Source organism: Ahaetulla prasina, chromosome 7, assembly GCF_028640845.1.
Source record: "Ahaetulla prasina isolate Xishuangbanna chromosome 7, ASM2864084v1, whole genome shotgun sequence".
NCBI lineage: Eukaryota > Metazoa > Chordata > Lepidosauria > Squamata > Colubridae > Ahaetulla > Ahaetulla prasina.
The window spans coordinates 86,785,094-86,929,272 of record NC_080545.1 but is presented as its reverse complement, the minus strand read 5'-3'; the positions used below and the strand labels follow the sequence as shown (position 1 = coordinate 86,929,272).

General features: G+C 43.5%; 1 protein-coding gene and 1 long non-coding RNA gene across 2 annotated transcripts; one reads left to right on the top strand and one right to left on the bottom strand.

Moving 5' to 3' along the window:
• Positions 1 to 76,597: 76,597 nt before the first annotated feature.
• Positions 76,598 to 142,456, bottom strand: DERA (deoxyribose-phosphate aldolase). The gene is given in 10 exon segments (XM_058191272.1): positions 76,598 to 78,096; positions 80,209 to 80,358; positions 85,312 to 85,424; positions 109,250 to 109,378; positions 123,638 to 123,772; positions 125,583 to 125,645; positions 125,648 to 125,677; positions 128,458 to 128,605; positions 134,434 to 134,531; positions 142,356 to 142,456. Coding segments are annotated over 10 exon segments (954 nt in total). The 5' UTR covers positions 142,387 to 142,456; the 3' UTR covers positions 76,598 to 78,039.
• A 74-nt stretch (positions 142,457 to 142,530) lies between these two features.
• Positions 142,531 to 143,899, top strand: LOC131202114 (uncharacterized). Its single transcript, XR_009156062.1, has 2 exons — positions 142,531 to 142,663; positions 143,281 to 143,899. It is a non-coding gene; the product is annotated as an uncharacterized LOC131202114 (long non-coding RNA).
• The last annotated feature ends 280 nt before the right edge of the window (positions 143,900 to 144,179 follow it).

Genomic DNA, 144,179 nt, shown 5'->3' with positions numbered 1-144,179 from the left:
TAAGGCACCAGTGTAGAAACCAGGAGACGGTGTGTTCTAATCGCACCTTAGGCATGAAAGCCACTGGCTGACTTTGGGGCAATCACCAAGAGACTATGAGTCTAGTCTCATTGAGTCCCATTTTAGGCTGGGTGACTTTGAGTTCAGTCAGTTTCTCAACCCAACCCACTTCACAGGGTTGTTGTTATGGAGGAAATAGGAGGGAGTATTAAGTACGTTCACTGCCTTGAGTTACTTATAAAAAATAATAAAGGCAGGATAGAACAAAAAGCTAACACTAAACTAAAACAGAAAAACAGAGATAGTAATGCTCTGTCATTGGACACGATGAGTTATGAAAACATTGGCCGTTACCCCTTCTTGTGCCATGACTGGTCCTTCCTTCTCCTTCTTAACTCTCTTCCTCTGCAGAGATGCATTGCCAATCAGATTATTAAAAAAATTGACATACGAATACCATGTACCATCAAATTCAAACCAACTTCACACCTGGGTTCCAAATGCCGCACTTTGGAACACATCTGCATTATAACACCAGAATGCCTGAAATATCCTTTGCTTCACATTCAACAGAAGAAAATGGAAAGCTGCTTTCAGAGTTTATTTTTAAGTCACTTACTGCGCAAAGCGCTCCCTAGCTGTCTTCATACAACCTACGGAAACCCGATCAATTACAAACTTGTCATTGTAATTTACTTACAGGTACATAAGATGCCAGCCAGGCTTGTCAGTGCAAACCTACATGAATTTTGGGGGTGTAAACATAAGCCATTTGTTTAGGTGAGGATTCAGTGTAGTGTGCAGACCCAGGATATGTATCAATTCAGATATTCAGTAAAAGGTGTTGTGTGAGCATTTTCAATCCCTTAAGCAAGCACACCTGGGCATGGATAACTTCCAAGTGATTTCAGCTGCATTGTGGCAATTATTTGGAATATATCAGAGTTTGCGGAGCAAATTAGAATAGGGAAAAAAGACATGTCTCATTGCTTCTTTCCGAACCTAGAGCCCTTTTCCCCTTGTTTCAGATTTTTCTTCCTTTTTTAAAAAAAGAAAAGAAAAGAAAATCTCCCAGTTTCTCCAGGATCCATGACACACTCATTCAACATAACATGCATTTAGCCTTAGTTACAATGCTACGTATGTCTTAATGCATACACTCACTCCCATTGCATCAGGAGTAGTATTCGCTTACCTTTGCTACCGGTTCGTAAATGTGAGCGTGCGCGCATGCGCAGAGCTTTCCACCTTCGTGCATGTGCAGAGCCTTCCACACATGTGCAGACCATCAAAAACGGGACGTAATGACATCCAGGCGGGTGGGCGGAGCCTCCTGCAGCTGCCGTTACCGGTTTGCCCGAACTGGATAGAATCAGCTGAATGCCACCACTTCATGGACGACAATCAGAGCCAGCCTCACTTTCCATGAAAAATAAGTGATGTTGTCTATATATATTTTTTTCATTGCAGCATGCTACTCTTATTTGGCAATGAGAAGGAAATAAATAGTAGGAAAAAGGAGAAATCACTCATAAATATTTTACACATCCTACTAATTTTTTTTTAAGTAGTTTGTGTTTTCTCCGTGTTTTCACTTACAGATGGCTTAGAAGGATAAGATGTCATTACGAATCTCGAAAACGCAAAGAAGAAAACAAGAGGAAGGACCCACTTAAAAGAACTAGAGATTCCAGATTCAGTTATATCCCGTTTGAAAATGTGCTTGTAGTTTGGCGAGGAAAGAAAATTGTTTCTCAAACCGGGGAAAAACAACCCCAGCATTGTCCTGTTCATCATTGATAAAAAATAAGGATGTTCTCCAGTAACCTCTCGTTATAGCCTCTTTTATGCCTCTTATGTATACTCTTTATCACAGTTATTGTAGATAAGCAGAAGAGAGGCATTTGTAAGGCCCATAACATGTTGATCAATATTGATACTCACATTAGAAAGCCAGAGATAAGAGCTGCCTACCCCAGACCAGATGACTCTTATACGTACATTATCATCTTATGTACTTGTCCTGTCTAAGAGGTGAATCAGGTAAGTTATAAGAGAAGTTCATTTGTTTGCTTTTCTGCCACTGTAGATTTATTATATCTTTATAGGTGGTCCTCGACTTACGACCATAATTACCCTTACAGCTAGTCCAGTGGTGGAATGCTGTCAGTTTAACAACCGGTTTGGTGAGCACACGTTTGCACTTGTGCGCAGTGCTGAAAATGGAGCATTTAGAAGCTCAGCAACAGTAAATAGAACAGCGGGGTGGGGGATCAGCTGTGCGGCACGTGTCGTGTCCCACTCCTCCTCTGACGGCCGGGTCGGGGAAGTCCGTATCAAGCGTGCCTCTGCAGCTCTGCCAAAGTTCTATCAGAGTCCTCAGGGCAGGCAGGAATCCAAGATGTGACTTCAGCAATCCAGATTAGACTTTGCCTGACTCAGAGAATGCCAGAAAGCAGATCCTTTATATAGGCCATGGGGTGTGGCTCCATGACTCAGCATTTATCCAGGCCTGCCCCTCCCTTCCTTTTGGTGATGTCGCCTCTCCATTCTCTGGAAGTGTGGATCCATCCATTGCATCGTTTCATCTCCAGCTGTCGGTAATCCCAGCTCGTGGCTGGCTTCAGGCGCACATGCTATCGGAGGGAGGTTTGTTTGTTCGGTTTGTCCGGGCATGGTGCCAGGGCTGGGGACTGGAGGCATGCCAGGACATTCTTCAGCACTATCAGCGTCCGGCAGGAGATAAGAGGGGCCCGGCTGTGGCGGGGGGCGGGGGCGAGCGAGGCACAACAGCACGATTGAGATGAGCTAGAAAGCAGGAAATAAAGGATAGGCTAGAGTGGGGACGGGTGGGTGGGGCCAACTGATTTTTCGGCACTACCGGTTGGCCCAGACCGGTCCGAACTGGCTGAATTCCACCTCTGGGCTGGTTGCAATATTTCTGTGGCCATGTGATCAAAATTCAGGCCCTTGGCAACTGGTATATATTCATGACAGTTGCAGCATCCTGGGATGACATGATTACTGTATATAACCTTCCCAACTGGCTTCCAACAAGTAAAGTCAATGGAGGATGCTGGATTCGCTTAACAACGGTGTGATTCGCTCAACATCTGTGAGGTTTGCTTAACAAGTGGCATGATTCACTTAACAACCCCGGGCCACAAAAAAAGTTGCAAAATTGCCCACGACTATTTCATTTAGCAGTTTCTATCCCAATTGTGGTCGTAAGTCGAGAACTACATACTCCAACTTTACAAGGTGTTGAACTATTGCTCCCATCAGCCCCGGGCCTTCAGTTCTTGGGTGTCGTGAAATATGATGGTTTGCTGGGTTGCGGGAATCTCTGCTTGAATTCTATTAGAGAATATGTCTCTGTGGCAGGAAGCAGATTTCTGCACATAAATTGTTCTGGATGCTTTGTCTGCCTTCAATGTCTGTTCTGTAAGGAAAATAAATCCTGTTTTTCTAGAACCTTTTCCCATTCTGACCAACTGTTCCTTTGATCACTTTCCCCTCTCTTTGCTTCTCACTCTCGATGTAATTTTTTCCTCCGCTGGTTTTTCTTCATTGCAGCCCAGTAAACACAACTGCGTGGGAACACACAAAAGTTGATATTCCCAAATATTAATTCATGGTTTTACTGCCTTGAAAGTATAGAACCATCAGATTCTTTTTTCAAACGCTGAATCGTAGTTTGCATGAAGCACCCTACTACGGCTTAAGTTCTGGGATTCTTAACCTAGTTTCTAAAAATCACTTAGCAAGGCAGAGGGGTTACTACCCCCACCTTCAATCATCTACTGATTACTTATTAAACAAATGTATAAGGCAGGGGTGAAATCCAGCAGGTTCTGACAGGTTCTGGAGAACCAGTAGTGGAAATTTTGAGTAGTTCAGAGAACTGGCAAATACCACCTCTGGCTGGCCCCAGAGTGGGGTGGGAATGCAGATTTTGCAATATCCTTCCCCTGGAGTGGAGTGGGAATGGAGATTTTGCAGTATCCTTCCCCCAGGAGTGGGGTGAGAATGGGGATTTTGCAATATCCTTCCCCTGCCATGCCCACCAAGCCACGCTCACCAAGCCACACCACACCTACCACGCGGCGCCCACCTAACCAGTAGTAGAAAATGTGAATTTCATCACTGTTATAAGGCTGCCAAACTCGCACGCAGGTGACTCCAGGTAGGTTACAACATTAAAATCCTCAACTTTAAAGCTCTACTCCCACACACACTCTATGCATGGCAGCAACAACACAATTAAACCAACCACTTGATTGCCTCTGGCTCTGGCTTGCTGGCAAAACCAGGTCTTCAGGCCCTTTTGGAAAAGAAACAAGGTGGAATCCAATTGAACCTCCGGGGAATGATGTTCCATAGGAAAGGGGTCACCACCAAAAAGGCCCTTTTTTGGGGCCCCACCAGATGTATATCTATAATAGGCAGGACCCACAGCGTACACTGCCTTTCCATCCTGCTTGGCAGGTAGATGTAATTTTAACACAGGTAGTCCTTGACTTGCAACCACAGCTGAGTCCAAAATTTCTGTTGCTAAGTGAGACAGTTGTTCAGTGAATTTTACGGCCCATGTTATGACCTTTCTTACCGTATTTGTTAAGTGAATCACGGCAATTGTTAAGTTAGTAACGTGGTTGTTAAGTGAATCTGGTTTCCCCATTGACTTTGCTTATCAGAAGGTCGCAAAAGCGGGTTGCATGACTCCTGGACGCTGGAACCATCATAAATAGGAGCCAGTTGCCAAGCATCTGAACGTAAATCATGGGACCGTAGGGATGCTGCAACGGTCATAAGTGTAAAAAATGGACATAAACCGATTTTTCAGGACTGTTGTAACTTTGAACGGTTGCTAAATGCATTGTTGTAAGTTGAGGACTATCTGTAATTTTAATTTTACTAATGCTTAGGACAATCTAAGTCCTCCATTTAAAAGAAATGGCTCCAGGAAGCAGGATGGAAGCATAGAGATATTAATTTCCTAACGTTCATTTGGTGCTGAAAGTTACTTGGCTGTTTTTTTGTTATTTTAGAATAGAATTCTTTATTGGCCAAGCGTGAACGGAAACACAAGGAATTTGTCTTTGGTGCATTCGCTCTCAGTGTACATAAAAGAAAAGATACGTTCATCAAGAATTCTAAGGCACAACACTTAATGATAGTCATAGGGTACAAATAAGCAATCAATTCATACTAGGAAACAATCAATATAAATTGCAAGGATACAAGCAACAAAGTTACAGTCATGCAGTCATAAGTAGAAGGAGATGGGTAATGGGAACAATGAGAAGATTAATAGTAATAATGCAGACTTAGTGAATAGTTTGACAGTGTTGAGGGAATTAGTTGTTAAGCAGAGTGATGGCGTTTGGGGAAAAACTCTTCTTGTGTCTAGTTGTTCTGGTGTGCAGTGCTGTATAGTATCGTTTTGAAAGTAATCTTTTAATATTAATTTCCCCGGTTCGCGTTTTAGAGATGGCCTCCTAATTTTGAACCAGATTCCTTTTGTGCATTTCTCTGTGTGTGCGTTCCATGTACACATCCATCCCCATAAATCATCCATGGGGTGAAATTTCCCTTGTACTGTTTCGCTGCGGCAATGCCTGATGGGTTGAAGCCGTTTTCCATCCGAAAAGGAAGAAGGCAGAGCTGGCCGTGTCAACATAAATCGAGTTAGACCCAGTTTCACGCTGAGATCAAACCCCCCCTAAAAGTAAATCCACTGGATCTGGCTTTCCTTTCCTGCACGTGGGGAGACGGGGAAGCGGGAAGGAAAAGAGACTTAGTGAAGAAGAGTTGATCCATTTTGCGATATCGCTTTGATTAACACATTTTGAGCACCTATCATATTTTATTGAATTTTACTGCTGACCTTTATAAGACTTATTGAGGGGCAGGGGGAGAGAGAGAGAGAGACCCCTGTCATTCCCTGGCACATAAAGCCATAACCTTCCCTAAAGTTTTATGATGCCTCTGAGCTCAGAGGAAAATTCTTCAGCTATTTTTTGTTCTTATGTACACTTTGCCCTTTTCAACTGGTAATAATATCAATGAATTTGCATGTGGGGAGAACAACCGGCTCCTTTCCTTGATCGGTGTACATTTCTTAGAACAGCTGAATCGATGTTACCCTTCCAGTGTGAACATACCACCTTTCTGATCATACAGGACGGGAAAAGTCTCTTCTTTCAAATGGCCCAGTTTTTTCTAGCACAAAACCAGCCTACGCGATGCAGGTGGTTCTCAACTTACGACCACAACTGAGACCAAAATGACTGTTGCTAAGCAAGACAGTGGTTAAGTGAATTTTGCCCCATTTTACGACTTTTCTTGCCACCGTCATTGAGCGAATCACTTCAGCTGTTAAATTAGTAACAAGGCTGTTAGCAATAGCAATAGCATTTAGACTTATATACTTCATAGTGCTTTTACACAGTGGTGGGATTCAACCGGTGTAACAACCGGTTTGCTGAGCGCACGCACACCAAACACAGACTCTGCACACACACAGTGCATTTGAAAATAGCTCTAAAACTTACCGGTGTAACAACCAGTTCCCTGCAAACGTGCGCCAAACACACGTTATGCGCGCATACAGTAGGTTTGTAAACAGCTCTAAAACTTACCTTCTACTGCAGCCCGGGTGAGTAAACCAGCTGAGGCGCAGCAATCTGCTCTGATGCACCTATCAGCTGGGATTCAAATAAAGGAAATATAGGTCAGTATAGCGCAAGGGCGGGTGGGCAGGCCCAGCTGATCATCAGAGCGAACCGGTTTGTTCTCAGCTGATCCTCGGAGCTAAAGGCTCATGTGAACCGGTGCGAACTGGATGAATCCCACCCCAGCTTTTACAGCTCTCACCAAGTGGTTTACAGAGTCAGCATATTGTCCCCAACAATTTACCAACCTGGGAAAGTTGGAAGGGTGAACCTTGAGCCAATCCAGATCGAACTGCTGACAGTGAGCAGAGTCAGCCTGCAATATTGCATTCTAGCCACTGCACAATCACGGCTCTAGTTAAGTGAATCTGGCTTCCCCATTGACTTTGCTTGTCAAAAGGTTGTAAAAGAGGATTGCTTGACACCAGCACCCTGCAACCAATGGCCAAGCATCTGAATTTTGATCATGTATCCATGGAGATGCTGCAACAGTCATAAGTGTAAAAAAACGGTCACAAGTCACTGTTTCCAGCGCTGTTGTAACTTTGAATGGTCACTAAATGAATGGTTGTGAGCCAAGGACTACCTGTAATACAATACAACTACCATCCCTTTATCACAGATTGCCAATCGCATTTTTGCAATGCACAATTCAAGAGGCTACCTGGTTTACAGTTTGTGCAATGGCAGTATATTTCTGCTATTTAGAAATAAATCCTCCTGATTTCAGTGAGACTTATTCCCAAGATCCAAATGAAGTTAAGATGATGGTAAAGAACTGTATGAGCAATCCTTGGAGGAAGTTTATAGGAGAAATGTAATAAATTATATTAGAACCACTTTGAAGTTCCCAGGAGGACAAGTTATAATTCAATGTGATGCAATGCAGCGCATCCGTTCAATAATTTATTTCAAGTCTGCCAAGGGCAAGGAACAAAATTAAGACCAAGGATCAGATTCTTTCCCCATTCTTCTTATGTAGACCATATGATGTCACAGAGGTGGAAGCCAAAACTTAACTCTCATTCCCAGTTCATGACATCCAGTTTCAAATGTTTCAGGGAGTGGTGTGCGCAAACCATAGCTTTGGTCATCTCAGCTACATCAGATTTTCACCCTTTAGTAATGGTATGGTCAACTCTTCTATAGAGATTCTCATCATCCAGGTCATGGTCATCCCAAAGGTGCTTTTTTTTTTTTCAAGAGGCAACTGGACTTTCTGGTTTTTCTTTGAAAACGTTTTGCTTCTCATCCAAGAAGCTTCTTCAGCTCTGACTGGATGGTCAAAAGAGACAGGCTAATTTGCAAGTCTTCCAACTAAACCATCTGCAAGTATGGCTCTGGCCAGTTAAGCCTGTCCTGGAGCTTCCCTACTTGGAGAAGGCATAGTGCAGGGTTGTCCAACTCTGGTTTCTGTTGTGTCTTGCCCGCTCTCACAGCAGCCGGGGCCTTCTTATCTGCTCCCGAACACGGAGGAATGTATGCCTCCCGGCCCCAGTCCTGGCTCCATGCCCAGACAAGCTGAAGAGGAGGGGGCACCTCCCGGTCCCAGCCCTGGCTCCATGCCCAAGCAGGCTGCAGAGGAGGGAGCACCCCCCGGCCCCAGCCCTGGCTCCATGCCCAGGCAAACGGAGCAGCTAGACCCCTCCCCCTCCTCCACAGCATGTGAGCCTGAGGAAAGTTTATTTCCAACAGCTGCTGATTGGAGTGACCCTCGCATCAGAAGACTGGATAGGCGGAGGCAACAGAAGGAAGGGAGGGGCAGGCCTTAATGAGTGCTGAGTCATGGAGCCACACCCCATGGCCTATATAAAGGATCTGCTTTCTGGCAGTCTCTGAGTCAGGCAAAGTCGAACTTATCTTGCTGAAGTCACTTTCTGGTCTCCTGCCTGGTCTGAGGACTTTGCTAGGACTTTGGGCAGAGCTGCAGAGGCAAGCCTGATTCGGATTTTCCCTGACCCGGCCGTCAGCGGAGGAGTGGGACACGACAGTTTCCTTTTACTGCTAACTCTTCCGAACAGTGGAGTGGAGTAGTAGAGTGGAGTACAGCAGTAACCTTGAAAAAGGAGTTGAAAAGCCATTAAATAAACATCAGCACAGCTCTGAAAGAGAGAAACGGGTGAGAAAGAAACTCAAGCTTGGCTCACCTTGATTCTCTTTAGTATTAAGGGATGAAGAAAATACCATATTTTTTGGAGTATAAAACATACTTCCCCCCACAAAAAAGAGGGTGGAAATGTTGGTGCGTCTTATACACTAAATACAGCATTTTTGGCCTCCCGAAGCCCCGTCCCGCTCATCCCATTTGTGTGAAAAATGGGCCTGTTTTTCGCAAAAACAGAGTGGACAGAGGGTTTGGGAGGCCTTCAGCATGCTCCTGTGGGCCGGGGAGGACAAAACCTTTTTTTTTTCTTACTTACCTCTTCAAAATCTTGGTGCATTTTATAGTCCAAAAAATATGGTAACTATGACAGGTTTTCAAGATTCTACAGTACAGTGCTGAGATTCAGTAGTACTTATGGAATCTGTGGCCTGACCTAGCCTACATTAAAGGACCAAAAGCAATAAAGATTTGAGCTTTCATGGGTCTTCCCCCCTTTAGCAAAAATAGGTATCTAAAATGAAAAGGCACTTAATTCATGTTGGTAGGGAAATTCTGAGATTGGAAGTCTTCATTTCTGAAAGTTGCCACAGTTGTGAATCACTGGTCTAGAACACCGCTAGCAACAAATGCTCATTTTTTTAAAAAAAAAGTGAAACCATAATTTAACAGAATAGCAGAAGGGACCTTGGAGGTTTTCTAATCTAACCGTCTACTCAAGGAGGAAAACCAAAGAAGTAGCCCTTGACTTACAATCACAATTGAGCCCAAAACTTCTGTTGCTAAGTGAAACAGTTGTTAAGTGAGTTTTGCCCCATTTTACAACCTTTCTTGCCACAGTTGTTCAGCGAATCACCACACTTCTTAAGTTACTAACACGGTTGTTAAGTGAATCTGGCTTCCCCATTGACTTTGTTTGTCAGAAGATCCCGGGTCATTGCAACTGTCATAAATATGAACCGGCTCCCAAGCGTCTGAATTTTGTTTGCACGACTGTGGATGCTGCAACAGTCTGAAGCGTGAAAAACGGCCATAGGTCTTTTTTTTTTCACTAAACAAACTGTTGTAAGTCGAGGATTACCTGTTTAAGACGAAGGGTTGTCCAATTGTCCATTTCATGGAAATGGCTATCACCCAGCCCTCTCCCCGGTATGAAGCTTTGCTTTGATACAGGGCAAGTTGTCCCTTCTCTCAGCTCAAAGTGGTGCGATGTCATTTCTTCCTTGCTGCATTCTGCCGAATTTACAAACATGGAAGCCACCTTCTGACCTCTCTATGTGTCCATCCAGCATCTACCTAATCAGGGGTATCAAACTTGATTTCATTGAAGGCTGCATCGGGATTGTGTTTGACTTTGGGAGGGCAGGGGGGCGTGGCCAGCTCGACATCACTCATGTCGGGGACTCCTATGGTGGCCCATATGCTCTGCCAGCGAAAATGGGCTCCCGAGCTCCGTTTTCTGGAGCAACAGCCTCTTGCAACTCTCTGCCAGCAAAAACGGAGCTCCAGAGGCTCTCCTGAGGTCTGTTTTCGCTGGCAGAGGCACCATGGCCCGGTTCTTTACTGTTTCCAGGGCAGCCCGGCAGGCCAGATCTAAGCACCCCATGGGCCAGATCCAGCCCCCGGACCCAGTGGTGGGATTCAGCCGGTTCAGTCCGGTTCGGGCGAACTAGTAGCAGCAACTTCAGTAGGCTCCACCCACCCGCCCAGACATAATGCCGTCCTATTTTGCCATATTTTGGAGGCCGCGCACATGTGCGGAAGGCACACATGCAAGCAAAGAGCATGCGTGGAAGGCTGAGCATGCGTGGAACACTCACATTTGCAAACCAGTAGGGAAGGCAAGTGAATCCCACTTCTGCCCGGACCCTGAGTTTGATACCCCTGTACCTAATGAACTGCCAGAGCAAATAAGTGGGAGGTAAGGGATCTCTTTTCCTATTACCAAACTTCATTGTCAAGCACCTTTTTTTTTTCCTTTCCAAAACCTAGAATCTGCCTGTGTCAGGGGAGGAGAGTGATTATATGCTTTGATCAAGGCAAGTGCTAAATAAAGTAGAGAGGCAGAGAAGGGGGTTATAAATAACAGCAACATATGCATCAAGAGCCCCCCCAAGTCATGGGGGGGGTAGAATTATCACAGACACCACCTGTGCTGTGTGTTAATGTGACTTTTCTTTATTCCAGGGAGCATCTGTTTTTAAAAAGCAGCTGTGGGTTTAGGACCACATCGGAAGTTTAATAGGGTACCTGTACTTAGTGACATTGTTATTTACCTTCCTGCTTCCTTAGTTTTGGTATATTTGCAAATATATGTATATTATATATGGAGTTAAAATACAGAACATCCAGAAACTAAACTGATTGGGGGGGAAATCCCACTCCGAAAAATGTATGTTAATTTGGATGCAAAAGATCGGATGCAAAAGACAAAAAAAAAATAGATTTACACTGTACAAACATGTCCATAATCAACTGCAGGAGGGATTTATTTGTAATTCGAAAATTGTAGAAGTTGCACAAGCTTTGGAGGAAAAGATATAAAGAGAACATGATAACCAAAGAATGTATTCTAGAGAAGGTAGTTTTAGAACACTGCTCCATCATACCATTTACAAGTTATTTCCAATATATGATTTCTTTTTAAAAATTCTGTGGCTTTTCTATAGGTAGTCCTCAACTTAGGGCCACAACTGAACCCAGAACTTCTGTTGCTAAGCGAGACATTTGTTACACGAGTTTTGCCCCATTTTACAACCTTTCTTGTTATGATTGTTTGTCGGAAGATTTCAAAAGGTGATCACATGACCCCGGGACATTACAACTATCATAAATATGAACCAGTTGTCAAGCATCCATATTTTTGATCATGTGACCATGCGGATGGTGCAATGGTTGTGAGTGTGAAAACTGGTCATAACTCATTTGTCGATCGAAAGGTTGGCAGTTTAACAGTTTGAATCCCTAGTGCCACGAAACAGGGTGAGCTCCCGTTACTTGTCCCAGCTTCTGCCAACCTAGCAGTTCAAAAGCATGTAAAAAATGCAAGTAGAAAAATAGGGACCACCTTTGGTGGGAAGGTAACAGCGTTCAATGCACCTTTGGCATTGAGTCATGCCGGCCACATGACCATGAAGACGTCTTCGGACAGCACTGGCTCTTCGGCTTTGAAACAGAGATGAGCACTGCCCCGTAGAGTTGGGAACGACTAGCACATATGTGCGAGGGGAACCTTTTTTAACGTCAGTCACTAAATGAATGGTTGCAAGTCTAAACTACCTGTACCTCATCTTCTACAGAGTAAACATACTTTCAAATTTGAAGGCCCAGGTAGCGCTTTCAGCCACCAATGGTCCAGTGTACCTGGCCAATAGTTGATCAATCAGGCAAAAAAAACCCTTTACTGTCCTCTCTTCAAAGTTGCCAGTTGTTGAGTAGCAACTTCAAATTGTCTCAAAGGTGCTTTTTCCAAAGGAAACTGGACTGTTGTTTTCTTGAGGAAGAAGACCAAAATGTTTCATTTCTCCTCCAAGAAATGTCATCAGCTGCGATGGCGGGAAAGATGGGTTCAACTGTCAGTACCCGTCATTACAACTGATAAAGCTTCTTGGAAGAGAAACGAAATGTTTTGTTCTTCTTCCTCAAGGAAAAAACAAAGTCAAGTTACCTTTTGAAAAAGCACCTTTGAGACAACCATGACTTGGATGACTGAGAATCTCCACAGAAAGCGCTTCTAATGGTCTCCGCAGGTCCTTCCTTCTTGTCACAAAAAGAGAGCAACCAATTTTTTGGATTCTACACGCTGCCCATAAATTTGACAATAGTCATCAGTGTGCATGTGACTATGGATTTGCAAGGGTGATAGGCTGCTCCTGAGGGGATGGCGAAGGAGAAATGACAATTGAAAGAATTAGCAAACCTCTTAGAAGCCTAAAATGGCATCAGTTGGTCCATGTCATCGTATCAGCCTGGCAGATGAAATGTGCTTTCCAGTGGATCTGAAATGCTGTAGTGTTCCTTTTTCTCATAACCTAGATTGGATGAAATGTCAGCTGGGAGGCATGGCAACAACCCTGGATGAATCTTTTAGGATATAAGCTTTCTGCCCCTTCCCCCGTCCCTTAGGGTTATTGAGGTATGTGGAGTCATGCAAGGATATTAGTCATATATGTTATATTACGCTTACCTGAGCTTTAAGACATTTTTGTTTCTTATTTCTTCAGGGAATTTTTTTTTAGAAAATTATGCCCTCCAGGTTTGAGGCTTTGCTGCTGGGTTTTTGATAACAGAATCATGGCTTGCTTTGAAAGGTCTAGAAGAGGGGTATCAAACTCAAGACTTAAATCTGCCCTGCAGGGTTGGCCTGAAAATATCAAAGGACCAGCCCATGGTGCCTCTGCCAGCCAAAATGGGCCACGTGGGAGCCTCGCGGTGCCTCTGCGCGGCCCACTTTTGGGTGGCAGAGTGTTGTTGGAGGCCGGGGAGGCTGTCTCCCCCCACACTCCCCACCGGCCCACGGAGGAGAACTACAATGCTGATCCGACCCTCGAAGAAATCCAGCTTGACACCCTTAGTCTAGAACAGCAGTTCTCAACCTGTGGGTCGGGACCCCATTGGGGGTCGAATGACGATTTACCAGGGGTCACCTAAGACCATCAGAAATATGGGAAGTATACTTGTGAGTTGAAGAATCGCGCTCCAATGGTTGACTTCACAAGCCAGCTGCAGGCTCTTCAAATCGCTAGCCAAATTCGGCTTCAGGCGCGATGAATTAAAAAAGAGAGAAATCTTTGCTCTGATGTCTCCCTCTCAAGCCAGCTGCAATCACTCCCAATCGCTAGCCTAATCTGGCTTCAGGCGCGATAAACTTAATAGTGGAGGAGTCTCCGCTTTAATGCCTCCGTCCTCAAGGCAATTGCAAGCAGTTCAGATCGCTAGCCAATACGGCTTCAGGCACGATAAATTCAAAACGAAAATAATTTTACAGACTTCCGGGTGGTGCCACCTTTCTCACTGGGTGCTAATTTATGGCACTCCGCACTGGATATGGTAAAAGTGGTGAAAACAGCAACAAACAGCTGTTCCCGGCTTCAATTTCCCTCTCTGGTTGAAAGAGAGAGAAAGAGCAGGGGGGGGGGGAGTGGCAGATTCCCCTAGGGGCTTTGTTTTTGTTATGCAAAGTCCCGAAAGGTCGAATCCCATTGAATCCTCCCTTAATCTCCAGTATTCACTGCGCTCCTGCAAAAGCAGGAAAAGAGGAAGGTGTCCACTTCTGCTAACGATTTCTTTTTGTAGATTTCTATAAGCAGATGGAAGAAGCATGAGTGAACAATTATTGGTTTGCAAGTATTTTTGATTTCCTGACTTCCACCTTTTTTAAAAAGAGAATTTCCCCCCCCCTTCTTTTAATTGTTTAAAATGGCGTTTGAGAGCAACTGAAAGCAGAGCGATAAATGAAAGGGAGCCTTGCTGCGGAATCGAAACTGAATGGAGATTTTATCTTATTGTGTTGGACTGTGGATTGTTGGATTATATTACGTTGTTTAAGTATTTCACAAGGGGATTCTCAGCAGGAACTTTGTCATGAAGATCTTTCAGAAGAATAGATTCATGACTTTATACAGGATTACAAAGAAAGAATGTATTTAATTATTCAAAAATATGAATTGATAAAAAATGGGGACGTTTTGGATGAGAGCTTGGAGGAAATTAACCAGTGCAATCAGGACTTGGAAAATGTAATGGAGGAGATACAAACAAAAGTGGATAAATATGAAGATATGATCGTGAATAAACAAGTTGATGTAAAGAAGTTTTCTTTAAATAGTTTGGATGAAATGCCTGAATTTGTGCTACAGGAGGCTGTCTCCCGAACCGAAAAACTTACAGGGTTAATGCTTTTCAAGAGTTCTCTTTTTGGACTGATGGAATATACGGCAGTAATTTGTGGATTCCTGGACATAAGGAACTACTAGGAAATATTGTGACTGACTTTTCAAAAGGAGTAATGAAGGAAAGACAGAGATTAATGCATCAAAAAAAATGGCAAGAGACAAAAGTATTATCCTTGAAACAAGGTTTTTTTGAAATATTAACAGACAAAAATATTAGTGTCCCGGAACGACAATATGTGAGGAAGATCTGGAAGAAATGGGTTGATTATATGTTTTATATCTATCATAAAAGACTAGATATTTGGATCTATACTGGATTTTGACGAGGAAGGACTAAAGTTGACTAGATATTGTAATTTTCTGTATTGAAATTTTATAATGTGTTGCACTGAATTTTAAATAGAATATTTTCGAAAGATCTTATGTAAGAAAGACCTGGGGGGAAAATTATATGGTTATAGAAGTTATAAGGGAGATATTCTCTGAATTGGATTGGATTTTTATGCTTTAGCTGGTTTTAAATACTTTAGGATTAATTTGTTCTATTGATTTATATATTTTATTACTGTTAATTGTTAATTTTATTTTTATTTTTTTTGAACGATTTTGGTTATGTTAGGAGGAAGTCAGAGCTAGAGAGGGAAAATTGGTATAATAGTTTTGGGGGAAAATTTTCTTAGCATATGTTTGTTTTATTTTTAACTATACCTTGTGCTTGTTCCGCGAAGTCAGGGGGGAGGGGGGACGGTATTAGTGAAGGGAGGGGGGTTGGGGGGAAAGGGGGGGGATTTATTTATTTTTGTAAAACTTTTTGAATAAAAAAAAGAAAAGAAAATAATTTTACGGTTGGGGGTCGCCACATCGTGGGGAATTGTATTAAAGGGCTCGCAGCACTATAAAGGTTGAAAACCACTGGTCTAGAACGTTTAGCTCTGAGCTATGGATTGTATACCGCTAGGCAATCTGTTATTTTTAATTATGGTTTATTGAATATAATCCCAAACCACACTAAACTGCGAAGGATGGTTTACAAATCCCAGCAGTTGGGTTTGTGTGTTTAAACCATGGAATGCGGGTTTGATCTGCCACGTACGTTCAGCCAAGTGTCGCTTCTTCAGAAAAATATTGATTTGAAAATCAGAAAACAGTACCCATTCTACTTTTTTTTAAAAAAAAAAATCTTGGCCCAAACAAACCAACATTGGCATTCTTATGTCAGCCCTTCAAGAGGACCTTTCAAAGATACATTTCGGCTTCATATTTTCGAAATAAATTCTTATTCTGTTTCGCTATCCTGGAGGTGGCAAAGCATGCCTTTGGTCTGAAAACTGTATTAAACGCTCACCTGAAAAGCCAAACCGTGACCCTCTCTGCTCTGTAATTAGTCTGCCATTAGAGATGGGCTGAGCACGATGGCGGCGGCGGAGGTGACCAGGGGGAAGAGAAGGGAACAAAACAGCCTGGGCGTAAAGCAGAGATTTGATGAAGAAGGGGGGGAAAAAAACCACCCTCTTTTCTCTCTTAATTGGCTTCTTAAGTGTTCTTTCTTCCCTTCAGACTCTCCAGATTGACTCACACCTAGGGGAGTACGGTGGGGGGGGAGTTGCGTGGAGGAAACACACACCCATTTAGAGCTGTGTCAGACCTCTTAGCAGGCTGTCAGAGTTTGGAGCGTTTCACAACAGTGTTAACCTTTGGAATACAAACTGTCTTTAATGCAGTTACAAGAGAAAGAACGAAGAAGATCCGAGCGCTGCCTTTGGAACGCTGGTGGATGTTCCTCCCGGGAGATTAGATAATTGGAGTTGAGGCTTTTGCATTTCCAGAAGAAAACCTGTGTGCGTGCATGCGTGGGTGCGCTTGGGGGTATGTCCGTGCATGCATGCACTCATTATTGGGGAGGGGGGGTGTCATAATTTGAGAAAGCTATATAGGCAGCCTTCCATGTACGACCGCAACCCCCCCCGTTGACTTTGCTTTGTGAGAAGGTCACAAAAGAGGATCACGTGACCCCGGGACGCTGCAAACCGTCATAAATGTGAGTCAGTTACCAAGCACCTGACCTTTGTGGAGAAAACAGAAGGAGGAAGGAGTGTTGTGTATTACAGGAGTTCTTGGCTTACAACCACATTTGGGCCCAAAAGTTCTGTTGCTAAGCGAGACAGCTGTTAAGTGAAATTTGCCCCATTTTGCCGCAGTTCTTAAGTGAAATCACTGAAGTTGTTAAGTTAGTAACACAGTTGTTAAGTGAATCCAGCTTCCTCACTGAGTTTGCTTGTCAGAAGGTCTCAAAAAGTGATCACATGACTCCGGGACGCTGCAACCGTCATAAATATGAAGCAATGGCCAAGAGTCTGAACTTTGGTCATGTGACCATGGAGATGTTTACAACAGTCGTGGGAAAAATAGCCATAAGTCATTTTTTTCAGTAATTTCGAACGGTCCCTAAATGTTGTAAGTCAAGGACTACCCATACTCAGGATCTCCATGTGAAAATGTACATTTCCCACAATGTTTCCACATCCCATTTCCGCATCCAGCTTGAGATTCAGCTGGGGTATTTCTGAAGATGTAAACAATGCATGTGATTTTTCTTGGCTACTAAATAATAATGGTTTTCAGTTTTTTCCAGTCAAGCCTTACTACCTGGGGTGTGGATTTCTTCATCATCCTTTGAGCCATTCACTCTGCTCAGGATTACACACAGCCATTTCCCCCACTTTCCGAACGGAAAACAAGCTATCCTTGCTTTTAAAAGAATAAACACCTCAGGGCCATCAGGCAGCTGTTTTCTGACGTTTCCGACTACTTGTGGCTCTTCCAGTAAATTATTTTGATTTCTAGCCAATGGCTGATTCTATACAGGTAATCCTCGACTTACAACAGTTCTCTTAGTGACCATTCTAAGTTACAATGGCACTGAAAAAAGTGACTTATGACCTCTTTTCACACTTATGACTGTTGCAGCATCCCCCCGGCAATGGTGAAATCCCCCCTGTTCTATCCAAATCGGTAGCACCAGAGGCAGGAGGCGCTGCCCACCTACCGTGATGTCACTATGTCCCTTTTTTTAACATCTGCGCATTCTCCCATTCTCGAACCCGTAGCTAAGATAAGTGGATTTCACCACTGCCCTACGGTCGTGTGGTTTACACTTGGATGCTTGACAGCTGACTTACTGACTTGTAGTCAGTGATGAGTTCCAAAATTTTTTACTACCAGTTCTGTGGGTGTGGCTTGGTGGGCGTGGCATGGCTTGGTGGGGGCGGCTTGGTGGCCATGGCAGGGGAAGGATACTGCAAAATCTTCATTCCTTCCCAGTCAGCTGGGATTTGGGAGACAGAGAATAGATGGGGGCAGGGGCAGGCAGAATTTTTACTACCGGTTCTCCAAACTACTCAAAATTTCTGCTACCGCTTCTCCAGAACTGGTCAGAACCTGCTGAAATCCCACCTCCGGTTGTAGTGTCCCAGGATCATGTGATCCCATTTTGCAACCTGCCGACAAGCAGAGTCAATAGGAAAGCCAGATTCACTTAACAACCATTAGTGTTACTAATTTAACAACTGCGGTGATTCACTTAACAAATGTGGCAAGAAAAGTTGTAAAATGGAGCGTATGAGACATGGTGGCGCAGTGGTTAGAGTGCAGTACTTCAGGCTACTTCTGCTGACTGCCGGCTGCCTACAATTTGCAGTTTGACTCTCACCAGGCTCAAGGTTGACTCAGCCTTCCATCCTTCCGAGGTCGGTAAAATGAGGACCCAAATTGTTGGGGGCAATTTGTTGACTCAGTGAACCGCTTCGAAAGGGCTGTAAAGCAGTATATAAGTCTATGTGCTTTTGCTATTGCTATAACTCACTTAACAAATTTCTCACTTAGCAACATAAATGTGAGGTTCAATTGTGGCCGTAAGTGGAGGATTCCCTGTACACTGGGATTAGCTGTTAGCCAGCAGAATGGGCTAATCTTTTTGGGTTTGTATCCTAGGAATTGTCGAGACGCATCCTTTTGCAAACGGACCTCCAAGGAACTGTGAACACCATTTTTAACAGCGTCTCTTTCATGCTGTTGTTTTTCAGATCCTTTGCTACTTTATTTGCGCCAACTTTCTGACCTTCGGAACTTTCGCCGGGAATTAAAAACTTGTTTATTTATCCAAGCGGGACTGGCTTGATTTTTTAGATTTTTTAAATTTTTCAAATTTTTAATTTTGAGTAATTTTATATGGGTTATTTTAGGCTGGGTCAATTTGACGGTTTTAATTTGGCCATTATTGAATATGTATTTTAATTTGATATTTTAATTTTGTATATTTAACTGTTTTAACTTTGGCTGTACACCGCCCTGAGTCCTTCGGGAGAAGGGCGGTATAAAAATTTAAATAAATAAATAAATAATATAAAATATTTCTCTTTTCTGATATCTGTCTCTGTTTCTCAGCAAAGGGATGTAATGACGGGAAATGTCTGGCTAAGGAAGCAAATATCTTCATAAGTAGTTCTTGATGATCTCTACTTTGGACAAGAGTGCTAAAATCTAAAGCCCATCTATTAATTTGAACTCAACGGCACATGATTATAAAACAACCTCCTCTGAGCTCTTTCCTTTCTCCCCTCTCTCTTCCCAGCTCTATTATTTACTTGCTTGGCAAACACTGTTACAGCACCATCTAGTGTCCAAACTTGTATTTTACCCATTAATATATATGGCTACTGAAAGACAGGTAGTTCTCGACTTACAACAATGCATTTAGCAACCGTTCAAAGTTACAACGGGCCTGAAAAAGGCGGTTTATGACCATTTTTTACACTTATGACCGTTGCAGCAACCCCACGGTCTCATGATTTACATTCAGATGCTTGGCAACTGGCTCCTATTTATGACGGTTCCAGTGTCCAGGGGTCATGCGATCCCCTTTTGCGACCTTCTGACAAGCAAAGTCAACCTGATTCACTTAACAACCACGTTACTAACTTAACAGTTGTCGTGATTCACTTAACAAATATGGTAAGAAAGGTTGTGTTGTGAGCCAGGCCCAAGTAGGTAGTAATAAACTCAGTCCATGAAAAAAAATAAAATTATTTGAACAGCTGGGAATTACTTCATTCCCAGCGTAGTTCAACTCAAAGTAAAACAAATGCCTCCCAACACAAATTCCTCAGTTATCTCACAAACCTTGGTCCAATTAGGCAAACTGCCAAAGGCCCTTCCTGGCAAATGTCCAGAAGCCACAAAAACAAAGACGTAGATGTAGACAAAGCAGAAGATGAAGCAGAAGACGCAGCTATAACGTTGTTTTCCGGCAAAGCTGAAACGCCGGTGCTGGTCTGTTTTAAGCCTTACGGAGGTGCCAATTATCTCTTGGCCCTACTCCCGAGATGTTCTCTCTGCTTGAGCTGTTCTTGTCTTCTGGCAGCTCTTCTCATGCATGCATTAGGAATAGGCTCCTCCTGTTCCTCTGCCTCACTGCTATCAGTCTCTGGAAGCTCTGAAGTCCGCACCTCACTTCCCGATGGCCCTAGCCTCACAGCTTCATTGCTGTCCGACTCCGTTGCCAGCTCCGTAGGCTGCTGACGGACCATACCAGGTCGTAATATCGGTCATAAAATTCACTGAACTACTGTCTGACTTAGGAACAGAAATTTTGGACTCAGTTGTGGTTGCAAGTCACGGACTACCTGTATTAAAATTACATCTACCTGCCAAGCAGGATGGAAAGGCAGTGTATGCTTTGGGTCCCACCTATTATAGATATACATTTGGTGGGACCCCAAAAAAGGGCCTTTCTGGTGGTGACCCCTTTTGGTTACTGATTTAAGAACTGCTGCGATTCACAATAAATGTGGCGAGAAAAGTCATAAAGTGGAGCAACTCATTTAACAAATTTCTCACTTAACGAGGTAAATTTTGATCTCAGTTGTGGTTGTAAGTCGAGGACTACCTGTACAGGTAGTTCTCAACTTATAACCATTCATTTAGTGACCGATCAAAGTTACAACTGCATTGAAAAAAGTGACTTATGACCGTTTTTCACACTTACAACTGTGGCATGGTTACGTGATCAAAATTCGGGATCTTGGCAACTGGCATATATTTTTAACAACCGCACATCCCTGGGGTCACGTGATCCCCTTTTGTAAATTCCCCAGGTGGCTTTCAACAAGTAAAGTCAATGGGGGAAGCGTAATTCACTTCACAATTGCATTCGCTTAACAAGGGTGGCAAAAATTGTGGTAAAATGGGACAAAACTCACTTAACTGCCTTGCTTAACCACAGAAATTTTGGACTGAATTGTGGTCATAAATTGAGGACTACCTGTAAACTTAAGTGAAATAATAAAGGGCCACAGTAAGCTGTCTTGTGTGAAGTTAGACAACCAACTCCCTAAATACTGCCTCTCTACCGTACCTTAAAATTCTTGATGAACTTTTATGTATCTTTTCTTTTATGTACACTGAGAGCATATGCACCAAGACAAATTCCTTGTTTGTCCAATCGCACTTGGCCAATTTTTTTAAAAAATACTGCCTCTCTACTGTAGAGTTACAGAGTTACAGTCTTTCCTATAGCAATAGTGCTTAGACTTATATACCACTTCATATACTTTACAGCAGGGTTGTCAAACTCAATTTCATTGAGGGGTGCATCAGGGTTGTATTTGACCTTGAGGGGGCAGGGGGGGCAGGGCCAGGGTGGATGTGACCAGCTTGATGTCACTCATGTCAGGGCTACCTGTGGCAGTCCGAGTGCCTCTGCTAGCAAAAACGGGCTCCCAATCTCCTGCAACCCTCTCCCAGCAAAAATGCATGCGGCCCTCCCAAGCACCGTTTTCACTGGCAGAGAGTTGCAGGAGGCCATCCCAGCCGCAAACGGAGATTGGGAGCCCATTTTCATTAGCAGAGACACTGCAGGCCAAATCTGTTTCCAGGGCAGCCCCACGGACCAGATCTAAGGATCCAGCCCGCAGGCCTTGAGTTTGATACCCCTGCTTTACACTCTTCTCTAAGAGGTTTACAGAATCAGAATATAGTCCTCAACAATCTGGGTCCTCCTTTTACTGACTTCAGAAGGATGGAAGGCAGATTCAATCCTGAGCCGGTCAGAATCGAACTCCTGGCAATGAGCAGAGTTAGCCTGCAATACTGCATTCTAACCACAGCGATTTCCTAGCATTAACTGGATAGAATGGGCAATGAACACATGGCACTGTCTGCATGCAAAATACAGGTAGTCCTCAATCTACGACTGGTCACTTAGCAACTGTTCAAAGTTACAATCTTCCTCAAACAGGGGACTTAGGACCTGGATCTGAAGTTCCACCCAACCCATAGTCACGTGGCAGTGTTTTACGACAATTTTGCAGAAAACTGACACTTGTAAATGTTGTACCTTGATGAACGTATCTTTTCTTTTATGTACACTGAGAGCATATGCACCAAGACAAATTCCTTGTGTGTCCAATCACACTTGGCCAATAAAAAATTCTATTCTATTCTTTCAGCAAAGCCATGGCCATAACAACCCACTGGCTTGCTTAAGAACCACAGCATTTGCTTAATGATCTCAGCGTCCGCTCAAAAACCATGGAGTTCATTTTTCAATTCCTGGGAAAAAATATCAGCATGTCATAAAATCAAGTCGGTCACGTGACTGACCCATTTTACGACAGTTATGACTTACAGCCATAATGGGAGGGCTCCATTGCGGTTGTAACTTGAGGACTATTTGGTCCGTGAGTGAATCCTGGCATTTCTAGATGAGCCGTCTATTCAAAGCCCAGCTCTTCTGATTCAATCAAGCTCGGAGCTCACAGAGAACTGACAACCAATGTCAAGTGTCTAATGACTCCTTCCAATCAATAAATTTGTACTGAGTCTTATTAGTCAGATTTATTGCAAGAGAAAAGGGGTTAGGTTAGAATACTTGGAACTCGATACATGTACTTTAACCCCTATTTATTATTGAGAATGTTAAAGACCTCTTGGGTGCCTTTGATCTTCTTCCCAATTGCCCCGTGATACAGCAGAGATGCTGCTACTCATTTGTATGATAGGAAGAAAGGAATTTACATCTGCTCTAATCTTGCAGTGTTTTGCAAATATTCATCTTCATTCCCAGGCTCGTAGTCCAACTGAAGCCAAACATCCACGATTCTCCCTAGTCAATAGCTGAGCATGAAGGACCGTAATCCAGGTATCGCTCAGCTGTTGTTTTCCAATATTTCGGGGAATATTGAAATGTACAGTAGTGGCCACAATTGTGGAAACCTTTTGGGAGAAGGCTATTTTCTAAAACTAGCTAATAGCACCACTTTTTTGAGAAGGGGAGTAGTACCATAAAATTATATATCAATGGAAAGATCATGTAATCAGGAATGTAATGCAATATCTTTTATGAAGGATTTGCTATTAGAATAGCAGTTACAGTATAAAGAAGAAAAGTGAAACACGTAGAAAAAACGAGATATACAAAAATTATCACCATGTCAGTTAATACTTAGTTGGGTAACCTTTAGCGTGAATGATGGCCTGACAACATCTTCCCATGGAGTCAACCAAGTCTTTTAGTTCTGCAGCTGTTATCATGTGAAACCAAGATTGAAGGATTGCTTCTATTAACTGGGTTTTATTGCTGGGTCGCTTCTGACTAACCAGTTTCTTTAGTCGGCTCCATATATTTTCCATTGGATGATGCAGGGGTGAAATCTAAAAATTTTCCTTACCGGTTCTGTGGGTGTGGCTTAATTGGTGGCCGTGGCTTGGTGGTCAGATGGCTTGGTGGGCGTGGCCAATAACAATAAATAATAAAAATAATAAAGTATAAAAAAACAATAAGAGGTACCAAAAACCAACTTTCACACTTTACACACACGCAACACAACACAACACAACTGACTCACACACAATGTAAAAGCAGCTGCACTTCACACTTCACATAGCCACAAAAAGCTCAAAAACCAACTTTCACACTTTACACACACACAACACAACACAACACAACTGACTCACACACAATGTAAAAGCAGCTGCACTTCACACTTCACATAGCCACAAAAAGCTCAAAAACCAACTTTCACACTTTACACACACACAACACAAAACAACACAACTGACTTATACACAATGTAAAAGCAGCTGCACTTCACACTTCACACAGCCACAAAAAGCTCAAAAACCAACTTTCACACTTTACACACACACAACTAACACACACACACACAATATGCCACATACAGCTTTCTGAGATTTTGTGTGTTTGTGTAGTTAGAGTGAAACACTACAGAAACACACCAAATCTCAGAAAGCTGCACAAATATTTTATTTTATTTTATTTTATTTTATTTTATTTTATTTTATTTTATTTTATTTTATTGTGGATTTCAAATCCCAGAGTTCCTCAGTCAGCAAAGCCAGCCAATTGATCACCGAGGAAATAGATTAGCTGAGCGATTGATGCTGTCTGGGCTGAAACTGAAACTGCTTTCCGGCTGCAAAGAGAGCCATACGTTCCTCAGTAATCAGGTAAGTGCCTTAGAATCTCTACTCTTACTTGTAGAAAACATGTTTTCTACAAGTAAGAGTACAAGTAAGGTTCTGTTGTTTTTTACTTTTAAAGGCCTGTTTCGGCTGAAGCAAAACCGGCTTTTAAAAGTTAAAAAAAAAAAAACCTCTGCAGATGGTGCGGCTCAGCAGAGGCAGGGAGGGCGGGGCCAGGGATTTTTGCTACCGGTCCTCCGAACTAGCAGCCACCATCGCTACCGGATCGCGCGATCCCGTCCGATCCGGGAGCATTTCACCCCTGGGATGAAGGTCTGGGCTATTCCCAGGCCATTCCAGCAGTGGAATATGATTATCTTGAAACTCAAAAAAAAGTGATGTTATTAGCCATAAAACCTCAAAAAGTTACTTTTCCAAAAAGTTACTTTTCCAAAAGTTACTTTTCCAAAAGTTACTTTTCCAAAAGTTACTTTTCCAAAAGTTACTTTTCCAAAAAGTTACTTTACCCCATGATTTTTCAGGTTATAAATTATAAATGCACAGTGTGCTCATCTGTTATTCAGCAGCCTGGGCCAAAGGTTGACTCAGCCTTCCATCCTTTATAAGGTAGGTAAAATGAGGACCCAGATTGTTGGGGGGGCAATAAGTTGACTTTGTAAATATATACAAATAGAATGAGACTATTGCCCTATACATTGTAAGCCGCCCTGAGTCTTCGGAGAAGGGCGGGGTATAAATGTAAACAAAACAAAAAAAAAAGCTTTCCACAATTTCGGCCACTACTGTAAGCAAAGAGCCACAGAGATGGATGGAAATTTAGCAATCATCTAATTCAGTCTCTAGCTCAGTGTGGAATCCAATGGAGCTCTGTTTCTCAACATGGGTAACTTTAATGATCAGTGGACTTCACCTCTGTTTGATGGCTTCTACTTCAAAAAGTCCTCCTGTTATACCTTTTGTCAGGGTTCCAAGGAACACCCCCAACGAAATAAAGCTCTGAGGCTTGAGGTTCCTCAAAGTTCCAATTTATTAGAGATGTCATGTTGGCAAAGCTGGGAAAACCTGAAACTTAAAGCTTTCAGGTTTTCCACACCCAGCTGACAGTTCACAGCCCTGCCCCACACCCACAAGTTCATCACATTGTCCAATCAACTCTTCACACTCAATTGGATACAATCTTCAGGCATTCTCCATCAGACGCAGGATGTCCTTGAAAACGGAATGTTGTTATGACTAACTTTCTACAGCTCCAACAACAACCCCCTCCCAACTTCCCCAGCTAAAATATGTGGCAGTTAAGAAGCAAAAAAAAAAATTGCCTTCCAAAACTGACAGCTCTTTTCTTTTAAATGTAACACTTTGGTTGTGACCTTGTCTTGTAGGCAACAGAGAATAAGTCCATCCTTTTTTATGTGTGACAATCCTTCAAACTTTTGAAGATTATCATCTCATAAAAATGGCCAGAACAGCAGAAGTGGGTTTCACATATTCTTACCACTGGTTTGCCGTGCCTGCGCGTGCCTTCCGCACATGCGCCTGGCCTTGAAAACATGACTAAATAGGACAATATTACGCTTGGGCAATGGGGCGGTGGGGGCCCCACCCACAGTCGCCACTACTGGTTCTCCTGAACCGGTCCAAACCGGTCCAAACCGGTTGAATACCAGCACTGCAGAACACTCATCCTGATCCTTACAGAGATGTAGACTCTTGTCTTAAAGAGCCCTTCGTATCATTAATGTATACTGTACTGCATATTATACTGCATATTCGTGTATACTGCACGAATCAAGAAGAGGGCCGTGAAAATATTTACAGATCCCTCACATCCAGGATATAAACTGTTTCAACTCCTACCCTCAAAACGACACTATAGAGCACTGCACAACAGAACAACTAGACACAAGAACAGTTTTTCCCCGAAGGCCATCACTCTGCTAAACAAATAATTCCCTCAACACTGTCAAACTATTTACTAAATCTGCACTACTATTAATCTTCTCATCGTTCCCATCACCCATCTCGTTCCACTTATGACTGTATGACTGTAACTCTGTTGCTGGCTATCCTTATGATTTATATTGATATATTGACCATCAATTGTGTTGTAAATGTTCTACCTTGATGAACGTATCTTTTCTTTTATGTACACTGAGAGCATATGCACCAAGACAAGTTCCTTGTGTGTCCAATCACATTTGGCCAATAAAAAATTCTATTCTATTCTATTCTAAGCCATAAGCCGAAGAAAAGCATCAGGAATAATCTAGATACGCTTTGAGAGTGAGGAAAGGAGGAAAAAAGAAAGCACCAAAGGAAGGTAGAAATTGAACCTGAAGTTACAATCATGTTTTCACCTTCACTGATCATCTCTAGTTGACCCGCTTAACTGCATTATCAAGGAAGTTTTCAAAATTTCCAGAACTCCCAATCAAGAGACAAAGCATGGTGATAGAACAGTGATGGCTAACCTTTTCCAGACTGAATGCTGAAAGCACACGTCCAAACCCCCAAAATGCAACGCACGCATGGCCCCCAATACCCCCCTCTCCCATGCATGCAACACACGCCCTGTGCATACACCCCACACATGCATCCTGCCCTCTGTGCATGCACACCAGAGACCTGAAAACCAGCTGGTCAGTGGTAGGCGTGTGCGCATGCACGGCAGAGCTAAACTGGGGCGATGGCTCGCGTGCCCACAGAGAGGGTGTTGTGTGCCATTTCTGGCACACGTGCCATAGGTTCGCCATCACAGTGATAGAACATGGGGCATACTTTTTTGTTCAAAGGCTTAGAATATTTTTTCATGGGTGCTGTTGGCTGAGTTCGAGTGAACTTGTAAGAAGTGAGTTTAGTCTCTCACAAACCCCCGGTGACAGTTTGAAAAACCCTGCTGTAGAAATATTGAGAATTGCAAATTCTGGAACATATATTGATGGGGATATTCTGGGGGTTATGACCCCAAAGCTTCTAGGGGTTAAGACTGTTGTATTTGCAAAACAACAGCAAGAAGTGAGGCAACGCAGGAGAACCATTAACAGTTCTTTTATTGACTACAAACAATTAACTGAGGCGAGCAAGCTCTAAACTGACAGCCCTTTTATATTGGAGCTGTCAACAGCTCAGCCAATAGGAGCTCCTTAATTCTCCCGCCGGCTATAGCATCGGCGGTTAACCAATCAACTGCTGGTTACTGGTCACGTGTTCTCCAGCCGAACACAACAATGACCCCAGTGCTTTTAGGGGGAAAATTTAAGAGAAAGACAAATGGCTGAAATGATATAGGGCAGTGATGGCTAACCATTTTGCCATCACATGTCAGGAAGGGAGGTGGGGGGGTCTCGCGTGCGCGTGCCTACACCCATAATTCTATTCGCCCCACCCCCACACATATGTGTGCGACACACACACACACCCCGCTCCCTCCACTCCTGGCACGTGATGGCCCGGTAGGCACATTTTTCTCTCTAGAGTGGCTCTGGAGGCTAGGGACGGCAAAAAATGGGCCTTCCGGTCCCACCAGAAGTTGGCAAACGGGCCATTTCTGGCCTCCGGAGGGCCTCTGGGTGGGGAGGAGGCTGTTTTCGCCCTCCCCAGACTCCTAGAGAGGCTGGGGAGGCTGGGGACAGCAAAAGATGGGCCTTCCCCACCCCCACCCCCAAGACCTTCCGGAAGACTTGTTCCCTACTTCTGGTGGGCCCAGAAGGCCTGAAAATCAGCACACGCTGGAGCTGAGCTCACATGCCCACTGATATGGCTACGTGTGCCACCTGTGGCACGCGTGCCATAGGTTCGTCATCACGGGTATAGGGTTTCCTGCTTGATCAGGGGATTGGACTAGAAGACCTCCAAGGTCCCTTCCAACTCTGTTATTCTGTTATAAATGCATAGCTGTTGTTATTTCCACAGCTAAACATGGCAAAATATGGCAAAATATGTATCCTTCCATTTAGCAAGTGTTCTCCGAACCTAAAGACCACTTAGGAGACTGGAGGCTAAAGCATACAAAAACCGGTTGCTGGAACTGGGTATGTCTAGCTTAATGAAAAGAAGGACTAGGGGTGACATGATAGCAGTGTTCCAATATCTCAGGGGCTGCCACAAAGAAGAGGGAGTCAAGCTATTCTCCAAAGCACCTGAGGGTAGAACAAGAAGCAATGGATGGAAACTAATCAAGGAGAGAAGCAACTTAGAACTAAGGAGAAATTTCCTGACAGTTAGAACAATTAATCAATGGAATAACTTGTCTCCAGAGGTTGTAAATGCTTCAACACTGGAAGTTTTTAAGAAGAGATTGGACAATGATTCATCTGAAATGGTATTGGGTTTCCTGCCTAAGCAGGGAATTGGACTAGAATACCTCCAAGGTCCCGTCCAACTATTCTATTCTATTCTATTCTATTCTATTCTATTCTATTCTATTCTATTCTATTCTATTCTATTCTGTTTTCAGGAATGATTGCCTGCTTTCCCCCCCTAATTGTGCCCAGGACCTAAATGGTATCTTGTTTGATAAATACAGCCCACGAGTGATCATGTATGCCACTCATGGACACGCTACGCTTTGTACCAGCTGCAGCTTCCATATCACCTCCCGTGGCCAATTAGGGTCTGACACCAATCCCATCATGCTTTGTTCTCTTCCAAAACCCATCCCTGCATTTCCACTCCAAAAGTCTGTCCGGAAGGCAGAGCTATCTGGCAGGGGTCTCGATTCCTCCATTTCCCGCTGTGCTTCTTTTTTCATATATTTTTTTTGCAGGACTTCCTGTGATAAGAACAGCATGGGTAGTTCTTGAAAGGGAATAAGGCATGATGCAAAAATTCTCCGGCTTCAGTCACCCAAAGTGTCTGTGGCATCATGCGCCCTTCCTGATGGATTGAATGAGAAAGCAGAAAGAGGAGGTCTCCTCCGTGCCAGGGACCTAACTGTGGGATGCCATTCGTCCGCAGTGGCAGCTGGTGAGTTGCAAAGTCCTCTGTGACAAGATGTAGGCGCAAAGGGGGGTGCAGGTATACATCACATGCATACATCATCCTGTTTGAAGTTTGTCATTTCACATGTGCGGCTTGAAAGCTTTCTGTCAGAGATCTGTCTTTGCAGATGTTCCCGTCTTTCCCTTCATTTGCCATTTGTTTTAATTATTCCTGCTGGGGTGGTTTTTTTTGTGTGTGTGTGGTTTTTTTTCTTTTCTCTTTTTGCCGATTGCACGGAACGCCGCAAGCACCTTCAAAAGTGGAAATAGATAATGCAATTGTCATAACAACAAAGCTTTTCATTACCAAGAGGAACTTTTCGACAGCTTTACTATAATACACATGCACCCCAATTATTTTTTACCAGTCTGATTCATGTTCTTTGTAAACAGATTACAGCCTGCTAGAGAAGTTATAAAATGGTAAGGAGAATGCGGCGCTGCATATTTATGGTAACAAGCACGTCTGGAAAAACAGTCACCAACACCTGCACAGAAAAAGAATCCAATGATTTATATATTTTTTTACAGGACATTTTAAACTTTTTGTTTTTGTTTTTAAATAAACTTCTGATGTTTTTGCTTGTGAAGTTTTTAGAAGGAAATTCTCTGCCCGAGATCCAGAACATATCCATGCTCGTTGACTGGGCTCAAAAGAACCTCTCTCTGCGCTCAAAGAATTTCAGTTTTTGTGATCTCTGAAAGGGTCAAACTTTCTCCAGCCTCCCTCTGACGGTTTGGTTATTTGAAAGGATGTCTTCTCCCATAGGAACCTATTGCAATAATATCCAAAGAGACAATTTGGTCTAGTACAGTGGTGGGTTTCAAAAATTTTTTACTACCAGTTCTGTGGGCGTGGCTTGGTGGGCATAGTGTGGCTTGGTGGGCGTGGCTTGGTGGGCATGGCAGGGAAAGGATACTGTAAAATCCCCATTCCCATCCCATTCCAGGGGAAGGTTACTGCAAAATCCCCATTCCCATCCCATTCCAGAGGAAGGTTACTGCAAAATCCCCATTTCCTCCCAATCAGCTGGGACCTGGGAGGCAGAGAATAGATGGGGGCAAGGCCAGTCAGAATTTTTACTACAGGTTCTCCAAACTACTCAAAACTTCCGCTACCGGTTCTCCAGAACTGGTCACAACTTGCTGAAACCCATCTCTGGTCTAGTAAAGATACCAGGCTAGAAACCGGGAGACTGTGAGTTCTAGTCCTTTCTTTGGCTGGAAAGGCAGCTGGGTGACTTTGGGCCAGTCACTCTTTCTTAGCTCACCTCACCTCACAGGGTTGTTGTGGAGAAGGAGGAAGGAGTATTGTGTTGTACAGGGATGTACAACCACATTTGAGCCTAAAAGTTCTGTTGCTAAAAGCGAGACAGTTGTTAAGTGAATTTTGCCTAACTTTACAATCTTCCTTGCCACAGTTCTTAAGGGAACACACTGAAGTTATTAAGTTAGTAACACTTGTTGTTAAGTGAATTTGGCTTCCACATTGAGTTTGCTTGTCAGAAGGTCTCAAAAAGTGATTGCATGACCCCGTGACACTGCAACCATCATAAATATGAACCAATTGCCAAGCGTCCAAATTTTGATCACATGTCCATGAGGTTGCTGCAATGGTTGTAAGTATGAAAAACAGCCGTCAGTCCCTTTTTTCAATACTGTAGTAAATTTGAATGATCACTGTTCATTCAACTGAAGAGTTGAGAACTGTTGTAAGTTGAACTGTTGTAAGTTGAGGACCTACATGGATTTGCCACCTTGACTTATTGACATAAAATAATAAAGGAGGCATGTAAATGCATAAACAATATACAGAGTCCTTCCCAGCATCCTCTCTAACGTCCCTTGTTAAAGCGAGGCTGCTTTAGGGGCAAAACCACCATGCTTTAAAGCCACACATGTGAAGTGATAAACTTCAAAGAGGATGATGTCTGCATGTGATGTATACCTGCACACACACACACGCTCCTCGTGCATACAACTTGTTACAGAGAACTGTGCCTCGCAGCAGCTGCATTATCAACAGTCAGGTCCCTAGTACAGAGAATGCTTCCTCTTTCTAATAGAATAGAATAGAGTAGAGTAGAGTAGAGTAGAGTAGAGTAGAGTAGAGTAGAGCAGAGCAGAACAGAACAGAACAGAACAGAAAATAGGGATAGAATAGAGTAAAGTAAAGCAGAGTAGAACAAAAAAGAACAGAACAGAACAGAATAGAAAAAAGGGATAAGAATAGAGTAGAGTGCAGTGCAGTGCAGTGGAGTGGAGCGGAGTGGAGTGGAGTAGAGCACAGTACAGTAGAGTACAGTAGAGTACAGAAGAACAGAACAGAACAGGAAATAGGGATAGAATTGAGTAGAGTAGAATAGAACAGAACAGAACAGGAAATGGGGATAGAATAGAGTAGAGTAGAATAGAACAGAGAAAATAGGGATAGGAATAGAATAGAGTATTGTAAAGTAGAGTAGAGTAGTACAGAACAGAACAGAACAGAACAGAGAATAGGGATAGGATAGGATAGGATAGGATAGGATAGGATAGGATAGGATAGGATAGGATAGGATAGGATAGGGTAGGGTAGGGTAGGGTAGGGTAGGGTAGGGGTAGAGTGCAGTGCAGTGCAGTGCAGTGCAGTGCAGTGCAGTGCAGTGGAGTAGAGCACAGTACAGTAGAACAGAAAATAGGGATAGAATAGAGTAAAGTAAAGCAGAGTAGAACAAAACAGAACAGAACAGAACAGAATAGAAAATAGGGATAAGAATAGAGTAGGGTAGAGTGCAGTGGAGTGGAGTGGAGTGGAGTGGAGTAGAGCACAGTACAGTAGAGTACAGAAGAACAGAACAGAACAGGAAATAGGGATAGAATAGAGTAGAGTAGAATAGAACAGAGAAAATAGGGATAGGAATAGAATAGAGTATTGTAAAGTAGAGTAGAGTAGTATAGAACAGAACAGAACAGAACAGAACAGAGAATAGGGATAGGATAGGATAGGATAGGATAGGGTAGGGTAGGGTAGGGTAGGGTAGGGTAGGGTAGGGTAGGGTAGGGTAGGGTAGGGTAGGGTAGGGCAGGGCAGAGCAGAGCAGAGCAGAGCAGAGCAGAGCAGAGCAGAGCAGAACAGAAAATAGGGATAGAATAGAACAAAAAAGAACAGAACAGAATAGAAAATAGGGAATAGAGTAGAGTAGAGTAGAGTGCAGTGCAGTGCAGTGGAGTAGAGCACAGTACAGTAGAGTACAGTAGAGTACAGTAGAACAGAAAAGAAAAGAACAGAACAGAACAAGAAATAGGGATAGAATAGAATAGAATAGAATAGAATAGAATAGAATAGAATAGAATAGAATAGAATAGAATAGAATAGAATACTTTATTGCCACTTTGAATGTACACTAATCGGCATACATTAAAATGAAATTACATTGCATGCTTTCTCATTCAATCCATCAGGAAGGGCAAAAGATGCTATAGATACCCTTGGTGACTGAAGCTGAGAAGTTTTTCATCATGCCTTATTCTCCATCAAGAAACTCCCACCTTGGAGAGGACCCAAAACTGGATCCCACACATTTCTTTACAAATTTAAAATCAGCACGAGTCTCTTTCTCCTCCATCCCTTCTTTCATGAGAGGTCATTTGCAGAAAAGGAAACGTTGGCTAGGTAGCAGTTGGAGTTTTGATCTTTAGTGCATTCAAATGTGTTTCAAGTGAAGGGGGAAAGACGAGATTAGAAAAATATACATTGAGACAACGAAGAAAAAGGAGAGGAAGAGAAGCAGGGCAAGAGTTTCTCATAGGATTGAGAAAATAGGTGGTCCCATAAAATTAATTAATTTGTGTCCTGGGTGGAAAAATAGACCATTGCTCCTGTTTGGAAATGGTCGGAAATATGGTGGCTGGATTATCTTTGGTCATTTTTTAAAAGCAAAATCACCCTTCTCCATTGCTGCTTTAGAATTTCACCAGTTGTACCATTACCTGATCCAAGCCATTGTTGTATATGTTGGGAGAAATATCCATCTAGTTCAGTTCCAAGCTGGGAGAAAGACACTGGAAACATGGAGGTTGATTGGAAAGATGGTTTAATGAGGAAGCAGAACCACCAAGCACATGGGTGGTTCTGGGCAGCTGACCGCATGGAATTGAGAGTGATGGGTTTTTATATCTTCTCTTGGGCTTTGAACTTGAGCTTCCTGTTCCTGTGCAAGAACATGTGTTCTGTTGGCTGTTGTGGCGATCATAGCTGGCTCTGTAGGTCATCTGAGCTCCCAGATTTGGTTGAAGTTTGGACTGCTGATGCAATGAAGGGGCATTGGGCAATTGCTTTTGTGGCTAAGGGCTAAGCCTATCTTTGTTCAGATCTTGCTGCAGGGAATTTTTGCCTATTAATAAAGCTACCTAGATATTTGGCTTTTTTCAATACTCTTTATCACTTAAGTGCTGACATCTGCTGAAAGGGGAGAAACAATAAGTGCAAGATGTATGTAAGATAGTGTATAAAATGTACAAATTTAATAATATAAGTGATAGGAATTAAAGAGTAATAAGGGACAAGAAGGATATAAATATTATAAAGAGAATTGGGAGAAAATGTAAATATTAGGAGATCACCGCTACGAAACAGTTGTAAAAAGGGAATGTATGTTATGTGTTTTGTGTTTGTTGTGTTGTGTTGTGTTGTGTTATGTTATAAATAAAAAACTTATTAAAAAAGAAAAAAAGAAAAGTGGAGGTTGCTTTCTCCCTCTTAAAAAACATGTTTTTCAATTTCTCATCCAGGGAAATATAATATTCTGCCTTTTTTAAATATTTCTCAAAATATTTCATTCTTCTAGGAGGCGGGTGGGTGCTAACTTTCTACACATGTATTTAATCAAACATTAAGTTGATATTTCGGTAATGCTGTCTACCACATTGATCTCACAGGGGAAAGGTGAGAAGTAAACGTTTTGTATAAATGAATAAACAAGAAAACTAAACTAACAATAAAGACTAGATTCCTAACAACATGTCCATTTTTAGCATAGAGTTTGTGTGAATGTGTGTTACAAAAACCTAGGTATATAATACTGTCTGTGGAGTCCTTTGCCGCTTACGTTCTGTCTACATTGATACTGCCTTCCATTGAGGACCTGTATACTGCACAAATCAAGAAGAGGGCCGTGAAAATATTTACAGACCCCTCGCATCCTGGATATAAACTGTTTCAACTCCTACCCTCAAAACGACGCTATAGAGCACTGCACACCAGAACAACTAGACACAAGAACAGTTTTTTCCCGAAGGCCATCACTCTGCTAAACAAATAATTCCATCAACACTGTCAAACTATTTACTGAATCTGCACTACTATTAATCGTCTCATAGTTCCCATCACCAATCTCTTTCCACTTATGACTGTATGACTGTAACTTGTTGCTGGCAATCCTTATGATTTATATTGATATACTGACCATCAATTGTGTTGTAAATGTTGTACCTTGATGAATGTATCTTTTCTTTTATGTACACTGAGAGCATATGCACCAAGACAAATTCCTTGTGTGTCCAATCACACTTGGCCAATAAAAAATTCTATTCTATTCTATTCTATTCTATTCTATTCTATATTCTAGTGCTGAAAAAGATGGGTAATTGCTTTAAGTCCTGGCCAGCAGGATTGAGGTTAGATAAAATTAACCTTGGAGCAAAGAAAGAGGATTGTAGTTGGTAGACCATGTTTGCTATGGAAAGGTAGACCTCACATTTCAGTGTAGAAAGTTAGCACCCAGCCCTCTCCTAGAAAAATGAAATATTTTGGGAAATATTAAAGAGGCAGAATATTGTATTTCCCTGGATGAGAAAAGGAGAAACGTGGTTTTTTAAAAAGACGAAGAGCAGCTCCCTGCCCCCCAGCAAATATTTGGGTCTCATTAAGACTGGACCAGCCTGTCTACAAGACAATTAGACCTTCAGCTCCAGGGTGATAGGATTAAGACAGGACCCCTCAGGGCATAATAGGATTAGCCCTCTACCCATCTAACAGCAGGGCTCGCTGCATTGCGAAATCACCTGGGGACATTACAACAGCCCAAAGTTCCACCAAACTTGATTCAGACAAACATAACTCCACATGGGAGTCTGACTACAGCAACCAATAGAATACATGCTCTTGCCACAGGAACAGGAAGCTCAAGGGCAAGGCCCAAAAGAGGATATAAATAACTCTCACTCTCCACTCCATGCAGCCAGCTGCCCAGAATCATACATGCTTGGTGGTTTTCTGCTTCACTATTAAACCATCTTTCCAATCAGCCTCCATGTTTCCAGTGTCTTTTTCCCCACCTGGATTTGACCCAAACGGACATTTCTTCCAACACCAGAATTCCCAAATTGAGGCATCACTTACAGTCTCACACTGAAAGAAAAATCCCCTTGGCTTCCTCATTTTTGCTGCAAAAATAGATTTTAAAGCTCTCGATAAAAAAAAAGAAAAAAAGAGAAAAACCATTTTAGAACAATTGAAAAAGCCAAGGCTACTTTCAGGGTGGCTAGAAGGTTAATCTTCCATTCCTAGTGATTTAACGTTGGGTTAAATCAGTGCCTTCCCTGTGACTTCTGTCTCTGCTTCAAGATAGCCATCTAGGCTGTAATTACTCAAAATGCCCTAACCTTATTTTAAATTCCCCGAAATTCCCTCTTATTTTTTACAGCACTGGAAAAATAGAGCCGATGGCTTCGTATATTCGTATATTCCCTTGTTCAAACCAAATGTTAACAACTTAAAAGGACTCAAGAAAGAAGGAAAGATGTCCCCAAAATCCCCCCTACCTCTAAGGTAAAGGTTCCCCTCGCACATACGTGCTAGTCGTTGCCGACTCTAGGGGGGGTGCTCATCTCCGTTTCAAAGCCGAAGAGCCATGCTATCTGAAGACGTCTCCGTGGTCATGTGGCCGGCATGACTCAAAGCCAAAGGTGCACGGAACGCTGTTATCTTCCCACCAAAGGTGGTCCCTATTTTTTCTACTTGTATTTTTACGTGCTTTCAAAACTGCTAGGTTGGCAGAAGCTGGGACTAGTAACGGGAGCTCAGCCCGTTACACGGCAGCACTAGGGATTCGAACCGCTGAGCTGCCGACCTTTCGATCGACAAGCTCAACATCCTAGCCCCTGAGCCACCGTGTCCCCCACCTCTAGATTATAACAAATATCAGAAAAGGAAGTTTAATGTATGTCAGAACAGGTTCGGTTTAAATAAAGAGCCGATCATGTTCCAGCTTGTATCCTATTGTTTGGTAATTGCCTAATGGAGTGAAAGACAATGATCAAGTGATAAACGACCCATGATAGCAGTTATACATCCTCAAGTTATTGAGTAATAGCTGCAATTACCATGTGGGAAATAGCCTAAATTAGGGAAGGAAGGGGGGGAGATATTTCACAGCCATGCTGAGTTTAAGGTTTAAGCCAAACCAGCCACACAGATGTACATATGTCCGTTGGTTTGTCAAAGCTAAAATAAGGTTCGTTTTAGCGATCTGGGAATGCAAAGTGAATGCCATCCTTCTTTTATCTTACCTCCCCAAATTGTCCTTTCTGGATTATGTGCCTCCCCATTTCCCCCAAAAAAGAAAGAAAGCTTGATAAAAGTTAATTTAAAGCAAAGGGGACAAACTCAAAGCCCGAATTCGGCCTGCAGGGTGCTTAGATCTGGCCTGCAGGGATGCCCTGGAAACAGCAAAGGGTCGGCCTGCGGTGCCTCTGCCAGTGGAAGCAGAGCTTGCAAGGGCCGCGTGTGCCACCCCACACACTCCGTTTTCACTGGCAGAGGGTTGCAAGAGGCCGTCGCAGCCGAAAACGGAGCTCAGGAGCCTGTTTCGCTGGCAGAGTGCTCAAGCTGCTACAGGTTCCCCGATACAAATGTCGTCATGCTGGCTATTCCCACCTGGATTTGACCCAAACGGACATTTCTTCCAACACCAGAATTCCCAAATTGAGGCATCACTTACAGTCTCACACTGAAAGAAAAATCCCCTTGGCTTCCTCATTTTTGCTGCAAAAATAGATTTTAAAGCTCTCGATAAAAAAAAGAAAAAAAGAGAAAAACCATTTTAGAACAATTGAAAAAGCCAAGGCTACTTTCAGGGTGGCTAGAAGGTTAATCTTCCATTCCTAGTGATTTAATGTTGGGTTAAATCAGTGCCTTCCCTGTGACTTCTGTCTCTGCTTCAAGATAGCCATCTAGGCTGTAATTACTCAAAATGCCCTAACCTTATTTTAAATTCCCTGAAATTCCCTCTTATTTTTTACAGCACTGGAAAAACAGAGCCGATGGCTTCGTATATTCGTATATTCCCTTGTTCAAACCAAATGTTAACAACTTAAAAGGACTCAAGAAAGAAGGAAAGATGTCCCCAAAATCCCCCCCACATCTAAGGTAAAGGTTCCTCTCGCACATACGTGCTAGTCGTTGCCGACTCTAGGGGTGGTGGTGCTCATCTCCGTTTCAAAGCCGAAGAGCCATGCTGTCTGAAGACGTCTCCGTGGTCATGTGGCCGGCATGACTCAAAGCCAAAGGCGCACGGAACGCTGTTATCTTCCCACCAAAGGTGGTCCCTATTTTTTCTACTTGTATTTTTACGGGCTTTCAAAACTGCTAGATTGGCAGAAGCTGGGACCAGTAACGGGAGCTCAGCCCGTTACACGGCAGCACTAGGGATTCGAACCGCTGAGCTGCCGACCTTTCGATCGACAAGCTCATCATCCTAGCCCCTGAGCCACCATGTCCCCCACCTCTAGATTATAACAAATATCAGAAAAGGAAGTTTAATGTATGTCAGAACAGGTTCGGTTTAAATAAAGAGCCGATCATGTTCCAGCTTGTATCCTATTGTTTGGTAATTGCCTAATGGAGTGAAAGACAATGATCAAGTGATAAACGACCCATGATAGCAGTTATACATCCTCAAGTTATTGAGTAATAGCTGCAATTACCACATGGGAAATAGCCTAAATTAGGGGAGGAAGGGGGGGAGATATTTCACAGCCATGCTGAGTTTAAGGTTTAAGCCAAACCAGCCACACAGATGTACATATGTCCGTTGGTTTGTCAAAGCTGAAATAAGGTTCATTTTAGCGATCTGGGAATGCAAAGTGAAAGCCATCCTTCTTTTATCTTACCTCCCCAAATTGTCCTTTCTGGATTATGTGCCTCCCCATTTCCCCCGAAAAAGAAAGAAAGCTTGATAAAAGTTAATTTAAAGCAGAGGGGACAAACTCAAAGCCCGAATTCGGCCTGCAGGGTGCTTAGATCTGGCCTGCGGGGATGCCCTGGAAACAGCAAAGGGTCGGCCTGCGGTGCCTCTGCCAGTGGAAGCAGAGCTTGCAAGGGCCGCGTGTGCCACCCCACACACTCCGTTTTCACTGGCAGAGGGTTGCAAGAGGCCGTCGCAGCCGAAAACGGAGCTCAGGAGCCTGTTTCGCTGGCAGAGTGCTCAAGCTGCTACAGGTTCCCCGATACAAATGTCGTCATGCTGGCTATTCCCACCCTGGCCATGTCCCCCACCCACCCACCTGAGGTCAAACATAACCCTGATGCGGCCCTCAATGAAATCGAGTTTGACACCCCTGCTTTAAAAAGTAAGGTAAACTAGGATGGAGAAAGAGGATTTCACTTCTCTACATCACCCAACTTGTTTAGATTCTTTTCTGAATCCAAAACACCACTGAAAGTGACTCAGATTATCACTCAGAAAAAAAGCCCAATGATTAATTTCAGAATCAAAGCTAATCTCTGATTGCCATGTGACTGTTTTTTCTGCCACCAAACTATCCTTTTATTCAGGGTATAAGGAAATATAAACAGGGTTGGGATTCAGCCGGTTCGGACTGGTTCAGGTGAACCAGATGCTAATTTTACATCTGGTTCCCTGGACCAATAGTTGCAAGGACTGGTGGTCCCTCCCACCCTGCCCCGCCCCTCCCAGGAGTCTCCTTGCAGCCCATTTTAGATGCAAAGTAAGTGCAGGGCCCGTGCGGAGGCTCTGCGAGGGTGAAAAACGGGCCTCCCAGAAGTTCCGGAAGTCCAGAAACGGGCCTGTTTTTGGACTACAAAGGGCCTCCAGAGCCTGAGGGGAGGCCGTTTTCGCCCTCCCAGAGGCTCGATGAAAGCCTCCAGAGCCTGGGGAGGGTGAAAATGCCTTCCCCACCCCCGTGGCGCAGGAGGCCGAGTAGGCCATGCCCCCATGGCCACGCCCACCCAGCAACCAGGCAGAGAACCCATTGCTAAAATCTTTCAATCCCACCCCTGAATATAAAGTTAAGCTCTCTCTCTGCATAGATTCTTCTTTACAAAATCTACAGTGTGCTTCAACTTTGGGAAACTATTGTATCACAAAACCTGAACATAAGGCTGGGGGGGGCATTTTTTTGGTCTCGACCCCAACAAATCAGCAACTTGCATCAGGTTTTCTTTTATGGTAATCACCTATTTAAAACGTTTTCATATTGCTTAAGATTTTTTTAATGGGAAGGAGGGGAGGGATGGAGGAAAACCTTGATTGTAAGCTAAGCTTTTTACCGAATTGATATACTGTATGATATTCGGATTTACCAGTTCACTGCTTTCTTGCTTCTGTGGCATATTTTATGACGCTAAACATCCAGTGATTGGATTTTAAGATTTACAGCCAGTGTTATGCAAAGTCTTGCTGTCACAAAGTTGTACTCTCCCAACCACTTCGGGCAAAGAGAAGATGCTACAGGAATTACATTGGGAAGCATTCAGGGGATATGATGTTCTACTGCTCTATAGGTCTATGTGTCAGCGTTCCAGAAAAACCCCTCCCCAAGTAAAAACTCGGAAGCACGCATCTTTCAAAATTCTTTTACTGGGATAGGTAAACTGGCACATCTGGGAAACTCCGAATCTGAGAGATCCGGATTTTACCTCAGTAAATCAAAACCCCAAAGCCACCCCCTCATTCCCCTGCCGATCACATGCTCCAATCGCCAACCGTCCCATCTTGAGACATCACTCCAACCACTCCTTCTCCAGATGCAGGACCAGCCTGACCTTGACCGGCAGGAAGAATGTTATTGTGTCTAATGGACCCCTCTAATAGATCAACAGATGATGCTGTTAATATGGCTCTGCACTACATCCTACAACATCTTGAGTCTCCAAAGACCTATGCAAGGGTCCTTTTTGTAGACTTTAGTTCAGCATTCAATACCATCATTCCAGACATTCTTCTAACTAAGCTAAACCAGCTACAGGTACCGGAACAGACTTGTAAGTGGATCACAAGCTTCCTAACAAACAGGAAGCAGCAGGTGAAGCTAAGCAAGATCACATCAAATACCTGTACAATTAGCACAGGGGCCCCCCAAGGCTGTGTGCTCTCCCCACTTCTCTTCTCTCTGTATACCAATGACTGCATCTCCAATGATCCATCTGTTAAGCTACTGAAGTTCGCAGATGACACAACAGTGATTGGTCTCATTCAAGACAATGACGAATCCGCATATAGACGAGAGGTCGAACGACTAGCCTTGTGGTGCAACCAAAACAATCTGGAACTGAACACACTCAAAACCGTAGAAATGGTGGTAGACTTTAGGAGAAACCCTTCCATACTTCCACCTCTCACAATACTTGACAACACAGTATCAACAGTAGAAACCTTCAAATTTCTGGGTTCTATCATATCGCAAGATCTCAAATGGACAGCTAACATCAAAAACATCATTAAAAAAGGACAACAAAGAATGTTCTTTCTGCGCCAACTCAGTAAGCTCAAACTGCCCAAGGAGCTGCTGATTCAGTTCTACAGAGGAATTATTGAGTCTGTCATTTGCACCTCTATAACTGTCTGGTTCGGTTCTGCAACCCAACAAGAAAAACACAGACTTCAGAGGATAATTAGAACTGCAGAAAAAAATAATTGCTACCAACCTGCCTTCCATTGAGGACCTGTATACTGCACGAATCAAGAAGAGGGCCGTGAAAATATTTGCAGATCCCTTGCATCCTGGACATAAACTGTTTCAACTCCTATCCTCAAAACTACGCTATAGAGCACTGCACACCAGAACAACTAGACATAAGAACAGTTTTTTCCCGAAGGCCATCACTCTGCTAAACAAATAATTCCATCAACACTGTCAGACTATTTACTGAATCTGCACTACTATTAATCGTCTCATAGTTCCCATCACCAATCTCTTTCCACTTATGACTGTATGACTATAACTTGTTGCTGGCAATCCTTATGATTTATATTGATATATTGACCATCAATTGTGTTGTAAATGTTGTACCTTGATGAAGGTATCTTTTCTTTTATGTACACTGAGAGCATATGCACCAAGACAAATTCCTTGTGTGTCCAATCTCATTTGGCCAATAAAAAAAAAAAAATCTATTCTATTCTACTAAATCCCCCTCCCCCCTCCTACTTTCCCACACATGAGAAAGTGGCAGCACAGAAGTTTCTGGCTTAATATGGCTTCCAAAGTTGACACTATGGAGATTCTCAGTCATCCAGGTCATCTTTGTCCCAAAGGTGCTTTTTCAAGAGGCAACTGGATTTATTTGCTTTTCTTTGAAGACATTTTGCTTGATGAAGCTTCTTGGATGCGAAGCGAAATGTCTTCAAAGAAAAACAAGTCCAGTAAGTCCAGTTGCCTCTTGAAAAAGCACATTTGGGACATCCTGTTCTATAGGTCAGTCAACCAACCTTCCTTTGGATTTAAGTTCATCCTTGGTATTGGTGGCTACCTCTTAAGGCCAGATAAAGAATTTCTTCTTTATCTTTTTTAAAAAACTTCTCACGTGATTTGATGAAGAATAATTTTTATTGGAAATTTATTTATGGAGAAATCCTCATAAGTGCAACATGGTGTTCCTTGAACTTTCTAGAACAGGGGTCTCCAACCTTGGCAGGCTTAAAGTTGCCAAGGTTGGGGACCCCTGTTCTAGATGGCAGGTAGTCCTCAACTTAGGACCACAGCTGACCCCAGAATTTCTGTGGCTATCTGAAGGAGTTAATTTTGCCCCATTTTACGACCTTTCCTGCCACAGTTGTTAAGTGAATCATTACAGTTGTTGAGTTAATTACAGAGCCGTGAAGTGAACCTGGCTTCCCCATTGACTTTGCTTGTCCTAAGGTCGCAAAAAGTGATCACGTGACTCCAAGGCAGTGCAACCGTCATAAATATGAGTCAGTTGCTAGGCGCCTGACTTTTGATCACATGACCATGGGGATGCTGGAACAATTGTAAGTGTGAAAAACGGTCATAAGTCACTTTTTTTCAGTATTTTGCCTTTCATTATACCCTCATCTTTTCAGTTCACAGCCACCATGGTTTCCCAAATCCTAAAGGGAAGCCAGGAATTTTTTTCACATATAATAATTTGACAGAGTTGGAAGGAACCTTGAAGGTCTTCTAGACCAACCCTCTGCTTAGGCAGGAAACCTTACACCACTTCAGACAAATAGTTATCCAACATCTTCTTAAAAACTTCCAGTGATGGAGCATTCACAACTTCTGGAGGCAAGTTGTTCCACTGATTAATTGTTCTAACTGTCAGGAAATTTCCCCTTAGTTCTAGGTCTCCAAGGTCTGAGTCCTTGGAGAAGGGCGGTATAAAAATTTGAAAAATAAATAAATAAATAGGTTGCTTCTCTCCTTGATTAGTTTCCATCCATTGCTTCTTGTCTTGCCTTTTGATGCTTTGGAGAATAGCTTGACTCCCTCTTCTTTGTGGCAGACCCTGAGATATTGGAACACTGCTATCATGTCTCCCCTAGTCCTTCATATGGATCTAACGTCAGAACTAGAAGGAATCTCGCCCTTGAAAAAGTATGAAAAAATTCAATTTTCTCTTGAGAACTTCAGAGAAGTCATGTTCCCAGTTCCTTTTCTCTCCACAGAAGTAGCCAAGATGTCATCTTTGTCCAGTTCTACCATATATAAAATGTTGACTGGATGTTATAGATTGCGTGTATTTGTTCTATTTAACTTTTGGAAGAAATATCCATCTGGTTCAGTTCCAAGCCAGGAGAAAAACACTGGAGACAAAATCGAGGCTGGAGGCTGATAAGAAAGTTGGTTTAATGATGAAGCAGAACCACAGGAATGATCCTGGGCAGCTGACCACATGGAGTTGAGAGTGAGGGGTTTTTATACCTTCTCTTGGGCTTTGAACTTGAACTTCCTGTTCCTGTACAAGAACATGTATTCTATTGGTTATTGTAGGGGTCTTAGCTGGCTCTGTAGGTTGTCTGAGATAAGTTTGGTTGAAGTTTGCTGGGTGGTGGTGCAACTGAGATGATGCAGTGAAGGAGCTTGTGTTTTGAAAGGGTGTTGGGCAATTCCTATTATTTTGGCTGTGGGCCAATCCTACCTTTGTTCAGACCTTGCTGCAGGGAATTTGCTTATGAATAGAGCTAGCTATCTCTATATCTCTTAAGTGCTGACATCTGCTGAGAGCTATTAAGAAAGATGAGGGCTGCTTTCCAAAAATACGTTTCTCTAGTTCTCATCCAGGGAAATATAATATTCTGCCTTTTTAATATTTCTCAAAATATTTCATTCTTCTAGGAGAGGGGTGGGTGCTAACTTTCTACATAACCAAAGACGCAAAGAAATAAGGAAGAGACGAAGTTCTGTTGATTTGTATGGGATATTTCTTCAGTGTGTTAGATTCCTAGGACAAACACAAGAAATATTCATTTTTCGCTTCCTTCAGAATTACGTCTCTGGACTGTTGTTCCACGAGTGGGTGTAGGGAGCCATTATTTAATTATGACAACTGCACAGATACAAGTCATTGCATTAGGAAACACATAAGCACCATCTGCTAGGTACCATGATTAGCTGTAGGCACACAAGAGTGGAAACTTACAAACATTAACTCTATTCTGGGAAGCTATTAATGAACTCGCACCCACTGAGCATCAGCGAGAAAGGCATTTGGAGGAAGAACCAACTTTGACAGCACAGACATTATGGTTTCAGGAAGATGGTAACTCTTAATAATAAATAAGCACCTGCCACTTTATGTGGGATGCTTTCAAAAAGATACAGGTCCTTTTTCTGAGCTGGTAAAAAATTGGACCTAGAGATGCAATTCCAAAAGGGATTCTGGCTAGTGATATAAACACATAGACTTTTTAGTAGAATAAAAAGTCCACTAAAGGTGTACGGTACAGAGTGGTTCAGATGAGGCTTGATGGCAGAACCATCCTGAACTGGAAGGGTTTTCAGGAGAAGCGGGGCTCAAACCAGGATTTTTAACACAGAAAAAAAAAAAAAGTTGCCTGCTCGCAGCTTAGAGTTGTAGAAAGTTAGCACCCACGCCCCTCATAGAAGAATGAAATATTTTGGAAAATATTATAAAAGGCAGAATATTATATTTTCCTAAAGGAGAAACACACTCTTGGAAAGCAGTCCCCACCTTTCTTAGTAATTCCAGCAGGACTGGGCCAGCCTATCTACAAGACAAAAGGCCTTCAGCTCCAGGATGATGGGATTATCCTTCAGGGCAAAGCCATTCAGCCACAATAAGAACTGCATTGTATTAACCCAAGTTTCAACCAAACCTGACTCAGAAAACCATAGCTAACTCAGAAAAGTTAGCTATGACCCCTTCATAGTTCCATGGGAGACTGACAGCAACTATTAGAATACATGTCCTTGCCACAGGAATAGGAAGCTCAAGGGCAAGGCCCAAGAGAGGGTATAAATAACACTCACTCTCCACTCCATGTGGTCCTGTTCACCAATAAACCATCTTTCCAATCAGCCTCCAAGTTTCCAGTTTCTTTCTCCCCACTTGGAACTGAACCAGATGGACATTTCTTCCAACAGAGTTCAATTCATCATTTAATAATTAATAGCACCATTAGTAATTTTATACTGTAGTAGGACAAAGGACCAACTGAAATTGCAGAACACAAGAAAGATACAACTGTAAATTAAACTTATATAGTCAGTCTCTTCCTAAAACATCCTTTTGGTTTGATCTATTCTTCACTCACTTTTAACATATAATTAACGAAGATTTTTTTTTTTTTTTTTAAAAATGAGCCCGCCCAAAGCCTAGCCTGAAGGTAAGGAACATATGGCTTCTCCAAGTATTACTGAATATCCCTAATCACAGGCAAAGAACATCTACCAAGAACATCTCAACCTTGTAGTTCATTAACATCTGGAAACACATGTTCCCCTGCTTCCAGTTTTGCATCCAATTGAAATAGTCTTTTCTGTAATTCCAGCTAGACCAACGTATCGCACAGGCTTAAAAGTAAAGGTAAAGGTTCCCCTCGCACATATGTGCTAATCGTTCCTGACTCTAGGGGGTGGTGCTCATCTCCGTTTCAAAGCCGAAGAGCCAGCGCTGTCTGAAGACAGTTCCGTGGCCATGTGGCTGGCAGGACTAAATCAGGGGTGGGTTCTACTTACCTTTGCTACTTGTTTGCAACGGGAGCACGTGCATGTGCTTGCTTTGATCGCGGTGCGCGCTTCTGCACATGTGTAGATCACCAAATGTGATGTCAGAGCCTCCTGCCGTTTTTACTACCAGTTCTTAAGAACTAGACAGAACCAGGAGCAACCCACCACTGGACTAAATGCCAAAGGCGCACGGAACGCTGTTACCTTCCCACCAAGATGGTCCCTATTCTTCTACTTGTATTTTTTTTTAATGTGCTTTCAAACTGCTAGGTTGGCAGAACCTGGGGCAAGTAATGGGAGCTCACCCCATTACGCGGTACTAGGGATTCAAACCGCTGAACTGCAGACCTTTCGATCAACAAACTCAGCGCTTTAGCCACTGAGCCACCATGTCCCTTATATATATCCACAAGCTTGGAGACATATAAAAGAGCCTCCAGAGATTACCACAATAGGCAGGTAGTTCACGTGGGGAGAAGGCAGCCTAAACTAATTACGGTTTACAATTATGCTGAGGATAACCTTTAAAAGGTCTATTTTAAGTCAAAGATAAGTCCTGATGAGTATACGGGCACATCTGTGCAGTTCTTTTGGCAAGAACATGGAAGTAGTTTGCAGTGTCTTTCAAGCTTCTTTTCACTACCCAAGCTCACCAATGACCTTGGAGTTTTGAAGTGGCATCCCATCCAAACATCAGCTAAGCTCTGCTTAGCTTTTTAAAGCCGAAAAAGATTGGCTAGATGCTGTAACCAATTGAGGCAGCTTATTTATCCCTGGAAACAAAAGGAGAGTCAGCAGAATTATTTCCTGAAAGCAATTCTTCTTCACAGCTAGCTTTCGTTCATCCAGTGAAGTGAGCATAAATAAAACCTTCAGAGATTGTGTCAGGAAAGGAAGGCGAAGACAAAGTCCAGGATGCTCTGAAGACACAGAAGGGAGCTTCAGGAAAAGAAGCAAAGCAGTTTCATGACTGGAACATCATACAGGGAAGATTGCTTGCTTGATTTGCAAAGGTTCATAAAGACCTTATTTTTTGAACTATAAGACGCTCCGGACTATAAGGGGAGGAAAACAAGGAGAAAAAAATGCCTCCCAGCATCCATCCAGTATTCATCTGGCCTGTTTGCCATCGCCTGTTCCCCACTGCTCATTTGGCGCAGCCCGTTTGCCGCCACCCATTCACTGTGGCCCGTTTGCCACCACCCATTCACTGTGGCCCGTTCACCACTGCCCATTTGGCGTGGCCCGTTTGCCGCTGCCACCGCAGCCCGTTTGCCATAGCTTGCTCACCATCACCACGGCCCATTTGCCGCAGCCACTACAGCCCATTCTAGAACAGCTATTGGCGCCACACCAATCCCCTTTGCCCCCACCACAATATTTGGAGTATAAGATGCACAGACATTTCTCCCACTTTTTGGGGGGGAGGGAGTGCATCTTATACTCTGAAAAATATGGTAACTATTTAAGACAATACTTGGCATACCGTGTCAGAACATCAGAAATGAAGTTGAGACATTTTTCAGTGTATTTATGTTGTAATCAACTGAGGTAGCTTTTAAAGAGAGTGCAGAGAAGAGCAACAAAGATGATTAGGGGGCTGGGGGCTCAAGCATAGGATGAATGGTTGTAGGAGCTGGACATGTCTAGTCTAAAGAACAGAAGCACTAGGAGTGACATGATAGCAGACTTCCAATGGTTGAGACCCAAAGAAGACAGGATCAACCTGTTCTCCAAAGTACCTGAAGGCAGGACAAGACGTGATGGATGGAAACTTATCAAAGAGAGATTCTTCAACCTAGAATTAAGGAGAAATTTCCTGACAGTGAGAACAATTAACCAGTGAAACGGGTCCAGAAGTTGTGGGTGCTCCATCACTGCGGTTTTTTTTTAAAGAAGAGATCGGACAGTCATTTGTCTGAAATGGTACGGGGTTCCCTGCCTGAGCAGGGGATTGGACTAGAAGACTCCCAAGGTCCCTTCCAATTCTATTATTCTGGTTATTCTGATTAATCCATATTTCTTCTAACTCCTTCAGCAGGATTCCACAACTGTATACTATTTTGGGGAAGATGGAATGGCTTGAGCGGAAAGGAGGGAGCAGGAAAATGGCACCCTGACCAACCAAGTTCCATTTGCGTATGTGGATCCCACTGTCTCTTTCTGTCCCTCTTTGGGATCATACAAAAATAATGATAATCTGATCTGATCTACATCTATAAAACAATTTGTTACAATGAATTATGATAATCAGTGCTTAAGGGGAAAAGCAAATATTGGGTTTGCTCAGCTTTGACTGAATTGATTCCATTCACAGAAGTATAGTATCTCAGGCATCATGCTCGAACAGGTGCTTATTAAAAGATGCAGTCCAAGAATGCTTCTCAAACGTGGCAACTTTTTGAGATGTCTGGACTTCAACTCCCAGAATTCCTCAGCCCACCATTGAAGGAGTCCACCCATTTTAAAGTTGCGAAGTTTGAGAAACACTGCATTATAAGGAAGCTCTAAGGGAAAGACCCCACTACTGTTTTTCACCCAAGTGAAGATTCCCTCAGCTTAAATTTGACTTTTGGGAACTACATGGACTCCTCCAAATGACTTCCTTGTCAAGAACACGGAAGTATGTTGACATTGCCTTCTTCCAGAATATTTCTTCCATTTCCTAAACTAGATTACAGCCTGTTCTGACCTAGGCTTCCCCAGCAGCACGAAGCCGAGTTCCCTCTCCCACAGTCTTTCCATTTGGTTCACAATTACGGACCTTTATCAGGCTTGGAGAGTGGCCAGGCCGATATCTTTCAGATGCCGCAATATTTGGCAAGAATGCAATAATGAACTAATTGTCTTCTGCAAACTTCATTCGCCTTTCGGTCCTCTTTTATTCCCTCTGGGAGGGGCCATTCATTGTCCACCTGTGGCCTTACTGTCAAGTCGACACTTGTTCGTAAACTGTTCTCTTCATCTGGCAACTCTGCACACGTGCACACTGGGAACAGGCTCCAGCTGTTCGTCTGCCTCACTGATATCTGACTAAAGGCAGCTGATAACTGGCATACAGCCCTGGCTCCCTCTCTGCCTCCAATGGAGAGCCCTTATCAGAGTCTTCCCCAGACTCCAGGACTGGCCCATGTTCCTCCCCAACCTCCTCACTGTCTGAATCTGCTGCCAGCTCCAGTGGCCACTGGTGGGCCACAACACAGCCCTGAGATTCCCAGAGAGTTCTCTGTCCAAGCATTAACTAGGCTCAACTGTGCTTAGCTTCTAAACGTCTGGATTTCAGCCAGATGTGGTCCTTAACCTTGAGAAGAAAACCCAAAATGCCACTGCTGCTGTCTTGCCAGTGATATTTTGTTGGTGTCGGAGGGATATCAGTGGTGGGAAAGAACACTACACAACTGGAACATGATGTGAGCCCATGGTTTGCTGAGCAAGGGGCTCCAGAGTGTAAGGTAAAAGTTAAAATTCTGGTAGTGATAATGTAATAAAAGTTCTACCTAACCCAATAGTATGAATTTCATGTTAATTTTCAAGATGCTTTAGGACAGGGGTGTCAAACTCGCAGCGTCAAGTGACTTATCGTGACTTTTTTCCCCTTCGCTAAACCGGGGGTGGGAGTGGCCAGCAGGTGATGCATCTGGTCTGCGGACCCTGAGTTTGACACCCCTGTTTTAGGAGTAGGCCAACTTTGGATATTAATCTCCAAATGAGATTAATATCCAAATGAGAGAAATGAGATAAAGAAGAGCTAATGAGAGAAAAGAAGATAAAGAAGAGGTATGATGAAGATTCCATCATCCAAGGAATTTTAACTAGCGAGGTCCAAGATAAAAGCTTTCTCTGCCATGGCCCCTCAAGGTGAGATCTGCTCCCATCCATCTGGCCTTTCAGAAGGGCCTTAATACCTGCTTCTGCCAGATGGATTGGTATCCAATGGGGGCATCCCATTTTGGAGGTGATTAGAAGATTAGAATAGAATAGAATTTTATTGGCCAAGTGTGATTGGACACACAAGGAATTTGTCTTGGTGCATATGCTCTCAGTGTACATAAAAGAAAAGATACGTTCATCAAGGTACAACATTTACAACACAATTGATGGTCAATATGAACTTGGTATGAATTAGGAGAAGATTCTACATCCACACCATGAATTGGTCACTTTTATCTAATATTGTTAATCTTTCATGCTTAATGACGGAAGGGTCAAACATGTCATCAGTCATGAGTCCTTTCGTGCTCACAAGAGATCTAAGTCCAGCCCACCTTGAAATCCCTTCGATTCCTATCTACCGCCAATTTGCTTTGAACATTAGTAGGTCAGATTCTTGTAGAGAGCCTAAGCTTGAAGTAAACAATTTGAACTGCGTGGATCTCTTGATTCCCCTCGTGCTTGTCAGTAACGCTGAATGTTTTTAATGCTTTCATTATTTTATATTGTGCTTCTAAGATGCATAAGCTGTCCAGAGTTGCTGAACTGAGGTGATGTACAAATTTAACAGAGAGAGAAAGAGAGAAAAAAATAGAAAAGGGCCCTTTGGTCTCAGCTGCAGCCAGTTAGTAGAGCTTTGCATCAGTGGTCGGTTGCTCCCTGTTCACCCCAGTTTGGGCGAACCGATAGCAGTGGTGGGGGAGGCTCCGCCCACCCTCCCAGACGTCATCAAAAATGCTCTGCGCATCCGTTTTGATGAGCGTGCACACCCGCACACTACCAATAGCGAACTAGTAGCGCCGGGATTTGAAACCCACTACTGCTTTGCATGCCATAGTTGCTCTTCCAGGGAATTCCTCCCTTTACCCTACTGTTTTGCTCTGCCCTAGATTTATCCTGGACTTGTTTCTTTGGAGTCAAACTACATTTATCTGAAATTTGACTCATTGGAAGTCGACACTAAAACCATGGCATCTGTTTTCCTTTCTTCCCACCCCAAAAAAATACCTAGTTCATTTTTTAGAAGCAGACCACTCAATTCTCTCTTCTCCCCCCACCCCATTTATTTAAATCTGTTCTTTTCTTTCAAGTGCTAATTGCCTTTCATAACAAGCAGCCTCTTCATCTACAATTAGTGGCATTGCAATAGACAGGCATCCAAAAATGTGGCTCGAGGCAACCCCCACCCAAAAAAGGTTGCCTTGGTTACCAAGACCCCAATGGTTTTATTAAAAAACAAACAAACCCATACATCTCAACCCATTTCTTGATATACGGAATAGAAAAGTATAAGAAAGTACATTTTTAGCTCTCCTGTGTCCACTCTTCTCTTCACTTAAGGGAGGTACGTTAGTCTCAGAGAATAAGAAACACAATTATAAGGGAACAGCTAAATTCTAAAGAGGTTGGAGGTTGTAGCCTATTGGTCTGAATCTGCACATCACCCCTTGATGCATTGAATAAGTCACATTTGACTACATTCACATCAGAGGTGGGTTTCAGCAGGTTCTGACCAGTTCTGAAGAACCGGTAGCGGAAATTTTGAGTAGTTCGGAGAACCGGTAGTAAAAATTCTGACCAGCCGTGTCCCCATCTATTCTCTACCTCCCCAGTCCCAGCTGATCAGGAGGAAATGGGGATTTTGCAGTAACCTTCCCCTGGATTGGGGAGAGAATGGAGATTTTACAGTATCCTTCTCCTGCCATGCCCACCAAGCCACGCCCACCAAGCCACACCCACAGAACCGGTAGTAAAAAAAAATTGAAAGCCACCACTGGTTCACATCATGCGCAAAGACGCCAGCCAAGATCTAAAAAAACACTACGGTGAGATTTAGGCTACCTGCTAAGTCCCAGGCGAACAAACCACAACGTTGCAATGCTCTTATAGAAAGCATGGCCCCAAATGCTACTTTTGAGATATTCGGGAAAATGCAAAGATCGTCAAGAAATCTCAGAAAAAGGAGGCAAGCGATTTCATTTTTGGACTATGAAGCAGCAGCAAAGAATATTGACACTTTCAAAGTAGTGACACTCAGGAGGGTTGGAAAAGCCTCCTGAGAATAGCACGAGTAGCGAAGGAAACAAATCCATTCAGAGTTCTCACGCGATATGCCACTAATCAGTCTCAAATTAGCATACTGGTAGTCCCCAACTTACGATCATTCATTTAGTGACCGTTTGAAGTTACAATAGCACTGAAAAAAGTGACTTATGACTGTCACTCGAAGACCTCCAAGGTCCTTTCCAGATCTATTATTCTATGTTCTAACAGTTTCTAAACGGAATAGTATAAGAGAAAACTGACATGCCATTCAGTTATGAATTTTTAAAAAAATCAAGGACTACAAATTACATATGGGAACAGACAAGCTTACCTTTAATAAAAACTGAAGAAATAAATCTGAAGCAATCATCAGATTTTGCAGAAACGGGGGAGGGAGGAGGACCTGTGCTTCTGAAATAGCAATTCCTTTGTAGAAACAGCTGGCCTATGTGAAAATTTAACTATTGCTGAATATTCCATTTCTTAATTACAGTAGAGATAAAACTTTAAAATGGCACAGCTGCCATCAAAGCTTCATGTCTGGAGCGGAGGCACAAAGGAGGTGAGAGGGATGCAGAAGAAGTTCTGTAAAGAAGGCAAACCAGAGAGGGAGTTATATGGTTGCTCCAAAGTCTCACCTGAAGTCCTGACCTGTTAAGGCATTTCTAAAGATCTACTCCAGGCCTGATTTAGTTCTGTGCTCTGCTTGTAATGTTAACAAAAATAAAACCACCGCCACCCCAATCCCCAAAAAACCATTAAGTTGCATAAGAAAAGCTGACTTGTACAAAGTGATGTAAAACCGTCAGAGATTAAAGAGTGAGGTTTTTTTTTTAATTTGAATTTATATCCCACCCTTCTCCGAAGACTCAGGGCGGCTTACACTGTGTTAAGCAATAGTCTTCATCCATTTGTATATTATATACAAAGTTTGAAGCCATTTTCAGCAGGGAAGATTTACTGGCTGTTTGTACCTGAATAACAGAGTTGGAAGGGACCTTAGAGGTCTCCTAGTCCAACCCGCTGCTGAAGCAGGAAACCCTATACCAGGGTCCCCAACCTGTGGGCCGTGGCCCACTTCCAGGCCATGTCCTATTTGCATCCGGGCCACGTGAGTGGCGGGCTGGCGTACACTTGTTTGCAGTCCCACTCGCATGAGGTCATAAGTCAAGGGCTAACTGTATTAGTGCCCAGCTACCATGGTAGTAGATAGGACTGTCACCTGGCTAGGTGGTTCAGTGGCTAAGAGTTTGTCGATCAGAAAGGTCAGCGGTTCGACGGTTCAAATCCCTAGTACAGGTCTCCTGTGTGAGCAGAGGGTTGGACTAGATCAGGGGTCCCCAACCTTGGCAACTTTAAGCCTGGTGGACTTCAACTCCCAGAATTCCCCAGACAGCTTTGCTGGCTGGGGTATTCTGGGAGTTGAAGTCCTCCAGGCTTAAAGTTGCCAAGGTTGGAGACCCCTGGACTAGATGACCTCCAAGGTCCCTTCCAACTCTGTTACTGTTATTATATGAATAGCAACAATAGGCTGATTATATTGAGAAACCAGTCTCCTATTGGTTGTAGCTCCAAAGCTCTTCTCCAGAAAAGACTAGATGAGATGCTTGCTTTCTGGAATTAGTGGTTGATGTGTTTTGCCAATACTACATGTTGAATGAATTTTTTTTTTAATTCTGTCTGAGTGCTTTCATTGCAATCAAGTTATTTTGTTTTGTTTTTGACTTTCGGTTCCATTTTAACTTGAAAATTTAATTATTGCATGAGACTGGGTTCCAAATTAGCTTTATAAAAAGGAAAGCGTAGCATGCTAATTCAGATTGGGTTTGTTTGTTTGTTTTTTTAAAAAAAGAAGCTTACAGTGTGCACTGCTAATGGAGATTAAATGGAGGTGTATGTGTGAAAAATGGTGAATTGCCTTCCAGGTCTAAAGCCTTCTGCCTGTCTGTGAGTATCTCTATGGGTGTTAAGATTGACCTAACTTCTCTTTTGGTGTAGTAATGTTTTCCCTCCCTCCCTCCCTCCCTCCCCCCCCATTCAATTCAGTGGGTAAGGGGAGAGGGAACTAGTCGTGTTGACTCTAGGCTTGCAAAAGAAGATTGATGGAAGATGAAGATTTTTACCCCAGTGAAAACCTTTTTTTAACATCTATTTCTGCTCCTACTTGCCAAAGTTGACGGTGGGAAATATAACTGCGTGGCACTCTCTGCAGTAGTGGATTCAAAACATTTTGCTACTGGTTCAGTGTGCATTGTTGGGGGGGGTGTCATATGACTGAATGGGAATGGCTAACTTGACGTCACTCATGGCCACACCCGCTCAGTCACATGACCCCCTCCCACCTAGCCCCGCTCACAGGAAAAGGTAGGAAAATTTTGGGAACCCAGGCCCAAGTAGGTAGTAGGAAACTCAGTCTGTGAAAAAGCAAACAAACTTTATTCGAACAGCTGAGAATTACTTCATTCCCAGCATCGTTCAACTCAAAGTAAAACAAATTCTTCCCCCAAAAAATTCCTCAGCCCTATCACAAACCTTGGTCCAATTAGGCAAACTGCGAAAGGCCTTTCTTGGCAAATGTTCAGAAGTCACAAAAATAAATGCAAGACGTAGACGAAGCAGAAGACGAAGCTACCAACATTGTTTTCCGGCAAAGCTCAAACACCGTTACTGGTCTATTTTAAGCCTTATCGGAGGGGCCAATCATCTCTTGGCCCTACTCCCAAGTTGTCCTTTTTGCTTGAGCTGCTCTTGCCTTCTGGCAGCTCTTCTCATGCATGCATTAGGAACAGGCTTCTCCTGTTCCTCAGAGACTGATAGTTCCTCTACTATCAGTCTCTAGAGGCTCTGGAGTCTGCACCTCACTCCCAGAATGGCTCTGGCCTCACTTCAGCCTCATTGCTGTCCAATTTCGTTACCAGCTCCACAGGCTGCTGGCGGACCACAACATTTCCACCTATCTACCCCTGCCCTCCCTTCGCCAGTCACCCCCATTTCCCCTCCTTTAACAGCCCCGGCCCTAGCCCTGCTTCCTCCCCCACCACTACTCTTTGTTTGGGCTACTTACCTTCCACGGCTGCTGGTCCAGAGTCCGGAAGGCAAGCTGATCAGAGTTTTTGGCAGCTCCCAGTCAGCCGCTTCAAAGAGATGATGGCTGGCCGCAGGCCACCGAAGAGTACCAGAGGTCACGGAAAAACCTGCTGCTGTCACCGCCATGTTCTTCACACATGCGCATCCCATTGGACTTGGAAGGCAATGGGAAGCGCATGCACGAAGAACATGGCAGCGATGAACATGGTGGGCGGGGAGAGTGAGTGGTAATTGAGGGAACAGCTTGGGGCATGGCCAGCCGGCCATTGGTACCAGTTCGGCAACCTTGACCAAATTTCCGCCAACAGTTCATGAGAACCAGTGCAAATCAGTTGAATATCATCTCTGACTTTCTGCCATGGTATAATTGGAGCCTCTGGAATGTAAGCTCCTTTCTAGTGCCCTGTGACACTCCTCCAGCAGGAGGGGACTCCTGCCCAGTCTTTCTAACCCATTGTCTTCCTGAAAACAGGAAAGGAAACACATCTCTATTTTAGAAATAATTGCATCTGTTGATTATAATGACAGAAATAGCTTTTGCTTGGAGATCAGATTCTGCCAACCAAGACCTTCTACCCCAGGCATCAAATTCTGGAGACCAAGGTCTTCAACCAGAGATCAGATTCTGGATACCAAGATCTTCTACCGAGAGATAAGATTCTGGAGATCTTCTGCCCAGAGATTCTGGTGATCCACATTTTCTTCTCAAAGATCAAATTCTGGAGACCAAGATTTACTCCAACTCAGAGTACAAGATCCTTGAGATAAGAAATGGGATATTAGGAAGGTGTAATGTATCTTTAAATATTTTGGCGGGAAACAAGCACGTTGCTGATTGGTTGAAGCCGCCGGTTAGACTGTATATAAGGAGAGGTTTTTCCCCAGCCTGGTTGCTGGGTTCACCATATATTAAAGAGCTGTTGTCACTACCCTGGTCTCCAGCCTCGTTAATTCCCGAACTTAACACTGGCGACGAAGGTGGGATCTCGAGGCTAAAGAGCACCAGGAACGGGCTGAACGCACGGAAGAACCGAACCCAGCAAACTCAGGGCAGAAACGCGGAGATGGCCAGCTACACTCCGCCCGCGCCGTTTGACCCATCCAGGGAGAAATGGGGAACGTACATGACCCGTTTCGAGAGTTTCCTCGAGGCTAACGAACTGCAAGGAGTTCCAGACAACCGCAAAAGGGCGTATTTCCTGAGCCACTGCGGTCCCGAGGTCATCGACATCGCGGAAGCCCTGGCAGAGCCAACACCGGTACAATCGGTATCGTGGCAAACTCTGCAAAATCTATTGAAGAACCATTTCGCGCCAACACCGTCTAAATACGTACGGCGTTTTGAATTTGGAGAGCGCAGACAGCAAGAGGGCGAATCCATCAGCGATTACATGGCCGCCCTGAGAAAAGCCTCCAAAGATTGTGGGTACCGAGACTTGGATGAGGAGCTGTTAGAGCAACTCATCCGTGGGGTCAGAGACATTCGTTTGCGGGCGGCTGCTATCAAAAGCAATCTAACGCTGGCAAACGCTCTGGACGAAGCCAGAGCTCATGAGATGTCCACCCAAGCGGCGGAAACCCTACAAAAGCCGCTCACACCAATGGCGAGCGCGAAATCAACCCCGGTCCACAATGAAGAAATCCAGACCGAATCAGACGGCGAGGATGAGGAAGGAGTTTGCCTCACCGAGAGAAGGGGCAAAGAAGACCGGGATGAATGCGGAAGTTGCGGAGGGCAACACCAGCGTCAACGATGCAAGTTCAAGGACGCTACATGTCGGCGGTGCGAGAAGAAGGGGCACCTGGCTCAAGTCTGTCGAGCACCCCAACCTTCCCGCCGAAAATTCAAACCAACCAATCAGAGCGCAGGATCGGCAAGGCGACCCGCGATTGGTCAAAACAAAAAGGGCGCGAATTCAAATCGAACGACCGTGATAATAGGCCGTGCAGCAACCCGCGTCGAGAAGAAAATCTTCACTAAACCGAAAATCGAAGGAGTGCCGTGCCGACTAGAAGTGGACACCGGGTCAGCGATCACAATCATGTCCTGGGACACTTTTGCGAAAGCTTTGCCGAGAATCGCCAAACGCAAACTGCAAACACAGCGGCTACGAGTTCACGACTACCAAGGGAATCGCATCCCTGTTCGAGGGACCACCTCCGTCCGCGTCGAGTACGGACCACACAAGAAGACCCTGCCCATCACGATAGTCGAGGGGACCCTGCCAAGTTTGTTGGGACTGGACTGGTTCCGTGCATTGGGCATGGGAGTGACTGGCATCTACAGAAGTGACTTTAACCTAAAAGACACACTCATGGACGAATTCGAAGATGTGTTCAAGGACTGCCTGGGCAAGTACAAGGGGACCCCTATTTCCTTTAATTTAGACCCCCAGGTAGCCCCCATATGGTTAAAAGCAAGGAGGGTCCCTTTTGCCCTTAAACCCAAGATCGACAGGGAGATAGACAAGCTCATCAGTCAGGGGATACTGGTGCCAGTCGATCATGCAAAGTGGGAGACGCCAATCGTCACCCCAGTGAAACCAGATGGGTCAGTTAGAATCTGCGCTGATTACAAGGCAACGTTAAACAAAGCCTTGCAAAAAAGCGCCTACCCGGTCCCCGTGGTGCAACACTTGCTGCACTCGCTGGGGCAAGGGCACGTTTTGCCAAATTAGATTTGGCCCAAGCCTATCAACAACTGCCCGTAGACGCCAACACAGCCGAAGCCCAGACAATTGTGACTCACAGAGGTGCTTTCAAGTGTACCCGGTTACAGTTTGGGGTGAGTGTGGCTCCTGGTCTATTTCAAAATTTAATGGAGCGACTTCTGCAAGGGCTCCGGGGTAGTCCCTATTTCGATGATGTATTGGTATCAGCGAAAATTTAGAAGAATTGGGGAACGATTGAGAAAAGTTCTGGGCATTTTCCGGTCAGCCGGTCTAAAGGTTAAAGTGAACAAATGCCAAATAGGGGTAGAATCCGTAGAGTTCTTGGGTTACAGAATAGACAAGGAAGGAATCCACCCACTGAGAGCAAGGTCAAGGCAATAAGAAAGGCTCCACCGCCCAAAAACAAAACAGAGCTACAGGCATTCCTGGGTCTAGTGAACTTTACGCGTCTTTTGAAAAATAAGGCAACCGTCGCCGAGCCGCTACATAAGTTACTGGGAAAGAATACTGCTTGGTCTTGGGGAAAGACGGAAGCTAGGGCTTTCGAAGCAGTAAAAAACCTACTCTCGAGCGATAGCTTACTAATTCAGTATCATAGCACAATGCCATTGGTATTAGTTTGCGATGCTTCCCCTTACGGAGTGGGGGCTGTGCTCAGCCACAGGCTTCCAAATGGCACAGAAGCCCCAATAGCCTTCTACTCCAGAACGATGTCCTCGACAGAGAGGAACTATAGTCAGTTAGATAAGGAAGCTCTAGCTATAGTGTCAGGGGTAAAAAAGTTTCACGAATATGTTTTTGGTAGAAACTTTGAAATTGTTACAGACCATAGACCATTGTTAGGGTTACTGGCTGGCGACCGCCCAACGCCTGTGGCACTTTCGCCCCGATTGACCCGATGGACTATCTTTTTGGCCGCCTACTCCTACAACCTGCGGCATCGCCCAGGAAAAGAATTGGGACATGCGGACGCATTAAGCAGATGCCCACTACCAGGGGCGATCGAGGACCCCACTCCGGGGACGCCCGTACTGTTAATAGACTCTCTGGACTCTGGCCCAGTCACGTCTAAGGAGGTGGCTAGGGCGACATACCGGGACATTATTTTGAGAACTGTACTTGGTTGGGTACAAAGAGGGTGGCCCGCTGCGCGGCGGCGTTTTAAAGAGTTTGTAAAGCGTGGGGAACTTTCGGCTCAAGGGGGGTGCCTGCTATGGGGGGATCGAGTGGTGATCCCAGAGAAATTGAGGAAAAGGGTGTTGGATCTCCTCCACGAGGGTCACCCAGGGATCGTAAGGATGAAGGGTCTAGCGAGAAGCTATGTGTGGTGGCCCTTAATGGACTCGGAAATTGCTGAAACGGTAGCGAAATGCCAGGCCTGCCAGAGTCAGACCGCTACCCCAACGGCCCCGGTTCGGGAATGGGAGAGACCCCAAGGGCCCTGGTCGAGAATCCACATTGATTTTGCGGCCCCTTCCACGGCCAAACCTTCCTGGTAGTAGTCGATGCCTACTCCAAATGGCTGGAAATCATTCTCATGAGATCCATGACAGCCGAGGCCGTGATCTCAGTTCTCAGGCACCTATTTGTAACCCATGGGTTGCCCGACACACTAGTTTCCGATAATGGCCCGCAATTCACGGCAACCCAGTTTGAGGAATACTTGGCAGAAGAGGGCATCCGACATGCCCTCTCGGCGCCTTTCCACCCTGCGACGAATGGCCTTGCAGAGCGTTCCGTCCGGAGCGCAAAAGAGGCATTGTCCAGAATCAAGCCAGGCGACTGGCAAACAAAAATCGATGTTTTCCTGGCCGTCCAACACAGAACCCCCTGTGTCACAACCGGCAGAAGCCCAGCAGAATTATTAATGGGCCGAAAGCTCAGGTGCCCACTAGACCGGTTAAATCCAAACTATACACCGGAGGATTACAAGGGGGGACTTGAAAAAACTAGAGGGATGGAAATAGGCGACCAAGTGTGGGCACATAACTATGGTGAAGGCCCAATCTGGGTAGCAGGACAAATATTAAATATAACAGGTCCAAAATCATACTTGGCCGAGTATGGAGGCGCCACATAGACCAAATACGAAAACGCATAGCCGAACAATCCGATCTAGACGAAACAGGCCCTGACTATACAATGTTTGAATCCACAGCTGACTCAAACCCGGGAAAATCGCAGGACTTATCTGAGTTCCGGGAGGTCCAGCGACGCCAACAGGTTCCATTAGAAAACAGCAGGGACGACTCTGCAAATAATCCAGGGCCGGATGGCCTAGAGGAGGAGCTGAGAGGAGCAAACAGCCCCTCCGGTCAGCTCGACCCACTCCCAGGGAATGAACTGCGCAGGTCCGAAAGAGTCAGGAGACGCCCAGTCTATTTGCGTGATTACGTTGAAAAATAATATGTAAATATCATGTAAATAGGGGTAAAGTGTTTTCTGGGAGGGAAGGAGTGTAATGTATCTTTAAATATTTTGGCGGGAAACAAGCACGTTGCTGATTGGTTGAAGCCGCCGGTTAGACTGTATATAAGGAGAGGTTTTTCCCCAGCCTGGTTGCTGGGTTCACCATATATTAAAGAGCTGTTGTCACTACCCTGGTCTCCAGCCTCGTTAATTCCCGAACTTAACAGAAGGCGTGAGAGGCAATTTCACTAGGTTGCTCAGAAGCATTGCCTAGCGATAAATAAGACGCACCAGGACCTATTGAAGACTGCAGGAAGTCCAGGGTAGACCCTTTCTTTGTGTTCTTGCACTTCTTGCATCCTATGGCACTATAATTTCTTATTTTTCTCTACAGTCAAAAATCCCAGAAAATGGGACTAAGTAGGAAAGCCCAAAATATTGAAATAACAACAATCTACCAATTAGTTTTACTATTTGAATGAAAGCGATAGATCCATCCAATTGTTTCAAAGAATGAATCATGCTCTCAATAGAAAATCAGAATCAGAATAGAGTTGGAGGCCTTCTAGTCCAAGCCCCGGCTCAAGCATACCAAGTGGCTGCCCAGTCTCTTCTTAGATTGATTGTCCAGTCTCTTCTTAGATTGGCTTAGATAGATTGCCTTTATAGCTTCAATATCAGAGGAGGCAATAATTCTACATTTCCCATTGGTCAGAAACAGAACACATCCTTACTGCACACTCCGGTTAAGACTGTCCTGCTCTGTTGTCCATACAGAATAGCGAACAACAGAGTTGTTGTCTTCTCGTCCAACCCCCTGCTCAAGCAGGAGACCCTATAACATTTCAGACAAGTGACTGTCCAGTCTTTTCTTAAAAACCTCCAGCGATGGAGCACCCACAACTTCTGCAGGCAAGTTGTTCCACTCATTAATTGTTCTGACTATCAGGAAATTTCTCCTTAGTTCTAAGTTGCTTCTCTCCTTGAGTAGTTTCCATCCATTGTTTCTTGTCCTGCCTCCTGGTGCTTTGGAGAATAGCTTGACTCCCTCTTCTTTGTGGCAGCCCGTTAAATACTGGAACACTGCTATCATGTCACTCCTAGTCTGTCAGAGTTTGTTGCAGCAATCGAATCCAGAAAGCACACACAGCAGGATTCATTCACTTCTCTTTATATATAACAGAACACATGAAAATAATTATACAATATCAATGACTGATTCTTCCAATGTGGTAGAGAGTACAGGCAAACACAGGCTCCTTGCTGTTTCAGTCAAATACTGTTTCAGTTTCCAAACAGTTCCCATTTGCTGATCTGTTGCGATGCCTATTTGTTACTATGCCCTATTCCAGTTCATGAATATTCTGACATAGTCCTCCTTTTCTCTAGATTGGCCTTACCCAATTCAATTCAAATGGTGGATTCCGGCCTTCCCCTCCCTTCCCAAAGATAGTGGGTGGGGCCAAATGATAATGAAAGTCCCCTAAGGACTTTAAGGGAGCTGTAGTCCCTGTAAGCTTATGCCCTTGAATAAAAATTGTCAGTCTGAAAAGGTGCCCCTAGACCAGGGGCCTCCAACCTTGTCAACTTTAAGGCTTAAAGTTGACAAGGTTGGAGACCCCTGGTCTAGACTCCTTCCGATTTTTGCACGTGAGAAAATTATCTGAGCAAAGATTTGTCCGCCCGATCGAACTGAACAAAAAGATGGGGTTTTTTCTCATTCAACAAAGCCACTTGGCCCTTTGAGAGCTGTCTTAAGCGACTCCATATTTTATCTGCCAGTTGTTTGAATTTACACGTTACGGCACCATGTCAGCACGAGAAAGTGACCATATTTTTATTTTAACATTTAGATGACTTTTGCAAGGAGGGGAGATCTTCCGCAAGGAGCTGGGGGGAGGGAGGGAGGTTTAAAACAATTTAGGCGTTATTTCCTTACACACACACACACACACACACACACACACACACACACACACACACAAACACACACACACACACTTCTTGATTTGGAACGCTGGCCTCTCTTTTCCCCTTGTAAAGCTGTCTCGATTTATAGATTTATTTTGTACTCTTTTCTTGGAAACAAGAACGTATCGCTGGCTTGATTTTTTTATTTTTTTTTTATAGTCCCTCTTTCTCTATTCTGTCACTTCCAATTCACAGTTGCTAAGCATTCCAATAGCTCACCAGAGGGACTCTCTCGTAGTGTGATTTGAAAACTTTGAAATAACACCTACCAGCAGAAGCACCATATGCTCTGAAGTTTCACAATGAACCAAGAAGAGTGTTCCAGACAGCATTAGAAATTCCCAAAGATTTCAGCCTTTGCTGCTAACAAAAGCCCTGTTCGGTTACATCCATACCAGCTAATTATTCCGTAGATTTTTTTTTCCCCAAGCTCCATTATAAAACCGCATCTGGCCTACGCAACACCATAGGGGTGCCATTAAGTAAGGGGACAAAGATTTTAAGGGAGTGGGGGACAAGATTTAGTAAGATCCAACGGCCTGCCGTTGAAATATATCCAAGGTTAAATTGCAGGGGTTGTTTTTTTAAAAATAAAAATAAAAAAATGTATTTTAGAGAATTAGCTGTGAATATTTAAAATGTGCTGAAATCGAGATAACTCATGGCAATGTTATCAAATAACCAGTGGTGGGATTCAGCCAGTTCGCACCACTTTGGGAGAACCGGTTGTTAACTTTCTGAGCAGTTTGGTGAACTGGTTGTTGGAAGAAATCATTAGGGCAGAGAACCGGTTGTTAAATTATTTGAATCCCACTACTGCAAATAACCCTTCTTTTTTAAAATGGAGGGGGAGGGAAGATTTATGCCTCTGACAAGCTTAGCTAGGCTTGTTTTGATATTTGGGATATTATTGAATTGATGGATATGCTAAAGATACAAATCTTTCTAATATACATAGGCCACTGTGCACATTGCTGTAAATCCTGCCATTTGCTTGGCTTGCTATAATGCATTTTTTTTTCCATCTCAGGTATTGTGTATACAAGTATTCTTCAACTTACGATCAAAATTGAACCCAGACACTCCGTTGTTAAGCAAGACAATCGTTAAGTGAGTTTTGACCCATTCTATGACCCTGCTTGCCACAGTTGCTAAGTGAATAACTGAAGTTGTTAAGCTAGTAACACGGTTGTTAAATGAATCCAGCTTCCCTAGTGTCAGAAGGTCGCAAAGTCTGATCGCAAGATCCTGTAACGTGACACTGCAACCTTCACAAGTCCCTGCCAGTTGCCAAGAGTCTGAATTTTGATCACGTGACCATGGGGATGCTGCAACGGTTGTAAGTGTGAAAAACAGCCGTAAATTTTCCAGTGCTATTGCAACTTCAAATGGTCACTAAACAAATGGCTGTAAGTTGAGAATTACCTGTACAGCTATCTCAATGATGGAAGCAGTGGTGGGTTTCTACCAGTTCACCCCGGTTTGGGCGAACCGGTAGTAGTAGCGGTGAGAGGCTCTGCCTACCTGCCTGGACGTCATAACGGACAGTTCCGCACATGCACAGAAGTGCTGCACGTGAGCTCACAGTTCCAAACCAGTAGCGAAGGTAAGTGGAATCCACTACTGGATAGAACCTAATATAGTAGGGCCTCTGTGGCTCAGACTGGTAAGACAGTCTGTTATTAACAGCAGCTGCTTGCAATTACTGCAGGTTCAAGCCCCACCAGGCCCAAGGCTGACTCAGCCTTCCATCCTTTATAAGGTAGGTAAAATGAGGACCCAGATTGTTGGGGGCAATAAGTTGACTTTGTATATAATATACAAATGGATGAAGACTATTGCTTGACATAGTGTAAGCCGCCCTGAGTCTTCGGAGAAGGGCGGGATATAAATGCAAAAAAAAATAAAATAGTAGCTGCTATTTTAACGTCTCCACCAGCCTATTGACAGCATGACTTTTTGTCACACGGGAAAAGACAAGGGCAATTATGATTGGCTGGTGTGACTCTGTGAATGCTATCCAATCCCAGAATGGCAACCTAGCATCAACTGTCTCCATCTCCCATCCAACCCAAGGCCTTTCATTTCACTGCAAATGAAAGTCATAACTTCTTTCTCCAAATTCGTTGGTCAGCAATTTCCATTCCTATAGCAAAAGAGCTCTGTTAAATTCCAATTCTCCTAGCATTGGAAGAGTAACCAGGCAGTAAGACCAGTTGGTGAATTTTCTAGTTTCTGACCCCATCAAGTTAGCCTATTGTATGGTAGGGCACCGGAGCTCATTGCTCTCTCTAACATTAATAACTCCGTGTCCGTCCCCTTTCTGATAATGAAGAAATATTAACAAATATCTTTTTGGAATCAAAGGCAAACTTCACATAAAACACAAGCTGTTCCCTTTGTGGTTAATTTTCATCCAGCTGCACTTAACTACTCATGGAGCCAGCAGAGAAAAACTACTTGGCAACATTTCCTAATTAGAGGACGTTAATTACTGCTAAATACTATACTATTTCAATGTTATAAGAGTTCGTCTCCATCAACGTTATTACAGTACTAAAGGAATTAATAATGATTTCAGGCTTGGAAGCGGTTGCCAAAGTACCCATTAGTTCAGAGATTAAAAATGGCACGATAAAGCACTCTCACTATGTATATTGCCCAAATGGATGGAAGCCACTTTTATTTTGTGGCACTCTTGTACAGCAAGACGACTTGATTATTATTCCACATCAACCCATGGACGGCAGCCTCTCTTCCCTTTGTACATTTCTGTTCTGTGGCCATCTCCCTCTTTTGCCCAGTCAAATCCCTAGGATCGTTCCCGATTTCTTTCATTCCCCTTTGATTCAACTTATCCAAGGTTTTCTGAGTGCCAATCCTTGGCTGAGGTCCCTCAACTTACTTGCTTTTGAATCTGATTGTCATCTTAGACCCATGATGGCAAACCTATGGCACGCGTGCCCGAAGTGGCACGCAAAGCCATGTCGCCTGGCACACACGGCCTTGCCTGTTTGTCTTCCGGGTTTCTGGCACACATGCCTGCATGATGATCAGCTGTCCTTTGCGTGCACGGCGGTGCCAAAAACTGGTGCGCGCATGCGCACTGGCCAGCTGATTGTCGGATGTGCACGTGTACCAGAACCTGAAGGTTCAGCTTTTCCAGAGTGCAATCCCTTCGTGCGTATGGCAGTGCCGAAAACCAGCCTGTACATGTGCACTGGCCAGCTGATTGTCGGATGTGCACGTGTACCAGAACCTGAAGGTTCAGCTTTTCCAGAGTGCAATCCCTTCGTGCGTATGGCAGTGCCGAAAACCAGCCTGTACATGTGCACTGGCCAGCTGATCGTCGGGCACGCATGTGCGCTAGAACCTGGAAGTTTGGCTTTTCTGGAGCGCGGCCCCAATGACCATGCATGCATGATGTTTCTGCGCAACCTTTTCGACACTCATTGCCGAAAAGATTCGCCATCACTGTCTTGGACTATCGACTTGTGCATTTTTATCAACTTGCCTGGAGGAGGACACAGAGGTCAAGATCATGCCTTGGTCACTTCCTATTTGGATTACTACATTTCGTTGTACGTGGGGCTGTCCTTGAAGAATACCCAGAAGCTACAACTGATCCAGAATGTGGTGGCATAAGCAGTGATGGGTGCCCCTAGGTTTATGAGGTGCCCATGTCTGGCTCCCAGATTCCTTCTGGGTACAGTTCAAGATACTGGTTATCACCGGTACAGTTCAAGATACTGGTTATCACTGTTAAAGTCCTATGTGGCAAAGGGCTAGGTTATCTTCAGGACCATCTACCTATCCTACCAGGTTAGGTAGTGTAGCATACTCCTAATTCCTTCCCCTAAACATTGCCATGTGATGGTATTCGGGGAGTGTGCTATAGAGCCCCTGCCCTATAGAAATACAGTTCCTCCTGAAGTTTCAAAGCCTCTCCCTCATAACCTTCTGAAAAGCACTGAAGACCCACCTGATATTTCACCCGAGATCTGGGCTAGAATGAGGTGGGTAAGAAGATTTTAAGAGAAACTCTGTGTCAGAAGTTTAACTAGGTTTTTAATGTTTGTGGTTTTAATACATTTATGTATTATGCCATTTTATTATTGATAAAATGGCCAGAGTTCAGTATGATGGGTGCCTATATAAATGTTTTAGAAAGATATAGATGATGATAGATAGACAGGTAGATAGACAGCAGTCAGGCAGATGATAGAGATAGAAATACAGTTAGATCAAAGAGAGAGAGAGAGATAATGATAAGAGATAGATAGATAGATAGATAGATAGATAGATAGATAGATAGATAGATAGATAGATAGATAGATAGATAGATAGATAGATAGATAGATAGATAGATAGATAGATAGATAGATAGATAGATATAGGTAGATGAGAAAAAGAAAGAGACAGAGAGAAAGAAAGAAAAAGACAGGTGAAAGAGAGAAATAATGATAGAGATAGATGATAGACAAAGACGAGCGAAGAGAGAGAATTGAACCCAGGGAGATGGTCTCATGCTCCAGATTTAAACCTTGTGCATCAACTATTTGGGAGAAGAAATACTTCTGAATGGAGAAATAATTGATGCCAAAGTCAATTCAAATTAAATATCTAGCATCAAAGCAAACATACTGTCAGAGTGAGAAGTAGGTTGCTCTCCCCTTTCCTATCACAACCCACAACTAATCTGGGATTATGTCAAGAGATTCACCCTAAAAAGTAAATGGGGCCAAAACAAAAGTTAACATGGCTTAAATTAATCTAAATCTAATTTTTTTTTAAAAAAACCTCTTAATAAAGAGAATTATACTGATTATTTCCAATATTAAATAATTATGTCTCACTTTCAATCAGATCAAAAATTATAATTTGGTGGAAATTTTTGAAAGGGCTAAAGAAATCACATCCAGAACTTTGAAGGTCTCAAAATAAACAGGGCCCTGTCCAGGGGTGACATGCTCCCGGTTCGGACCGGATCCCGCGGTTCGGACCGGATCCCGCGATCCGGTAGCGATGGGGGCAGGTAGTTCGGAGAACCGGTAGCAAAAATCCCGGCCCACCACCACCACCCACGCCTCACTGTTCCTCTTCTCTGTCTCTGAAGCTCTTGGTGGTGATATAGCTGCAAAAGACCTTAAATGACTGCCGCAGCACTTCAAAGGGCCGCACTACAGCTGATCAGCACTGTAGGCGGCTAGTAGACCGGTGCCTCTATTTTTAAAGAAGGTAGACCGGTGCCTGTAAGTAAAAGGCAATTGGTAGACCGGGGTCTGTTTTTAAAGAAGGTAGACCAGTGCCTCTCAGTAAAAGGCTATTGGTAGACCGGGGCCTCTATTTTTAAAGAAGGTAGACCGGTGCCTCCCAAGTTTTGTATACTTTATTATTTTTATTATTTATTATTATTGACCATGCCCATTCAGTCACCTGATCACTAAGCCGCACCCACCAATTAAGCCACACCCACAGAACCGGTAGGGAAAATTTTTAGATTTCACCCCTGGCCCTGTCCAACCAGTGATGGGGAAACGTTACTCTTCGCTGAGTACCAAGTCGAAGGAGAGGCTGTGAAAATAGCATGTCTGGAGGGTAAGCGGAACATGAGTGATTTGAAGATGAAATGGGAAAACCTAGGAGACTCCATGGCTATATTCATAAGACACAAGCCTACAAATTACCCAGCCACATTTTATTCCAATGTATGCTGAGAAGATGGCAGAGTTTCCTCATGGAACCACACCTCACAAAAGGTTTAATTCAGTAAATCCTGGTTAGCAGGGAATAACTAAAGCATATAGGTGAAGACAGAGATTTATATCCTGAAGCTATTGGGGACCAGGGATCGATTCTGTGGAAAACAATTTTTCAATGGACTCTGTGTGTGTGTGTGTGTGTGTGTGTGTGTGTGTGTGTGTGTGTGTTGTGCACTATCTAGATCCCAATTGTTGGAAGAAATAGCCAACTGGTTCAGTACCAAGCTGGGAGAAAGACACTGGAAACGTGGCGGCTGATTGGAAAGATGATTTATTGATGAAACACAACCACCAACCACATGTGATTTTGGGACAGCTGACAAAATAGAGTTGAGAGTGGGTGGGTTTTTACACCTTCTTTGGGCTTTGCATTTGAGCTTCCTGTTCTTGTGCAAGAACATGTATTCTATTGGCTGTTGTCAGATTCCTATGGGGTCATGCAGAGGTTATATATTTATTTATTTATTTATTTCGATTTTTATACCACCCTTCTCCCGGAGGACTCAGGGCGGTGTACAGCCAAGTAAAAATTCAATATATAAACATTAAAAAGAAGTTAAAAAGAAATATTATAATGTGGCCGAAATTTTAAAACCATATAAAATCTTAAAACATAAATACCCCAATAAAATTTCAATCCAGTCCCGCTTGAATAAATAGGTGCGTTTTCAGCTCACGCCGAAAGGTCCGAAGATCAGGCAATTGACGTAAACCGGGCTCATAGCTGGCTCTATAGGCAAAAGAGGAAATGCAAATCCTAAATGCTTGTCTGAGCTAATCTGGTCAACCTCTGGCTTATTGTTTATTGAAGTTTGGACTCTCTGGGGGTGGTGCAATGAAGGGGCTTGTGTTCTGAAAGGTTGTCGGGGAATTCCTATTGTGACTGATGGCTTTCGTCTTGTGTTGAATCTTGGGTGAGGGGCTGCCTCTAATCCTACCGTTCTGCCTTTGTTTGTTTCAAAATATCCAAATCTGCATTCCTAAAAACTGGCCTCCTCAGCTTCTGCTTGGGGGCAGAGAGACTGGGTCTGGTTTAAGAGCATGTTTCTCCATGTCTCACTTTGCGGAAACATAATATCTTGCCTTTTTAATATTCCTCAAAATATTTCATTCTTCCAGAAATGGGGGGGGGGGGCTTCCCACATAATGCATGCACAGATGAAGCCTTGCTCGCTTGTGTGGCCTGGTAACGGGCCCCAGACTGGTACTGGTACTGATCCATCCCCCAGGAGTTGGAGCCCTTGCCGTAGGAGATCAATGACACCATAGAAGACAGCTAGGTGGCATCTCGTGTCAAGATGCTTTTTAAAATTCTTGAACTTTGCTGAACCTTTTCCCAACTTTCTAAACACTTGTTTTGCACGGAGGACCCAAAATTATATTCATGGAAGCATTTCCAATATGCATCAGGGAATTATACAAATTCATCACAATACTATGAATTTTGTTTTTAAACTGTTTCTTAATCACACCGACCAGAGTTTCTTTTTTTAAAAAAAATGTTTCCACCTCCTAAACCAAAATCTATACTAATAATTCATATAGAGAGCATGAGCAGAATATATGTCAACAGACAGGCAGACTGCCCTGTGAATTTGGAATAACCAGGATGTTAATTCCAATGGCCGTTAGGCATTTAAAGCAGTGTGCTTGGCGAATTAATATACCTTGGTTGCAGCCTGCCCTATTAAAACAACTGACCAGATGGAGATATTTCCAACACTCTCAACCCCCTCCTTAATCTTGTCTTCCTGCACAGGTTGCATTTAATTAAAACTTATTCTCCCTTTTAATCCTACCCATGACATTTTATCTCTTATCCAGATGTTAGCTCTGATCTTCACAAGATCAGCAGGATAAAACTTAAGGCTATTCTTCTTAGGAAACAAGCAACCAAAGTTACAAATGAACAAATTAAGATATGGAAAGGTTACCAAGGGAGGGGAGGATTCCTGTCCATCAAGAGCAGTTTCTGAGTCCTGGACATTTATCAGTCATCTCTTCCAACATATTGATTTGACAAGTGTTAGGGGAGGATCAATACTTAGGAACCTTTATGTTGGGGGAAAGGAAAATTATTACTCAGAACAAAGATTTGGCCAGGAAGAACACCCATCAAGCAAAATTAAGCCCCATCTGCTAAGCTAATTCTCTTACCAGCCCCAATAAAACCATTCTCAGGTTCTTGGGATTAGAAGCTATCTAGATGTGATGCATAAGGAGATGCGGATAGGAACTGGAATTGGTCTGCGCTGATTTCTAGATAAGTATTATTTTCTACACCTTCCAGGTAAGCCCTTGCAAAATAACAAAAGTGGAACTCAGACTTATGACTACAATTGAGCCCAAAATGTATGTTGCAGAGATAGTTGTTAAGTGAATGTTGCCCCTTTTTACACCCTTTCTTGTCACAGTTGTTAAGTGAATCACTGCAGGTGTTAAGTTAGTAAGATGGTTGTTAAGTGAACTTGGCTTCCCCATTGACTTTGCTTGTCAGAAGGTCACAAAAGTTGATCCACATGATCCCGGGATATCGCAACCGTCATAAATATGAGTCAGTTGCCCAAGCATCTGGATTTTGATCACCTGATCATGGGGATGCTCCAACGATCGTAAATGTGAAAAGCGGTCATAAGTCACTTTTTTCAGTGCCGTTGTAACTTCAAATGATCACTAAGAGAACTGTTGTAAGTCGAGGACCACCTGTATAAAATCAACCGTTGGCTGGAAATCAAAATAATTTACTGGAAGAGCCACAAGTAGTCGGAAACATCAGAAAACAGCTGCCTGATGGCCCTGAGGTGTTTATTCTTTTAAAAGCATGGATAGCTTGTTTTCCTTTCGAAAAGTGGGGAAAATGGTTGTGTATAATCCTGAGCAGAGTGAATGGCTCAAAGGATGATGAAGAAATCCACACCCCAGGCGGTAAGCTTGACCGGAAAAAACCGAAAACTCAACAGCAAACCATTATTATTTGGTAGCCCAGAAAAATCACATGCATTGTTTACATCTTCAGAAATACCCCAGCTGAATCTCAAGCTGGATACGGAAATGGGATGTGGAAACATTGTTGGAAATGTACATTTTCACATGGAGATCCTGAGTATGGGTAGTCCTCGACTTACAACATTTAGGGACCGTTCGAAATTACTGAAAAAAATGACTTATGGCTATTTTTCACACGGCTGTTGTAACATCTCCATGGTCACATGACCAAAGTTCAGACGCTTGGCCATTGTTTCATATTTATGATGGTTGCAGCATCCCAGGGTCATGTGATCACTTTTTGAGACCTTCTGACAAGCAAACTCAGTGGGGAAGCCAGATTCACTTAACAACTGTGTTACTGACTTAACAACTTCAGTGATTTCACTTAAGAACTGTCACTAAACGAATGGTTGTAGGCCGAGAGCGACCTGTAATAACCACCAGCACAATATCCCTGTGTGTGTGCATGTAGAATTCTCCAGAGTTTTTCTTCTGCAGAAAACCTCTATCCATGATCGGTGGGGTTAAATCTGGGAGAGGCCAGTTTTAAAAGCCATCTCCAATACTTTGGGTTCTGAACCACACACAAAGGTCATGAATAGACATCATTTTACATTTTTTGGACCACCTCCATGGATCTTCTGCCCTGGATCTTTCAGTTGACCATCCCTTCTTGTTCTGCATTGAAGTACCATCCCTCCCCAACCCTCAGGAATTAAAGTTTACCATTCCAAACCCTGATTTAAATTTACATCAAAGGTGGAAACAATTTGGGGCTCCCAAAATTTCTCTTTCTCCATTTGTGGATCATTTGCTTTTTAAGCATGAGTTTAAATGTTCAGGGCCAGGAATGGGAAGATAGTTAGTTGGATCGAATTAGGCAATCATTGATGGAAACCCATTTTACTGTTGAATTTATTTCGCAAGGGCCATAAGGATCAACTCAATGCAGGTGGTAGTTCTTGTCTTAGAACCAATCATTCAGTTGCAGCATCTCCATGGTTACGTGATCAAAATCCAGCTGCTTGGCAACGGGTTCGTATTTATGACGATTCCAGTGTCCTGCAGTCATGTGATCACCTTTTGCGATGTTCCGACAAGCAAAATCCATGGGGAAGTCAAATTTATTAAACAACCTTGTTACTAACTTAACAACTGCAGTGATCGACTTAACAACTGTGGCAAGAAAAGTCAAAAAAGAGGGTGAAACTCACTTAACAACTGTCTTGCTTAGCAATTGGGACTGAATTATGGTCGCAACTCAAGGATTACCTGTGTCAAATGAATTCAAATTCAACCATTCCTTAGAAAATCATCTGGGTTTCTCCAGTGAAGACCTTTTTAAAAAAATAATATTTAAGAATAGTGTAGGCAAGATGTGCAATATTATGGATAGTCTGAAAATGATTCAGGGTTGCTTTGGACACTAGGAAAGCACAATTCCTTTCTGCTACTCATTAACGTAGCCTGAAATTTTGCTCCATTCCACATGAGCCTGAAGAAAAGCTCTTAATGCATATATTTTCCCCCACGCCAAAGTCTAAAAAAAGCCAAGCGATTTTAATGAATAGCTCTTATACAAGATCGAAAACACTTCTGAATCCTTTCCAAAAGCCATAAAGATCTAACAATGATTTCATCTAATAAGAAGCGAATTTCATTCATGTTATTTTAAGCTTCCTGGAAAAAATCTATCTATGTGGTCACTAAGAGTTGACACCGACGATGGCTCACAATTAATATTAAGGATGGCTTTGGCAGGAAGAAGCAGATAACCAATCTTGTCTGGACTCAAAAAGCTAAGTGAGGTCGGACCACATTAATATTGGGATGAGATTCTACCCAGAAGTATCAGGGTTGTTAGACTGGGAAGCCAGAAAAATGTTCTGGAAGAAAGCAATACAAATCCATCCATTATAATTGTCAAGAAAACTACATAAACCCATTATTGACGTCACCAAGAATCCAATAGAATAGAATAGAATAGAATTCTTTATTGGCCAAGTGTGATTGGACACACAAGGAATTTGTCTTGGGTGCATATGCTCTCAGTGTACATAAAAAAACAAGATACATGCGTCAAGAATCATAAGGTACAATATTTAAGAGATAGTCATAAGGTACAAATAAGCAATCAAATCATACTAGGAAACAATCAATATCAATATAAATTGTAAGGATACAAGCAACAAAGTATTCTCCAAAGCACCTGAGGGTAGAACTAGAAGCAATGGGTGGAAACTAATCAAGGAGAGAAGCAACCTAGAACTAAGGAGAAATTTCCTGACAGTTAGAACAATTAATGAGTGGAACAACTTGCCTGCAGAAGTTGTAAATGCTCCAACACTGGAAATTTTTAAGAAAATGTTGGATAACCATTTGTCTGAAATGGTGTAGGGTTTCCTGCCTGGGCAGGGAGTTGGACTAGAAGACCTCCAAGGTCCCTTCCAACTCTGTTATTATGTTATGTAAAGTTACAGTAATGCAGTCATAAGTGGGAGGAGACGGGTGATAGGAACGATGAGAAGACTAATAGTAATAGTATTGCAGCTTAATGTGAATAGTTTGACGATGTTGAGGGAATTATTTGTTTAGCAGTTAAGACTTGTGGACTTCCCAGTTGAAGTCCACAAGTCTTCAAGTTGCCAAGTTTGGACACCCCTGCTTGGCAAGGTAGTCTATCTTGGGGCTCTTCAAAAGTTCAAGATTCTTTCCATAGTTCAAATCTGAAATCTAAATTGGATAAAATTCCCACCTGTCTATGGAGATTCTCAGTCATCCTGGTCATGGTTGTCCCAAAGGTGCTTTTTCAAAAAGGCAACTAGACAGTTCAGAACTGAAGAAGTTTCTTAGATGAGAAACGAAACATCTTCAAGGGAAAACAAAGGAACTCCAATTGCCTTTTGAAAACCTCATCCTAACCTTTGGGATTTCAGCAAGTAGTTAGGAACTGACCAGGAATATAATTCAAATGTAACAAACTAACAATCTGATAAAATTATAAATTATGATGATAGAGCGATAAACTGATACATATTGGTGGCAATCTCCTTTTGGTTAAAAGTCTGAAGAAATAAGGAGGAAAAAAACCCCAACCAACTCTTTTACAATGAATCCTCTTATTACCCTATTTCCTAAGGCATATAAACCAATGTAACATAATCCATTTATTCAATTACTTTTTGTTAACTACTAAGAATTTCTTATTGCAAAACACACAACCCCCCATACCCAAGGAATACCTTTCAAAACATTAGCGGTACTCAGAATTGAAGGGAATTGCTCTGCCTTAAAGTATTAACAGAAAACGACCTTGGGGAAAAAAACCTAAAAAAAAAACTACAAAGAAGGATGCATTTACAGAAATTTGGTCTCTATTTATTATTAATTATATTAACAATGGGTTTTTTTTACTAGATTACCTTCATCCGCACCAATATTAGTTTGGATAGAAATGTTGATTCTGAATACTTCGCTTAAATTTTATATTATTAAATTGATTTATGGGTTTTAAATTTTTTAATAAATTTTAGGGGGAATATTTTTATCTATAAGTAGCCAAATTAAATAGGTTTTTTAAGGGTTGTTTTTAGTTTTGTATTGTTGTTTTCTTTCTGTATTTTATTTGTGGCTGTACACCGCCCTGAGTCCTTTGGGAGAAGGGCGGTCTATAAATAAAAATATTATTATTATTATTATTATTACCTAAAATACTTATATTTTTCCTTATGATCTCATACGTATACATATATTATGCACTTAAACTCCCTTTTTATCTATTTGCTTTTAAATGAAGCAGTCCCTTATTTTTAATTCTACTGGGGGGGAGGGCGGCTCAGATTACGACCACAATTGGATCATAGAATTAGAGTTACTGAGAATTTCTTAAGTGAGTTTTGCCCCATTTTCTTGCCACAGTTGCTAAGTGAATCACTGCAGTTCTTAATTTAGTGACACGGTTGTTAAATGAATCTAACTTCCCCATTGACTTTGCTTGTCAGTAGGTCGCAAAAGAGGATCATGTGACTTTGGGACACGGCAACAATCATAAATATGAATCGATTGCCAAGCATCTAAAGTTTGACCGTGTGACCATGCAGTGGTCGTAAGTGTGAAAAATGGTCATAAGTCATTTTTTTTAGTGGTGTCACTTTGGTCACTAAATGAACTGTTGTAAATTAAGGATTACCGGTATTTTGGGGGTAGTTTTTTTGTTTTGCAAAAGAAAAAATCCTTACAATTCAATCTCAAACTTATTTCCAGTAACAAGCCATGGCCAGAGGACTTGGAGAGTTACTTTGAAAGCATTCGGTGCTTTTCCATTATGTCTGAATAATTTCTGCTCAACGCCATGCATCTAACATTAGGGGATTGTCCTGACAATGTGCATCCTTCTTTTCTAAACCAAAATCACACCAATGTTTTATGTTACGAATATAATAAGAAATGTGCCTTCGTTTTCCTTGGAATTACTTGTTTTACGTGATGGTGGCCTTCTAGAAAAGAAAAATAATTCCTTAGCAGACGGCATGACAAAATAAGGCATGGAGCTGCTGGTAGCCTGATCTTTAGAAAGGTAATGATTCAAATATTATTTTTATTTGTGTCGCGTGCAGGCAGTAATTAATCTCAAGTGAAATAGGAGAGAACAACCCTTGCACAGATTATTCTTTTATTTAAACATATGTTCTTAAAATGTCAAGCAATTGATTTTACAACGTCAGGGCTGTAACAAAAATTCACACGGGAGCATTTTTCTGTTTTGGGCAAGAGATAAAGAGGCCCAGATCCAAGCTGTTTGCTTGCAGTTCTACTAAGGTTTTTTTCCCCCCTTCGTTCCCAAAGAAGTTAAAAAAAAATAAAATTGAAAAGTCAGGATCTATAAAATAGTCGCAACTCAATCATGTGTAATTCAAAACATTCCAATTGGAAGTGTGAAATGCCCCATTTTCAATGTGCAACAGCTGTTCCAAAAGCAAAACAAGCTGTTTTGAGCATTTTTTTTCACACTCCAAAACAGCTGTTTGCAGTGAAATAGGACAGTACAACTTGAAATAAGTGTGCGTGCATGAATGTGTGTGTGGGTGTGTGTGTTTCAAATGCAAAACTCCTCTTCAGCTTTGACAATGTTTATTATCGAACTTTCTGGACTATAATGTATACAGTACGTCTGGCCCAGACAATCCTGTTTCCTTATTCATTTGTGCAAAATCGTTTTGTTTCAAATTTCAAAACTCTTTAAAATTCTATTACGTATCAAAACTCTAAGAAATTCTCGTCTTCTATAGAGGGAGCACACTTCAAAAAAGGTAAAATAACAGGAAAGCTATTTCGTGTTGAAGTTTCCTATAGGCAAAGGTTCCTTTATGTCTGACTGTAGTATGTGAAGTAGCTACTTATGGCTAGCTGGGACTCTTAAGAAAATTTCAACAGCTCTCAATTTCGAAACTTACTTGGGAAAACTTTGCTCTTCCTTATGGCTTGAAAAGCTGAAACAGTTGGAAACATGAGGGCTGACACCCCCCAAAAAATTTGGCTACAGCAGCTAGACCCATGATGGCGAACCTATGGCATGCGTGCCACAGATGGCACACAAAGCCCTCTCTGCGGGCACGCAAGCCGTTGCCCCAGCTCAGCTCTACCACGCATGTTGCTGCGCATGCGTGGGGGTGGGGTACATGTGGGAGGTGCGTACGCATGGGGGGGCGCGGGGGTCGCATGCGCATGCACGAGGGTGGGGGGAGCATGTGGGGGTCGCACATGCATGCGCGGGTGGTTGAAGTCCACAAATCTTAAAGTTGCCAAGGTTGGAGACCCCTGCTACAGAGGGCTGAATGAGCCATCACCACAAAGCCTTATAGTTAAAGATCCAAATTTAGGCCCTTTCTATTGTGAAGTACCGTGTTTCCCTGAAAATAAGACCGGGTCTTATATTAATGTTTACGCCAAAAGACGCAGTAGGGCTTATTTTCTGGTTTTAGTCTTATTTTGGGGGAAATATGGTACTAAATGCACCCACTTGGCTGACAATCTTTTTTTTTTTTATTGAAAAAGGTTTAAAAAAACAAAAACATTTCCCCCCCTTTTTTCCCCCTCCCTTCCAGAAATCCCTCTTCCCCTCCTTCCCCTCCTTCCCCCGGCTTCCCGGGTCAATCACAAGGTATTGTTATACATAAACCAAACATAGAGTAAAATTTTCCCTTCTAATCCAATTAACCTCATCCAAATCTTTTCATCTCCCAACCCCCTCCCCATTACATAAAATAATACTTCCTAATTATTCAAAGGCAATCTGATATTTCTTAATCTGATATCTGTTTTGTAGATAATCAATCCATTTTTTCCATTCAATTAAATATCTTTCCTGCATATTGTCTTTTTAAAAAGCTGAGATTTTAGCCATCTCAGCCAAATTAATGACTTTCAGTATCCATTCTTCTATTGTAGGTACCTCTTCTTTCTTCCAGAATTGTCCAATCAACAGTCTTGCTGCTGTTATTAAATTCAGAATCAATTTAGTCTCAATCCCTGTACAATCCTTTATAATTCCCAAAAGGAAAAATTGCGGCAGGAACTTTATCTTCTTCTTCAGTACATTTTGAATAATCCACCAAATTCTTATCCAAATCTTGGCTGACAATCTTAACTAGGGCTTATTTTGGGGGTAGGGCTTATATTATGAGCATCCTGAAAAAATGCTAGAACTTATTTTTCTGGTTAGGTCTTTTTTTCGGGGAAACAGGGTAGCAATTCTTGCAATTGCTGATAGGGTGATGATGTCTATGCTAATTTGGCCCAGAAAACTTCTGGCCCTTTTCAGTACTGTCACATCCTGTTAGTTGTATGTATGAGAGAATTCAGATAACAAGCTACTAGAATCTCAGATAACTTTGGCTAGATTGGTTGCTGGCTGAGGAATTCTGAAAGTTGAAGTCCACAAGTCTTAAAGTTGCCAAGGTGGGAGACCCCTGCTCTGTAGAACCTTTTCAGGGGAAGAAAAGATTTCAAATAATTCCACTGTTATTTCTTAACGTGAAGAAGGCATGATTGATTGAGCACACTCCTAGTCAGGACTGCAAGGTTGGGCCACAGTTATATCTTCCCCTCATAACACACACCAGTTTGGATTCATATGCTTTCTAAATAGACTAAATAGCATCATTTTGAAACTCTTGAGCCACTGAGGTGCTTTTATCATGATCTATTCCAACATTGCTGATCGTTAGTTTTTGGTACACTTTATTTATATATATGGCAATTGACAAATGCTTAATTTCAAGTACAAAATTCACCCTAAAATAATCGTTTCCTGTTTGTTTCCTGAAATCCAGGCTGAAGACGATGTGTGCCTACAAAATATTAACACTAGACATTTTCAACATTCAAAGATTTCTCCATTGATTCACCTGGGCCTTGGGCCATTCTAAGAACACTGAAACTGTGAAATGGAGGCATCACAGTTTTAATCCGTTTTGTAAAGCACTTAGTAAGGACCTGGTTTCGGGGAGGGGGGCGGGGGGGTGGGAATAATCCAGAACATTGTTGGTTTAAATCTTTCTCTCTTTCACAGCATAAATCCGTCACCAGTCTAAGCCATGGGCAGGTCATAGGAAGCTGGGTATCTGCCGGTCACGTGATAATAAATCTGTGCAATGAATGGAAACAAAAAAGCAGAAATTAAACTGGGATAATAAAACTGGCAAATTATGGGTAGGTTAATGCAAAAGTGGACCCAGCGGATAGACACTTAATTATTCACACTGATTAAGAGCATGCCTTATCTGAAGCCATTCTCTTTAAAAAAAAAAAAACTTTCCTTCAAAGTTTGGCAGCCAATGTCTGAATTTCAGTGATGGGTTCACTGAATGGCTTCCTGAATGGGTTCCCCACACTTGAAAACCTATTTGAAGCCCCCAAACAGGCCATTCTAAGGTATGGGGAGATTTTAGGGTGGGAGAAGGAGCAACTGTTGGATTTCCATAAAGGTAATCCTTGATTCATCACCAGTCTTTTAATGACGACTGTTCAGTTACAAGCTTTTTTCCAAGAGCCAACTGGTCTTTTTTTTTTTAGACGTTTCACTTCTCATCTAAGAAACTTCTTCAGCTCTGACTGGATGGTGGGGAATGGAAGGATTTATACTCCTTGCAGACAGCTGGTCATTTGCATTCTTTTTAGAGAGTCCTTGAGGCCACTTGGGGGTTTACCTCTGTCCTCAGGGTCACCTGAGTAGTGCAAATGGAAGGAATAAAAATCCTTCCATTCCCCACCATCCAGTCAGAGTTGAAGAAGCTTCTTGGATGAGAGGAGAAATGTCTTCAAAGAAAAACCGGAAAGTCCAGTTGCCTCTTGGAAAAAAAAAAAAAAAGGCACCTCTGAGACAAACCATGACTTGGATGACTGAGAATCTCCACAGACATTCCGTTAGGATGCACTTTTGAAAAAACTACTTACGTTCCATCCTTGAAATTTGGATCCCCCCCCCCATGATCACATGATTGCGTTTGGGCATTTGGCAAGTGACTCACAATGTATGACTGTTTGTAGCACCCCTGCAATCACCTGGCCAGTTCCAGCAAAAAATGCCCTGTGACTCACATTACAACCTTCACAAAAACGGTGGTAAAATTGAATCTAGTAACTTATAGATAAGATAACTTTTATTGTCATTTCTTTTTTTACTGTGAGCACACTGGCCCACATTAAAAATGAAATTCTGTTGCCTGCTCTCAAAAGAAAGTATATATCTACCCATACAGACATAACACACATATACACATGCCACAAACACACATACACCCATACACACACACACATAAATATAAATATATACACACACATACATATACATATATAAACATATACATACACACACATACATACATACATACATACATACACAAACACACATATACATACTCATACCCATACACACACACACAAATATAAATATATACATACGCACCCATAAATATACATATATAAATATAAACATACACACATCCATACACACACTCATAAATATAAATATATACATACGCACCCATAAATATACATATATAAATATAAACATACACACATCCATACACACACTCATAAATATAAATATATACATACACACCCATACATACACCCATAAAGAAACACATATGTATATAAATATATACATACACACACATATACACACCCATATAAATATATACATACACACCCATATACCCATACATATACATATATAAATATATACATACACACACACACACACACACATAAATATACACACACACACACAAACAAACACAAACATATACATACACACCCATATACATAACCATACATATGCATTTATATTTATACATATACATAAATATAAATATATATACATAAACACCCATAAATATAAACATATACACATACACTCATATACCCACACCCACACCTGAAGGAAAACAAGTCATGAAGTGGATGTGTAGCATCCCAGCCAATCCTGCGGACCCTCTCGATCTCAAGGACCCTAACAACTTAACTACCAAAATTCCACACTCTACTCTGGTCATAAATCAAGGACTAATGGTATTGCCTCCTCCCTAGAAGTCAAGAGGCTGTACTGTTGCCTTTGACCACTGAAACTCTCTCCAGCTGTGGATTGCTTTATTAATTGGAGCAAATACATTCTTCTATTAACCCAACAATTGTGCTAGGTTAGCCCAGATTAAGGGTTAAATGTATTGGAGGAAGTGGAAGCTTCGAATCTAACCTGTTTTTCAATGTCTCCCAGCAAAGTACTGGCACCCAAGCGAAAAAGTTCTGGTTTCAACCATTCTTCTCCCAGTTCCTCCTTCATCAGGGAAAGCCAGATCAAGGCCTCTTTGGCTTTGCGAATGCCTCCTGCAGGTTTGAATCCAACCTTAGGAAAGAAAAATTAAAGAAAGAAAGAAAGAACTATTATGTTAGGCTCCAAAGAAGTCACTGCAGGTGTACAGCAAATAGGAATTTGCATATAAATGCATACATCTATCCAGACAGGGTGTGTGTGTGTGTGTGTGTCTAATTTACAGAAGGATTTCTTTCCTGCCTTCCCTCTCCAAAATGCAGGTGCACAAAGTGGCTTATAGGGTAATAAAATACAGTATAATGACAAGAAGAAACACACTACTAAATAAAAGAAAATCACTAAAAATATAAATGGAAGCATAGAGTAGAAAGCCAGGGAGCCCCAGATATCTATGGTGGGGGGGAGATATAGTATGTATTATACAAGCACTAAAAGCCTCAAAGCTAATTTGGGGAAACCGTAGTTTACTTTTAAAGAAGAAATATCTTTCTAATATTAAAAAACCTTGAAAAATTGGCATGGCAAGTTCGCTGAGAAGAAGTATTTAAATGCAACCAATAAAACTGCAGTAAATTTAAAAGATTTGGAATGAACTACATATTAAAAAGTGAGGGGAGTGAGAGAGTGAATAAAACTCACACGTGACATTCGCAGCTGGGGAAGAGCTCAATGTCCACTGTAGACATTTAAGGCAGGGGCCACCAACCTCGGGGCCGTGGCCCACTAATGGGCCGTAATCCTTTTAGAACCAGGCCACTGAAGTGGGTGGGCAAGCGTGCACATGTGCGCATCCCCACTCCTTCTCAGTCACCTTGGTCCCTCTTTTCTGCCCCCCACCGGTCTGTAAAGCTGAAAAGGCTGGGGAACTCTGATTTTTTTTTAAATTTACATTTATATCCCGCCCTTCTCCGAAGACTCAGGGCGGCTTACATTGTGTAAGGCAATAGTCTCATTCTATTTGTATATTTATATACAAAGTCAACATATTGCCCCCCCAACAATCTGGGTCCTCATTTTACCTACCTTATAAAGGATGGAAGGCTGAGTCAACCTTGGGCCTGGTGGGACTAGAACCTGCAGTAATTGCAGGCAGCTGTGTTTAATAACAGGCTTCTTACAGCCTGAGCCACACCGTGGCCCATTTAAGGCATTTAAGGCATTTACCGTATTTTTCAGAGTATAAAACACACTCCCCCTCCCCTAAAAGAGGGTGAAAATTTGGGTGTGTCTTATGTGTCGAATGTAGCCCCGCCCACCCATTGGCCCCCACCTTTTTGCCTCTGCCTCCCAGCAATTTACCTCCTTGCAGCAAGCAGCAAACAGCCCGTTTCAGCTTCAGCACAGCCTGATTGTCAGTTGGATCAGCCTCCCGACCCTCAGCTATTTCAGGCTGCAGGGTTTGCCATTGCCTATTGCTGCACAGAGGCAAATTGCTGGGACTATTAAATTACTGAACTACAACTCCCAGCATCCTTTTCAACTGGACTGAAAAGAACAAGCTCCATAAAAGACCAAAGCTTTCTTGTTCCCATTGCCAGCCAATGAAGCCAAGTTTCTTCTAATCTTGGAAACAATAAATAACTTTCATGAACATCAACCCTTGATGTGAATTTCTGCATTTCCACTTCTTGTCAATTTTATCCACGAGTGGGCTGTAAGTAATGAGAGCCTCCATGTCAGATAAAGAGATGAAAAATTGCTTTTTTTAAAAAAAAAAAAAAAAAAAGGAGGAAGAAAGAACATGATTCAAACACATCTATGGCTTGTCTTCAGTAGGGTGGTCAAATATGGCAACTTTATGACCTGTGGACTTCAACTCCCAGAATTCCTGAGCCAGCAGGAATTCTAGGAGTTGAAGTCCACAAGTCATGAAGTTGCCATATTTGCTCTCCCTTGTAGAAGAGGCTTTGATGCATGTAACTTGGCTCTTCTTCGATTTGCTCCTGTATAGAAAGCTGCCTCTGAACTTTCCATAAATTTAGTTTGTGTGGTGCAGTAAACTGATCTTAACAGTACTAATAGTACATTACACCTATATTAATTGTTATTTTACTTTGTATTTATGTGTTTTTATTTGCCTGTGAACCGCCCTGAGTCCTTCGGGAGATAGGGCGGTATATAAATACGATTAATAAATAAATTAATAAATTAATAAATATTATATATAAGTAGCAACTCAACTTCTAAGGCCTTGGAACTTGACCTCAATTCCTTTCGCCACCTGAAGCATTCACATTCCCACCAATAATTCCATTTCTCATTTCCCCAAACAAGCCATTATCCATAGTGGAATATTTTTGTCCTAGAACCATAAAAGATTTGGCCACTATTCCCATGCTGTTTCACTGCATTTCATTATTTTGTTTAATAAGTTCATCTCTCGGACTTTTTTTTTCTCATCACCTTGTATTATTAAAAGTAATAAGTTTCTCTGGGCTAGGAATTCCCCAACAGAAAAACCAATTTGTGTGTGTCCTTCAGTATTGACAGGAAAAAAGAAGAAGTTTATTTCCTATTATGCCAAATGCTTTTTATATTGCCGCGACAGCTTATCATTCAATAAATGTTAGTCTGCAGCCCACTTCCATCCTTGGGAGAAGTTTAATTTCTGCATTAACCTGTTTTTACTAGCCGATGCCTTTGCAGAAAAGCGTCTGTGGTGGGAACTGAGTTGGTTTGTTAAAGAAAGCATTTAGGAATCTCCTGCCAACGATAAACATGGTCTTTGGTCTAATAAAAGGATATAGACTCGGTTTACACATATTTTTCATTATTATTGTTTTCAGAGCAAGCACATGCACGGGATTCTTTTGGTTAACAGAATTTTAATTTCTGCCCGACAAATTCTCTTTAAGTTTAATGAGAAAGGTGCTTTTTTCGAGAGGCAGCTGGACTTCCTTCGTTTTTCCTTGAAGATGTTTTGCTTCTCATCCATGAAGCTTCTTCAGTTCTGAAGCTTCACTGAAGTTACTTTTTTCAATGTCATTGTACCTTTGAACGGTCACAAAACAAATGGGTTACAAGTCAAGGACTACCTGTATGAAGCAGTTCGTAACTGCGTCACACTGCCACATCTCAAAGGCTGAAGAACGACGGCCACATGAATGTAGGTGTCTACAGAGGGGTGGGGAAATATGTGCACAACATGATGGCATTTATGCAGTGACCGGTCACACAAGACCTTTTGACATAATTGTGGCTGATAATGGACGCCATTGAGTTTGGCCCCCAGATGTCATTTGTTCACATATCAAATAGGCAATCTAAGTGATTTTTTTTAAAGCCATCTAGGCCAAAATTGTAAAAGCTTTCTCAATGGATTCTGGATGAAAAATGCATGAACAAAATGAATGAAAAATGTCCGTGTGTCTAGCTTCCCTACTTTGATCAGGAAATATGTATCTCTGCAAGTGATTAATCCTTCAGAACTGTCATGTTTATTGTGCGTGGTTTCCCCAATGGTGTGGGGTTGTTTTTCTTTTTGTGTTTTTTTTTCTTGCAAACAAGTCAATTTTGAAGCCAAAGCTTCTAGGAAGAGAAATGCTTAAAATCTTCTGTTGAATCATTTATGTCATTGGGTCAGGTGCTTTATCTTGAAATGCATTGTTGCTGAGATCTGGAGAACTATGTGAAGTCCTAACAGAGATGTCACGCGGGCAAGGTTGGCTCAAAGGTAGCTAGTGAGAAATAACGTCTGTTGCAATTTTGCTCAGGAGCGATCGCATTTGTGTAATTTGGGGGCTAGGAATACAATCCATAAGTATGTCTGGATGAGAAGTTAACATCATGAGGTACATGGTCCAGCAGAAAGCTGGCAGTTAACACTTAGAGCCTCCTATACCAGCAAAGCTTTGCTGGCTGAGGAATTCTGGGAGTTGAAGTCCACAAATCTTAAAGCTGCCAAGGTTGGAGACCCCTGTCCAAGACCACTTGTCTCTCTTTCTTGTTTCACAAGGAAGGACTGTTTGACCGGCCTCTTTGAGAAAGCTTTACATGCATAGACAAGGAGTCCTCCTCTTCTGTGTCATGAGGCCCTAAGGAGCTTTCCAGCACTCCAAGAAACGCTAGCAAACCTTGACAAGAAAACAGCTGACTTTCAGTGGCACAATTGCTTTGTTTTGTGAAGTAGTGAATGATTGGGAAAGAGGTTTGCTTCCTAGAAGCCTTCTACTTATGGAATGGGAAAACTTGCCATAGCCAACTCACTGTGGCCAACTCACCGCAACCAACTTGCCGCAGCCAACTCATTGTGGCCAAATTCGCCACAGCCAATTTACTGCAGGCCAACTTGCCATAGTCAACTCACCACAGGACAACTCACCAACAATTCTATTTAATTACAAATTAAGGCCAACATAGGTGTCCCAGGATAACGTTACAGGATCCAATCTGGGTCGGTCACTAGGACCAGTGGTTTAGTCTTCTGAGCTGTAATTTTATTCCCAAGGAAAGGATTTATGAGTGTCAGCATTTTTTTACACGAGAGCCCAATATAAGCCCTACTCCCCAAATAAACCCTAGTTAAGACCCTGCCCACTCCGGGGTGCACGGAGTGGGGCGAGGTGCACGGGTAAAAATCAAGCTAGGGTGGGGATGGGGGATGCGATGTCAAACCCTGAAGCTGACCTGACTGAAGCCATTTTGCTGCTTCAGTGTTGCCACACACTGGAGCTGAGGGATAGGGAAGGAGGAACAGAGATAGCTGGGGTTTTGTAGCCAAAACAAAATACTTTCTCTTGGAAACCAAGGACATTCTCACACCTGGTCAGAGAGAGGAGGAGTGATGTTACCCGGCAACCAGACACCACCTCAATTTGACCATGTCATTGATTGTTTGGGGAGAGGGGAAAAACTTTTGCTTTTAATTAGGTGAAAACTGTGGGAACCTTCAGAGTCGGTTTTCACCAGATCTGTGCCAATATAATATATCTAATAAAGCTATTCTTTGAGGAATCTATCCGTCTCGGAGTTTTGCTTGGTATGGGTGTATTACATGCAACCCTGACAGAGGAGCTATCATGTTACCTTATAGCCAGTTTTCCAGTAGTAGTCTCTAATAGCTCTCACCATGACCAGCCCCACTGGGAAAGTAGCATTCACCGCTTCTTTTCCGGTAGACGTCTTGATAAAATCGGATCCTTGGGAAGAGAAGGGAGGAGAAAATTTTATGTCAGCAAAATATAATATCAGAACTCCTAGATTTAAGGTTCATTGTCAATACTGATCCCCTCTCTTTTCAAAGGCAGGAAACAATGGGATTTGAAACAAAAGCTATGACAGAGAATCGCTTTGATTCAAAATTCCCAGCCAACAGTCTTTCTCTACTCCGTTCCACACTGCGTTTTCATTTACTTTTCAAAAGTCCGCATTCATTCATTCATTTTAGCCACCTGTCTCAAACAAGGAACTCTGGGTGATGAGTAACAGAATAGCAGAATCGAAAGGCACCTGGAAGAACTTCTAGTCATTGTGCAAAGCTGGCTGAGGAATTCTGGGAGTTGAAGTCTACAAGTCTTAAAGTTGCCAAGGTTGGAGACCCCTGAACTAAATGATCTTAACAACTTTCCTAAGAATTAGATTCTACCCCAATATTTTCTACACCAGTAGGACCTTTTGTCTCTCTGACATCTGAAATACAGATAATCCTCGGCTTACAACCAAAACTGAGCCCAAAATTTCTGTGGTTAAGTGAGTTTCGCCCTATCTTACGACCGTTCTTGTCACAGTTGTTAAATGAATCACTGCACTTGCTAAATTAGTAACATGGTTGTTAATTGAACCTGGCTTCCCCATTGACTTTGCTTGTCAGAAGGTTGCAAAAGGTGACCACGTGGCCCCCGGGACACTGCAACCTTCATAAATATGAGTACATTGCCAAGTGTCTGAATTCTGATCATGTAACTATAGGGATGCAAGTGTGAAAAATTGTCATAAGTCGCTTTTTCAGTGCCATTGTAACTTGCAATGGCCACTAAATGAACTATTGTAAGTTGAGGACTACCTGTACTTATTTTGCATGTTTACACCTGAGAATTTTTATTTATATGAAACATTACTCTCCTCCTATCTTGCCACCCTGCTTTACCTATGGAACCAACTCCCTCTATGAAAAGCTGGCAGTGTACTCAGTATCCCTACCTCCCAGGTACCCGCCACCTATTTTTGTCTCTATTTAAGACCTAAGCATAGGGGAAGCCCTCAATTAATATAGAACTGAGAATAAACCGTCAAGATCATTATCCAGAAAACATTTCAAGAGACGAGGCATAGACAACAAGGCTCTAGTGTTTTACAAACTTGGCAACTTGAAAATGTGTGGATTCCATATAAAGAACAGTTGCAGGAACTGGCTATGTCTAGTCTGATTAAAAAAGGACTAGGGGTGACATGATAGCAGTGTTCCAATATCTCAGGGGCTGCCATAAAGAAGAGGGAGTCAAGCTATTCTCCAAAGCACCTGAGGGTAGAACAAGAACCAGTGGGTGGAAACTAATCAAGGAGAGAAGCAACTTAGAACTAAGGAGAAATTTCCTGACAGTTAGAACAATTAATAAGTGGAACAACTTGCCTGCAGAAGTTGTGAATGTTCCAACACTGGAAGTTTTAAAGAAGTTGTTGGACAACCATTTGTCTGAAAGGATATAGGGTTTCCTGCCTGAGCAGGGGTTGGATTAGAAGACCTCCAAGGTCCCTTCCAACTGTTATTCTATTCTGTTCTGTTCTGTTCTGTTCTGTTCTGTTCTGTTCTATTCTATTCTATTCTATTCTATTCTATTCTATTCTATTCTATTCTATTCTATTCTATTCTATTCTATTCTTTCAACTCCCAGAATTCCCAGGCAGCATGGAAAACACTGGTCTGGATACATTTGACTTCATTTGATTTTACATATGTCCTTTGCCATTTCACTACGTTGTCTGCCCCGCAGAGCTTTTCTTAATGAGACGAGAATGTTCCTTCTTTAGAAAGAAAAAAGCAAACTTCTTTGCATCAACTCATATGTTCTCCCTCCCCTCATTTTTTTAAAAAAAATCACAAAGTTTAAGCCCTTTTGTTTAAGTCTTCCACTCCTATCTCCCACTTCCTCCTATCGGAGTAAGGTAAGTCAAAGCTTTTATAAGTCTGATAATTAGAAATCTCAATGGTATGGTTTCATTAAAAACTTTCATTAAACAACATCTGCCCTTGTATAGGGTCTCATAATCAATTTGGTCAAACAGAAGGGCTTCTAATCGGCTGTTGATAAAAATAGAAGATGAAATTTTAATTCTAATAGATTAACCACAAACTCAAGATAGTCTTCAAAATCCATCTCGCTGTATTCTCCAGTGGATTTAACGACTATTCAGCAACTCATTACTAAATAGAACAAGATGAACATTTTCCAGTTCATTAAAGAAATGTACTATGTATTTTTGCATTGTCCTCATGATTCGTTACAAGGGGTCTTAATTACAAGATAATGGATAATGGTTATTAAATGCAGGCTCCGGTAATGAAGCTCTATTCATTTGCAAGCCTCGGAGACCGCAAAGAGGGGAAAATAAAATTACTAGCTTCAAAAGATTAACGGATCAAATTATTATTCAATTTTGAAAATCTCATTCAGACTTTGCAGAAACAAGAAAGGATTTTTTTTTTAAATAGTAGTATTAGGATTATAGTGAAACACTTATTTTTAAAAAATAAAATAATATCTTAAGGCTATTAGCAGAATAATCGGCTTCGGATGTGATTATCAAAATACAGCCAATTTAGAAGTGTCTTCTAACAATGAAAACAATGCACTATTTTACTTTATGAACAAATTCTATTTATGATTCAGGAGAGAGTTTGCTAACAGGATACTATAAAGAACTCAGAAGATGGATGCTGGCACGGAGCTTTACAATATAAAGGTATTATTCATGTTTTATATTTCTCTAATGAAAACAGGGAGAGGAAGAGAAATGGAAGGTAAAATGGAGGCTCTTAAACATATTTCATATTAGCTTTATAAATAAGGTGTTTCTGGCTGTATAATTCACCTGTCAGTGTCTTTTTTCTCTCTCTCAGATTGGTAAGGAAAAAAAAAAGAACAAAGTTTAGGCAAAAAATAAAGTTTGACTCCACTGTGGGAAGCAGCTGTGATGAGCAGCAACAGAAATTCTAGGTATCAAGAGCAAAAGTCAAGTTTGGGAACAACATCAAATGAAACCCAACCTGTGTTGAGCTTCAGAATAATCAAGGATGATTCAAGGTCAAGCCACATAATGAGGTGATTATTTCGAGAACAAAAACTCTACTTCGCATCACGCGAAGGATCTGGACAAAAGAAGCCAGATTTATTTTAAAAGTATACATATTATTTGTACAGAAGAAAATAAACGTCATAACTGAATCAGAAATATAACGCATCTCATCATTCTGAAAAGACTGGGTGCAGCTAACAATCAGTCTAGGCCAAAATGTGGTTTGTTTTAGTTTATTGCGTTACACAAACCTACCCACCGTTTTAAACAGGGTTTATGGTTTAGCATGCTGCACAAATCCAGCCAGTTGTGATTCATTCAAAAAACAAGGGTTAAATAAACCATAGCTCAGCAGAGGGTGCCAATCTGGCCCTTGTAACCAGGTTCTGTCTACTATCCAGGTGCTAAATAATGCACAGAGGTGACATCCAAGTATTTGCTTTCTTTTTTTAACAGATCTTTATCTTTATTGCGAACTTGAGCGATCAATTTTCCAGGTGGAACACTTCAAAAAGCAAGAATACCTAGGCATGTAATCAAGAAGCCTCAATGATTAAATGTGGAGTCGCAACCTAAGAAAAAGTTGCAGGTTCTTTTTTATTTATTTATTTTATTTATTTGCATTTATATCCCGCCCTTCTCCGAAGACTCAGGGCGGCTTACACTATGTCAAGCAATAGTCTTCATCCATTTGTATATTATATACAAAGTCAACTTATTGCCCTGTTCGGTTCTGCAACCCAACAAGAAAAACACAGACTTCAGAGGATAATTAGAACTGCAGAAAAAATAATTGCTACCAACCTGCCTTCCATTGAGGACCTGTATAATGCACGAATCAAGAAGAGGGCCGTGAAAATATTTTCAGATCCCTCGCATCCTGGACATAAACTGTTTCAACTCCTACCCTCAAAACGACGCTATAGAGCACTGCACACCAGAACAACTAGACACAAGAACAGTTTTTCTCCGAAGGCCATCACTCTGCTAAACAAATAATTCCATCAACACTGTCAAACTATTTACTAAATCTGCAACATATATTAATAAAAACCATATGAGCGTAAGCTCCATGTTACCACTCCTTTCACTTTGCTTGTAAGAAGATCGCAAAGGTTGATCACATGATCCTGGGACACTGCAACCATCTGTCGTGTCCCACTCCTCCGCTGACGGCCGGGTCAGGGAAATCCGAATCAGGCGTGCCTCTGCAGCTCTGCCCAAAGTCCTAGCAAAGTCCTCAGGGCAGGCAGGAGACCAGAAAGTGACTTCAGCAAGATATGTTTAGACTTTGCCTGACTCAGAGACTGCCAGAAAGCAGGTCCTTTATATAGGCCATGGGGTGTGGCTCCATGACTCAGCACTTATCCAGGCCTGCCCCTCCCTTCCTTCTGTTGCCTCCGTCTATCAAGTCTTCTGACGCGAGGGTCACTCCAGTCTGCAGCTGTTGGCAATTGACCTCCCTCAGGCTCACATGCTGTGGAGGAGGGGGAGGGGTCTAGTTGCTCCGTTTGCCTGGGCATGGAGCCAGAGCTGGGGGCTGGAGATATTTCCTCCTCTTTAGCCTGTCTGGGCATGGAGCCAGAGCTGGGGGCTGGAGATATTTCCTCCTCTTCAGCCTGTCTGGGCATGGAGCCAGGGCTGGGAGCTGGAGATACTTCCTCCTCTTCAGCCTGTCTGGGCATGGAGCCAGAGCTGGGAGCTGGAGATACTTCCTCCTCTTCAGCCTGTCTGGGCATGGAGCCAGAGCTGGGAGCTGGAGATACTTCCTCCTCTTCAGCCTGTCTGGGCATGGAGCCAGAGCTGGGAGCTGGAGATACTTCCTCCTCTTCAGCCTGTCTGGGCATGGAGCCAGAGCTGGGAGCTGGAGATACTTCCTCCTCTTCAGCCTGTCTGGGCATGGAGCCAGAGCTGGGAGCTGGAGATACTTCCTCCTCTTCAGCCTGTCTGGGCATGGAGCCAGAGCTGGGAGCTGGAGATACTTCCTCCTCTTCAGCCTGTCTGGGCATGGAGCCAGAGCTGGGAGCTGGAGATACTTCCTCCTCTTCAGCCTGTCTGGGCATGGAGCCAGAGCTGGGAGCTGGAGATACTTCCTCCTCTTCAGCCTGTCTGGGCATGGAGCCAGAGCTGGGAGCTGGAGATACTTCCTCCTCTTCAGCCTGTCTGGGCATGGAGCCAGAGCTGGGAGCTGGAGATACTTCCTCCTCTTCAGCCTGTCTGGGCATGGAGCCAGAGCTGGGAGCTGGAGATACTTCCTCCTCTTCAGCCTGTCTGGGCATGGAGCCAGAGCTGGGAGCTGGAGATACTTCCTCCTCTTCAGCCTGTCTGGGCATGGAGCCAGAGCTGGGAGCTGGAGATACTTCCTCCTCTTCAGCCTGTCTGGGCATGGAGCCAGAGCTGGGAGCTGGAGATACTTCCTCCTCTTCAGCCTGTCTGGGCATGGAGCCAGAGCTGGGAGCTGGAGATACTTCCTCCTCTTCAGCCTGTCTGGGCATGGAGCCAGAGCTGGGAGCTGGAGATACTTCCTCCTCTTCAGCCTGTCTGGGCATGGAGCCAGAGCTGGGAGCTGGAGATACTTCCTCCTCTTCAGCCTGTCTGGGCATGGAGCCAGAGCTGGGAGCTGGAGATACTTCCTCCTCTTCAGCCTGTCTGGGCATGGAGCCAGAGCTGGGAGCTGGAGATACTTCCTCCTCTTCAGCCTGTCTGGGCATGGAGCCAGAGCTGGGAGCTGGAGATACTTCCTCCTCTTCAGCCTGTCTGGGCATGGAGCCAGAGCTGGGAGCTGGAGATACTTCCTCCTCTTCAGCCTGTCTGGGCATGGAGCCAGAGCTGGGAGCTGGAGATACTTCCTCCTCTTCAGCCTGTCTGGGCATGGAGCCAGAGCTGGGAGCTGGAGATACTTCCTCCTCTTCAGCCTGTCTGGGCATGGAGCCAGAGCTGGGAGCTGGAGATACTTCCTCCTCTTCAGCCTGTCTGGGCATGGAGCCAGAGCTGGGAGCTGGAGATACTTCCTCCTCTTCAGCCTGTCTGGGCATGGAGCCAGAGCTGGGAGCTGGAGATACTTCCTCCTCTTCAGCCTGTCTGGGCATGGAGCCAGAGCTGGGAGCTGGAGATACTTCCTCCTCTTCAGCCTGTCTGGGCATGGAGCCAGAGCTGGGAGCTGGAGATACTTCCTCCTCTTCAGCCTGTCTGGGCATGGAGCCAGAGCTGGGAGCTGGAGATACTTCCTCCTCTTCAGCCTGTCTGGGCATGGAGCCAGAGCTGGGAGCTGGAGATACTTCCTCCTCTTCAGCCTGTCTGGGCATGGAGCCAGAGCTGGGAGCTGGAGATACTTCCTCCTCTTCAGCCTGTCTGGGCATGGAGCCAGAGCTGGGAGCTGGAGATACTTCCTCCTCTTCAGCCTGTCTGGGCATGGAGCCAGAGCTGGGAGCTGGAGATACTTCCTCCTCTTCAGCCTGTCTGGGCATGGAGCCAGAGCTGGGAGCTGGAGATACTTCCTCCTCTTCAGCCTGTCTGGGCATGGAGCCAGAGCTGGGAGCTGGAGATACTTCCTCCTCTTCAGCCTGTCTGGGCATGGAGCCAGAGCTGGGAGCTGGAGATACTTCCTCCTCTTCAGCCTGTCTGGGCATGGAGCCAGAGCTGGGAGCTGGAGATACTTCCTCCTCTTCAGCCTGTCTGGGCATGGAGCCAGAGCTGGGAGCTGGAGATACTTCCTCCTCTTCAGCCTGTCTGGGCATGGAGCCAGAGCTGGGAGCTGGAGATACTTCCTCCTCTTCAGCCTGTCTGGGCATGGAGCCAGAGCTGGGAGCTGGAGATACTTCCTCCTCTTCAGCCTGTCTGGGCATGGAGCCAGAGCTGGGAGCTGGAGATACTTCCTCCTCTTCAGCCTGTCTGGGCATGGAGCCAGAGCTGGGAGCTGGAGATACTTCCTCCTCTTCAGCCTGTCTGGGCATGGAGCCAGAGCTGGGAGCTGGAGATACTTCCTCCTCTTCAGCCTGTCTGGGCATGGAGCCAGAGCTGGGAGCTGGAGATACTTCCTCCTCTTCAGCCTGTCTGGGCATGGAGCCAGAGCTGGGAGCTGGAGATACTTCCTCCTCTTCAGCCTGTCTGGGCATGGAGCCAGAGCTGGGAGCTGGAGATACTTCCTCCTCTTCAGCCTGTCTGGGCATGGAGCCAGAGCTGGGAGCTGGAGATACTTCCTCCTCTTCAGCCTGTCTGGGCATGGAGCCAGAGCTGGGAGCTGGAGATACTTCCTCCTCTTCAGCCTGTCTGGGCATGGAGCCAGAGCTGGGAGCTGGAGATACTTCCTCCTCTTCAGCCTGTCTGGGCATGGAGCCAGAGCTGGGAGCTGGAGATACTTCCTCCTCTTCAGCCTGTCTGGGCATGGAGCCAGAGCTGGGAGCTGGAGATACTTCCTCCTCTTCAGCCTGTCTGGGCATGGAGCCAGAGCTGGGAGCTGGAGATACTTCCTCCTCTTCAGCCTGTCTGGGCATGGAGCCAGAGCTGGGAGCTGGAGATACTTCCTCCTCTTCAGCCTGTCTGGGCATGGAGCCAGAGCTGGGAGCTGGAGATACTTCCTCCTCTTCAGCCTGTCTGGGCATGGAGCCAGAGCTGGGAGCTGGAGATACTTCCTCCTCTTCAGCCTGTCTGGGCATGGAGCCAGAGCTGGGAGCTGGAGATACTTCCTCCTCTTCAGCCTGTCTGGGCATGGAGCCAGAGCTGGGAGCTGGAGATACTTCCTCCTCTTCAGCCTGTCTGGGCATGGAGCCAGAGCTGGGAGCTGGAGATACTTCCTCCTCTTCAGCCTGTCTGGGCATGGAGCCAGAGCTGGGAGCTGGAGATACTTCCTCCTCTTCAGCCTGTCTGGGCATGGAGCCAGAGCTGGGAGCTGGAGATACTTCCTCCTCTTCAGCCTGTCTGGGCATGGAGCCAGAGCTGGGAGCTGGAGATACTTCCTCCTCTTCAGCCTGTCTGGGCATGGAGCCAGAGCTGGGAGCTGGAGATACTTCCTCCTCTTCAGCCTGTCTGGGCATGGAGCCAGAGCTGGGGGCTGGAGATACTTCCTCCTCTTCAGCCTGTCTGGGCATGGAGCCAGGGCTGGGGGCTGGAGATACTTCCTCCTCTTCAGCCTGTCTGGGCATGGAGCCAGGGCTGGGGCCGGGAGGCATACTAGAATGTCTTATTTCCTTAGGTTTCAAAATTTGGAAGAAGTGGACCAAGAAGACTTGAGAGATGTTGTGACTAAATTGTTGGGAGAATTTCTTGGGAGAGGTGTTGATTTCATGAATTGGGATGTGGATCGAGTTTATAGAGTTAATTGCAATATGCACGCACGCATGCAGTTCCCAGAGAGGTTCATGTCAAATTTGTGAGAAGAGAGACGAGAGATGAAATTCTTAGAAAACATAGGAGTGGGGCACTGATTTACAGGGGCAGGAGATAGCCATTCTGAGGCAGATTCCCAGACAGGTACGTGAAAAAGAAAGAAATATTATTTTTGTCAAGCAAATTGTACCAGAAGGAGTGGGCTTCAGATGGCTGATGCCAGAGGGATTGATGATTTTCCGGGAGGGCATTACGAAAAAATCAGTACAATTGTGGAGGCTACGGCCTATGTGGAGGAACACAAAGCCTTCCTGGAATCAGATGACCCAGGAATTGAAGAAGGGAGGTTATAGATCATGGGGCTGAGCGGCTGCCGCTGTTGCGGCCCTGGAGTTGGGTCAGGCTGAACCCAGAGTTCTGAGATCCAAAACTAGGAAGTGATAAAGATATTTGGGATTGTGTTGGTTTTCCTTATTCTCTTTTGTACGATATTCTGATTATTCTTGACTCTTCTTTATTACGTATTTAAAATTTGCAAACTTAGCTACTTCGTGTCACCTGCTTGCCTTATGGCTGTTGTATGTGTTAAAAAATTTGAGTAAAATTCTTATTTTAGATAAGAAAAATGAAAATTTACCATACCTGATATGTATTTGTATAAACCTTTTTTGACTAATAAAAACTTTTTGAATAAAAAAAAAAAAAAAAAAAAAAAAAAAAAAAAAAGAACAATATTAGAGAGCCATTATTAAGCAGTAAAGAATAATAAACAGCATAGCAATCATGGCGTAATCGCAATCTTTATGTTTCAGTTATGCTCTAAACCCCCTCGGGATGCCATTATCTCCCAATAATCTCAGATTGCTTAACGTTGCTTTCCTCTTAATAAAGAGTAAGAACCCAGTCTGCAATTTAAAATAATGCAGAGCGACCAGCCGGATGTTATCACCTTGGCATCTCTTCCAATTTCTCGAAGGAAAATCCAAATTCGCTGGGCTCAACGTTAAGCAAAAGCCATCCACTCTCAGGTGAAAAGAGGATGCAACCCACCTGTATTCTGCCAGACTATGAGGAGGAAAGGCTTCCTAAAGGCTTCCTTTAGCCCTAAATTTGATTAAATTTGATTAAATAAATACCAGGGTAGAAGAAAGGAGTGTATCTGTTGTGGCCCCCCAGCTGCCAGTGGAGCTAGCGGCAGACTCTGGCAATGAGGGAATTTAGGCCAGTTATGGAGTCTGGGAAAGGTTCTGATGGATGCTCTGCATCGGATGCAGAGATAGAGCCAGGGCCATCTGACATTTCCCAGCCACCGGAAAGGCAGCTGCCTTTGGAGGCTGAGATAAGTGAGGAGGAAGAACAGCTGGGGCCTATTCCAGATGCATGTATGTGCAGAGCAGTTAGAAGAGGTGAACAACGGAGGACAAGGAGTCGACTCGCATAGCAAAGCACATGTGGAAACTGAATGGCTCCTCCCTGGGTGGAAAATAAGTAAAAGGAAAGGGGAATGGTTGTCTTAGGAGACAACCATTCGTATTTCTGAAGATTTTGCTCATTGTGTTTCGTGCCACAAAGACTGCTTGCCAGAACTTAATTTGCAGCCCTTCCTCTGGGAGCTCACGGCCTTGAAATTATCCCAAGAAACTGATAAGATCTGTACTGCAGTTAACTCTTTTGAAGGACTAATGCCTGGACTTTTTGGTGAGTGAATGCAATTAATTCATAAGAGGAAAATAAAGAGGGTTTTTTCGTGACAAAGCATCTGTTTCTTGCTTCTGCTAAGGCTGGGTCAGAACGATGTCACTCAAATAAAACAAAAAGAAGAATGAGTTCTAAAGCGGAGGTCGCCATTTTGGACTGTTCCAAAATTTGAATCGCTTTTTAGGTATTGAACAGATAGCAAGTCTTCAGGTAGTCCTCAACTTACGACCACAATTGAGCCCAAACTATCCGTTGTTAAGCAAGACAGTTGTTAAGTGAGTTTTGCCCCACTTTACGACCTTTCTTGCCACAGTTGTTAAGTGAATCACTGCAGTTATTAAGTTAGTCGCACCGCTGGCTTCTCCTTTCACTTTGCTTGTAAGAAGATCGCAAAGATTGATCACATGATCCTGGGACACTGCAACCATCATCAATACACGCCAGTTGCCAAGTGTCTGAATTTTGATCACGTGACACGGGGATGCTGCAACCGTCGTAAGTGTGAAAATGGACATACATCACTTTTTTTCAGTGCCATTGTAACATTCAACGATCACTAAATGAACTGTTGTATTTCCTATAGTGAGCTCTATGGCTCAGAGCCTGGATATCTTTGTGTTTCCCCAAATGGATTCTGCTGTGTAATCCATCATCATTGTTTTTTACCGACCCCATAATCCCTTGCGGGGTGGAGTCTGGGCAACTGAATGGACTCAGCAGAGTGTTTTAATGGCCGGATGCCCTTCCTGTTGCCAATGCAGAGTTTTATTCAGCAGATATATTCTTAGTGTGCCCAGAGAGAGAAATATCTGCCTCTACCTAGGACTGAACTCACTGCCTCCTGATTGTGAGGTGAGAGTTCCACCTCTAGGCCACCGCACCACTCCTGCCTGTGTAATCCAGGGGCACAGAAATATCTGCTGAGGTTCTCACGTATGAAGGAACATGACAGATAGAGACAGAAAGTTGGGCAGTGGACATTGGAGACTATACTCCATATCAAATCCAGGACAAGAACTAAATGCAATTTAAGCTACATTAATTCAACAGCCCTTGAATTTATTTTATTCTCACTATCCAAAGCGACTCTGGGTGGCTTACAATTTCTGCCAAGAGATTGTGTACCTCTCCCAGCCTTAGAATGATACCCATTCCACTTACAATAGGACAGCTACTGTACTGGGAGTGCTTGATTTACAACCAAAACTGATCCCAAAATTTCCATTCCTAAGCAAGACAGCGGTCAAGTGAGTTTTGCCTGATGTTATGACTTTTCTTGCCCCAGTTGTTAAGTGAGTCACCGAAGTTGTTAAGTTAGTAACACGGTTGTTAAGCAAATCTGGCCTCCCCATTGACTTTGTTTGTCAGAAGGTCACAAAAGGGGATCACATCAGTGGTCAAATCCAATTTTTTTTTACTACCGGTTCTGTGGGCGTGGCTTGGTGGGCGTGGTGTGGCTTGGTGGGCGTGTCAGGGGAAAGATACTACAAAATCTCCATTCCAACCCCACTCCAGGGGAAGGATATTGCAAAATCTCCATTCTCACCCCACTCTGGGGCCAGCCAGAGGTGGCATTTGCCGGTTCTCCAAACTACTCAAAATTTCTGCTACCGGTTCTACCAGAACCTGCTGGATTTTACCCCTGGATCACATGACTTCGTGACATTTCAACTGTCATAAGTACCTGCCAGTTGCCAAGCATCCAAATTCGGATCATGTGACCACGAGGATACTGAATCGGTCATGTGGAAAACGTTCATAAATCATTTTTTCAGAGCCATGGAAACTAAAACAGTCACTAAATGGTTGAAAGTTAAGGACTATCTGTACACCTTTAAAAATTGGTGGCTCAAAAACTTTCCCTCACACTTTTTTTTTTTCCTTTTCAGTGTCCTGCTTTTTAAGTTGTTGGCATAGAGAACTGTTTTTATTTTGGTCACTCTTTTCACAGAAGAATGGTGAAGCTATCTCTTAAATCAAACTCACAAAAAACTACTGTTGTTGTCATTATAAATATCCCCTACACATCAATGCAATCTAAAAATGAAAGCAATGACAGAAAAAATGTTACTATTATTATTACAGTATATGTATTAAATAGTTATCATTTGCCTATTTTGCAACTTGCTTTGAAGTGAAAAACCTCTTTCTCCAATCCAGTAAATATGATTTTCGTTGGCCTCCCATCCAAATACCGTTTTTTTTTTTATTTTGAACAAAATACACCAATGCTTAGCTTTGTCAAAACTGCAGCCTCAAATGTTTTCAAACACCTTCCCCCCCAAAAACAATATTGTATAAGATACAGATATTTCCAGAAACCCGATTTAACTTTGCTACTTTCCGGTGTCAGCAATAAGTTGTTGGCTAATTTTATTAATAAAAAAAAACCCTATTGTCTACCAAACTGGCAGGAAAGTTGCTGAAATGGAAAAAACGAGCTGCTCGAAATGGATTGAGAAAAATATATTACTCTGAACAAAGCCAGCAGGAAAATTAGGCTCCTTTATCAGACTTTGAAAGTGCTATGAATTTTAAGCGTAACTTTTTTAAAGAGGCGGATATAAAAAACACACACACGCGCACACGCAACCAAGATCATCACACTTCAATGTCAACTTCAGTGTATTTTTCAATAGCTCCCAATAAAAGCACTTGAACTGTAATAAAAAGAGCATGCCTTAAAGGAAGGCAGAAATATATTCGGATTTGAACCTTTCGGCTTTAAAGTTTGAATGCCCAAACATTTCTGTGTCCAACTTCAAAGCCTCCACCGAAAAGGCTCGTTTTTATTTTTCCTCAGAACAAACAACTAAGCTTTAAAAAGGAAATGTTATGTCCCTGTGACTTATTCTAATACAGCTTTCAACACACTAGGATTCATTTACGGATTCACATAGCTAGAGAGACTAACTCCAAATAAGTATATTTTTGTAACTGAGATGTGGGGAGATTAATGAGTGAGGGCTATGAGGCATATGTTTTCTCTTAGCCCTCATTTCTAAGTTTTAGATAAAATGGATTTTAAAGGTGGTAATCTGAGTGATGTTTGGAGGTTTACACTTTCTGGCAATGCAGAGGCTACACTTAGAACACAGAACAATAGTTGGAAGGGACCTCAGAAGTCATCTAGTCCAACCCACGGCTAGAGAAAGAGACCCTATATCATTTCAGACAAATGGTTGTCCAGTCTCTTGTTGAAAATCTTTGGAGCACCCACAACTTCTGAAGGCAAACTATTCCATTGGTTAACTGCCCTCATGGTTAGGAAATTTCTCCTTGCTTCTCTCTTTGGTTAGTTTCCAACCAAGCCTTTTGGTGCTTTGGAAAATAGTTTGACACTCTTCCCCGCCCCCCAGTCTTTGTAGGAGCTCCTCAAATATTGCTTAGAATTATAAACTGTGCTTAAAACTGTAAACCACAATCTACCAGGTTTTTCAGATTCGGTACCACAATAGATTCACTGAAGACAGAGGGTTGTTTTGAACATCACTTTCCCTAATTCATCCTGATAAGACTCTTACTATGACCACCAGACAATGTTTATTTGTTTATTCCCTGTTTGTGTGTTTCTTCCCATCATCTTTACAAATGCAAGAATCCATAGGATTGTGAAAACACACTTGGAAACATGAAGTCATGTTCTTGCCAGATCTTGATTTACACCAAAAATGAACAAACTTTATGAGGCCAGAGACCATGTTTGTTTTTATTATTGCATTATTTGTTTGGTTTCTAGGGAATCTGCAGGTTGTGCCTGTTTCTTCCCCAGTTTGGGGGAAATGAAGAAATTTTTTTAAAAAAATAGCTGTGAACGCTTATTTTCTACAAAAATAGAAAAAGAGAAAAAGAATTTTGGCCATCCAATCTCAGAGGTACAATCTAACAGAGAGACTACCGGCGTCTCTGCAGGGAAGAGCAAGAGACTTGTGTGTGTCATGAAGTTACCACACAAATAAAACAAGTTACATATCAAATCAAATAAGTATCAAATAAGTAATTCCTGCCATTTTCATGATTTTTACCTCATTGTGGCTTCTATTGGTGCCTATCGGTGAATATAACTCTGCAATGTGCAGAGCACAAAACTAAAAAAAAAAAAGAGAAGCATTTAGCAAATTCAGATTTTGTCCATTATACCCACAGACTGCATAATGGAGATTTTTATGACTGAGATTTTACTAAAAATAAAACAAATACATAAAACCAACAGCCATCAAACAGAAGAACAAGAAAGCGAAAGCCAAGTAACAGCACTGAATCCACCAGCTTGTTCAAATTCTTAAGTTTTCAATTCATACACTCAATTTCAAAAAAATCAGTCTTCTGAATCAAAAAGCTGAATCAAATGCCTGTGAAAAGGCCTGGTGATTTGGAAGACAGAAATGATTGCAATTCTATTTTCGGAATCAGTTCCAATCACTGAATCACACCAACTATCTAAGTCAAACCAGCCTGTTCAAATAAGATTGAGGCTGATCCACTAATAAGTCGGAAAGCTAGAAATAGGTTTATATGAGATGCCAAGCAACAGCAACGAAATCTTTGCCACTACAATATGAAAGACATATAAATTAATAAATCTTTATTCTATTCCCTATTCTCCGCTATTATATTCTCTCTCACTCCCATTATTTGATTTTTTTGATCCCACCTTTATTATTTTATATGTAATCAAAGGCATATCTACTACACCTTCTTCTCCTATTTTCACCACAACAGCCCTGTGAGATGAGAGAGAGAGAGAGAGAGAGAGAGTGACGGCTAAAAGTCAGACACTAAAACTAGACTGAAAAGCCAGAACCAAGTGTGAAAATTTGTGAGAATCAGCACAGACACAATGATCTAGAACAGGGATCGCCAACCTTGGCAACTTGAAGTCTTGTGGACTTCAACTCCCAGAATTCCTCAGCCAGCAAAGCTGGCTGAGGAATTCTGGGAGTTGGAGTCCGCAAGTCTTCAAGTTGCCAAGGTTGGAGACCTCTGATCTAGAAAGAGTGCAGAGAAGAGCAACAAAGATGATTAGGGGACTGGAGGCTAAAACATATGAAGAACGGTTGCAGGAACTCGGTATGTCTAGTTTAATAAAAAGAAGGACTAGGGGAGACATGATAGCAGTTTTCCAATATCTCAGGGGATGCCACAAAGAAGAGGGAGACAACCTATTCTCCAAAGCACCTGAGGGTAGAACAAGAAGCAATGGGTGGAAACTAATCAAGGAGAGATTCAACCTAGAAATAAAGAGAAATATTCTGACATTTGAGAAACATCAACCAATGGAACAGCCTTTGGAAACTGCCTTTAGAAGCTTTGGGTGCTTCATCATTGGAAGCTTTCAAGAAGAGTCTGGACAGCCATCTGTCAGAAATGGTATAGGACAGTGATGGCTAGCCTTTTCCAGACCAAGTACCCAAAACGCGCGTGCCCAAACCCCCAAAATGTAATGTGCGTGTAGCCTCCACACATGCGCCCTGCCCTCCCGTGCATGCGCCCCACCCCCACACGAGTGTGCACCTCCACTTGCCTCACGGCCCCACGCACGCATGTGCAGCCCATCCATACCCGCTCCGCCCCCTGCGCATGTGCGCCAGAGACCCGAAGACCAGCTGGCTGGCAGCAGGCAGGCACGCATGCGCAGCAGAGCTGAACTGGGGTGACGGCTCGCATGCCATCAAAGAGGGCACTATGTGCCACCTCTGGCATACGTGCCATAGGTTCGCCATCACCGGTATAGGGTCTCCTGCTTGAGTAGGGGGTTGGACTAGAGGACTTATAAGGTCCTTTCCAACTCTGTTATTCTGTATTTTGTACCTGCGAATAGTATTTATTTATTTATTTATTTATTATTTATTAAATTTGTATACCGCCCTTCTCCCGAAGGACTCAGGGCGGTTCACAGCCAGTAAAATCAAAATACATATGATACAGATTAAAAAACAATATAAAAAACTAATTCAATATATGGCCTAAAATTTTTTAAATACAATTAAAAAAACCCCATTTAAAAACCCCAATTTAAAAATCCCAATTTAAAACTACGTTTAAGCTAGTCCTGCACGTCAAAACAACAACGTCTTCAGCTCGCGGCGAAAGGTCCGGAGGTCGGGGAGTTGACGAAGCCCCGGAGTATAAAAAAATGGAGGCATGGCATTGGAAGAGCTAAATTTCTCCCATAAAGAGCTCTTTGAAACCTCCCAACTCCTTTTCATCCAGCTCAGGAGGAGAAAGGCAGTCTTTTTTCTCCCGGTTTGGTCTGTGTATGTGAATAAAAGTGTGCATGTTTATAGAGCATACTTTATCAGGGTGGTGAAAAATAGAAGAGAATACGTGTAGCTCAGGGTTGCACCGTGGGGTCCTTGGTGCTCTCTCAGCTTGGTTGTTTTCTTGAAGACATTTCATTACCAAACTAGGTAACATCATCAGTTCATTGATGATGTTACCTAGTTTGACAATGAAACATTTGCAAGAAAACAACCAAGCTTGAAGAAGAGCACCAAGGACCTCACAGTTGCTAAAAATGACTTGTGGCTTGTTTAGTGGGACCTTTGTTCTGACACTAAAATAGTAGCGGTAGTATACAGCGGACTGCAAGGCAAACAAACAAATCAGTCCTAGAGGAGAAGGCCAGATCCTGAAGATGAAACTGAAATACTGTGGCCACCTAATGAGAAAGAAGGACTCACTGGAGAAGAGCCGAATGCTGGGAAAGATTGAAGGCAAAAGAAGAACGGGACGACAGAGAACGAGGTGGCTGGATGGAGTCCCTGAAGCAGTCGGCGTGAACTTAAATGGACTCCAGAGGGTGGTAGAGGACAGGAAGGCCCGGAGGAAGGTTGTCCATGGGGTCACGATGGGTCAGACATGACTTCGCAACTAACAACAACAACAAGTACGCAGTAGCTAAATTTTGTGTTGCTCTGATGAAAGCAAGATATAAAGAAAGGTATATTTAAGTTTGTTTTAAATATTACTTTTGGTTTGATGCATCTTACCTAATAAATTGTAGGGAACATAGCTTTTATTTTACACCGGTTAATGTTTTAGATTGATCATCTGTGTAACAACTGTATTAATATATATTATTAATAGAGGAGTGAATGTTGGGGTGTGTTGGGCTCAGAAGAATAAATGAAGCTTAATTAAGAGCTATATATTAAAATAGTCTATCACCATCATCATCATCATGAAAACTTCCAAAACACCCAAAAAAGTAGCACAAAGCAAATTAAGTGTTTATAAGGAATTCTTGTACGTGTGTGAACTATATAAAAATAGCGAGACAGACTTAGTGTTAATCATGTCAGAAAATCAATTTTAAACGAATGGGTGGGAGTGTAAATGAAAGAGAGAGAAAAGTTTTGATTTTCACTCCTGTAACTTCTGGTAGACTAAAATATCCATTTAAGAACTCCGAGCATCTGTTCACTGGCAGCTGTATGTAACAATACCCACACAGAGACAATTTATATCTCTCACTTGTATTAAAAAGTAAACAGGATCCTTTAAATAATTCACCAGCGAATTTAAATGAACACAAAATGCTGTGGTGGCTCAGGTTTACCCAGCAGTATTTTCTAACCCAATGACCCAAAGGTTCTTTTTCAAAAGGCAACTGGACTTAATTCTTCCTTGAAGATGTTTTGGTTCTCATCCAAGATGCTTCTTCAGTTCTCAATCTCTCTCTCTCTCTCTCTCCCTCCCCCTCCATCCTGCTCCCTCTCCCTGTGTATATAATATGATATGATATGATATGATATATCATATCATATCAGAATTGGAAGGGACCTTGGAGGTCTTCTAGTCCAACCCCCTGCCCAGGCAGGAAATCCTACACCATTTTCAGACAAATGGTTATTCAGCATCTTAAAACTTCCAGTGTTGGAGCATTTACATCTTCTAGAGGCAAGTTGTTCCACTGATTAACTGTTCTGTCAGGAAATGTCTCCTTAGTTCCTTTTGTATGTATACCTTTTGTATATATGCACGAAATGAAAAAGGAAAGAAGGCGAGAGAGAAAGAAAGAAGAAAGAAAGAAGAAAGAGAAAGAGAAAGGGAGGAGGTGTGTATATACACACACACACACACAGAAGGAATAGATATATGAAAATGATAAGTAGAATAGAATCTGAAAAATAACTAAGAACAAATATAACAAACTAAAACATAATAAAAATAAAAATAGTATTTTACGAAGTTCCAAACTTCATTAATGGTGTGGTGTATTATACAGATGGTAACACAAAAGTGGCAAACTTGGGAAGATATTTTTGAGTCCTTGTCTGAAAGAAGTAACATTAAGTCGAAATCACAGTGCCTACCCAGGAATTTCTTCAAGATCAGATAAATGACGGTCTTATATAGGGAGCAGCCTTATTAGCATGAGGCTTAGAACTTCTACTGAACCATCACCATGTGGCTATAACTGAAGATTCATAGGTGTACCCTTAAAATGTCCAGGAATAGAAATAAAGTCCCAGCATGTAGTGAAATATTGACAGATATGCAAACACATCATATTAATAATATTTATTTATTTAGTTTTATTTAGATTACATCAAATTTCATTTGGGAAGGAAGGAAGGAAGGAAGGAAGGAAGGAAGGAAGGAAGGAAGGAAGGAAGGAAGGAAGGAAGGAAGGAAGGAAGGAAGGTAGGCTTGGGCGCCTGAAGGGGATATTCACTGCTGGAGATTGTTGACCCCATGCAGTTTGTCTCCCGGGTTCAGTTTTTTTGCATAGTTTTACGTTTTTAATTTGCATAGTTTTAACATTTTACTTGTTTTTCTTTTTATATTGTTAATGATCTGTAAGCTGCTTAGAGTTGCCTCATAGGGGAGATGGGCACCATATCAATCAATCAATCAATCAATGGGAGGGAGGGAGGGAGGGAGGAAGGGAGGAAGGAAGGAAAAAATAGACTTTCCTCATTCCCTACCTCCCAATATCCAAGAAGGCATGATATATTTGCATGCAATTCTACAAATTGGGAATGAACAACACGAAATACCAAACTACCTGAAACATGCTTGTATGGTGCTTCCTGAATTCATAATAAATAAACATACATTTTTAAAAAAAGAAGAATATAAAATAAAATACCTGAGATATCAGGAAAGATTTGCATCTTAGCTTATAAAGTCACACACACACACTGATGGCAGGGGCTTTGGAAAGATAACAACTTCTGTAGTAAGCAATAATTAATGAAACACATGTGGCAAGGTTAAATATTAATCATTTTAAGTATAAATCATGGCCTGAACACTGTTTCTATACTTTCACTGAACCCAAAAACAGTATTATGAACTTAATTTTTAAACGTGAATTAGAAAACTCATAATTCTCAGTTTTATGATCTTAGAACTCAGAAGACAAGAGGGATGCGACACAATTTAGTCCCTCAGAATTTCTGAAGACAAAGAGATTATCTGATTTGTGTTGTTATCATACTCTCAGCAAACCTAAAAGGACCCTTTTATTTAAAGTTAAATTATTTAGTGGGGGGTGATGTAAGATTTCCCTTTGGGTAGATGTCAAACTTAAAAGTATTTTTATAAGGATACACAGCAATACCTCTGTGTGTTTGCATGTGTGTGCGCGCCGCGCGTGTCTGTGTGTGTGTGTGTGTGTTTGTGTGTGTGTGTGTGTAGCGTACAAGAAAAAGAAGGAATTGTGTAAACAGCAGTGCCATCTGCTGTATTTCTGTGAAACTACAGGACTAAAAATGCAGAGGAATCAATGTTAATTCTAAACGTAACTTTGAATAGCTAATTGGATGAATGGGATTATAACTTTAAAAAATAGCACCTACTTCTCAGAAAACATTAAAATAAAACGGCAACCCTGTATTAGAATCACCACTCAAAAGAGTTATTGTCAATGAGCCAGTGTGGCGTGCTGTACCGAAGGCAGGAAGACCCAAATGTTGAACTATCTTCATCTACACAAATTTCTTGTGTGACTTTGAATCAGTCACTTGCTCTTTGCCCAACCTATTTCAGATTAGAAACTGTTGAGAATATTCGTAGCTCAGGTTGTAAGTTTTGGCAGGAGGTCTGTTCTCCAAGCTTGCTGTTTAGCTCTCAGATGTTTCATTAGCAAACTAGCTAACATCTTCAGCGGGGTTTGGGGATGAGGTGTCTTGACCCAAAAACTCAAGACACTTCATCCCAAAACCCCGCTGAAGATGTTACATAGTTTGGTAACGAAATATCCGGGAGCTAAACAGCAAGCAACAGGGGGACAGAACCTTGCCAAAATCTATCTCAGATTGTTGTGGGGAAACACAAAGGATGAAGGGTAATGTATTATTCCTAAATGAAATTCTAAATGAAAGTGAACACAGAAATCTACTGAGATCTTATGCCCTTCTCTTGAAACTCATAGAGTGGATGGGAAGAAGTCTCTCACAATACTTGACAACACAGTATCAACAGTAGAAACCTTCAAATTTCTGGGTTCTATCATATCGCAAGATCTCAAATGGACAGCTAACATCAAAAACATCATTAAAAAAGGACAACAAAGAATGTTCTTTCTGCGCCAACTCAGTAAGCTCAAACTGCCCAAGGAGCTGCTGATCCAATTCTACAGAGGAATTATTGAGTCTGTCATTTGCACCTCTATAACTGTCTGGTTCGGTTCTGCAACCCAACAAGAAAAACACAGACTTCAGAGGATAATTAGAACTGCAGAAAAAATAATTGCTACCAACCTGCCTTCCATTGAGGACCTGTATACTGCACGAATCAAGAAGAGGGCTGTGAAAATATTTGCAGATCCCTCGCATCCTGGACATAAACTGTTTCAACTCCTACCCTCAAAACGACGCTATAGAGCACTGCACACCAGAACAACTAGACACAAGAACAGTTTTTCCCCGAAGGCCATCACTCTGCTAAACAAATAATTCCCTCAACACTGTCAGACTATTTACTGAATCTGCACTACTATTAATCGTTTCATAGTTCCTTCCCATCACCAATCTCTTTCCACTTATGACTGTATGACTATAACTTGTTGCTGGCAATCCTTATGATTTATATTGATATATTGATCATCAATTGTGTTGTAAATGTTGTACCTTGATGAACGTATCTTTTCTTTTATGTACACTGAGAGCATCTGCACCAAGACAAATTCCTTGTGTGTCCAATCACACTTGGCCAATAAAATTCTATTCTATTCTATTCTATTCTAGACAATTTTAAGCCGTTTTCAATATTTCTGCAATTAATTGGAGTACTGATAACTTCTGGAATCAAGCTACGAAGATCCAGAGAAAAGTTTGTGTCTCCCCCCCCACCTATTTAAAGGGTATAGCTTCCACCTTAACCACTGACTCAGTCTTAACTCCTCTGGTTTTTGTAGTGCCCTTTGAATATAGGTAGTCCTCACTTAATAACGGACTCATTTTGGAACCATTTGCAATTAAAAGAGTGATCAAAAAGTAACTTTGCCACCATTCCTCACATTTATGTCCTTCACAGGTCTGTAAAGCAAAGAAAACTGAATAAAAGCATAAGCACAGTGGTAGTTTCACTGAATGACCACTTCATTTAGTGACAGAGCGACCGATCCCAACTGAAATTGCTAAACGAGGACTACCTGTAACTATTTACCAAATGCCACAATTTACTGGGTTCACACAGCAGATAATGCCATCAACCATGGTTTATAAACTATAATTGGTTGTCTTCGCACAACATGCTAAATAATGTATCACGAGTAAAGACAGTCTAGAAAAACAGGTGTCAAATTCAATTGCATCACGTGACGTATTATGATGTATTATGATGGTTTTTGCCTTTGCGGAGTTGGGGTAGGCATGTCCTGTGCGTGACACATCCGGCCCGGGGGCCTCCAGTTTGACATGCCTGGTGTAGAACCAATATGGTGAAACAAAACGTAAGAAAATAGATTTTAGCTTAGTGTAATATGCCGGGGTGGGAATGGCAGAGATAATGATCTAAAACAGTTCAATGAAAGCTCAGCATGTCCAAGGCAAGAACTGCTGACTGCTAGAGCAGGGGTGTCCAACTCAAGGCTCACAAGGCGGATCTTGCCCACGGGGTGCTTAGATCTGGCCCACGGAGCCGCCCTGAAAAAAAGGATCGGCCCACGGTGCCTCTGCCAGTGAAAAGAGAGCTCAGGAGGTCTTTGCAGGAAGCTGTCGCAGCCAAAAACGGAGCTCGGGAGCCTGTTTTTCCTGGCAGAGTGCTCAGGCTGCCACAGGCGCCTGTTGTGTCTCGCCCAATCTCACCACAGCCGGGGCCTGCTTATCTGCTTCCGACCACTGAAGAATGTCCTAGTATGCCTCCCGGCCCCAGCCCTGGCTCCATGCCCAGACAGGCTGAGGAGGAGGGGGCACCTCCCAGCCCCAGCCCTGGCTCCATGCCCAGACAGGCTGAGGAGGAGGGAGCACCTCCCGGCCCCAGCCCTGGCTCCATGCCCAGGCAAACGGAGCAACTAGACCCCTCCCCCTCCCCCACAGCATGTGAGCCTGAGGGAGGTTTATTACCAACAGCTGCCGACTGGAGTGACCCTCGCTTCAGAAGAATTGATAGGCGGCGGCGTCAGAAGGAAGGAAGGGGCAGGCCTGGATACGTGCTGAGTCATGGAGCCACACCCCATGGCCTATATAAAGGATCTGCTTTCTGGCAGTCTCTGAGTCAGGCAAAGTCGAACATATCTTGCTGAAGTCACTTTCTGGTCTCCTGCCTGCCTTGAGGACTTTGCTAGGACTTTGGCAGAGCTGCAGAGGCATGCCTGATTCGGATTTCCCTGACCCGGCCGTTAGCGGAGGAGTGGGACACGACAGCGCCAACACAAGTGATGTCAAGCTGTGTTGTGACTCGTCCTCCCTCCTCTGCTCAGCCGGGCCCCTCCCATCTCCAACCGGGCCTTTTATCAGACTCCGAGTCTGATAATGAAGATGAATGGCCTGTCATGACTCCAGCCCCCCGGCCCTGGCCCCATGCCCGGAGAGGATTCAAGGAGTGAAAGGAGAAGCCCAATAAACCACACTCATACAGCGTATGTTTCTTTGGCTCAGCCTTCAGAGCAGGAAGTCAGCCAGGTGGTGAAATTACCCAGGCCTATTCCCTCTGACCCCTCCCTTTCCCAGACGCTGACAGCAGATCCAGCTGAAGAAAATTCAGATTAGGTGGACCCTCGCTTCCGGAGATCTGAGAGGCGACGCCAGCAGAAGGAAGGGTGGGGCAGGCCTGGATAAATGCTGAGTCATGGAGCCACACCCACAGCCTATATAAAGGACCTGCTTTTGGCATTCCAACCTTGAGTCAAGCAAAGTCTTATCTAGTTTGCTGATATCAGACCTATCACTGAAGTCACAACTTGGACTCCTGCCTGCCCTGATAAACCTCGAAGGAACTTGGCAAGCTGCAGAGGCTTCGTTGCCAAGTTTGTTACGGACTTCCTTGACTCGTTCGTCGGAGTGGGAGTGGGACACGACAAGCTGGCCACGCCCACTCTGGCCACCCAAGGTCAAACACAACCCTGATGTGGCCCTCAATGAAATCGAGTTTGACACCCCTGGCCTAGAGGAGAAAAAAAATGTAAATACAGAAAAAGAGAACGGAATGGAGTTTATTAGAAGGGTCAAATGGCTGGCTGGTTTAAAGAACTGAAGCATTCCACAAAGCGGCAATCCGTTGCAAATGCTACCTAATCCGAAGATGTGGAAGTTACCTGCCATCATGGCTACAAGACTGGCTTTGTAGACATTTGTAAGCGATCCCAGATCTCCTGTCCCCAAGATAGTTTTCATGTGAATGTCGCCGCAGGCCTTGCGGAATTGACGGATTTCTTCATAAAGGTCTGGGAAGAATAATAAATAAATAAAAGCAACCTTGTTAGTATCTTTTAACTGAAGAGAATACATGTAGGTTTGGGGTTGAACAATGGTGCCCTCTAGGTTGTTTGCTTGCAGATGTTTTGGTATATGATTATGGCGCGTGTGCCACAGGTGGCACGTGGAGCCATATCTGTGGGCATGCGAGCGTTGCCCTAGCTCAGCTCCAGCGCACATGCGCATGCCAGCCAGCTGATTTTCGAGCCTTCCGGGCCCACTGGAAGTTGGGAAACGGGCCACTTCCGGCGTCCAGAGGACTTCCGGGGGAGGTGGGGAAGGCCATTTTTGCACTCCCCAGGCTCTTAGAAAGCCTCTGAAGAGCGAAAAATGGGTCTTCCTGGCCTACTGTGCCATCATGTGCCAAAAGTGGGGAGAGTGTGTGAGGAGGGTCGCACGCACATGCATGGGAGGGTGGGGCGTGGGGGGCATTGAATTATGGGTGTGGGCAAGCACAAGCATGACCCGCCTCCGTGCTCCCCCTGCTTTTGGCACGCGACGGCAAAAAGGTTAGCCATCACTGGACTAGGTAATGTCAATAATGTTACCTAATGAAACATCTGAAAGCAAATAGATAGCACCAAGAACACCCTAGCATCTTTTACTTTATCATCATTTTTCCAGTTTGGATTTAAACAGCAAAAAAACAACAACAATCACAGATTAAACTCAAAACTGACCTCATCAAGTCCATAACTGGGCTTTTTTCCTGCCAATTGCTGATCAAAATAAAGAGGAAACAAATTGAGATTCTTGCAAAAAAGAACTGGACTGCCATCATCTTTCAATTTATTTTTTAAAAATGTTTAAGGGGTCCATTTGCAAATAAAGATGATGTTGAATGCTGGCTCTATGTATCATGCCAATGTCCTTGATGATATGACTATTACTATCATAAGCACCATAAGCATCAGACACGGTCATCATCATCAAAAGACACAATTTAAACCTCTAAATCAAAGTCACGGTGTCATGTTATCATCACGTGACGTATCGTGATTTTCCCCCCTTCGCTAAAACGGGGGTGGGCATCGCCAGCGCACGGTGCATCTGGCCCATGGGCCGCGAGTTTGACACCCCTGCTCGAAATAGAAATGATCCTTGCTCATGTGTATTGCAGTATTGCAAAGCCCGAACAGAGAATCACATACCAAAATCTCCGATTTTTTCCTCCTTTAACTATCTCTCATTGCCCAACCCACCGTAACCAATCAGGTTCCAGCAAGATGTTTTTATAATGGCCAGTCCAAGCACTGTTTGATATGTGGCTCCTTCCTTCTTCCAGCTGGATGACCTTGAGGCAGCTTCGCGAGGAGGTACAGCGCTTACTTTCATTTCCCCCCAAGCCTTCTCCCCTTCATTCCCCCTCCCCACAGTTCACGGCAGTCTGACACCGCATAGCAGCAAAGCACAAGCAAGTATAAGGTAGCAGCTGACAGTGGGAAACCTGTTGAAGCGATCTCTCTCTGAAGGCCCAACGGTATTCATAGGGAGCCCAACTAACAAAAGGCAACAAAATCCTTTTTCTAATGTTTTATTACACATCGATCATTTGAGTGAAAGCCTCATTATCCTGGAAGTCTAACAGGTATACAAGACACTGAATATCATTTCCATTTTTCAAGGACAGTATATCTTTGAATACACTGTGTGGGCTTTGACTGAACCTTGGCAACAGGGATCATAGGACTTCCCTGATCTTCAAGTATCTTAGGATCCAAGACCAGATTCCAAGACTTATACAACTCTTATCCTTTCCTATTGCTTATGGCAGTGATGGCTAATCTTTTTGCCATCACGTGCCAGGAGCGGAAGGCGGGGTGGGTGGGTTACATGCGTGTGTGTGCCCACATCCGTTAATTCTATGTGCCCTGCCCCCGCGCATGCGACCCCGTTGCTCCCCCCGCTCCTGGCATGCGATGGCCTGGTAGGCCCATTTTTCTCTCTCACTAGGCTCCAGAGCCTTTCTAGGAGTCTGTGGAGGGTGAAAATGGCCTTCCCCACCCTCTGGAGGCCCTCCAGAAGCCGGAAACGGCCCATTTGCCAACTTCCGGTGGGACCGGAAGGCCCGTTTTTGCTGTGCCCAGGCTCCAGAGCCTTCCAGGACCGGAAGTTGGCAAACAGGCTGTTTTTGGCCTCTGGAGGGCCTTCAGAGAGCAGAGAAGGCTGTTTTCACCCTCCCCAGACTCTTAGAGAGGCTCTGGAGCCTGGTGAGAGAGAAAAACGGGCCTTCTCCACCCCCATCCCCCGAGGCCCTCCAAAGGCAGGAAACAGCCTGTTTCCCTACTACTGGTGGGCCCAGAAGGCCCAAAAATCAGCTGGCGGGCGGGCGCACGCATGCGTGCCAGAACTGAGTTCGTGTGTCCACCAATATGGCTACGCATGCCACAGATGGCACGTGTGCCATCATCACGGGCTTATGGCATACTCTTAGAGAAAAAAAAACACACAAGAATTTTTGTAACTCCAGTGCAAGGACTCCATTCCTAAATGAAAAAGATGGATACGGTGCTCACAATAACTTGCTTTTATATTCCAATCCATTAGAGAACACTTACAATAATTGTTAAAGCCCAGGCTAAGACAAATTATAGTTCAAGTGTTATGAAGATGCACTACAATAGGTAACAGCAGATTTAACTTAAAGATGAGCATAATTGGACATACGTTAGAGTACTTAACATTTTCAGTTTTAGAGTTGCATTCAATGCTGAAAGACTGTTCAGTGAGCCCAACGGTTTTCCATCAAACATGACCCTCAACTTTGCCACAGGCTTTTTATAAAGCTTTTATTTTTATTTGTTTTTTTTTTAAAGAAAATGGAGAGGGTGTGTGTTTGCCTGAAGGAGGGAGAGGAACATTCAAGGCCATTCCTTTCACAATGCACCTGATCGTTTCTCTAATTCGCAACCCATCACAAATCAATTTTTTAGTGGACTCTCTGAACTACAAATACCCAGATGCGGATAACTTGGAAGCAAAGAAAATGCACCACCAGCTGTTTTCAGAATCTTTCTTCTCTACAGCTAGTCCTCGACTCACATTTAGTGACCGTTCAAAGTTTTTGACCACGGCCCTGAAAAAAAGTGACTTATGACCGATTTTCACACTTACGACTGTTACAGGCAGCACCATGGTCATGTGATCAAAATTTGGATGCTTGGCAACTGGTTCATATTTATGACGGCTGCATTGTCCCGGGGTCAGGTGATCCCCTTTTGTGACCTTGTGATAAGCAAAGTCCATGGGGAAGCCAGATTCATTTAACAACGGTGTTGCTAACTTAATAAGTGCAGTGGTACACTTAACAACTGTGGCAAGAAAGGTTGTAAAGCAGGGCAAAACTCACTTAACAATTGTCTGAGCAACAGAAATGTATGGCTCGATTGTGATCATAAGCCAAGGACTACCTATACAGTGGGGGACGCGGTGGCTCAGGGGCTAAGATGCTGAGCTTGTCGAACGAAAGGTCGGCAGTTCAGCGGTTTGAATCCCTAGTACTGCCGTGTAACAGGGTGAGCTCCCGTTACTTGTCTGTTCTGTTTCCCTTCCCCCAATACTCCCAGCAAAGAGTCCGTCAGAGGCCTTCCTTTTTTTCTTTTCCTTTTATTTACATAGATACATGTCCTGGCCACGTCTACCCACGGGCCTGCCAAGTTTCTGGAGATAACGAGGAAATTATAGATAAGGCCAGAATTACTCACGAATATATTCTTCCCTCCATGAATTAGCTCGCGCCAAATTCATTACTTTGTCCAAGACAAAAAACCAGGAAGTCCCGCCTCCTATTTATAGTCTCTGCAGATGTCACTGCATGACAATTATGACTTGGCTTTGTCCCAACTCTTCCGCTGCTGCGCACGCCGATCAAGCCTTCGTAATCTTGCGTCCCTCCAAAACTGTTCTTGGGCGTTGCCAAATCAGAAGAAGGCCGGGAGAATCAGGCCTTGCCGGCCCCTCCCTTTGAGTGGGTGCCAGGGAGGAGAGGGCTCAAGAGAAGCAGGGCTTGCCAGGTCTTCTCCTCATTTTCTGAATCATCCGAGTCCAGGAGTCTGGGTCCAGGAACCTGGGTCACAACACTATCCTCACCGCAGGGCCCTTCCCCTGGGGCTGACGATCGGGATGCGGTCGGGCTGGGTTCTGCTCATGGAAGGCCTGCACCAGGTCAGGGGCATGAACGTCGGAGGCATCTACCCAGGAGAAATCAGTCCCGTATCCCTTCCACGCGATCAAATATTGGAAACGACCCTTTAGCCAGCGAGAGTCTCGTACGCTGTGGACTTCGTATTCCTCCGACCCGTCCTCGGCGACAGTGACGGGTGCTGTTGGGCACCGAAGGGGACTCGGTGTGGCCTCAGAAACCAGAAGGGACCGGTGAAAAACGGGGTGGATCCGCATGGATCGTGGCAGGGTCAGTCGGTAGGCTACCGGGTTGATGACTGCCTCGACAGGGAATGGGCCGATGAATCGGTGGTCCAACTTCTTTACCAGCCGGTCGGACGGGAGGTGTTTGGTGGAGAGCCACACCCGGTCTCCAACTGCCAGCGGGGGCATTGCCCGTCGGGAGCGGTCAGCGGACCGTTTGTAGTCCTCCTTTGCCCGATTCAGCTGCTGACGTACCAACTGTTGGACCGCATGCAATTCCGTCAGGAAGGTCTGCGTTCGGGAACAGGAGAGTCCGGTGGTGCCAGAGGAAGAGCATGGATGGTACCCCACATTGGCAAAGAACGGAGGCATCTGAGTAGAGGTGTGCTGAGAGTTGTTAAAAGCAAACTCCGCCAGAGACAGGTAGTCGGCCCAGTTGGCCTGTTGCTGGTTGATGAAGCAACGGAGATACTGTTCCAGTATACCGATGACCTTCTCTGTACCCCGCCGGTCTCCGGATGGTGCGATGACGACAGACATACCTGCACCTCCAACGCGCCATCAGGCTCTTCCAGAAGCGGGCTGTGAACTGAACTCCAGCGGTCCGAAACCACCCTGTCCGGTAGACCATGGAGGCGGAAGATGTGCTGCAGAAAGAGGCGGGCGTTTTGCGGCTGTGGGCAGTCCGCGGCATGGGATGAAGTGTGCCATCTTGGTGAGCATGTCCACCACCACCAGCACCGTGGTGAACCCAGAGGACGGCGGCAGGTCTGTCAGGAAATCCATAGAGATCGCCCCCCAGGGTCTGTCGGGTGTCGGCAAGGGTTGGAGGAGCCCGGGAGGGGCCCCTGTGGCGGTCTTGGCTTGCCGGCACGGTACGCAGGATGTCACGTAGGCATGTATATCATGCCGCACTCGGGGCCACCAAAAGGTCCGTGTCACCAGGTGGAGGGTCTTGAAGAACCCAAAATGTCCTGCTGCAGGGTTGTCGTGGCACTGGGTCATGACGAGGGCTCGGAGTGGTCCTGTGGGCACATATAATCGCCCAAACTTGAGTAAGTCCTCCTCCAAGGTCCAAGGAGACGTGGGGCCCACCTCCGCTCTCCTTTGCTGCGACCAGGCGTCCTGGCGCTGCGCCTCGCACCTGGGCCCGCAAGTCCACTGGCTCCGTGCTGCGGCCAAGGCTTCTGCCGGCAGCACTGTCCGTGGAGGAAGGGGTCCTTGGCGCAGAGGTACTCTGGCTTGCGGACAGGGCATCCGCCCTCCGGTTGTGACCGCTGGGAATGTAGGTCACGCGGAAGTTGAACCGGCAAAACAACGACCACCGGATCTGCCGCTGGTTTAACTTCCGAGCTGTGGTGAGGTGCTCGAGATTCCGATGGTCCGCTCGACCTCCATCTGATGTCGGGCCCCCTCCAGATGGTGTCGCCAAGCCTCGAATGCAGCCTTGATAGCCAGCAACTCTTTTTCCCAGATAGTGTAGTTGCGCTCGGAAGGGTTGAGTTTCCGGGAGTAGTAAGCACAGGGAAAAAGTGTGCCACCATTCGTCGGAGCCTGTAGCAGCACCGCTCCCAGAGCCACATTGACGCGTCCATTTCCACCACAAAAGGCCGGAGCGGGTCGGGATGCCTCAGGACGGGTTCCGTGACGAAGGCTTTCTTGAGGGCTGTGAATGCTTCTTGCTGCGGGGGACCCCACCGGAATGCAACCTTCTTCCTGAGGAGCTGGGTAAGTGGAGCTGTCAGTGTGGCGAAGCCCGGGATGAAGGTCCGGTAGTAGTTGGCGAAGCCCAGTAGGCGCTGAACATCCTTCACCCGACGAGGGCTTCCCAGCTACACAAAGCTTCTACTTTACATGGGTCCATGGCTATGCCCTCGGGCGAGATGATATGCCCGAGGAATTCTATGGAAGTCCGGAAGAAGACGATTTCTCCAGCTTCGCATTGAGTTGTTGCTCCATAGCGTTGCAGAACCAGACTGACGTGTCGAAGGTGGCTTTCCTGGACCAGGAGTAAATCAGGATGTCGCCGAGGTAGATAACCACGAACCGATCCAACATGTCTCGAACACGCTGCTCATGAAGTGCTGAAAACGGCGGAGCATTGGTCAACCCAAATGGCATGACAGTGTATTCGTAGTGTCCGTATCGGGTGCCGAATGCCGTCTTCCATTCGCCTCCTTCTCGTATCCGCACCAGGTTGTAGGCCCCGGAGATCGAGCTTGGTGAAGATCGTGGCCTCCGCAACCTTTCCAGTAGCTCCGGGATGAGCGGCAGGGGTAGCGATTCCGCACCGTAATGGCGTTAGCCGGCGGTAATCACAGCATAGGCGCAAGTCCCTGTCTTCTTCTTCACAAAGAGGACCGGGGCCGAGAGGGACTTTGAAGGCCGGATGAACCCTCGGGCCAGGTTTTTGTCCAGGAAGTCCCTGAGGCGGCCAACTCGGGCTCCGACATGGAATACAGGCGTCCCACAGGCAGTGGTGCGTTGGGCAGAAGGTCCACGGGCAATCGTGGGGCCGATGCGGGGTAGTCGGTCCGCCTCCTTCTCCCTGAACACGTCGGCGAAGTCCGTCAGCTCCAGAGGCAAGGTGGTGGCAGCGGGGGGGAGGTTCTGGCCGGCACAGGTGTGGCGGATGTGATCGACGCACTGCAGACTCGGGAAAGAGATGGCGTTCGCGACCAGGCCACCTGAGGATCGTGGGTCCGCCAGGCCAACCCAAGGACCAAGGGAAAATGAAGGTCCGCCGTGACATAAAACTGGATCGCCTCCTCATGGTCCCCAATAGCCAGGCGCAAAGGCTGGGTGGCGAATTTAATGGGGCCGGACACCAGTTCTCGCCCATCAATTGTCTCTACCGCATCGGAGGGTCCACGGAACCACGGGACCGCAAACTGGGTCACAAAGGCCTGGTCCATAAAGTTTGTTGTGGCCCTGAGTCCACCAGCGCATGCGCCTGGAGCCCGTCCGACTGGTTCCCCAACCATATCCGTGTGTCCAGAATCAGATGCCGAGGGGCCCAGAGTCTACTTCCGCAACGTCCAGTGGGGCTTAGTACGTGCCCGACCTAGGGTTTCCCGAGGTCGGGCCTGCCCGCTTCCGATTGGTCACGCTGTGATTCGGGACGGCGTCGTGCCCCACCGCTTTCTGGGGCAAGAAGCGCGGTGGCCGGGCTCCCCACAGTACAGGCACAATCCCCTTGGCGCCTCGGTTCCGCTCCTGGGCTGTTAGGCGAGGTCTGGCGCTCCCAACTCCATGGGCTCTTCCGCAGCGGTTACAAAACGTGGGCGACCCTGGGTGCTGGTGGTGCAGGAAGTGGGGTGCAGATGTCGACGGAGGGTCCCGGGGTGCGACGGGACGGTCGCCGTTGCAGACGGGCATCGAGGCGGAGACAAAGGGCACCAAGTTGTCGAGGGTCCGCGCGCCTCCACGCGGGCCAGCTCGTCTTGCAATTCCTCTGAGAGTCCCTCCTGAACGCTGGCCCACCAGCGCTGCATCATTCCAGTCAGAGTCCTGGCACAAAAGACGAAATTCGGCGATGTACTCCTGCAGGGGCGTTTCCTTGACGGAGTTCCTTAAGGCGCCTGGTTGCCGTCAGCATTGAACGGGTCCTCATACATGGTGCGAGGTGCTGCCAAAACGCTGTTGGTCCGCCAGCAGGGGCTGTCCTGGAGCAAGAGGGCGTGGCCCATCGAGCAGCCGAGCCGGAAAGAAGGTTAATCACGAAGGCCACCTTAGCCCGGTCGTCTGGGAAATCCTCTGGCCTCATAGCCATGTAGAGCTGGCACTGTCCCAAGAAGGTCGGGAACATCTCAGGCTGCCCAGAAAACTTATCCGGCACGGTTATTGGGCACTTGCGACGAGGAGGAGGAGTGGGAGGATGGGGGGGGGGCTGCAGGCACATTCCTGGCAGCAAGTTGGCCTGCCAAGTGAGCCACTTGCTGCTGGAGCTGTTGATTAGCCGCTTGTAGCTGCTCTAACTGCTGCTGTACCTGCTGCTGGTCCATCTTTGGTGGAAGATGTTTTAGTCAGGTCTTGGACAAAATGTTCTGTTTCCCTTCCCCCAATACTCCCAGCAAAGAGTCCGTCAGAGGCCTTCCTTTTTTTTTCCTTTTATTTACATAGATACATGTCCTGGCCACGTCTACCCACGGGCCTGCCAAGTTTCTGGAGATAACGAGGAAATTATAGATAAGGCCAGAATTACTCACGAATATATTCTTCCCTCCATGAATTAGCTCGCGCCAAATTCATTACTTTGTCCAAGACAAAAAACCAGGAAGTCCCGCCTCCTATTTATAGTCTCTGCAGATGTCACTGCATGACAATTATGACTTGGCTTTGTCCCAACTCTTCCGCTGCTGCGCACGCCGATCAAGCCTTCGTAATCTTGCGTCCCTCCAAAACTGTTCTTGGGGCGTTGCCAAATCAGAAGAAGGCCCGGGAGAATCAGGCCTTGCCGGCCCCTCCCTTTGAGTGGGTGCCAGGGAGGGAGAGGGCTCAAGAGAAGCAGGGCTTGCCAGGTCTTCTCCCTCATTTTCTGAATCATCCGAGTCCAGGAGTCTGGGTCCAGGAACCTGGGTCACAACATTGTCCCAGCTTCTGCCAACCTAGCAGTTTCAAAAGCACGTAAAAATGCAAGTAGAAAAAATAGGGACCACCTTTGGTGGGAAGGTAGCAGCGTTCTGTGCATCTTTGGCGTTGAGTCATGCTGGTCACATGACCATGGAGACGTCTTTGGACAGCGCTGGCTCTTCGGCTTTGAAACGGAGATGAGCACCGCCCCCTAAAGTCAGGAACGACTAGCATGTATGTGCGAAGGGAGCCTTTACCTTTACCTTTTACCTATACAGTATCCTTCAAATGCCACCTCACACTTGCCATTCCTATGAAAACCACTAAATGCAACATCACGTTTTTCTCTATCTAAATTTAAGTACACCCAACTGAAGAATGACATTGTCTTCAATTTTCTATTTATTTATTTAGTTTTAGTTATTAAATTTAGATGCCACCCATCTCACTGTCAAGTATTTCAACCTAAAATCTCTTCATTCTATCTCATTTTTTTATCTATTAGCAAATCATGAATCCTCATCATTCAATCTTAATCCCCCCAAGTCCATTAAGAGCTATCAGAAATAATATATCTTAAACAAGTAAATCAATTTCATATTTCTTTCATTTATTTTACACACTCATTTATCATTTTCTCTAAAAATATAAATTAATATCTCTTCTTCTCATGTCTTATCTCATATTGATAAATAAATCTTTAAAGCCTCATCATTCAAGGTTAATCAGAAAAAAAAAATCTATGAAGAGCTATAAGAAACAACAACATATTGAAATTTAATCCCATCAAATCACGTCCCACAAATTAATTTCTTATCATCTTTTCTTCATCCCTCTTAGAAACTTCTTCACAAGTTTAACACTTTTTTGCTTATCACTTTCTCTAAAAATACAACAAAAAAATCTTTTCTTATCATATCTTATCTATAGACAAATCTTTAAAGCCTCATCATTTAATCCTGGTCAAGAAAAACTCATTAAAAGCTATTCTAAAAAAAAACCCCATCAAATGCATTTTAACCTTGATTGAAGAAAGCAACTTTATATATCTTATTTTTACTTTTAAAAGTCTTGATGGTTATTCCTTTTAAGTAGTATTGCAGAAATGATTTTTTCCTCTTTTAATCTTTTCTCAGGAACCCTTCAGAGATGTAAAATATCTCTTCCATAAGTCCAAAATAAAAAAAGTTATCTAAATCACTTTTCTGAATTGAAATATATTCAGAGTCACTCTTCTGATTTATTACTTGTGTGTCTGCTTTTAGCTATTAAAACACTGATTTTATTTGTGAGACCTTTATAACATCTTTTTTTTTCCAATATACTTTATTGAACTTTTATTACATTAAAAACATAAAAAATTACATCTTAAGTGCATTTGTGTATTTGTGGTGTTTTTCTTATAACAATACGTGCATTATTTACAAAAATTAAATTGTGTGTATTTACATTCTTGTTTCATCTTTTGCTTATACTTAATAATTAACTACTTTTAATCTCTCTCTGTTCTATCCATTTATACCACTGTTCCCATACATTATAAAATATCGATGCCTCTTTATCTTTTAAACTCAGTGTTAATTTGTCCATTTCTGCACAGTTCATGACCTTTTGTATAACAAGTTTCTCAGTAGGTATACACGGCTGTTTCCAACATTGAGCGAAGGCCATCCTGGCGGCAGTTAATATGTGTAGTATTAGGTATTTTGTGGCACTTCACATACTATTATTTTTGAAAATCCCCAATAGAAAGACTTCCGGATTTAATTCTATTTGTTCACTAGTAATTTCCTGTAGCCAATCTTTAATTTTAAGCCAATATTTATGGGACTCGGGACAGGAGGGACTTTTATAACATCTATGTCGATATCATTCTTGCATCCAGTCAATTTTAAATCCATGCCCAAAACAGAATGATTTTCACTTGTATCCTCTTCTCTCCTCTTTTGAAACCATTTTTATAGTAAGAGACAATCTTAAATAGAAACTTCTGAATATTTTCCTGCCAAATATCCTTGCATTTTTCTAGAGTTAAAATATTTTTCCCCATTCTTTATTAGCGGATGTTCCCCATTAATTACAAGAATACATTATGATAAATTATATATTTTTTTCTGGTTGCTTCTAGTGATCAACCTTTAAAATCTCCTCTTACCATGTTTTTTGCTCTTAAAACTCTTTTTGCACTTAAACTGAAAATTTTCGTATACTTTTAAGAAGATTTTAAACGAACTACAGAAAGCATTCTTATTTTTTCAAAACGTTGCGTCTAGTCTACTTGGCCCCTTAGTCTGTTTAAAAACTTTCCAAAATTAACGTTCTAATCACCCTTTTACTGCTTATTTCCAAATTAAAAAAAGTTTTCTTTAACTTTTAAACTTACATAAATCCTATTTTGATGTCAGTTTGGAGGAAAGTTGCCCAGTGTAATAAAACTACTCAACCTGAAGGTTCTTAATATCCAAAAAGCAATTTACAAGCCATTTCCAATGAAAGTGATCAAGAAAGAGAAAAACCCAACAGCTCTTTTAAGGCTCCGAATTGCAAACAAAGCAAATACCGTAATTTTCAGACTATAAGACGCACCTAGATTTAGAGGAGAAAAACAAGAAAAAAAAATAGTTTTTGGCCTCCGTGCGTCCCATTTTCACCCTCCCTGGCTCCCAGAAGCACTTTTCAGGACAAAAACAGGCCCGAAAATGGGATGCGCAGGCCAGTGTTTGGCCTCCTGAACCCTCCTCACCAATGGTGGGTTGCCTCCCAGTTCAGACCGGTTCGCAAGAACTGGTAGTAAAATCGGCGGGAGACTCCCCCCACTGACCCAGACGTCATCAGGAAGCTTCTGCGCATGGTCCCGTTGCAAACCAGTAATAAAACCCCTGCTCCGCATGTCCCATTTTCGCCCAAAATGGGCCTGTTTTTGGCCTGCAAAGTGCTTCTGGGGGCCGGGGAGGGCGAAAACAGGATGCACAGAGGGTTCGGGAAGCCGAGAACAGGCCCATTTTTGGCCTGCAAAGTGCTTCGGGGGGCTGGGGAGGGCAAAAATGGGACGTGTGGAGGGTTCAGGAGGCCAAAACCAGGCCTGTATTCAGTCTATAAGATGCACAAACATTTCCACCCACTTTTTTGGGAGGGGAGGAGTGCATCTTATAGTCTGAAAAATACAGCAGTTATGCTGAGAAATCACTTGCCCTTTGCCTCTCTCAAATCACACTCAGTTGGAGCAATTCCACCAAGCAAGCTGAACTACAGGTAGTCCTCAACTTACAAAATTCATTTAGTGACCCTTGGAAGTTACAATGGCATTAAAAAAAATAACTTATGACTGTTTTCAATCCTGAAGACCGCTGCATCATCCTCATGATTACATGATCAAAATTCAGATGTTTGGCAACTGACTCAGATATATGACGATTGCTGTTTCCTGGGCTCATGTGATCCCCTTTTGCGGCCTCCTGATGAGCAAAATCAATAGGGAAGCCGGATTCACTTAACAACTGTGTTCCTAACTTTTACAACAGCAGTGATTCACTTAACAACCACAGTGGGAAAGGTTGTAAAATGGGGCAAAACTCGCTTAACAAATGTCTTGCTTACCATCAGAAATTTTGGTTCCACTTAATGTGGTCATTAAGTCGAGGACAATCTGCATTTCTCCCACTTGGATGCCAAAGTATAGATTGTACGAATTTCTGCCCTCCCCACTCCCCTTTCCTCGCTTGCCTTCTTCTAAATATTGTTCTAACCTAGGCTCCCTTCAAAAGCAGGAAGCAGAGTCTTGGTCCCAGCAAAACCGCTTTTATTTTCACAACTGTGAATTCCTTTCATTCACAGTCAGCAAGGCCTGTCCAAATAGTTTTTCAAAAGGATATTTCTCAACACAGCCCTTATCTCGCTTGGAAGGCTGCCAAGTAACTAGTTTCCAAACGCAGTACAAGGCAAAACTTGGCACAGAGTCTCTCAGAGTCATGGAACGAACGAATTGTTTCCTGCAAAAGCCCACTCCCCATTCGCTCCTCTTTTGTTTCCTATGGGAGGGGCCAATCACCTCCAAGGTGTGGCTTTACTCCCAAGTTGACCCTGCTTTCTTAGTTATTCTTGTCTTCTGGCAGCTCTGCGCATGCGAACACTGGGAACAGGCTTCAGCTGTTCCTCTGCCTCGCTGCTGTCTAGCTCCTTCTCTGCCTCCGATGCAGAGCCCTCATCTGAGCTTTCCCCAGCCGCCAGGACTGGCCCAAGTTCCTCCCCAACCTCCTCACTGTGCGACTCTGCTGCCAGCGCCAGTGGGCCACAACAAATATTACCCTGAAAGCAAGAGCTGAGTTTTGCAACCTACTTTGGAAGTCTTTTTGGCCAACAAACAGTAAAAACGCTGTATGAAAAAGGTAGAGGTTATCAGCACTGTATCATTCAGCCAAAACAACGGGGGGAGGGGGAGTTGTGTGTAATTGCATCCCTTTTTTCTCTACACAGAATCCAGTTGTTGGAGTTCTGTCAGCACTTTCAGGCAATCCGTTCAAGGTACATTAAGGAAAACCCAATTACTATGCAGAGAAAATGCTATTAAATCTACTAATTAATGGCATTCTGGGGAGACAACTAGCCACAGCAATCTAAACAGTACCACACGTGCCCTGAAATTCTGTGAAACCAATTAGAAAATACAGATTTTGTTGTCAAAAATCCAGCGCATTTTTTTTTTAACATGACACACCACCTAAACCCAAAAAACTCTTTTGAATTCTTTTTAACAATTCTGCTGCAAATAATTAGAGCAGTAGCACCTCACATAGTTTTCTATTCCCCACCCCCACCCCTGCTCTTAATTTAGAGAAAAGTGAGGATGGATTGAATTTTCACAAAATAGCTTTGCAGAAAAGGTTGGGTTGTTGTTGTTTTTTAAAAAAACAACCCAATATCTAGAGATGTTTTTTCAAAAATTTATAACAGCCATAAACAAATTTAGGTTTTTTTAAAAAAAAAGGCAACCACCTACCAGCGTGTAAAAAAGGAGATTCAAAATTTCTGGAGAATCGCTTGGAAATTTTGAACATGCTGGATAGGATTGCAAACCCTTGGCAAATTACCGTCAGCAAAATGCCTGGGTTATTTTCCTAAGAGTCCATAAATCTCTCTTTCTGCCCAAAATGTACCTAGGAAAATAAGTCTCTTCCCAAAGCAGGCACTGCGCCACCACAGCTGAGCTTCTTGTCTGGTTTATTCCGGAGGGGGGAGGGGGAGGAAGAGAGTCTGCCCTAGAACCTTGATTTTAGGACTATGCAGATGCTCACCTTCCCATTGGCCTGTCAGTACAAAGGTTCGATTAATGACAATATCAATCTCTTTGGCCCCATCTTCCACGGCTAGCTGGATCTCCTCTAAACGAGTTTTTAGAGGCGTCTGTCCTGCTGGGAATCCAGCTGCCACTAAGAAAAGAAAAAACAAAATCCGTTAAATACATCATGGATGTTAAAATACAACAATATTCTATATCAGGAGTTAGATCTAGGACTTCTATTAGACCTCTCAGCAGCTTTCCAATCCATCAGTCATGGTATCCTTCCAGGCTACCAGAATTGCAACACTATTTTACAGTGGTTTGACCACTACTTGAGTGGGCAGCCTCAATCAATGAGGGGAATGCAGGGATGAAATGGTCCCGGCTCTGACCGGATCTCGCGATCCGGTATAGATCGTGGCCTGTGGTTCGGTGATCCGGTAGCGATCGCCAAACCACCGGCGACACCCGCCACCCGGGTGTCATTACTTTCTGGTTTTAACCAGGAAGTAATGTGTTTTTTTACCCTCTGCGTATGCGCGCAGAAGGTTTTGTGCATGCACAGAAGGTCTGTGCACGGATGTGATGTGCGCATGCACGAGCAGTGTGTGGACCTCTGAGCCGGTAAGTAGATTTCACCCCTGGGGAAATGGTAAAGGCCATGGGGGACTCCAAAGGTTAGACGTTTAACATGTTGCTTAACGTGAAACCATTATGGGATGTCAACCGTTGGTTCATAGTAAGATAGCATCAATACATCAACCCTCCTTGAGCGAACGGGAAATAGTATGAATGTTCTAAAGTAGGGTTTGGAGTCTCTGTAAGGATCCCAATGGAGCAATTCTGGAGCAGTTCACCACACTCTGGTGAGGGAGAAATTCCCTGAAGATGGGCTCCAGCACGAATCCAAAAGTCTGGAAGACTAAAACTCTGGCCCCGGTGACCGACCCAGATTGGTTCCTGCAACGTTATCTTTGAGACATGCAACTTTGCCTTCATTCGGAGCAAATCAAGCCCAAGTTAAACTTGTCCAAGACTGAATTGCTGATGAGTAAGCATCCAATAAGATTGGCCTCAGTAGTAAAGAAAAATACCCTGTTTCCCTGAAAATAAGACATCCCTTGATAATAAGCCCAGTCGGACTTTTGAGTGCATGCGCTAAAATAAGCCTCCCCCAAAAATAAGCCCTCCCTGAAAATATTTAAACGCAGAGCTGGAAATCAGGTAAGACGGCAAGAGGAGCCCCATCTTGCTCCATGCGCCCCAAAATAATAAGACCTCCCCAAAAATAAGGCCAAGAGCTTATTTTGGGGTTCAAAAATATAAGACAGGGTCTTATTTTTGGGGAAACACGGTATATATAGCACTGCTGTTTCATGCAGACGGTAGCATGAGCTGGATGTTACCTTTAAACAGCTATCATCCAGGTATATCATGAATAATTTGACATCAGCAAATCTGACCAATCGGGCAAATCGGGCCTGGCCACCTGGAAAGGGCCTGCTGGTTGCAGGGTCCTGGGATCATGTGATCCCCTTCTGGGACCTTCTGATGAGCAAGGTCAATGGGGAAACCAGATTCACTTAACAATCGTGTTACTAACTTAACAACTGCAGTGATTCACTTAACAACTGCGGCAAGAAAGTTCGTAAAATGTAGTAAAACTCACTTAACGTATGTCTTGATTAGCAACATTAAATGTTGGGCTCAATTGTGGTTGTAAGTTGAGGACTACCCCTGCATCTCATTTCATTTCATTCATTTTGATCACAGTTTGTTAGGGCTCAACTTTTCTTTTTAATCCAGAACTGTATCCAAGTTGGTTGCTAGGAATATGTGACACGACAAAGTGGGACTGTTTATCAGTCAACAACAAGACAGAATCGTTAATGAACGAATAAATAAAATGAGCGTCTGATTCTGAACCGCCCCTGTGGAAATTCAGGCGGAGAACTTACCTGAAGCTACTGGGATATGGCAGCCAGCAGATTTGAGAGCCTTAACTGCATCGGCTACTCTGGCGGATAGACACAAACAGCTGCTGTGGTGATGCCTGGAAAAGAACCATCATCAAGACTGTTATGCTCAACAAAGGAGAATATTTGTAGCTCAGCACTGAAGTTCAGGGTTGTTGGTGCTCTCTGAGCTTGTCTGTTTTCCTGCAGATGTTTCATTACCCAAAATAAGTAAGATCACCAAAACTCAAGCATTGCTTGAGCACTGATGACGTTGTCTAGTTTGGGTAATGACTTAAGACTTAGAATTATTGTCACTTTAAATGTACACAAATCGGCATACATTAAAATGAAATTTCGTTACCTACAGATCTCAAAGGGCCATCCCCTCCAATATATACCACATCAACATGACAAAAATATGGATGGATGGATGGATGGATGGATGGATGGATGGATGGATGGATGGATAGATAGATAGATAGATAGATAGATAGATAGATAGATAGATAGATAGATAGATAGATAGATAGATAGATAGATGATATGGATGGATGGATGGATGGATGGATGGATAGATAGATAGATAGATAGATAGATAGATAGATAGATAGATAGATAGATAGATAGATAGATGATAGATAGATAGATAGATAGATAGATAGATAGATAGATAGATAGATACCCACATATATTATATGACACAGAGAAACAACACAATCTAGTTCAGATGTATAAAAGTACATGGTAAGAAAAACGAGTCTTGTGAATTTACCAGATGTTGCACAGGGAACAAAGCTGTTATAGAATCTGGTAGTCCTGCTAGAGATACTTTGAAACCTCCTCCCGGAGGGAAGCAACAGAAACAGACCGTAAAGTGGATGTGCGGGGTCTCTAACAATGCTTTGAACTCTAAACACATAGCGTGTATAAGCAGTATCCTAAATAACGGGAGCCGAGTTTCCTAAAACCTTCTCGGTTGTCCTTACCTCTCTGTGTATGGACTTTCTATCTGAAGCACTGCAGCCTCCAAACCAAACAAGTATTGCAGTTTGAAACGATTGCAGGAAAACCACCAAGCTCAGCAAGTCCCAAGGACCCCTCTGTTATCCTCATGTGACTCCTGTCCACTAACCTAGTTCACTCCAATAGAACCTTTCCTAATTTTGCACTCTGCATGGATGGATTTCAACCACCCAAATCCCCAGCATGTAGGGATTATGAGAGTCCACGATCAACCAATCTAGCTTGGGAAGGAGACCCTAGCATTTAATTTGCCTTTCAAAAGAAAGCCTACAAAGTACTTTCCCGACTATTGTAAACATTATCTAGGAAGAGCGGGAGAATTTTGGAGATCATTCAGATATTCTTATACACAAAAAGTTCCCCACCATCCAGTCAGAGCTGAAGAAGCTTCTTGGATGAGAAGCGAAACATTTTCAAAAAAAAATAATGAGAAAGTCCAGTTGCCTCTTGAAAAAATAAAAGCACTTTTGGGGCAACCGTGACCCGGATGACTAAGAATCTCCATAGACAAAAAAATCTGTTCAACATACAAGTTGATAATTGGAATATTAACTCACACGACCAAGCTTGTCCTATCGTGGCCATAACTTAAGCTAAAATCCAGAGGATAATTCCCATGACTTTAGAGCCATAAGAATAATTTCATTTTTCACTTTAATGTATGCCAATTAGTGTACATTCAAAGTGACAATGAAGTTATTATTCTATTCTATTCTATTCTATTCTATTCTATTCTATTCTATTCTATTCTATTCTATTCTATTCTATCCTATTCCTATTCCTATTCCTATTCCTATTCCTATTCCTATTCCTATTCCTATTCTATTCTATTTTTCTTCTTGGCAATATCCGCAATATTTGAGATTTATCAGGACCTCAAGCACTGGGAATTTTTCATGCCAGGGGACTGGCTTGAAGAGTGATTATGCCACACTGCTGGGATTGATCCACTGTAAGCCTGTGCAAAGCGGGTCTAATGTTCCTTAATGCGATTTGCATTACCTGACAAGAAAGAACACCATTTACCTTGATCAAGTGCTTTGCTTATTCTCCCAGCTTCCACTTAGCCTCGTCCAGCACTTGAAAGTGTTGGAGGAAGCTACGGGAAAAAAAACAAATCCAAGCAATCTTCCTGCCATTTTTTTTTTTGTTTTGTTTTTGAAGACGACTTTCGATCCTCTTGGGCAGGGGTGTCAAACTGGATTTCTTGGAGGGCCAGATCAGCATTGTAGTTCTCCTCCGCGGGCTGGCGGGGGGGGAGGGGGAGGAGATGGGAGGGGATGGGATGGGACGGTCACCTCGTGCAGCACCCTGCTGGCCAAAACACGGAGCAGTGGGGCTGTGCAGGACCATCACAAGGCCCCCCCTGGCCCGTTTTCAGCAGGCCAGGGTACTGCAGGAGGCTGTGGAGGCTGAAAACGGGCCACACGGGGCCCTCGCACAGCCTCCCCGCAGCCTTTTTGGCTGGCAGGGTGCTGCAGGAGGCTGAAAACGGGCCATGTGGGGAGCGCATGCATCCCCCCGTAGCCTGTTTTGGATGGCAGAGGCACTGCGAGTCGGTCCTTTGATATTTCCAGGCTGCCCCCGCAGGCCAGGTGTAAGCACCCCGTGGGATGGATGCGGCCCGTGGGCCTCGAGTTTGACACTCCTGCTCTTGGGTCAATTGTTCTGGTGCTGTTGAATTTGCAATATGCGTTTCCTTTTTTTCTTCGGTTTTCACATTACATCTCACATTGCCAACTTAGCTTTATCTACTCAGCTTGTTTCTCTTTGTCTGATGAAGGCCAACAACGTTCAAAATTGTCAGTGCGCTTTACCCAGGTAGAAGCAAGGTTTCATAAGCACGACGTACCTTTATCGTGCATTTTCAAGGCTTGTAACAAATCCTCTCGGATGGGATGCTTGGCTTTGTGGCACAATCGGCAAACACTGCACGGGGTGTCATCTCCAGAAAGGGTGGTGAGGTCTATGCAGGTGACGGCTCTCAAAAGCCAAGCTGCCTTCATTTTAAAAACACACACACCAACATGATCAAAAAATGTCCTTGCAATTGAGCTACATGGTTGTTAAACACAGTCCTTGACTTACAGCCATTCATTCAGTGAACGTTCGAAGTGACGACGGGACTGAAAAATGTGACTTACAACTATTTTTCACACTGAAGACTGTTGCAGCATCATGATCAAAATTCAGACACTTGGCAACTGGCGTGTATTTTTATAATCTCTTTTAAATAGTGCATTCATTTGCGGCATCACCTTTTGCAGCCTTCTGACAAGCAAAGTTTAATGGGGAAGCCAGATTCACTTAACAACCGTGTTGCTAGCCTAACAACTGCAGTGATTCACTTAACAACTGTGGCAAGAAAGGTCATACAATGGAGCAAAACTCACTTAACAATTCTCTTGCTTAGCAATGGAAATTTGGGGCTCGTCTGTATGCAAAATTCGAGGACTACCCGGTAATTGTGGTTGGACCCTTGATTAGAGCAACTACAGATGACCAATAGAGGGCAGCAAAGAGTTTTCTATGTGTTTTCCTGCCATCTGATGGCCGTTTAGATTCTTCACAGCCCAGATGAACCACTGAAACAACCATAGGTTGCATGGTGGCTTCCCTTGTTTGTATCTGCAGAACACCACAACTGTGAGTTGAACTGATTCAAAGTCTTTCATGGTCAGCAGTAGACACAAACATGGATATCACCCCAGGCCTAGTCCAACAGCAGCCTCTAATCTGTTATACAGGCGGTCCTTGTTGTGGTCTGCCAGCAGCCTGCGGAGCTAGCAGCGGAGTCGGACAGTAAGGAGGCTGAGGAGGAACATGGGCCAGTCCTGAAGTCTGGGGAAGGCCCAGACGAGGGCTCTGCATCAGAGGCAGAGATAAGGCCAGGGCCATCTGGGTGTTATGCACAGACTCTGGAGCCTCCAGAGTTGGACAGCAGAAAGGCAGAGGAACAGAAGGAGCCTGTTCCTAGTGCGCCCATGCGCAGAGCTGCCAGAAGGCAAGAACAGTTAAAACAAAAGGGACAACTCAGGAGTAAGGCCTGGAGATGATTGGCCCCTCCCATAAGGCTTAAAAGAGGAGCAAAGGCACGTGGGCCCTTTGCAGGAAAGCAACGTTGTTAATTCTGTTCCCAGTTGGCATCTCTGTTTGATTCTGGACTCCGTGTGGCTTTGCCAAATAGGTCTTTGATAAAGATTGGTGATTATCCCAAAGGAGGTTTTACAACTAATTGGGACTCAGCTGTGAATGAAAGTAATTCACAGCTGTTGCAATAAAAGAGGTTTTTGGGACTACTCATGCGTTTTAATGACTCAGTAAGCCTAGGTCACAACAGTCCTTGACTTATGGCTACAACTGAGCCCAAAATTTCTGTTGCTAAGTGAGACATTTGTTAAGTGAATTTTGCCCCATTTTACGACTTTTCTTGTCTCAGTTAAGTGAACCACTGCAGTTGATAAGTTAGTAACCTGGTTGTTAAGTGAATCTAGCTTTCCCATTGACTCTGCTTGTCAGAAGGTCGCAAAAGGGGATCACATGGTTTTAGGACACTGCAACGGTCATAAATATAATCAGTTGCCAAACATCTGCATTTTATTCATATGTTCATGGAGATGCTGGAAAGGTCATAAATGTGAAAAATGGTCATAAGTCACTTTTTAGTGCCATTGTAACTTTGGATGGTCATTAAATGAACCGTTGTAAGTCTATCTGTACTTTTCCTTCTTCTAACCTGCCTGCTTTTGATTTTAAACAAAAATCAAATAAATTATGGTAGTAACTGTTGGCTTTGCATAAACAATAGTCAAATTAATTAAGACATGTATATGCCAACATATTGGGTACCTTGTATATTTACTGGTATCCACCCACTACTGAAAGCAGAAAAAGAGATTTCAGCTTATTCCCCTACTCCACACCATTATTAAAAGAGTGCAATTCTTTTTTCTGTTTTGATTTAAACAAGGTTTTTTAAAAAAATTGTAGAAAAGGGATTTAGTTGAATCCCCACGTTAGCTATAAGAAATAGAAAAGAACATACAATTAGCAGCTAGGAAGGGGATTCTAGTCTCCTTGTTTGCAAGATCAGTTGTGAAAAGAAACAGTGAAAACTGTTCCAAGAATCAATTTGAACTGAAGAGGCGGTAGGAAGAATAGCGTTTTTAATAATCAATTAGAAAATTGTTTTTAATCAATGAGGTCATACCTCACTGGGTACAGGCAGTCCTTGACTTATGACCACATTCGGGTCCAGAATTTCTGATGCTAAGCAAGGCCTTTGTTAAATGCATTATGTCCGATTTTATGATCTTTTGGTTGTTGTTAAATGAATCACTAAAAGGGATGCGGCGGCCGAGTGGCTAAGATGCTAAGCTTGTCGATCAGAAGGTCAGCAGTTCAGTGGTTCGAATCCTAGCGCCATGAACGGAGTGAGCTCCCGTTACTTGTCCCAGCTTCTGCCAACCTAGCAGTTCGAAAGCACGTAAAAAATGCAAGTAGAAAAAATGCAAGTACTTTGGTGGGAAAGTAACAGTACTCTGTGCGCCTTCAATGTTAAGTCATGCTGTCCACATGACCCCGGAGAGTCTTTGGAGAGTACTGGCTCTTCGGCTTAGAAACGGAGATGAGCACCGCCCCTTAGAGTCGGGAACGACTAGCGTGCATGTGCGGGGGAACCTTTACCTTAAATGAATCACTACGGTTGTTAAGTGAATCATGTGGTCACTAAGTATATCCAGCTTCTCTCATTGACTTTGCTTGTCAGAAGCCAGCTGGGAAGGTTGTGAACGGCGGTCCCATGAATGCCGCAGTGTTGTAAATACACACCTGTTGTCAAGAGTCTGAATGTGGATCATGTGACTTTGGGGGGGATACTGCAATGGTTTTAAGTGTGAGGAGCGATCATTTCTCACTGTTTTTAGTGCCATTGTAATTTCGAATGGTCCCTGAACGAAGGATTGTTAAGTCGAGGACTACCTGCAGTCTCTGAAAAATGTGATCTTTAAGGACAGCATTTGGAAGCAAGAGCTCTCCAGCTTGTCCAACAAGACGTATATCTTAAACCAGAGTTCCACAACCTTTCCAGGTTGGCGGCCTGGAGCAGGTAGGGAGAGGGAAAATGGGGATGATTTTGTGGCAGGGCAAGCACATGTGCGTGTGTGCGCGAGCGTCTGCAACATTCATAGTGATGTTTGCGCGACAAGGGCCGCAAGCGCCCGCAATGAGGCGAGTACAAGTGGGGCTGTGCGCACACACAGAGGCACGCGCACCGGCCGGCCAATCACGCAGCCCAGCCTGGTAGTGGGCCATGGCCCACAGGTTGGAAGATGATCTGACTGAAGCCATTTTTCTCCTGCCTCATACTTGCCATGAAGATAGACCGGCTAGCGGTCAAAACAAAAAGTTTTCCTCTGGGAACCAAGGTCATCCCAGCAGATGGCACAGCAGTGGTCAAGCAGCCTCCCAACTACCTTCATTGGAGAATGTGACCGGTGACACCTAGGGAGGGAATATTTGCTCTTTTAATTAGGGGGGAAACCGCAGGAACTTTTAAGAGTTGGTTTTCACTAGCTGTGCCGATAAGGTGTGTCCAATAAACATGTTCTTGTGGGGAATCTACCTGCCTTGGAGTTCTGCTTTCCTTGGATACATTACTCGAAACCCTGACGGGGACCCTGCTTTTGATTTAAACAAAATCAAATAAATTATGGTAGTAACTGTTGGCTTTGCATAAACAATAGTCAAATTAATTAAGACATGTATATGCCAACATATTGGGTACCTTGTATATTTACTGGTATCCACCCACTACTGAAAGCAGAAAAAGAGATTTCAGCTTATTCCCCTACTCCACACCATTATTAAAAGAGTGCAATTCTTTTTTCTGTTTTGATTTAAACAAGGTTTTTTAAAAAAATTGTAGAAAAGGGATTTAGTTGAATCCCCACGTTAGCTATAAGAAATAGAAAAGAACATACAATTAGCAGCTAGGAAGGGGATTCTAGTCTCCTTGTTTGCAAGATCAGTTGTGAAGAGAAACACAGTGAAAACTGTTCCAAGAATCAATTTGAACTGAAGAGGCGGTAGGAAGAATAGCTTTTTTAATAATCAATTAGAAAATTGTTTTTAATCAATGAGGTCATACCTAACTGGGTACAGGCAGTCCTTGACTTATGACCACATTCGGGTCCAGAATTTCTGATGCTAAGCAAGGCCTTTGTTAAATGCATTATGTCCGATTTTATGATCTTTTGGTTGTTGTTAAATGAATCACTAAAAGGGATGCGGTGGCCGAGTGGCTAAGATGCTAAGCTTGTCGATCAGAAGGTCAGCAGTTCAGTGGTTCGAATCCCTAGCGCTGCGTAACGGAGTGAGCTCCCGTTACTTGTCCCAGCTTCTGCCAACCTAGCAGTTCGAAAGCACGTAAAAAATGCAAGTAGAAAAAATGCAAGTACTTTGGTGGGAAAGTAACAGTACTCTGTGCGCCTTCAATGTTAAGTCATGCTGTCCACATGACCCCGGAGAGTCTTTGGAGAGTACTGGCTCTTCGGCTTAGAAACGGAGATGAGCACCGCCCCCTAGAGTCGGGAACGACTAGCGTGCATGTGCGGGGGAACCTTTACCTTAAATGAATCACTACGGTTGTTAAGTGAATCATGTGGTCACTAAGTATATCCAGCTTCTCTCATTGACTTTGCTTGTCAGAAGCCAGCTGGGAAGGTTGTGAACGGCAGTCCCATGAATGCCGCAGTGTTGTAAATACACACCTGTTGTCAAGAGTCTGAATGTGGATCATGTGACTTTGGGGGGGATGCTGCAATGGTTTTAAGTGTGAGGAGCGATCATTTCTCACTGTTTTTAGTGCCATTGTAATTTCGAATGGTCCCTGAACGAAGGATTGTTAAGTCGAGGACTACCTGCAGTCTCTGAAAAATGTGATCTTTAGGGACAGCATTTGGAAGCAAGAGCTCTCCAGCTTGTCCAACAAGACGTATATCTTAAACCAGAGTTCCACAACCTTTCCAGGTTGGCGGCCTGGAGCAGGTAGGGAGAGGGAAAAAGGGGATGATTTTGTGGCAGGGCAAGCACATGTGCGTGTGTGCGCGAGCGTCTGCAACATTCATAGTGATGTTTGCGCGACAAGGGCCGCAAGCGCCCGCAATGAGGCGAGTACAAGTGGGGCTGTGCGCACACACAGAGGCACGCGCACCGGCCGGCCAATCACGCAGCCCAGCCTGGTAGTGGGCCATGGCCCACAGGTTGGAAGATGATCTGACTGAAGCCATTTTTCTCCTGCCTCATAGTTGCCATGAAGATAGACCGGCTACCGGTCAAAACAAAAAGTTTTCCTCTTGGGAACCAAGGTCATCCCAGCAGATGGCACAGCAGTGGTCAAGCAGCCTCCCAACTACCTTCATTGGAGAATGTGACCGGTGACACCTAGGGAGGGAATATTTGCTCTTTTAATTAGGGGGGAAACCGCAGGAACTTTTAAGAGTTGGTTTTCACTAGCTGTGCCGATAAGGTGTGTCCAATAAACATGTTCTTGTGGGGAATCTACCTGCCTTGGAGTTCTGCTTTCCTTGGATACATTACTCGAAACCCTGACGGGGGACCCCTGTCTTAAAACATTTGTATTTTAGCTGTTCTTTGTGACCTTCCAAATCTGAAACTGAGTCGGATAAAAATACCATCTTTCACTGGCCCACTCTCACTGTTGAGTTTTGATGACAAAAGCAGCAAACATCATGAACAAAAGACGGCGCTAAAATTCACGGGAGAAAAATGTCTCTTTTAGAAACCTAAGAACAGAGGAACTTCTCACCAGCCAACTCTTTTTCATGGCCCGTTGCGTTTCAATCTGCGCTGCCCGCTTTAGAACAGCTGGGTGATTCACCCGAACCCGTGAAAGCCATGTGAGATCTAGAGGTGGGGAAAAACATCCATTTACTTCCATTGCCATTTATGTTCAAAATCAAAGTTTGGAAGAACAGAATCTGAAGGGGAGATGGGAGGAGGAGTCTTGGACACTGGTTCAGTTTTGGTCCTCTAATTATTCTTCTTTCATATTATCAACAACTATCACCTGTGTCATTTAATCTTTGTTGGAGGTGACCAGATTGGAGAAAAGTTAAAACATAATAAATATGAATTTAAAAAGTTTTTTGTTTCGTGCTACTTCCATCATCACTTCATTGCGAACAGAATAACAGAGTTGGAAGGGACCTTGGAGGTCTTCTAGTCCAACCCTGGTTCAAACAGGAGATCCTATACTATTTCAGACAAATGAAACTCTTTAAAGCCTCCAGTGATGGAGCATTTATAACTTCTGAAGGCAAATTGTTCCACTAATTGTTCTCCTTAGTTCTAAGTTGCTTCTCTCCTTGATTAGTTCCACCCATTGCTTCTTGTCCTGCTCTCAGGTGCTTTGGAGAATAGGTTGTCTCCCTCTACTTTGTGGCATCCCCTGAGATATTGGAACACTGCTATCATGTCTCCCCCAGTCCTTCTTCTCATCAAACTAGACATACCAAGTTCCAGCAACCGCTCTTTATGTTTTAGCCTCCAGTCCCCTAATCATCTTTGTTGCTCTTTTCTGCACTCTTTCTGGAGTCCCAACATGCGTAATAAGTTCTTCCTTATCCATATGATAGCTGGAGAATTCAGTGAGTTGAAGCTGTGCATCTTAAAGTTTCTAAGGTTGAAAAACTCTGCTGTAGATGATGCACCATAATTAAAAATGGAGGGCCTGTGCATATTTATTATTTTTATTCTTATCAATTTACATCCCAATGACTTTAGGTCATCTCCTCTCTCTCTTTCCCAGTCTAACTTCATAGGGTTGCTCTTTTAGGGGCAGGGGGTGTAATGGTGATACAAGCACCATGCATGCCATCCTGGGCTCCTGAAGGAAAGACAGAATATAAATAAATATTCCACCAGTTCTAAAAAGGAAAACTGGATTGCACGCCTGGGAAGGAACAGGTTTGAATCATCTTGAATGTCTGCTGAAAGACAAAGACGTTTCAATTCATTAAACCTGGGAGTATTAATAATACCATTTTTAATATGTCATCTGTTCCAATCAAATATTCATGGGGCTTCAGGGATCAAAGTAATTAAAGTAGTTAAACTACAGATAATTAGCCAACTTTCTTTAATCCTCCCTCTGAGGGGGTGAATGGGGGATGGAAATCTGCTTTGTTTCATCTGAAGATATATTCCAAAGCTTTGCCTTCAAAACTGTATTCAGTCGTTTCTCTGGAACATGCAATCTTGCCGAATTCCAGGACACTCAATGTATTTGGCCTTGCGTCCAACCAGCATATTTGGTACCAAGCCAAAACCAAAATCATGCTAGAACAGTGCACTGCTTTGGATCTGGATCTTCTAAAAGGCCTTCGAGGGGGCTAGAAAGCATAAACACGGCAACTTTCTACAAACTCCTAAACAACAATCCTGCCAGGGTTGCACAGCTGCCCTCTGTAGTTGTGATGCTGGGAAAAGATGTGGCTGTTTTAAAGGGGCTCCATCCGTGCTCTTCAAAGCAGCACTTTGTGTAGGAGATGAGCAGACTGAATCCAAAGGCGGAGTTAAAGACAGTATATCACAGAAGTGAGTACACCCCCTCACATTTTGTAAATGTTTAAGTATATCTTTTACTGTGACAACATTGAAGAAATGACACTTGGCTGCAATGTAAAGTAATGAGTATACAGGTTGTATAACAGTGTAAATGTGCTGTCCCCTCAAAATAACGCAACACACAGCCATAAATGTCTAAACTGCTGGCAGCACTCATACGTCTATTTCCCAAAGCCAACCTCTGGATATGACGCTGAGCATGGGCACTCAACTTCTTTGGTCGACCATGTCGAGGCCTGTTCTGAGCAGAACCTGTCCTGTTAAACCGCTGTATGGTCTTGGCCACCATGTTTCAGAGCTCAGTTTCAGAGTCTTGGCAACCTTCTTATAGCCCAGACCATCTTTATGTAGAACAATTAATTTTTTCAGATCCTTGGAGAGTTCACTGCCATGAGGTGCCATGTTGAACTTCCACTGACCCTTAGCTAATGAAAATTCATCTTGATTATTAGTAAATCAAATTCTTGGGTATAGGTAGCACATAAGAATGTTTTTTTGTCTTTGAACTCTACTCCTGTTCTTGGTTACTTGTGCCTGATATTTTCTGGAGATCAAATCCAAATCTTAAAAAGAGATTTATTTTCTTAGGCCGTTTAAAAGAGCATTTCAACCCAAAAACATCTCCCCGAATTATGAAGTAGGAAATACCAACAGCTCATAAATTCCTCTACTGGTAGTGCTCAACCTATGACCATCATGGAGTCTGTAATCATAAAGTGAACCCATTGTTCATTATGGGCTGCTTTCGCCAAAAATTGGAAGTCAGTGTGTTTTTTGGCAAACATGGGTCATAGGACTGCAGGTTGCTACAAACAGGCATAAATGAGGCCTAGTTGCTAAGGGCCCAACATGAGGTCAATGATAATGGAAGAACTTCGGAACCAAGTCCTAAATACTGGGGAAGGGGTTGTCTGTTGTAACCTCAAATGGTCTCTAAAGCTGGGGTCTCCAACCTTGGCAACATTAAAGACTTGTGGACTTCAACTCCCAGAAGCTTTGCTGGCTGAGGATCTCTGGGAATTGAAGTCCACAAGTCTTAAAGTTGCCAAGGTTGGAGACCCCTGATTTAAAAGACCAGTCATACATTGAAGACTATCTGTACCTGTACCTTGGAAAACCATAGCAACAACGAAAGGAAACATGACTTTTCATCTGCAGGCCCAGAATCCTTTGAAATAACTTGCCTGCCAATGTTTGCTAACTGCTGGGATTATATTTCTTTTCCCACAACCTTCCAACCATCTTTGGTAATACTGGTTCTATCAGCTGATATGAAAATTGTCAAGTATGATTTAGCATCCTTTAGCGCGTTAGACTGCAGTCACTCCAGTGATCTCAATGTCTCTGAAAATTTGCCATTCAGTGGTTGTGAGTCCCTGTATGTTTCTGAGCTGTCTGGATTTTTTTTTTCTCTGCTAGTCATAAAAGATGGTTTTTGATGTTGTTTCCTTTCTTTTAAAGTATAAACATCCCAGAATTACCTCAAGTTTGGGGGTGGGGTGTCTAAATATATAAATACCAATAATTACCATGGTTCAACTTGGATTGAGGCCTTAAAAACATGCAGTTGATGCTTGACCCAGGATGAATTGTGCATCCACTGAAGTGTTAGAATTTCAGTTTTTATCTTCCCCTGCACTGTTGTTGCACTTACTCCTGTAAGCTCCCTCAGATCGCTTAATCAGTGTTTTTCTCAAACTTGGCAACTGCAAGATACGTGGATTTCAACTCCCAGAAGCTTTGCTGGCTGAGGATCTCTGGGAATTGAAGTCCACAAGTCTTAAAGTTGCCAAGGTTGGAGACCCCTGATTTAAAAGACCAGTCATACATTGAAGACTATCTGTACCTGTACCTTGGAAAACCATAGCAACAACGAAAGGAAACATGACTTTTCATCTGCAGGCCCAGAATCCTTTGAAATAACTTGCCTGCCAATGTTTGCTAACTGCTGGGATTATATTTCTTTTCCCACAACCTTCCAACCATCTTTGGTAATACTGGTTCTATCAGCTGATATGAAAATTGTCAAGTATGATTTAGCATCCTTTAGCCGCGTTAGACTGCAGTCACTCCAGTGATCTCAATGTCTCTGAAAATTTGCCATTCAGTGGTTGTGAGTCCCTGTATGTTTCTGAGCTGTCTGGATTTTTTTTTTCTCTGCTAGTCATAAAAGATGGTTTTTGATGTTGTTTCCTTTCTTTTAAAGTATAAACATCCCAGAATTACCTCAAGTTTGGGGGTGGGGTGTCTAAATATATAAATACCAATAATTACCATGGTTCAACTTGGATTGAGGCCTTAAAAACATGCAGTTGATGCTTGACCCAGGATGAATTGTGCATCCACTGAAGTGTTAGAATTTCAGTTTTTATCTTCCCCTGCACTGTTGTTGCACTTACTCCTGTAAGCTCCCTCAGATCGCTTAATCAGTGTTTTCTCAAACTTGGCAACTGCAAGATACGTGGATTTCAACTCCCAGAAGCTTTGCTGGCTGAGGATCTCTGGGAATTGAAGTCCACAAGTCTTAAAGTTGCCAAGGTTGGAGACCCCTGATTTAAAAGACCAGTCATACATTGAAGACTATCTGTACCTGTACCTTGGAAAACCATAGCAACAACGAAAGGAAACATGACTTTTCATCTGCAGGCCCAGAATCCTTTGAAATAACTTGCCTGCCAATGTTTGCTAACTGCTGGGATTATATTTCTTTTCCCACAACCTTCCAACCATCTTTGGTAATACTGGTTCTATCAGCTGATATGAAAATTGTCAAGTATGATTTAGCATCCTTTAGCCGCGTTAGACTGCAGTCACTCCAGTGATCTCAATGTCTCTGAAAATTTGCCATTCAGTGGTTGTGAGTCCCTGTATGTTTCTGAGCTGTCTGGATTTTTTTTTTCTCTGCTAGTCATAAAAGATGGTTTTTGATGTTGTTTCCTTTCTTTTAAAGTATAAACGTCCCAGAATTACCTCAAGTTTGGGGGCGGGGTGTCTAAATATATAAATACCAATAATTACCATGGTTCAACTTGGATTGAGGCCTTAAAAACATGCAGTTGATGCTTGACCCAGGATGAATTGTGCATCCACTGAAGTGTTTGAATTTCAGTTTTTATCTTCCCCTGCACTGTTGTTGCACTTACTCCTGTAAGCTCCCTCAGATCGCTTAAGCTTTATAAATCAGTGTTTTTCTCAAACTTGGCAACTGCAAGATACGTGGATTTCAACTCCCAGAAGCTTTGCTGGCTGAGGATCTCTGGGAATTGAAGTCCACAAGTCTTAAAGTTGCCAAGGTTGAGACCCCTGATTTAAAAGACCAGTCATACATTGAAGACTATCTGTACCTGTACCTTGGAAAACCACAGCAACAACGAAGGAAACATGACTTTTCATCTGCAGGCCCAGAATCCTTTGAAATAACTTGCCTGCCAATGTTTGCTAACTGCTGGGATTATATTTCTTTTCCCACAACCTTCCAACCATCTTTGGTAATACTGGTTCTATCAGCTGATATGAAAATTGTCAAGTATGATTTAGCATCCTTTAGCGCGTTAGACTGCAGTCACTCCAGTGATCTCAATGTCTCTGAAAATTTGCCATTCAGTGGTTGTGAGTCCCTGTATGTTTCTGAGCTGTCTGGATTTTTTTCTCTGCTAGTCATAAAAGAGATTTATTTTCTTAGGCCGTTTAAAAGAGCATTTCAACCCAAAAACATCTCCCCGAATTATGAAGTAGGAAATACCAACAGCTCATAAATTCCTCTACTGGTATTGCTCAACCTATGACCATCATGGAGTCTGTAATCATAAAGTGAACCCATTGTTCATTATGGGCTGCTTTCGCCAAAAATTGGAAGTCAATGTGTTTTTTGGCAAACATGGGTCATGGGACTGCAGGTTGCTACAAACAGGCATAAATGAGGGCTAGTTGCTAAGGGCCCAACATGAGGTCAATGATAATGGAAGAACTTCGGAACCAAGTCCTAAATACTGGGGAAGGGGTTGTCTGTTGTAACCTCAAATGGTCTCTAAAGCTGGGGTCTCCAACCTTGGCAACATTAAAGACTTGTGGACTTCAACTCCCAGAAGCTTTGCTGGCTGAGGATCTCTGGGAATTGAAGTCCACAAGTCTTAAAGTTGCCAAGGTTGGAGACCCCTGATTTAAAAGACCAGTCATACATTGAAGACTATCTGTACCTGTACCTTGGAAAACCACAGCAACAACGAAAGGAAACATGACTTTTCATCTGCAGGCCCAGAATCCTTTGAAATAACTTGCCTGCCAATGTTTGCTAAAAGCTAGGATTATATTTCTTTTCCCACAACCTTCCAACCATCTTTGGTAATACTGGTTCTATCAGCTGATATGAAAATTGTCAAGTATGATTTAGCATCCTTTAGCCGCGTTAGACTGCAGTCACTCCAGTGATCTCAATGTCTCTGAAAATTTGCCATTCAGTGGTTGTGAGTCCCTGTATGTTTCTGAGCTGTCTGGATTTTTTTTTTCTCTGCTAGTCATAAAAGATGGTTTTTGATGTTGTTTCCTTTCTTTTAAAGTATAAACGTCCCAGAATTACCTCAAGTTTGGGGGTGGGGTGTCTAAATATATAAATACCAATAATTACCATGGTTCAACTTGGATTGAGGCCTTAAAAACATGCAGTTGATGCTTGACCCAGGATGAATTGTGCATCCACTGAAGTGTTAGAATTTCAGTTTTTATCTTCCCCTGCACTGTTGTTGCACTTACTCCTGTAAGCTCCCTCAGATCGCTTAATCAGTGTTTTTCTCAAACTTGGCAACTGCAAGATACGTGGATTTCAACTCCCAGAATTCCCCAGCCAGCCATTCCCCAGCTAGCTAGCTAACTAGCTGGGGAATTCTGGGAATTGAAGTCCATATATCTTAAAGTTGCCACGTTTGAAAACCCCTGCTATAAATCAAGTAAACGAATAAGCAAACTTCTGGCACTTACATGCTTGTTTTTTCTTGCAGAATGTGAACCCTGTACTTTCAGATCCCTACCACTCAGTGTGTCCTTTAAACTCATTCAAGGTGTCTTACTTCTTTCTATTAACACTAACCAGAAAAACCAAGGCACGAACGGGACAGGGAGAAAAGCAACTATTGTGCGCTGTATGTACAACTTAAGAAACTGTTCTCGTCCCAAAGGTGTTTTTCCAAAAGGCCACTGGATTTTTTTTTTCCTGGATTTTTTTTTCTTTTCTTGTCTTTGAAAACGTTTTGCTTCTCATCCAAGAAGCTTCTTTGGTTCTGAAAAAGTGAAGAAGCCTCTTGGATTCATCTATAGAGATCTTCAGTCATCCAGGTCACGGTTGTCCCAAAGGTGCTTTTTTTCAGGAGGCAACTGGACTTTCTTGTTTTTTCTTTGAAGACGTTTCTCTTCTCATCCAAGAAGCTTCTTCAGCTCTGACAGGATAGTGGGGAAGCGGAAGAAGCTTCTTGGATGAGAAGCAAAAGGTCTTCAAAGAAAAAAACAAGAAACTCCAGGTGGAAAAGCACCTTTGGAGCAACCAGGACCTTGAATGACTGAGAATCTCTACAGATGACTTCAAGAAGCTTCTTCATTTTTTCAGAACCAAAGAAGCGTCTTGGATGAGAAGCGAAACGTTTTCAAAAAACAAAACAAAACCAAGGACATCCAGTGGCCTTTTGGAAAAAAGTCCAGTGGCCTTTGGGACCAACCATGACTTGGATAACCGACGATCTCCATAGACATAAAGGAACTGCTCTCTTATTTGCTCCAACAATTGACTGGTAAGTTTTCATCTCCCAGTTCCTTTCCTGGGAACAGTAACCTTGGTGGGCTAAACAAATCGGCCCCGTAGAAGAAGTGATGATTAAGATTAATTAAGAGCATGCATTTCAGACCATTGCAGAGGCCCGGGTTCATCTCCCCGAACCGCTGGTCTGCAGCCGGCATCGCGCTCGACCAGCGAAAGGGAAAAACCTCTTTGGCACATCTGGAGCCTGGGAAAACCTCCAAGTTCAAAGCACCCTTTCCTTTATCCCAGCCCGCCTGTACCGTCCACCGCCCTTTGTCCAGATGCGCCCTCAGCTTGCAAGCTGCAGCCCGGCTTACCTAACTCCGTGCCCCGGTTGCTAGCAGCCATGATCGGCGAAGAAGCGAAAGTCGATGCTCTTCCAGGGCAAGGCGCTTTCACCGCGCTTCCTGGTTACGCCCTTTCCCTCCTTCCCTCCCCCCTCCGTTTTCCTCCTCCTCCTCCTCCTCTTCCTCTTTCTGTCGTGTCCCCTCCTCCAGAAGGGCCTCCGGGGCAGAGAAAGGCGAATCGGATCCGCACCTCTTTGGCCGATCGCTTGTAAAACTGCAAAGAAAGCAGGCCCCGCGATTCTGCAGATGGTAAAGACAAAGCGGATCCCCGCTGTCAGGTAGTGAGCAAAGAAAAGGAGAGGCAAAGGGCTTTGGTGGTTGTTATTATTATTATTATGATTCTTTTATTCATTAAACGTGAAACTCAGTCAACTGAACATTCAAAAATGCATCACAAATACCATTGACTGGTGTTAATGGTTGATACGGGATGCAGCCAGAGTCCTAGGTATCAACCAAGTACCTTCTTAAGATGTACGATGTTCCAAGTAGCACAGTTTTTTGCAGTTCCGCTGGTGTTATTGCAGGAAGCTGCAATTTCTTGATGTATCTTATAAAATTCTTGGACATGATACCAAGTGCCCCGATGACAATGGGTATCACTGTTACATGTTTCATCCATAACCACGTAGTTTCGATGGCCGCTATTTCGTGATTTTTTTTTCTAGTTCTTTTTCTCCGACTCTGGCGTCTCCTGGCACCACAATATCAATAAATTGTACTTTTCAACAACTGTGATATCTGGCGTGTTGTGTTTCAAATGACGATGCTTCTGTATTTGAAAATCCCACAAGATCTTCACTTTCTCATTTTCAATAACTTTTTCCACTTTATGTTCCCATGACATTATTATCATTATCATCATCATCATCATCATCATTATTCGCACAATCAGCCAGATGTTCAGACCGGGTTTGGCATTGTTGTCTACCTATTGAGTCCTTACCAAGGACTGGATATTTGACGATGTTAGTTATCGTTGCAGGATGGAAGCAGTTCCAAGTAAAGCCGCCTTCTGCAATTGACTGATGGCAAATTTGTCAATGCCTATGGTGTTCAAGTGGTGCTCCAGTTATTTTGGGATTCCACCCAAGGCGCCTATTGCTATTGGTACTATCCTTGCATGCTTTTGCCATAGTCGTTCTATTTCTGTTTGTAGGTCTTTGTATTTTGTTCTTTCTCTTCTATTCTGCTGTCTCCAGCCACTGCCTCATCCACTATCCAGACTTTTTTGTCTTTCTTATCGATAACTGTTAAGTCCAGGGTGTTATGTGGCAGGTGCCTGCCTGTCTGAATTCTGAAGTCCAAGAACAATTTAACTTCTTCATTTCCTGTGACTTCTGTTTTATGGTCCCACCAGTTTTTGCTTACAGGCAAATAATATTTCCTGCAGATCTTCCAATGCACCATTGTTGCTACTTTGTCGTGCCACTGTTTGTATTGTTGTTGTTGTTTATTGTTATTATTATTAAAAAAGGCATGCATGGCCCTGTCTGTGGTATGCTTAATATGAACTAGGATTCATTCCTTGCCCAGAGAAAGTGGGGAGTGCAAAGATAAAACGGTCCCTTGTGGTGATTGATGCGCTCACGCTGCTTTTGGGCTCATCAATTGCAACGGCCCCTATTAGTCCTGCAGTGATTGAGCTGCCTTGATTTTACAACCAGGAGGCCGGCTTCATTAATGATTTACAGTTACATCATCCAGATAAATCAACATTGCAGACTGGACAATGTGCACCCTCTTGGGTGTACAAGTTATCAGAGGTCGAAATGCAGCCCTTGTTGATCTCCA